Below are 121,896 nucleotides of genomic sequence, written 5' to 3'. Positions count from 1 at the left end.
TTGCGGATATAAGTTCAGAACTGTAGAATGTTGCAGTTGGAAGGAAGCTTTGCTCTATACTGTGTTATCCTGGGGCCCTAGAACTGCTGGAGTAGTTTATTCACTTCTTCCATGTATAGGTGTTTCTTCACTTGAAGCTGTCGCTACAGCGAATACCACTTAGTACATACATCATTCCTGCCATTTAGCTAGCGGCCAGATAAATAGTGAGGTTGACTTGCCATCCACACGGCCACTAGCCACATTTTACATAATGTCGGCTATTTTACCAGCACCCTGACAAAGCGTGGAGTTTCTTGGCAACATGCAGTGATGGACAGATAGCGCATAAAGAGAAGGTATACCGCTCCTGTTTTTATTCCTAAGCGTTTAAAATAAGGTGGCGGATAGTTAGCCGGCTGCTTGGTAAATAGTGTATTTTCAATGCTATTCAACCATCTGTAGGCTAAATAAATGAAATTCTAAAATACTTGTCCAGCAGCAAGGAAAGTACACTATTTTTCAGTTGGCTGGCTAAACAGCAGCGAAGATATTCTGTTTGGCCGTCAGCCATGCAAATAACAAAGATACATTACTATTTACCTGGCCAGCAGCCGAGCAACAGCAAAGAAACTTTACTATCCATTGAGCCAATGACTATATAGCAGATAACTTCGCTTCTCCACTATTCTTTTGTCCGCATCCCCTACCCGATTATTCTCATATATGATATATCCCTCTACCTCTTCTACCTACGTGGTTGCTCCGGTGGCTAGTTTCGGTGTTCTCTTCTCTCATTCGTTCCACTAAGTCTCTAGTAAGGTTTCCCCTTCTCTGGCGCTCCATTGCCTTAATCCAAACGGCCTTTACCTTAACCTTATGACCACCTTTCGCCGCCTCCGTTCTCTCCCTACTCCCTTCTAATCTCACCGAGTAGCCCTGCTAACTCAGGGAAAATTGCATTACCCTCACCCATCGACCGCGTTCACTCGACATCGTTATATTCAGCTGACTTAAACAAAAGGAAATAGCCAACCAGCTGATGATGCTGTCCAATGAGAAGTATAGCTAAAGAGGGAGGGCGGGGCTGAGATAGGAAACAACGCATGCGCGATTCTGTTTGTGAAACGTGGTAGTCACGTGATGCCAGTGCCGTAGCAGTTTCTTTTCCGGTGATGTGACAGGTTGCCACTATGGTAAGTTTAACTAAAGGCTCACCAAGTGCTAGCTAGAGAGAAGCAGTATGTTAGCCGTGACAGAGCAGCGTAACTTTGAAGGAGGACATAAATATTGTGAAGACGGATATTTTTGCAAGGCAGTGGCGAGAGAGCCCTACAGAGGGCTGTTCAAGGGAGAGAAGGGTTATAGGGTCTGGGTTGAAGAAGACACATTACTGTGTAGGGGCAAGGTGGGGCTGCTTAGGACAACGTTGTGATGTCTGCAAGGAAGGCGTGCTCGACAGAGAGATGCTATGCAGCAAGTTGATGGTTGTCGGGGAAAACCAGAAGTGAGAGAACTGCAGGGTATAGATTTTTGCACTGGTGAGGAGATTGGAAGCACTGGGTTGATAGAGAACTGGGCAGGGGTGGGGGGAGCAGCGTAGGGGAATGCAGAGCGAGACAGTGGAGTGTTCTCTGTAAAACAAGTCACCTGTTTGTAATTAAACTGTTGATCACGTGCGTACTTTCGGTCGTTTCAATATGTTTGAGCTTGCTATTCTTCTGGAGCTGGATTTATCTTCACAAATTATATGTTCAATAAAATTAACTTAGTTCTAGAAATGTCTTAAGTACAGAAACGCTGTCATTCCTCTCAAGTATTGTTTAATGTGTCGGCCATAAATTAATTAATTGAAAATAAAATGCATTGACATAGTGTGGGCCACCTAATTCTAAGGAGCAGAGATGTGTAAGGAACAAACATTGGCAAATGCATCGGTTTTCGCCTATGTGTTTAATAATAAGCAGTTTTTTGTTGTAAGTTGTAGTTTTGCAATATATATTACAGAAAGTCTGTTAAAATGTTATGACTTTTTATGTGCATTGTGCTGTAACTAGTGGTATAGTGAGGGTAAGTAATTGGAAAATTTTGAACAATGAAATGAAAGAGGGTATTAATAGAATTAATTGATGTAATAGCAATATTATGTGTTTAGAAGAGTTCTAACAACTATTGGGCCCTGTGGCACTGCACCTGCTATACCATTCAAATCATGCCCCCAGTGCCTGCAAGACAACTGGATTTGTGACTGCCTGTTTAGTATTAAAATATAGCAATATTTGGTGTTTAGAAGCGTTATGATAACTTTTGACCCTGGTGCCACTGCACATGCTGCACCATTCAAATCCTGATCGAATTGCCTGTAAGGTAACTGTACTTGGGACAGCCTGTTTAGTAGTAAAATATTGTATATTTGGTATTTACAGGGGGGTCCTAGAGCTTTGGGCTCTGGTGTCACTGCACCTGCTGCGCCATTCCAATCATGACCCTAGTGCCCGCAAGATAACTGCACTTGTGACTGCCTGTTTAGTAATAAAATGTAGCAATATTCTGCGTTTGTTTAGTGGGGTCCCTAGAGTTTTTGACCCCGGTGCAACTGCACCTTCCGTACCATTCAAATCAAGGCCTTTTTAATTGCAAGATAACCGCAATTGTGTCTGCCTGTATAGTAGTAGAATAACGCAATACTAGGTGCATAGAGGAGTTCTAACAACTTTTGGGCCCAATGCCACTGCTGCCCCATGTAAGTAATGACTCTGTTGTCTGCAAGGTAATTGCACTTGTGACTGCCTGTTTAGTAGTAAAATATAGCAATATTAGAGGTTTGGTGGTGTCCCTAGAGCTTTTGGCCCCAGTGCCACTGCACCTGCTGCAATATTCAAATCAAGTCCCTTTTAACTGCAAGGTAACTGCAATTGTGACTGCTTGTTTATAAGTCAAATATAGCAATATTACATGTTTAGAGTTCTGACAACTTTTGTACCCAGTGCTACTGCAGCTGCTGCACCATTCAAATCGCAACCCTGTTGTCTGCAAGGTAACTGTGCCTGTGGCTGCCAGTTTATATAGCATAGCTCCTGTATATTAACGCACAATGTTTTTTACAACATTTAGAATTTGATCATAATGGCCAAATAGATTAAGTTGAAAACAACAATCCAATAATGCTTACAAAGTGCAAAGAAAGGTACTCCGGCATGAATAGGAAATGCCACAAACATTCTAAGGCTAAAGCATCTGCTTTGCACAACTAGGTAATAAAAAACAAGCATTCCAGCATATTGTTAGAAGCTGTCTACATTTTCCGTGGGAAGAGATCTTGTCTTGACAGTAAATGGGTCTTAAACAGTGTGAACAGCTTTAGTAGAAGTATTGTAAATGCATGCAGCCAGGGTCAGTTAACCAAAAATAAAGTTACACACACAAGCAAATAAACACAGTAATTCAGCTTTGGAAACTGATAAGAGCCCCCTTTTAAGATATATTAAAAACAAGAGATTTCACAAGCACTGCACAAGCGATGTGCAGGCGAAACCTAAAAAGTGTATTGTAGCATTGTCAAATCGTGTTGTACGTACCTCCAGTATGGTGTGCGCGATCCAATGTCCTTCAGCTTGCAGGAACTGTCTTGCGTGGGAGAGGTGTAGTAGGCAAAATATTCTAGGGACAGCACGAGAGATAAACTTTGCACCTTTTTCTTTTACTTTTTAATATTGTACTCATTTGCAGTTCGAGACACAATTTGAGGATTTTTCCCAGATTTAAAAGAGAATTAATTGCAGGGGAATGACACAGAGGAAGAGTTGTGTAAAGTCACGGATGTGGTATCAAGATACAACGTACAATTAAAAAACAAGTTTGAATGGGGGAAGTCCTGCCGTGGAAGTGAGATGGAAGCAGGGGAAACGCATAGTAGTTGAGTCAGAAAAGCATTTATGTGTACGGAAAGTAATACTACAGGGGTACTTCTTTACATTCTCCGAAATGCCTTTATTAATAGATCACATAGAGGTTTGGGAAGAACACGTCTGAGATCTGTGAAAGGAGAGGCAGGGGTGGATAATGTCTGGTTACCTACCCGGTAAACTAAATTACTCCAAGTAAAGATCTTCCTCGTCTCAGTCTTCACTGCATGAGCAGTCCTCTGTTCTACAGATAGTGATTGCCTTAACCAGCCAAAAGTTCACCCAATAAGGCCGCCCCATCCCAGCATGCCATATAATAGGAAGCCCCACCTAACCATATCCTGACACATACAAGCCAACAAGAATCAAAATACAGGACGGGACCCGGGACAGGTGGGGGCAGAGGGGTGGGATTTCAGGACTGAGAGGTATGTAGCTCAAAACTAAACATATCTTATAGTTAGTTTTGCGTAAAAGGCTATCCTGCGGCCCTAAATTCTGCATTACAACCAGGATTCCTGTCCTGTAAAATAGTAGCTGATAAAGCCGTGGGACCTGGTATCGTACTTCAGTGGGAGCTGGTGGAAGAATTCAGAATTGCCTGTATTCAGGTTGGGCAAGCCACCTCCCCCTCCTCACCCCCTTGAAACATGCTTATTGGCGCCCATCTGTCCTGCATGATTTTGGCGTTGTGCCAGACCCTTCATTATGGGTAATAGGCTTTCTTATTAGAATTTGGCATTATTTTGCAGAAGACAGGTTCTGCAATAAATGCACATATTCAGTTCTTGACGAAAGACCTTCATGTATGTAGTTAGGGCATTTCTTTTTTTGAGTAGCTATGTTTTGGGAAGTGTCTAGTAAAGAAAGCAAGGACTGGAGCTAATAGGCACTAGCTGTCATAAGTTCAGTATTTGTCCAACTTTGGCCATCACATTGCCATACCACTATTCTCACATCATAAGTGCCAACAAGCAACACCAAGCGTTGATTTACTTCCATTCTTTTTTTTTTTTGTTTTTTTTTTTAAACCTTTATTACAAATTTCAAAGATATACAGACGAGGGCCTACAACCTCCAGGCCGGCCGCCAACAAACCACATAATCATAACCACACAAATATAGGCAAAAAGCTGCTGACAATAAATGACCAGGTTTCAGAGTAGTGTCGCTGGCGGCTTTGAGAGGTCGCGACATCACAGATAGCGGTTTCATTTTAAGATGATAAAGAAAAACAATCAACAAACAAACCCACAAGGCAGCGAAAATCTAAGTAGCAAAATGTGCTCCCCACAGCAGGGAGGGACCCATAGAAGTACAGTAAAAGAAGAGGGGAGGAGGGCAGGTGGTAGAGACAAGATTATCACAGTAGAACAGGATCACAGGAATGCGCAGACTAAGGAGACAAGGCCTCATCCAAATCCCGCACGAGGGGCGTGGTGCAAATTCCTCCGCGATAGGAGTTCCAGGGACCCCACACCGTTTTCCATTTCCCAGGCTTGCCTCTCGCCACATACAGTCTTCTCTCGAAACATGCACCAGTCCATATTTTCCTTCCAGGCCGAAACCGTGGGCGGCCTCTGGGAGCCCCACAAACGTGCAATGTCACGCTTGGCCACCATATATCCCAATGTCACCCACCACATTTGCGCCACCGTGTAATCAGTCGGCTCCCATACATTCAACAGACACCTCCTCGCCTCTGGGAACAACGCAACATGCGTGACTGCTTGCAATACAGCATGCACACCACGCCAGAACCGAGTCACCTCCGGACATTCCCACAGAACATGGAGGAAAGTCCCTGTCATACCACACCCACGCTTACACATCCCATCCACCGCATAACCCATACGCATCAGGCCAGGTCCCGTGACGTACACTCTATGAAGTATCTTAAGCTGGACGAAACGAAGGCGGGCCGGTATGGCCACCTCTTTCGGGGAGGCCACCGCCGACACCCAATCCTCGTCATCCAGCTCCAGTCCATCAGCAACCCATGCATCACGAAGGGCGGTTAACAACCCCGATTGATCGTTAATTAGCTTCTTGTAGATCAGTGAGATAGTGCTATCCGGCACGTACCCGTCTAGCACTCTATCTTCCAATGGGGAACACACCGGGATAGACGCGACCTCCGGGAATACAGAACGTAACGCGTGCCGAACCTGTACATATCGGAAGTACTCCCTATCGTGTAACTGGTACTCAGCTTTCAGCACATCAAACGTTTTAAATCCCTCTTTCATCCAGAGATCACCTACTCTGCTGATGCCGATCATGTCCCACTTCTCAAAGCCCTTCGTCGACCACAGACAACCCAACCGCTCGGAGGCATATAATGGCGTCGCCCGGGTCAACCGATCCCTCCACCCCATCGCCGCGCTTGCCGCATGCCACACCCGTATCGCAACCCGTGTCGGGCCTGTCAAGCGCGCGTCAATCGACCTGGAATAGAGCGCACGATTGTAGTCGCCGCCCGGCAATAACAGTTTGTCCATCTCAAAGGCCGGGTTAAGGGCCGGCCCATAGAGCCCGTGGTTTATCGCCGCCAGCTGGGAGGCCCAATAATAACGTTTGATGTCAGGGAGAGCGACCCCCCCGTCATACCACGGGAGCGTTAGCTTGGCGAGAGCAATCCGCGGCCTCCCATCCCAAAACAATCGGCGCTGGAGACCCTCAACCTCCCGAAAAAAAACTAGCAGGCACGACATCCATCGTGTTTTGTAAGGCATATAAAAACCGCGGTAGCGACATCATTTTAAACAGCGCCGCCCGGCCAAGCGGCGAAAGCGGCAACCGCCGCCAACGCGTCACATCCGTCTTCAAACGCTGGAGAGGGGGGAGTAGATTCTGCGTATACCGGGCCACTGGATCCAGAGTGACAAAAATACCTAAATACTTCAAGCCCAGCTGGGCAACCTGAATAGGGCAACCCCGCGGAAGGATGGGGGCCTCCCCAGAGAGGACATATACGCAGGACTTAGCCCAGTTGATGACCAAACCAGAGTTACAGCCGAAGGAGCGTAGTACATCCACCAACACAATCAGCGATTCACGGGGGGAGGCAAGGTACAAAAGAATATCGTCCGCATAGAGAGAGACACGATCCTCATATTCCGGAGTCCATCGGAGTCCACGAATCGAAGGGTGCCATCGCAACCATTCCGCCAGGGGCTCTAAGGAGAGTGCAAAGAGGAGAGGGGATAGCGGACAACCCTGACGCGTGCCCCTGCCCAATTCAAAGGGAGCCGACACTCTACCGTTTACCACTACCTGAGCCAACGGTCTACAATACAGCAATTTCACCCAACCAATGAATCCCGGGCCAAACCCAAACTTTTCCAGCGCTGCCCAAATATACGGCCACTCCAGCGTATCAAAAGCCATAGTTGCGTCCAAGGACGCCAAAATGGCCGGCTCACGTATAAAGGGAACCTTCGCGAGCACCCCATGCAAACGCCGCAGATTAAGTGCAGTATTACGATGGGGGATGAAGCCGGACTGATCCTGATGTATCAGATCACAGACCACACTAGCCAATCGAGTAGCCAACACCGTGGCGAGGATTTTGGGTTCCGCATTCAGAAGCGATATGGGCCTGTAGGACGTGACCTGATCCCGCGGCTTCCCCTCTTTATGAATAACCACGATGGTGGCAAGACGTTGGTCCAGCGGGAGGGAACCCGCTGCACGGGCCGCGATAAACATGTCGCGAAGATGAGGCGCTAACGTGTCCGGACGCAGCTTATGCAATTCGATGGGGAGGCCATTAGGACCCATGGCCTTGCCGGAGGCAACTGAACGTATGGCTAGGGCGATCTCCTCAGGCGGGGGCGCATCCATCAACAATTTATCATCGTCCGAAAGGGACGGCAACACAATGTCTCTGAGCATGACGCGGGAATCCTCCTCCGAGCGATCGGAGACCGGAGAGTACACCCCGCGGAAATGCTCCGCGATACAGTCGACAATTTCTACGGGATCAGTAACACACACACCATCCACTCTCTGAACCTGCGGCACCACACGACTCGCTCTCTCCTTTTTGTCCAGCCACGCGATTAGCTTCCCAGCCTTGTCACCCATATCATACAGACGCCCCTGTTGCTCCCTACTCATACTCTTGGCAGCTTCAGTGACCAGAGCCTTGTAATCAGCTTGTTTGAGGCCAAGAACATGCAATTTGTCTTCCGTAACACCACCATCCAATTCACCCTCCAGCTCAGAGATCTCAGACTCGATACGAACCACCTCCTCCCGCTCGCTCCTCTTGGAGTTAGAGATGAGGGATAGGGCCTCTCCTCGGAGTATCGTTTTGAAAGCCTCCCACAGGTAAACAGCAGATGACACCGAGCCCACATTGTCTTTAAAGTAGTGCTCAAGAGATTTAATCAGACCTGCACGAATAGTGGGATTACGCAGGTACCAGGAGTTGATCGGGACCACCCTCCCCTCCGCACCCAGGACAATATCAAAGTGTAACAAAAGGGGGGAGTGATCCGAAATTCCCCGGGCAAGATGTCGCACCTCCCCGATCCTCCCCGCCTGGGCCGATGGCATTGGAACATAATCAAGTCTCGAAAGGCTACCATGGGCCCCCGAGTGAAAAGTGTACTGTGTCTGTGCAGGATGTTTTAGCCGCCAACAATCCACTAAACCCAGGGTGTCCAAAAGGCCAGCTAACCAGTTTTGGGCCCGGGGGAGGTCCCGCGGAGGGTAACGATCCTCGGCTCCGGAAACCACTGCATTAAAATCCCCTCCCACCACTAGTACCCCCTCCGGCAGCCCAAGGAGAAGGCGCCCCAGGTCCGCAAAAGTAGTCGTCTGCAAACCCGGCGGGACATATACAGATACCAACACAATCACTTTGCCCTCTCATCTGCCCACCAGTGCCGTGTAGCGCCCCCTGTCATCATGGAGCACCTCATCAACCTCCAATGGAAGAGAGGTTCTAACCAGTATGCCTACACCCCTTGAGCCAGAAGTGAAGCCCGAGTGAGCCAAGAGGCGAAAGCCCCGCCTATTCATGGCACGGAAGGAATTACCAATGAGGTGTGTTTCCTGCAAGAACACGATGTCGGGAGAGATCCGTTTTAAGAACTGCAGGACCACCCCACGCTCTATCCTGTCCCCCAGTCCGTTGACATTCCAAGAAAGAAGTCTCAGTCCCCTACCCCCCATCACAGCCAGCACCAATCAGCCCCCTCCCGGAGGGCACATGGATCATAGGACGACAATACTCCTGCCTGGTGGTACAAACAAACAAAACCGAACCCCAACCCAACATACAAAGTAAAACTCCCCCCTCCCTGCACCCCTGCGTGAGCCCAAACAGCCCCCCGAACTTGCAGTGTGCCTGTCGCCCTTGCATAAACTAAACTACAAAAAAGACCCCCTGGAGGAGGAAAGAGAACCCCCTTTAGACTCACCACTACCTCCAAGCAGGAGGGAAAAAAGGAACATAGTCAAGTAAACCCTGAGCCCAATAAAAAATTGGCACCCTCAAAGGTTAGTGCCAATGTCAACACACTAGGCCCGGTCCAGTGGGCACTCGCCACTCGCGGCCCTTGTCCCCTCTCGATCATGTGTCCTCGGCAAAGTGTCCAGCCAGTCCCCCACCGTCTCCGGACGGTCAAAGAAATGAGAGCGGCCCTCGAACTCCACCCGCAGCTTGGCCGGGAAAAGCATGGCGTACTTTATGTTCATCTGTCGTAGCCGCCGTTTGACGCCCATGAATCCCAGTCTCTGCTTCTGGACCGCCTGTGTAAAATCAGGATAGAAATTCACCTCGGCATTCTCTAGCTTAAGCGGCCCTTGCACTCTAGAAGCCTGCAGGATCGCATCTCTGTCCCGAAAGTTAAAGATACGTGCAATGAGAGGCCGCGGGGGAGCTCCGACCTTCGGCCTGCCACCAGGAACCCTGTGGGCCCTCTCCACCGCGAAGAAGTTGCTCAGTCCCCTAGGCTTCAGTCGGTTGGAGATCAAATCCTCCACATAAAGATCCGCAGCCGAACTTTCCAACCCCTCAGGCACTCCGATAATGCGAACATTATTCCTCCGGGCCCTACTCTCGGAGTCCTCCAGTCGCGTATCAGTGAGAGTACTGGCCTGCCGGAGCCGACGCATCTCCGCTTGGAGAGCAGCCACATCAATCGTCAGGCTCGACGCTGTAAGGGCCAAAGAGTCAACCCTCTCATTTGTTTTCGAGAGATCGGCCCTGACGAGGTTGACATCAATCAGAACCGCATCGAGTTTTTGCGACAAGGTGTCGAGCTGTTGGCCCACCGTGGCCTTCACCTCCGCTATGGCGCCCATGATATCCTGCAGGGTCAGGTCCAATGGCAAATCCGGGGCATCCGCGGGCCGCTCCGGAGACTTATGCGACCCGCCAGGAGACCCCCTCGGCAAGGTGTAGCGGTCCATGACGTTAGCCTGGGTAGAGGCCCCGCGTCGGGTCGACTTGGCCTTCAGCCTCTCTCCATCTTGCTTCGTCGCCATCCCACTGCAGTTTGTGTCCCACGAGTTCAGAAGCGGCAGGCGAACAGTCAATACCGAAGACCCCAGCGGTCGCCCCAGAAAGATAGACCGGGTCCCGGCAAAATAGGCAGTGTCCCCAGCAGGCCAACCACCACACCTCGCGGAAGCGCCGAGACCTCGCAAACGATGATGGTGAGTTGGCTTAAAAGCGAAAGTGAAAGTGTGGGGTGCGCGCCCCTCCAGGTCCGTCGTGCCGTTGTTGTTCACTTTACCACTGGATCGCCCCTCAACTCGAGTCCGGGGTCAGAAGTGAAGCGGGCCGCAAACTTCAAGCGATGCCCATCGCGCTTCCCAGGGTCCAATTCGAAAACGGAAAACGGGCACCACCTCAGCTCAGTGTCACCAATAAAGTCCCCTCAACCAAATCAGGAGAAAGACAGGATAGATGTAGGCGGTAGCGGAGGTCCTCGGGAGCCTCGCACCTACGCGGCCATCTTGGTTGCGCGCTAGGCTCCTCATTTACTTCCATTCTTAAAGTCTTTCTTTGACGCCCATTGAAGCTTTGGCTGATGGCTCACTAAAACTCTTGGACAGCGGGTACAGAAGGTGGGAGATGGGGGTACAGAGGGGCCTGTTAACACCGAAGATATTCAGCAAACATTACATAGCAACCAAAAGAAGGGGGAGGTATATAGGGCTGAAGTGGTCACTTATCAATAAGGATGAGTCTGTTTCTGAGCCACTGGACTCCTCTTTACTGTTCTCTCTGGTCCTGTCAAAATCTAAGATGGATATCCAGCCTACACACTGTCTTTCAGAAGATATGACTTCCAATAATTGGTTTGGGGATGGGGTGGAGGGTTGTTAGAGTCCAGTTGCTAATCCAGGGCTCCCATATCGTGAGGGGCAAGTGATACAAAAGGAGGTGGATGGGGAGTTTCTTTCTGATAGGGGCGGGCCTTGTAGACTTGGATTTGGGGTGGTGGTGGGTTTGGGGTTGTAGATGGAGGGGTCAGGGCCAGGGTCACGAGGAAGGTGGATGTTGGTTGCTGGCTACAAGGGGGGGGCTTATTGAGAAAAAATTGTGGTACTGTTGTACAGTACGGAATATTCTTTTCAAACTTTCTTTTTTTGTTGCTTTTGGTGAACCAGAATAGTAGGACCATTTAAGGTGATCTGTTGTAATTTCAATGGGTTGAACAGAAGAGTACATGGCTACTGTTAGTTGGCTAAAGAAGTTTTGCCCTAGTGTTATCTTTTGGCAAGAAACTCATTTACGATCAAATACACCTAATTTGCATATTCCCTCTAACGTTTCCCATGCTTTGTTTTTTTCTGCTGGGTTAGCGTGAAGGGGGTAGCTATCTTTTTTCTTTTTTTCCAGAGCCCATAATTGGGTTATAGAGGATATTAAGAGGGATAGCTGGGGTCGATGGCTTTGGGTTGTAGCCTGTTTAGATTCCCAAACATATTTACTTTATTAATTACTATGGCCCAATGGAAGGTGAGGTTGAGCCTCTTAAATATATTGGCTGATGAGGGTTATGAATCTGAAACCGGTCCCAGGATGCCTGTTTCCAGTCCAGGGAAGACATGGCTTGGCAGTTCGGGCTGGACTGTTCCCATGAGACACAGGGTCAGACTGATTTGCATATGGCCATGTCTGAACTGGGGTGGTGGAGTGAGCTAAAGAATGATGATGGATTAAACCCAGATCAGTTGACTGGGGGTGAGTGTTTGATTTGCTCAAACGCTCTGTCCATCATCCCCTTTGGTATCGTCTTAAATATATTCAGCTTTGATGGATGTAAGGGGGCTGATTATTATTGGGGGGGGGGGTTTAATCTACTCCAGAATCTCTTGCTTGACTCTTCTAGTAGGGATAAGAGACAATAGAAATATAAATCAGCATCTTTTGTCGATCGATTTAAGTAAGATAATGGTCTGATTGACCCTTGGCGCATTACAAATCTCTGCTCAAGACAATGCACGTGTCTTTCTGAACATTTTAAGTCTGCATCACAAATTGATGTTTTACATTTTTTTTACTCCATGGAATAGACTAGATTTACAGATTATACAGACTAGTTTTTCAGATCATTTTTATTGTTTCTCTTGAAGTTGAATCTGGAACAAGCAATGTTGGAGGCACTAGCGGGAACTTTGATAGCTCATTATTAGATGATAATTGGAAAAGCGATATCTGCAATTTTATAGAGGAGTTTTTTTTTCAGGATTAATGCAAATTCAACCTCCTTGTTGACTATCTGGGAAGCCTTTAAGGTCTGCTTTTGTGGCCAGGTCATCACCTTTAATGCAAGTGTAATGAAGACCCTTAGAGCACTAATAGAGGAAATGCAGAAAAATATAGAGAAGGAGATTAATGCTTGTCTCAGGGTATCTTCTCCCTATCCCAGTAAGTCCTTAACTTGCAAAACAAACTTTGTGTTTTTTTTTTTTTTAAACAACGAGATAGTTACTGAGAGGACTGCATTCCAAAGAGATAATGGGGAGAGCGTGCATGTGGGTTGTGTTTTGACTTGGTTGGTAAAATCTAGAGCTAGTCCCACCAACCGGATATTGGAGGTGATGGATTCAGCAACTAATTCTAATGTTTTAAGTGATGAGAATATTCAGATTTTTTTAAGCACTACTCTAATCTTAATTAAGCTTTAACAGAGACATCAGGGGACGCTATCGGGAATTTAATCGATACAATTCCTATCCCCTTGCTTTCGACTGAGCAGCAGGAAAGTTTAATAATGCCTATATCCGAGAGAATTCCAGACGGCCCTTGCTTTCGTGGCTAATGCTAAAGCAGCAGTAATGGATGTCATCACTGTTGAGCTCTATCAAGAATTTGCTGTGCTGTTTCAAGATTTTTTGATAAGCCTCTTTAATGAGATAATTACAGACGGGCCTATCTCTCAATTATTTACTCAATCTGTAATGAGTATTTAAAAAAAGGATAAATCGCCTCTTAATCCTAACTCCTTTAGGACTGTTAGTTTGCTTAATGCAGACTATAAACTTATGACTAAGATATTAACTAATCCAGTAGCTCCTGTTGCCCAGAAACTGATCCTGGGTGATCAAAATGGTCTCCTCCCTCATAGGTCCTTGGTAGTTAATACCAACTGTCTGATCAAAGGTTAAAGGCTATTTCTTGATTAATCAACCCAGAGTGGCCATAATTATGATTGATGCAGAAAAAGCATTTGACCTGGTCAGTTGGCCGCCTTTAGTACTGATTCTGAGGCAGTTTGGCTGTCCTGGGCTATTCATAGAGCTCCTTAAGAACTTTTATTCTGGTGCTGTAGCTACGATTATTGTTAATTCAGGTAACGCAGGCCGAGTTCTTATTTCACGTGGAACGCGTCAATGCCCCTTTTATCACTTTTATTTACTTTTTTTCTCAAATCTCTGGCTAATATTTTACAAAATGATCACTCTATTTTTCAGTTTCAGGCATGTCTAAAGTAAAACTCTTTGCAGATGACATTCTTTTTTATTTGGACGCAGACAAAACTGTTTATTATTCAAAGAGCCCTCGACAGGTTTAATGATATCACTTTAATCAGGGGCTATAAGATCAATCATGATAAATCTGAAATATTGTTATTTAATGCTTCCAAGGAAGATCTTCCCAATGTAATCCCGGATCAGTGGAAACTTACGCGTCCAATTAAGTATCTTGGGGTATTCCTAACCTCCAACATTCTCGATTTTATGAGCTAAATTATCATGCAACATTTTGTAAAATCAAGGCACTGTTGGAACCTTGGAATCTTTTATCTCTGTCAATCATAAGCCGAGTTGATTTAATTAAAATATCGATTCAACACCTTCTTTTATTTCTGTTTTTCAATGTACCTATTAGACTTAACAAAAGCTATTTTAAGGAAATTGACTGTCTAATTGGGAGATTTATATGGAAACAGCAATGTCCACCCATTAACATGATGGCAATTAAATTAGGCAAGGATCAGGGAGCGTTGGCCCTACCTGATTTCTATTCTTGCTATCAGGCAGCCTATGTAGATAATCAGGCACTTATCTGTATGCTGATCTTCTTTCACCTGACTCATTTTATTTTTAAAGAAATATTGAGCAGAAGCCAAGACTGCAGTTTTCATTTATTTTGAAATCGTGGAAATGCCCCAAGAAATCTAGGTATACAATTCTAAAAGCAATGATTTTATGATAGTATGAAAATTAGGGGTAAAACATAAAAAAATTGATTGCCATACTTTTTTTTTCTGTATCGGATTGCAATAGCTTGGGTTTGCGGATTTTGCAGTCCACAAGTGAATTCTGGAATAGATTAGGGTTTCGTATTCTATCTGATTTTACTTTAAGTGGTAGATGGAACATTTGGCAGCAGCTAGCTCTCCAAGATTGTGAGAACACTTCCACCATATGGTTTAGAGTTGCACAAATTTCTAGTTTTTTGCGGAAAATTAATCCTGATATAGATCTATTTACGACAAATTTTCTGAAACTGTTTTATAAATCTAATATGATAGGTTGGTATAAAGTATTAAAGCAGAATATCCTCCCAAAGTGTCTCCAAAAGATAACATAAGTTACAGGGTGTGCATCTCTCAAAACCATTGGTTGGATATCTCGTTTCTCGTCTACACACTGTTTAGAGTAGCTAATTTTAAAACAATTAACTTTTTTCACGATTATACCCCACAATTTACTAAATAAATGCTTCTACAATTTTTTAAATACATGTTTTACATTTACAATGATGGTCCCGGGAGATTAGGCAAACAATTTTTTCACTTGCCTTACCTTGCATGTGTTTTGGTAACCAATATTTATGTTTATATCTCAACAATTATCTAAAAGGGCCGAACCAAGTTTATTAGAAGTTCTTTTCGGTGTGCTGGCAAATAATGAGGCTGAGCAAACGTTTATTTTATTAGCAGTTTCAATGCTAGATCACTTATGTTAAAATGCCGGAAGACTCCTATATGTCCATCATTTGGTCAATGGCAAACTAAAATGATCTAGATACCGCAATTGGAATATACGTATGCCAAGTGGAATAATCAAATTGCCAAATTTGATCAGTTGTGGTTTGTTTTCCCTCTGAAGGGGGGCAATGATATATAAGAAAAGTGGGCCTTTGTCTTCGCATTTGCACTTTGCCATTATTGTTGGGTCTTTATTGTTTTTGATCAAGTATAATTGCACTTTATAGCCATTACTCGCTATGTTTATTTGCAAATCGCACATTAAATATTATGCACAGACAATATTGATAGACTATTCTCTTCATACTGGAGTAGTTAGTAGCAGTGCTTGAACTACTGTTTTTAATTGCTTATTGCTTTTTAATGGCATGTTTTTTTAGGGTTTTTGCACTTCGCACTTTAAATATGTGCTATTTATAGTTTTTCAAATCTATAACAAATTATTGCACTTTAACTATATGCTTTCTTTGCACTAGTTATCACCATATAGGTTTATGCATATGAACAGTTTTGATGGCTAGCAGTATATTCAGACTTTAAAACTTTTTGGGATCTATTTCCTTGACCTATGGTAGTTATATAAATGTTGATTGGTATAGGATTGGTGTATGAGTCCCACTTTAGGGACTAGATGACAATAGTATTAATAGATGCTCTTAACTTTTTCTTTGCTAACTGCACCTAAAAGATGGGTTGCCTATTTATCTATTGACTGTTTGGGTAAAAAAGGTGATTGTGTTTAATGTACTACCTAAGATAAAATACAAAACACAAAACAAAAACTATGTTTGGCCCTTCAGTACTTCTTGTAGCAAAATAAGATGCTCCATCATATTAAAGACCAGTAAGACCAGACATTTCCTCAAGCAGTGCGAGCTCAGTGCAGTCGCTACTGTGAAGATACCATTTCACTATATCAATTTTTTTATCTGCATTGACTGTTTTGAAATGGTTGTTGCTGCTTCATTAGTTTATGACTTGAGTATTGCAATATATTGTATTAAGTATTTCTAGCCTTTCTTCTGCAAAGATTGTAGCAAAACTCGGGAGTTCAGGTGTTTGTGACCCCAGGTTATCGGTAAGCGCAGGTTATCTGTAAGGAATTTATGTCCCACACGTGCAGTTGAATTCCTTAGGGCATCACTCTTTTTCACTATTTTCCAGTACAACAGAATCTTTTCAGTTGAAAATGGACAAGTTACTGCTCCAGATTCCATCTAGAACTTCTCTGTAACCTGATGTCTTCCCTCCCAAATCAAGATCTCCAGTTGGCAACCCAAGCCCTAGTCATTTCAGATATAGATTGTGGAATGTGTTATCGACTAGCGTGTTTAATCCTCGCTTAAACCACTTGGTCTCCAATGCAAAAAAGATATCAATTAATCACAAATGTCTTTCCATCATTGGTTGATATCACATGGGCCACCACTTGCCTGTACGACCTAATGCACTACCTATGAGTCATTTCATATGGGCAAATGTGAATATAATAAGATTCAGCTTTCTGGCAGGAACCTGCCTTTAATAGGTCATGCTCTTCTCAAACTGGACACTTCGAGATCCAATAAGTCCTCCACCCTCTAACAGATGACCTCTGCCAAAGTCACAAGAATTTGGAGTACTGTCCTGGGTCTTGTTCAATAGGCCACAACAACCTCTGCCTTTACAGGGGCCTCAGAAGGAATTTGCTGAACAACCTTACATAATGAGTACCGACCTATCACACTTGTTCTTCCAAAACTTGTGCTACAAAATAGCAGCTATCTACCCGATGAACATAATTCTTTTTATGATGTTTGCTTCTTCGTTGTTATACTTTTCTATTCTTTATAGCGTTCTGGCAATCCTGCACCCTGGCTCTTCACGTGCTACATCAGGAACCAGAATGAATACATTCAAAACCAAAATTTACCCCTGATCCTTTGCTTCTGTTCTGATACACTATGCTGTTTACTGCTATGCTTTGTAGTAGCAGAACGGCAACATGCATAGCTCACCAACATCCCTGAAGTAAAAAAATAGCTTATTATTAACATTAAGGGGGTGATTCTGATCCGGGTCGGAAGGGCACCGAACGTGATCCGGCCGGAAAAACTACGAGCCATACGCGTGTTTTCCGTCCGACTCGTACAGCTGTACGAGCGAGCAAGTACAATGCGAGCTACATGAAATTCACCGACCGAGTCGTTTCCGGGTCCGAACCGCTCCGTTCGTCTCGGTCGTAAGCTAACCGTGGCGTGCAATGGATGCGATTCACGACCGAGCCAGTACGATGCATGCGTCGGACGGCCTGTGCGTGCCATAGTGTCCAGCTCGCAAATTGTCCAAGTGGTTGCCTTTGGCGGTCTGCGTCGGACCCCCTGTCACCCGCAGTTTTACGACTCGGACAAAGGGGGAGACCCATGGGTCTCCCCAACACAGGCATGTATGGTGCGCATGGCACTGATGTGTACCCACTGTAGGGGGTGCCCTTGTCCGCGACGTACCCATTCAGTCAATGGAAGCCTATGTACGTGTCGTACGACCGGCTCTCATTGACTTCTATGGGAGTCCGACCGTACCGAGTCCGGCAGCATACGGCCATATCGTACTCGCTGGGTTGGACTGCAGGACTCCGGCACGGTCGGAAAACCCTCCGGATCCGGTTCGGTCGGAGTGCTTTCCGATCGGAATCGGACCCTAAGTGACGGTAGGGCATATCCATGAAATATGTGTTAGGGTCTCCATAGATTCATAACTAGGATCCTTTGTTGTTTATTTATCTTTGAGAAAGCTTTAAGTTTGTTTACTGTTGACCCTCCTTCTTGTCCCCTTGCGCATCCCTTAAATAATATTCATGCTTGGACTGCTGAGTGCAATAGTCCTTGCTGTTTTATGTGCCACAAACTGCACACACTAGTAAAGCCACTAATAGCATTAGAACCGTAGGTTGAACACTTTCTGTATTAACACAAACAGCTCTACCTACTTGTAGTAATATTACCCATTGAGGACTCCGAAGGCTGCTCCTTATTTCGGTGGCTATTTCCATTTGTGCAAGTTCATCAGTAGTTAAATAATTCTTGCATAGAGCTTTTCACAATTTCAATTTCAGATGATTTGTTATTAAAAACCTAGATTTTGGTTTTGGGAGAGGTCGAATTTCTGATCTGTTCACAAGCATTGCAGTTGTGATTGCTGTACCAGTGAAAAGCGGCTGTAATTCCAATATATCTAAGAAGTAAATGTAAAATAAAGTAATAAAGGTTACATTTTAGTCGATGGCATGGAATGGCACTTTCTGCTGAAACCCTTGAAGCATTGCTCATTGTTGAGAAACAAAAGCCCCTTGTACTGTTTTTTTTTTTTTTTTTTTTTTTTAGTAAAAGTTACAGCATTTGGGGTATTGAGAAGACTTCCACAAGCCTTACATCTGCATACTCTTCACTGAAAGCCTCTTTGAAACGTTAACACCCGTTGACAGAAGACTTCTTGGTACATGGCAACTAGGAAGGACTTCAGCCTTTTAATTCCCCTGACAGGCATGAATTACATGCAAGATCTCCTTTGGCTAGTTTACAGATTCAGAGTTTGTAATTGTTTACTGGGCGTATCATTTGGAATTTTAAGTAAATGTTTGTCAAGTAAAACCAGTTTACATTTGGTGTCTTTAACAAAGCAATGTTTTGCAAAATTCAAAATGTTGCTTCAGTCTTCTTATTTGTAAACAAAGGTAAGCATTTTTTTATTATGCGAAAGAGGGCCTGAACTTCAGGTTTGTAGACTGGGTATTAGAGCATACGCAAAAACAGTTGTTCAACCCATTCTTGTCCACATAGGAGTTTTTTAAAGAAAGAATTAAAAAAACATTACATTGCTTCTCTAATCTCAAAATGCTATTGGAGATAACTGAAACCTCTCTGTGGCGGTATTGTGAAATTCTTTTCTACGATTTATCATACATTCTTGATCACGTGGATACCAGCGATAACAGCTGCTTATTCCCTGACTCAGGCAACAACTTAAACCCCAAATTCAATATCTTATCGTTTGGAAGGACCTCGTTTTGAAATGTTATTATGTTGGGTTCCTGTATCTCTGCGAATTCCTGACAATAATGCTATGTTTGCCACAAATGTGGCATGTTTTGATACTGGCTACAAAAAATAAGGGCCATCCCAATGCTTTTCTCCCGCAAGGTACATAACGTGTCTAAAATACTAATTAACTGGTAAATTAGCTTAATAGTTGTTTCTCATCATCAACGCCAATGGTGCTTTAGGATGGCACAATTGTGACATAACTGTAGTATGTGAACCGAGTGCTGAGCCGGTATCAGCTGTTTGCTTTATTTCTATATTGGTCACTTCCTTGTTTTTTCAAAGCAGAATAAAAAGGTTGAACAAGAAATATGTTTATACAGATAGCACATTTATTGATGTGTGGTGGCTCCCTATACCTCATGACATTATTTTATAATTTGTAGAGCACACTGCTACCATTTGACGTCCTGTTTCTTAACGGCTTCCAAAGGGAACATTTAAGATGAAACCAAGAAACATAACTAGGACAAATTTAAAACTACACGGAGAAAAGCAGGTTGCATGCATACTGCAACCAGTCAACAACAAGCATTGGCATAGCCAATAGGTCTCGCCTTTGGGACCTTATAAGTGTTTAGTTATCCAGCACAATATCCTTGGTGCAACAACATCAAGTGTTGCATGGCTAAACACTTATAAGGACCCAAAAGCGAGACCTATTGGCTATGCCAATGCTTGTTTTGTTTACTTATAGTTTCATCGGTGTTTAAAATCCTATTGACTTTAGGAGTCAGCAGAAATTGCACATTTACTGCATAGACTATCTGGATCTCTTGTATTAACAGGGAAAATACACTTCTTAATAGTAGCTAAAGGGCTCTTTGAGGCACGTGATATGCAGCAGCACTTGGCTGGCAGCGGACCAGCTCAGAATTTGAGGAAGGGCGACGCCTTCAAAGGCAAGCTAAGCTTCAGAAGGCAAGCCAGTACCGACCACTTGTTAAGCAGTAAAAATGTGCTTGTGGAATCAATAAAACAGGATCGACAAAAGTCGGCTGGGGACGTGTATGAACGCATGTATCTAAATCCTCCATTCTTGCAAAACTATTTATCACGCTACCAAGCAACACCAGTATTTAGAAACAAACAAGTATAGGTGAAGCCAATAGGTCATGCCTTTGGGCCTATTTCTTTTCTGAGGCTGCACAGAATCTGCAAAAGGCAAAATGTTTCCTGCACATGCTCTACAACAGTGCCAAAAACAAAAGGTAAATAAGAAAGACACAACGTTGTACCATGTTGCCGCGTCATTCAGTGATTCATGCACATGCATATTGAATGACATGTTGGTAATTTTTTGGGATGCACTTTAAGAAGTAAATATAAAAAAAAAGTTGCTCAAAAGTGCATTTATTTATTTATCAATTTAAGAGGGGAGTTTTGAGGCCCTCCAGAAGTAAACATTAAAAATATATGTAGTTTAAGCACTGCAAGAGGTGAGGGAAAAATGAACTGGGAGCATCAGGCCACCTTTAGGCCTTGGGGTGAAGAACGTATTCAAAATAAAGAGAAGCCGAGGTGGGAAAGAAGAGAGCAATACAGAGCAGGTGGGGTTGGTGCTGTCATCTAATAGGAAGGAAGCACACGAGGGAGAGAGGAAGTGGGGGGAGCAACTTTGAGTGCAGAGAATGGGAGTTTACTTTGTGGAAGGAGGAGCCGCATACGCGGTAACTGGGAGGAGAAGCTGCACGCTAAGTGAGAACTAGAAACTTCACAGTCATCGCCTGCTGGAAGAAACCAGCCCCGCAAGGTGGATGCCGCCACAAGCACGAGTATGTGCTTCCAAAAAGAGCAGGGCGACGGCTAAAGGTCCTCCTATGCAGCACATGTGCGCTGCGTAGGTGAGACCTAAAAAAGAAAGGTTTTATGCCTCCTACAAAAAGGATTTTTCTGAGCTGTTCACTCCCCTAGGAGAGAGAATCCGAGACCAGGAAATAGAATGATTGCTGGTGAATGTAATAGTGGCAGTTGTAACCACAAAGCAGGCAATTAGGAGACCATCCAAAAACCAGACTGATAAAAACATTTTAAATAGTCTGTTGCAGTACACAATTGCAAGAACAATTTCTTTCTGTGTACAGTACATGAAATTGAATTTGTGCTCTAAAATAGGCCTCCCTCTTGTATTGCAATGCAGACAATTAGTAGAAGATTGATACACAGAACAGCCGATAGCAAGTGGTGAGGGGGAACATATTTTTTAATGATCTTTATTGATTTTATAACACACACAATGGTCTTGTTAACACAGCGAGTTATTAGCGAGAGCCGTCATATTGTTATCATGTTTAATACATGGGAACCTGCAATCCCTGTAAACAAGCTTGTCTCTGATTTCCCTATCCCACGAAACCTATGACATCCTTGGTCACGAGTAATAAAGAAATTACTTCGCCTCTCAATCATAATTAGGGCTCTCGGTTTTATGGTATTTATTTTTTTCACATTTCCGTCTGTATTTATCCATATTTATTTTATGGTCATTTTATCTGTATTTATCCACATTTATTTTGGACGCAAGAAAAAAAACGCTAAAGCTAGTATTTTTCCACATTTATTTAAGTTGGCATGCACACTTGCACTAGGTTGTTATAGCTGTTTTTTTAAAATGGAGCCTATGCTAAGTGCACTTTACATATTGGGAGAAAATTTCTTCCCTGTCCTCTAAGAAAAGCTGCGTGAATTAGTGATTGTGAGTAGGTCTCATTTGCGCAGCTGTCTTGCAAAATGTCAACGCATTACTACCTCTTTTACTCACATTTAATCAGCCATCACAGAGAGTGTCTGCTCAAAGAATATCAGATCATTCTTAGTGTGCATTAGAAGACGACCTACCCCACAAGGCATTGTAAATCGCCCAAATATCTAAAGAATCCTGCATCTTCATCTGTACAGAATAGTGCTTTGATATGGACACTATGGAGAAAATGTAGAGGTGGTGCAACAGTCATTTCTGTTCTTGTTTTTTTTTTTTATTTAAGTAGCACTTAAATAAACATTAAATGGAAAAATGAAGTCATGCTAACTGACTTTCTCACCACTCAATCAGCTTCATTGCCCAACAGCGTGCATAGTCACTGAGAGATGCAGCTAATAGTTGTTGGAGGCATTTCTGCCCCTGTGCCCTGCCACATCAACCTCCTTCACCCTCCCATACAACAACAAGCATTTACAATGCAATAGGTCTCGCAATGACATTATTTTGAGCTATTGGCATTGTAAATGTCATTGTTTTTTTTCCCTTCGTGAAGCATTCATCAAATGAACGACCCCCTCAAACCTATCACTGCTGTGTTAGCGCTCGCTCTCGTGTCATATTCACCTTGTAAAACTCTCTCCAACTATTTAGCACAACAGTGCATATTTCCCAAGACATATTTTGCAAATTGCTCCCAGTGCACATCGCAGTTACTAAGAATCTCTTTCCTACGGCATATGTAAACCCCTGTGGATTTTTCTCCCATGGCACATCACCCCTTGCAGCTCTAGCTCCCAATCTCTGCGTCAAACGGCGATGACCTAACTTTGCTCTTCCCTGCCTCTAGTTCTTATGTGCCCAGGGCCGGCTTTAGTGCTGGTGGCGCCCTGTGCGACAATGTTTGCTGGCGCCTCCCCACCCCCCCCCCCCCCAATGACCACCTCCACCACGGATTCTCTCACTAGCACCCTTTAACAGTGACCAAGTCACCATAACCACACTCTCTCAGATGCATTGAATTAGTTATATAGCGCCACTCATACCAGTGTAGGGTGTCCGAGCACTTTGCATCACACACACATTACACAGAGACAATCAATCATACGAGTGTAAATCAATCAGTCTATAGGAAATGTTACTTAAGCCAAAGGACTGAAAGTGTAGGAGTCGCATGTCACCCATACTGGTAGGCAGTATAGTTTAAGAGTGCTTGGTGTGGAGAAGCACAAACGCAGAGTCGAAAAAGAAACAGCATAGTTGGGAGTTTTCTTTAATAATAAGAATAGATTTCTAGCCAAATTAACCCTTTTTGCAACATTAATCAATGTTCTAATAATGTATACTTTGCAGTGTGTATGCAGTTCTGGGATGAAAGTTAATAGCTCACTGTTGTATATTAGGACTTTAAGTTATAAATTGCAAGTAACAAAAGGATGTCTCTTTTGAAAGCAGTAATCTGCTGACCTGTTTACATCATATGTAATCTACTTGATACAAGTTCTTTGCAGCAGGGATATTAACCCTCTGCACTAACTTCACCCAAGTCAAAACCTCAACTATACAAAACACTGATCTCTCTCCAGGAAGATAATTAATCACACGAGTTTTCTTGACATTTATGTGAGGCCTGGCAATTGCAGGCGGAAAGAAACGCTGCAGCAGGTGCTTCAAAAGCTTAAACTTTCAAACACGGCGCCCCCAGGAAGCCAGCACCTGGTGCGGTGGCACCGGTCACACCGCCCTAAAGCCGGCCCTGTATGTGCCACGACACTTGCTTATGTCCCCAGGCCTCCGTTTACACGTGATCCTCCTTTCTTATGTTTAAATGCAGTGCCCCTCCCTAGCTTCAGTTTAGATCAGATCGAATACACCCACGGCCACCTCTTTCAAACAAGCATTTACAATGCAACGGTCTCGGCATTGTTAAAGTTAGAGCTATTGGCATTGCTCATGACAATGCCGTTTCTTTAAATGTTTTAAAAACAAAAACATAAACAAAAATAATGTCACGAGCAATGCCAATAGCTCTAACTTTACCAATGCCGAGAGCATTGCATTGTAAATGCTTGTTAAATCTCGGAGCCTTCGCAGCCGAGACATAAAAAGTACTCTGGTATCGTATACATTGAGGTTCAAGGTGTGTCAGCATAAAGGGGGGGGGGGGGAGTCACAAGGGGCGCAGTCTGATAGTCTAGTCAATATACATTTATCTAATAAAAAAACTGCAACACAAAAATTGGTAAGGAAGACAACAAATGTGACAGTAAATCTGTTCTGGTTTACTTAATTGCTTACAAACAGGCTGCATTTTAAAATAGCGTATCGGGTTAAGGAACCTGCTGAAGAAAGGTTAGTGTACCCTGCTATTTCCAGGGTATAGAAACAGTATGATATCTTTGGTGGATAACTCACTAGCTGGAGAGATCTGTGTGGTTGTAGTGCAGGTTTGACTCACCCCAAAACAGTATAAGGACAATGTGCAACATGCAGGACAGTGATTTGTATTTTATGTAGATAGCTACGGGGTTACACCTTTTGTCACAGAGTCCCTTTGTGTTAACTAGATTTTTAAATGTGCTATCCTTGTATTATATTTAGCACACTGAGCTATGAACAGACATCAGTGAGCTAAAAGGAAACTGCAAGCAAGAACTGTACTTTTTTCGAAATCTTTCATTACTCCGAATTGCAAAAAAGGGCGGCTCGGAGTATTAATATAGATTTTAGTATAGGCACTCGCAATCTCTATAGTCTGTAGAACCCACAGACGTTCTAAATCCTAACTTTGTGTTTCTCCTACGCATTGCCTCCTAACATGCATGAGACGAGACTCCTACACCGTGACCCTCGTTGTCTTACAGTGCAGGTATACCTCTAACATGTACACGGAGGGTTGGAAAAGTTAAAACCCGGACTCTCACTCAATCATAGTTTGTCTCTTAAGCCCTTGTGAAGAGACAGCAGGTTGAGTGTCTGTGCTTTCCTCCTAGACACTGGCATCAAGACACAAGGCACCAGCTAGCTCCTAGCCTAAAGGACCAAGAGGAGTACAGGTGGCCATGTAAGTGAGACATTTGCGTTGCAACCAGTTCAAAATGAAATAAGAAATCTCTCTCATCCACTGTGGGTTGCTGGTGTGCCCATACTTTGTGCGGTCGCTGCTGAATCTGTTCCAGTGTCTTCCAGTTACACCGGGACAACGTTTGCACATTTCCCTGTGACCGGACTGAATCCCGGATCCGGATGAATAATAGCAGCTGAGCAGGCAGGATTCTCTTATTGCATGCACTCACGGCCGCAGCGGAGAAACCAAACAAGTTTAAAGGAGTGGGGTGAAGGTGAGGGAAGATAGGTGCGTGCGCAAATCCAACGCCGGGAACGTGCCATGGTGGGCGCCTCATGCTCTAACTTATGAGAAAATAAGAAAATGCATGCCCGGCAGGCAGTGCGCGCTGTGCGGACACCAGACATCCTGTGGCAAAACACCGGTGTCGTCAGGTGCAGACTTCTGCCATGCACAGCCGCGGAAAATAAAACACCGCGAGGCTGAGGAAATAACAGTCATTGTAAAGCGAGACAGAGATGGTCCTGCGGGCAGAGGACCCGCTGCCACTTGTGTGCCGGCGCTCGTGCAGGCAGGCGTCCCGGAGAGGGTGCAGTTTACTGGCAGCGCGGTGACAAGTGCACGGAGCTCCGGCTGTGTGTACAGATTGTCTAGCGCGCTCATCATCACACAGACCATCATCCTCCACCCGGAATGTGTCTGCGAGGGGGCGCTTCACCTGCGAATGTCATCATAGCTTCAAGCCAGCTTTTCTTTCTCGCAGCCGGTGTGCCAATATCCACCCACAAGTGTGTCTCGCGCCGGAGCTCGCCTCTCACTGGCAAAGGGGCAGATTTTGTAAACAACGAAGCTACTTTGGGAATGCGATCAGGTGTCTTTAAAGAGATTAGCCGTATAAATGCATGCTTCTTCCCACGCCCTGGCTCCTGTCCCACCATGCACTGGATCCCGTCCACCACCATCCCCCGGCTCCCGCTCCCTCCATCCCCGTACCTCTTCTTCCTCCGGCGTGTCCAAGTCCTCTCGGCCCCCGTGTCTGCCGTTCAGCTCCATGGCTTCGGTGTGAGAGCCCATTCTCCCGGCGGGATCCCTTCTGCCGCTGGCTGGAGCAGGGAGGGCGTGAGGCCTGGGCAGGCGTGGGAAGCAGCGGGCTGCAGTAGGAGGGGACGCCGCTCTGCGGGAGGGGGCGGGGGTTCAGAGCGGCTGATGCCCGCGCGGCGCTGGCTGAGGTAAGGGCTCTTCTCTCACCAGCCAAGTCGGAAAGGTCCCCTCCTGCCGCAGGCTGGAAACTCCCACTACTGCAAAGTGGAAGTGAGGGAAGGAGGGGGTCGAAAGGGGCCTGGGACTCAGTGCTCAGCTGCCTGGCTCGCGAACTGGGCTACGCACAGATTACCGTGCAAAATACTGCTATGTCATTCATGTTAGCTACAACCTCTCTCTTTACAACTACAGAAAAAATAATTTGTATTCAGCGCTGTACAGCGCACATATATTGTAAGAGTTTTAAATGACAGGCATTAATAGCACTTGTTGTCAGCTTGTACAATTTATGCGAAACATTTCCCAAGTGTTAATTTTAAGCATTATATCTATCAACTTTTTAATTCCACAATTCTAAAGTAGCCCTCATTCCAAGGCAAGCCAATTCATTCTCCGCATTTTAAAGTCGCTCTTTAGTGAACCCAGATGTTTCCGTTTATTGCCAGTAACAGATAAAATATTTCGTGAGCCACAGCGCCATGGGCAGCTCTGCCCGGCTTTCCGGTGGATTCCGAAAGCACATGGACCTGACAGCTATGAATAAGCTATAAACAAGGAGGAAGCTGCGAGCTGCACGATGCTGGACACCACCGCCTTTCTCCGAGGCAGAGCAGATGCCTCGGAGAAAGGCAGCCTCCTTTTCGGATTCGGGGGCGTGTTTTGCTTTTGTCTCCTCCTTGAGACTTTTCGCAAAAAACACGCCCCCCGATCCGAAAAGGACGGGGCATGATTGGAGTGACGGGACCTCTTCTCCAATGGCTGGCCAGCATTTACGAGGCCAGCCAATGGAGAACAGGGCAGAAGAGGGGCGGGTTCAAGCCCCTCTTCTCCCAAGTCATTAAATCTCCGGACTTCCGGTCTGCCGACCGGATGGTCCAGAGACCTAAAAACGTCCTGCCTTTCATTAAGCAACCCAACCTTCTCACCGGCCTACTCCGATTTGTGGCAAAACAAAAGGTTGCTGGAGCTGCAGCCGATGTCCTGGGGTGTTTTCACACCTCTTAATGGACATCTGCTGCTGCCACTGCTCCAACAATTATCTTGTGTGAACTACCGCTTTGAGGGGGTGCTGGAGTGTCTCTGCAGACACGGAGCTCCCAGCCCCCCCCCACCCCATCTCTGGAGCAGTTTCAGGGCAGCAGTTTCCACTTTCTTTTGGACGCCCCTGTGAACCTCTGACTCGGATTTTACAGAGGAGCACAGAGGCTCGAGGAGCATTGGTTTTGTCAGTATTTTCCCGTTTTTATATATAAATACAGACAAAAGCTAAAAAGCTTTCCGTCTGTATTTATATGTAAAAATCCGTTTAAACGGAAAACCGGGAGCCTTAATCATAATAAGCTATACGAGTTAAGTTCTAACATCACAATGACTGCTGCCAGAGCCAGCAGCCCTGGTGAAAGCCCCCCCATGCTAAGCCGTGTTTTTTTGGCTGTTTGGATTATTTCGCGCTTAGGCCCCTGTTACTTTTTGTCCACATAAGGTATCCCTGGAGGGAACCTAGAAATTAGCCAAAATACAGCAACATTTTTTTTTTCTTCTTTTTAAATGGGAAAACGTACTCCGAAGAAAGCGTCTTTTTTTTTTTCCTCTGCAAATTGTATCAACAAAGGGTTTGTAGTGTTGAAATTACCACCTTCTCAGCTTTCTGGAACAAGCAGACTTTTGTCAGAAAACCAAATTCTTTTACACAGTTTTGGCATTTTACTTGGACATAGCCTATTTTTGCTATTTTTGTGCTTTCAACCTCTTATCAGTTAGTGGTAGAAATGGGTGTGAAAGCAATACTGGATCCCGGACAGCTATACATTTCAGAAAAGCAGACAAAATTGTGAATTCAGCAAGGGGTCATTTGTGTAGATCCTTCACGGTTTTCACTTAGAAACTAACAGTTGCAAATAAACAATACTGAAATTGAGTTGAAAAAAACCAGCTATCTGTGCCAAAGATTTCACCTGTAACTTCTTTTAAGTACGAAAGACTTTTTAAAGCAATATACCGTTACATCTGCTGGGCCATTCTGGTTGCGGGGATATATAGGACTTGTAGGTTCACCAAGAACCCGAGGTACCCCGAGCCAATAACTGAGCTGCGTCTTGAAATGATTTTTCATTGTGTACATATATAGCAATTCATTTGGTAAAATATAAAGAGTGGAAACTAGCTACCAAGGAAACCTATATTGTTCTGAAATGGGAACAAAATATAGAGGTTAGAAGCAGTGGTTATTTGCCCATCTCCAAAATTGTGGGTACCCATACAAGCATGTGAATTAGAGTTTATATTTCAAAATGACTTCTTTTTTTACAAATTGTCTTACATTTGGAAGGCAGACATGCAAAGAAAGTCCTTTGGTAATAACGCTTGTTCTACTATTCTGTGTTTCATAGTCTCCCGAATCCTTCTGAGGCACAGCCGGGAGCAGCTTACTTAGCGATTTTTTTTAAAAACTGTATATTTGTGTGTTTTTAAATTCACCTACTCACTTACCCCTGGGCATTTCATTTCATTTCGCTTTTGGCACTGACACCCCCGCACAGCGGAACTATCGCTGCAGCGGGTGAGGTGTTTTGGACCTTCTCGCCGCCATTCGCCGCGGCCAGCAAGACACGCCCACTTGCGCAGGCCACGCCCCCTCCACCAGGCTCCTACTTAAGCGCTGATTACGAGCGCCGCCCCATTACACAGAATCCTCCTGAGGCACAGCCGGGAGCAGCTTACTTAGCGATTTTTTTTTTTTTTTTTTTTTACTGTATATTTGTGTGTTTTTAAATTCACCTACTCACTTACCCCTGGGCATTTCATTTTATTTCGCTTTTGGCACTGACACCCCCGCACAGCGGAACCATCGCTGCAGCGGGTGAGGTGTTTTGGACCTTCTTGCCGCCATTCGCCGCGGCCAGCAAGACACGCCCACTTGCGCAGGCCACGCCTCCTCCCAACCTCCTCCTCCCCAGTATACAGTATGCGTCTCTACTGGAAGCGCAGCGGACGGGCGCGACGATGGCGCGCCGAAGGCGCGCCTAAGGCAAGCCCGTCTGCGCCCGTCCGCGACCAATCGGACCAAGGGCTACCTCTCTGCCCCATCGAGACATTACTCGTCAGCCCAACTACACGGTCTTCAAGGCCCTTGGCTGATAAATGACTCTGTGACCTCTCACATTGACAGTTTGGGACTCACAGCCTCCATACCCCCATCCTCTCTTCCTTCCTCCTCTTACCCTCCCCTGTATCCCTCTGTCTCCCGTTCTGAGCTCTCTGCTGCACCTACACCCCCTTCTCTCTCCTTCTATTACCTCAACACGAGCTCTGCAGTTAAGCACTATCACGAGCTCTCTGTCCTCTTAGACCTATACAAACCTGATCTCCTATTCCTCACAGAGACCTGGTTTCGCGATAGTTCTCTCCCCTCTTTATTGGCAGCTCTCCCAACCACTTACTACGCGATTCGAGCCGACCGATCTACGGATAAAGCGGGCGGTGGTGTTGCTTTGATCGCTCGGAAAGAATTCCTCTTTCTGCCTCTTACCTTCCCCCCTATTGGTACTTCCGATTTCTTAGTAGTCCGCTCTCTTTCTTTCAAAGTTCCTCTCACTTGCCTACTCGTGTACCGTCCCCCCCCCCAACCCTCCCAAGCCTTTCTTCCTGGGTTTCAAGATCTGGTGGCCTCCCTAGCGGTTAATAACTCCTCCATCATGGTACTAGGTGATTTTAACTTCTGGCCCTCTGACCCTGTAGAATTTTCAAATTCCAAAGAATTTTCTGACACCCTTCGCTCCCTCAATTTCAATTCCTATGTTCACTCCCCTACTCACAATCAGGGTCACACTCTCGACCAGATTTGGTCTCTCAACTGTCCTATTGTGTCTCTATCTCCCCCTGCTCCTGGTCTGATCACTTTTTGATTTCCTTTTCTTCACCTCTTCACCCAACCACCAAGCCCTCACTTCCTAAAAATATTTGGGCACGTTCTTGGGGCCGGATTGCTGCTTCAAAAGTGGCCTCCACACTCCTTCCCCTCTGCCCTGATTTATCTGGTTTACCGCTTACAGCACAAGCTGATTCTATTAATTCATGGCTCCAGTCAGGCTGTGACTCAATTGCTCCTTTCCGACGAGTTTCCTCTAAACGGCCGTATGAGTCCAACCGCTGGTTCAGTGAGGAACTGAAGGCGCTGAAACTCTCAGTTCGCCATGCCGAACGAGCTTGGAGACTGCACTACTGCCCCAACCTTAAATCCCAGTACACTTCCCTCCTTTTGCAATACAAAAAACTATCTTAACTACTAAAACTGAATATTTCTCTTCCAAAATCTTAGCCGCCGAGAACCAGCCCAAAGAAATTTTTTCTATAGTTCACAATCTTGCATATGCCGACAGAACCACTCTCAAACCCCCTCCGTCACAGTCTCTTTGTGATTCCTTGAACACCTACTTCTTGGACAAAATTGACAAAATCAAAGCCAATATTCCTCCTCCTTCGCTCTCTTTTTACAATTCCCCTAGCCCTCCTGCTAAGGCGCATTTTGACTCATTCCCCCCACTAACCGAAGACTCTTTCCTTTCCCTTCTATCCCTGGTCAAATCTGGTTCCCCCCCTTGATCCTTGCCCTGCTCACATCCTCAGGCTCATTTTCACAACTTGTACGGTACCACCTCTCTCAACTGCTCGTTATCTCAGAGCGTTGTTCCCCCCCACTCTAAAAACAGCCATTATTCTTCCTATCTTGAAAAAACCTGGCGCCGACCCCTGTGCCCCAGTCAACTTCCGACCCATTTCCTTACTCCCCTTTTTAGGGAAAGTACTGGAACGACATGTGACCAGAGCCCTTACCACCTTTGTAGAAGAGAACCAGGTCTTGGCCCCCCGTCAGGCCGGATTTCGCCCCGCTCATTCCACCGAGTCTGTGGCGATATCCGTCCTTGACAACCTCAGAGAAGGTATGGACACCAACCTCCCCCAGGCCCTGGTCCTCCTCGACCTGTCTGCCGCCTTCGACACGGTGGACCATTCCATCTTACTCTCCCGTGTCGGGGCGGCCGGGGTCGGCGGGGTAGCCCTGGTCTGGCTGTCTTCCTTCCTTAGGGACCGCTCCCAAGCAGTGCGGCTGGGCGACTTTTCGGCTAAGCCCTGTAAAGTGCCGTGTGGGGTGCCCCAGGGTTCCTCCCTTTCCCCACTACTGTTCAATCTTTACATTGCCCCTCTCATTTTTTCCCTTCAACAAATGGAGGTCTCCGTATTTAACTATGCGGATGACCTCCAGCTCATCTTTACTCTGTCTGCATCCACCGACTCCATATCTAATTTTCAAACCACTATGATCTTCATCATGGACTGGATGAGTCACAACCACCTGAAACTAAACCCGGAGAAGACCGAACTGGTTTTGACAGGTGGTTGTGCCAATCCCTGGTCGTCTCTCTTCTGGCCCCTCTCCTTGGGTTCCCCCCTTCCCCCTCTTCTTCTGTCAAAGCGCTCGGCTTCAAGATCAATGACCAACTCGCTTTGCACTCCCGGTTAGCTCTGTGGTGTCCTCTTCCTTCCTCGATCTCCGCACTATCCGCAAGGTATCCCGCTTTTTCTCTTTTTCTGCCCTCAAACTTATCGTGTTGGCTATGGTCGTCTCTAGACTAGACTACGGCAACGCGTTATACTGCGGTATGCCTGCTTACAATGTTCGACGGCTTCAGCTGGTGCAGAACCAGGCCGCTCGGCTAGTCTACAATTTGTCCAAGTCACACCACGTCACTCCGCTCCTAAAATCCCTCCACTGGCTCCCTATCCTTGAACGCTCATTGTTCAAAATGGGTTGTATTTCTTTTCAGGCCCAGTCAGGATCCGCCCCCGCCTTTATCTCTTCTGAGATTAGAATCTATACCCCCGCAAGGGAACTGAGATCATCCTCCCAACATCTGTTGATTGTTCCCCGTTTTCGCCGGAAAAAATGGGGAGGCTCCAAATTTTCCACTATTGCCCCCACCTTCTGGAATTCTCTCCCGCTTCACCTCAGGTCCCTCACCCATTATCCTTAGTTTCGTAAAGCATTAAAAACTTTTCTTTTTTCACAGGCATTCTCCCAATGATTTTCCCCCTGCCTCCTGGCCCACCTCCTAATTGAGGTTCAGTGAACCACAGCGCCATGAAACCGTTAGGTGTACGTGCGCTTTAGAAGTAATTTAAACTCAAACTCAAACTCCCGATAATAATGCTACCTCCCTTGTGTGGGTAGGCATAGTGCCTGCGCCAGGAAACGACCCAACACGCAACATGGACATGTCGCATTTTTCCAATAAAAACTGACTCTTTTTTTGCAATGTGCCTAGCTGTGGATTTTGGACCCTAGCTCAGCTGGCACCTAGGGAAACCTAGCAAACCTATACATTTTTGAAAAACTAGACACCCGGGGGAATTCAGGATGGGGTGACTTGTGTGGCTCTCACCAGGTTTTGTTACCCAGAATCCTATGTAAACCTTAAACTTTGTCAAAAAAACTACATTTTCCTCACATCTCTGTGAAGTAAAATTCTGGAACCTGCGAGGAGGCACAGATTTACACCCACCTAGCATTCATTAAAGTCTCCCGATAAAAATGGTACCTCACTTGTGTGAGCAGGCCTAGTACTCGTGACAGGAAACTGCCCAAAACGCAATGTGGACACATCACATTTTTCTGGTAAAACAGACCCTTTTATCGCCATGTGCCTAGCTGGGGATTTTGGACCCTAGCTCTGCCAGCAGCAAAGGAAACCTAGCAAACCTATACATTTTTTGAAAACTACACATCCATGGGAATCCAGGATGGAGTGACTTGTGTGGCTCTCACTAGGTTCTGTTACCCAAAATTCCTTGTAAACCTCAAACTTTGTAAAAAAACACAAAATCACATTTTCCTCACATTTCTGTGATGGAAAGTTCTAGAATCTGCTAGGAGCAACAAACATTACTGCCACCCAGTGTTCCCCAAATCCTTCTGATAAAAATGGTACCTCACTTGTGTGGGTAGGCCTTGAATCCGCAAAAGAAAGCACCCCAAAATACAACGTGGACACATCACATTTTTACAGTGAAAACGCGCCCTTTTTTCGCAATGTGCCTAGTTGTGGATTTTAGACTCAAGCTCTGCCAGCACATAAGGAAACCTAGCAAACCTATACATTTTGTAAATCTAGACATCCAGGGGAATACAGGATGGGGTGTCTTGTGTGGCTCTCACCAGGTTCTGTTACCCAGAATCCCTTGCAAACCTCACACTTTGTTAAAAAAAAAAAAATCCTCCCATTTCTGTGATGGAAAGTTCTGGAATATCCAGCATTCCCCAAAGTCTCCCAATAAAAATGGTACCTCACTTGTGTGGGTAGGCCTAATGCCCGTGACAGGAAACGTCCCAAAATGCAACGTGGACACATCACATTTTTCCAGTGAAAACCGACCCTTTTTTTGCAATGTGCCTAGCTGTGAATTTTGGACCCTAGCTCAGCCGGCACCTAGGGAAACCTAGCAAACCTTACATTTCTGAGATGGAAATTCTGGAATCTATGTGAATCCATAAACTTCCAACCACCCACCCAGCATTCCCCAAAGTCTCTCAATAAAAATTGTAGGTCACTTGTGTGGGTAGGCGTAGTTCCCACGACAGGGATTGGCCCAAAACGTACTGTGGAGAAAATATAGATTACAAAAAGACCTTGTCTTGTGAGCGAGTCACCTGCATTTTTGATTCCGAGCTCGGCTGCCACCCAGGAAAACCTACCAATCCCAGACATTTCCAATAACTAGACACCCGAAGGAGTCCAGGGAGGTGTGACTTGTGTGGATCCCCCAACATTTTCCTACCCAGAATCACCTGCAAACTTCAAATGTAGCTGAAAAAATCAAATTTTTCTCACATTTCTGTGTGGGAAAGTTTGGGATCATCTGTCTGACACAAATTTCCTACCACGCAGTGTACCCTCAGGCCTCCTGATAAAAATGGTAACTCACTTGTGTGGACGGACCAAGTACTCGCAGTAGGGAAGGACCCAAAACATATATTGTGGAGACAATCAAATGATCTATCACAAAATGAGCTGGTTTTGTAATGGGGGAACCTGTGTTTTTTGTTTCGGGCTCGGTGGCTATCTGGGTAAACCTACCCAACCCACACAGTTCTGAAAATTAGTCAATTGGGAGACTCCAGGGAGGTGCGACGTGTGTGGATCCCCAACATTTTCCTACCCAAAAGCCGCTGCAGCCCTCGAATTTAGTGGAAAAATCACATTTTCCTCACATTTCTGTGTGGGATCACCGCGCCAGCAAAAATGTCCTATCACCCAGCATTTCTCTTGGTCTCCCGATAGAAAAATATAAAAATGATACCTCACTTGTCTGGCTGTCCAACACAGATTCACCTAAAACCTATTTTAAAAAAAAGAAGGATGGCGCTTGGAGTTTGTTGTGCTATACCTTCAATTCCTATGTTTTTGGCCCTTCCCAGTCAGAGGCCCTTGGCCCACCCGCACAATTGAGGTATCTTTTTACTCCGGAGACTGAGGGGAACGCTGAGTGGTAGAACATTTGTGCCGGCGCGGTGATTCCAGCCAGATATGTGAGGAAAATATGATTTATTTTGGGGCTAAATTTGAGGGATTCTGGATAGCAAAACATTGGGGGATCCATGCAAGCCATACCTCCCTGAACTACCCCCGGGTGTCTAGTTTTCAGAAATGTCTGAGTTTGGTAGGTTTTCCAGGATGGTCTTCGAGCCAAGGACCAAAAACGCAGGTGGCCCGTTGCAAAAACAGGTAGTTTTTTGATAGATAAGTTTGATGTCGCCACAATACGTTTTGGGCCCTTCCCTGCTGGGGGTACTGGCCCACCCACACAAGTGAGGTACCATTTTTACCAGGAGACCTGGGGAAACGCTGGGTGTTAGGAAATTTGTGTCAGCCCAGTGATCCCATAACTTTCCCATACAGAAGTATGGGAAAAATGTGATTTAAAAAAAAATCTAAATTTGAGGTTTGCAGGGGATTTTGGGTAGGAAAACTTTAGGTCATCCACGTAAGTCACACCTCCCCGGACTTCCCCACTCTGCGTTTCCCCCTCAGTCCCAGGAGTAAAATTATATGTCACTTGTGTGGGTGGGCCAAGGGCATGTGACTGGGAAGCGCCAAAAACATAGGGATTGAGTGTATGGCACAGCGAAGTCTAAACGCTATATATTTTTATAAATATGTTTTTAGGTGATTCTGCATTGGAAACCCCACATTGGTATGCCCATTCTGGGCAGCCACCACCCCTACATGCAAAAAAGTCAGGGTAATCCCTTGCGCCTAGTGGACTCTCTGCCCCCATCTGTCCCTTGGGGGTACAGAAAGACTGTGGCATTATTTGTTTTTGGGGGGGGGGGGTTGGGCTGGGGGCATTGGCATGCTCATTCTGGGCAGCCCCCACCCCAGACCTTTGAAAAAAAAAAAAATTATGCCTTATGGGCTTTCAGCCCCTCCCAGGAGGGGCAGATAAGCGGCTATTGCCCCCATCTGCCTCCCGGGGGGCAGAAAGACTCGCAACTTTTTTTGGGGCGGAGGCATTGGCATGCCCATTCTGGTCAGCCCCTACGTACAAAAAATACAAAATTAAATCCATGGGGCCTATTGCCCCATCTGCCTCCGGGGGGGTAGAAAGACTTTTGCATTTTTTCGCGGGCAGTGTGGGGGCATTGGCATAGCCCCCACCTCTGGCCTATAAAAAAAGACTGATGTTGCCATAATTCAATGGGGGAGCAAAGGCCCTTGCCCAAGGAGCCACAACCCCCTCCCTGGTGCCTAGTGGATGGATCTCTGCAGGAATCCACTAGGGAAGGTTGCCATTGGAAAGGGGATATTCTCCCCTTTCCAACGATACCTCTCCCATGTATTTTCGATGCTCTGGGTTGAGATAGCCCCTCGAGCACCGAAACAGTGAAACTGAAACTAAGTTTCAGTTTCATTTTAAATGTAATGACTACAGCGCGTCATTACATTAGGATAAAAAAAGGCTAGGGAGGTTGGGGAAGCTCTTCCTCCCCTCCGAGGCCCCAAAAAAAAGAAGGAAATCCCTCTGCTGTTTGCAGCAGAGGGATTTAGTGCGCTTGTGCACATGGCGGAATGGTGCTGGTGCTCATGACGGAACCATTCCGTCTTGAGCACCAAATAGGTTAAAAAACAAAAGCAAAACATGACTTTCCCTTTTTCTGCTCTGTTTTTCTAGATGAACAGTTATGAGCAGAAAGGAGATATTCATGTCAACATATTTATTCTTTTATGCTTCTGTTAAATATATTACACTATAGAACTTTTCTGCATGTTTTTACACATTCTGAGCTACAGCTTTGTTTTCAATCTCATGTATTAAACCAATTATATTGTTGATGATATTATTTTCCAAGAATTATCTAACTGCTTGTGGGGGGGTGTTTTTTTTTTTTTTTTTTTTTTTTTTTTTTTTTTAGAGATTCTAAAACTATTCTTCAAATTTAAAGACATGTAGACTAATGTCTATCATGTCTGTGAAGTGAGAACATTACCGCCATGCAATTGTATGCACTGGTAGCTACATAAATTGCTGGTGTGGCTTAGTGCATGCAGTCATTCAATTGTTGACAAAAGTTATAGTCCAAAATGAAGATCTAAAAACAAAAAATAGAACCAAGACACAGGTTGTGTACCTGTATTCAACTCCTCAGGGTTCCAGACAATTTGACATTTAGTGGTCACACCACAACAAGAGTTGGCTAGTGTACTTGAAAGGTCATCACCCTACTTTTCAGTCTGCTCAGTTACCCACACTCTGAAATTATCCAAGTCTACATGAGGAAAGGTATCATCTGTCTGGACTGGTCCCGAAATTGGCACCGCACAGGACTTTGCCAAAAACACTCTCACCCTTAGTGAAGTCTTACTAGCCCTGTAAGAGACCATAAAGTCGCTGAACATCACTTTTTCCATTGCGGGTCTTTCAAAATTGAAAATATTCTATGATGGGAAGAACATAGTATTTGTTGAACCAACCGACTTGGTCACGCACATTAAGAATCTGCTCCACTCACATACAGGCATCACTAATCCGATGCCAGCACCTCGCTCAACCTCTTCTTTAAGCTTTCTAAAAATTAAAGCGAACTGTTCTTTTTGCAGTGATGTATTGTGATTCTCCCCACTTTAGATCGTAAGTTTAACCCTTACGAATGGAAGGATCTGATGAATTTTAGTTCTCCTTGAGATCATATCTAGCGTGTTTCACTGCATCATTGTACCATCTTCACAATATCCTTTGGAGCTGGTAATTCTTATGTTGGCACTGCTATTCTGATGGATCTTCTTACACACATACACCCACCAAACAATACCATACAATCTACTAATAGTAAAGTAAAGGGCATTTCTATAGCTCTCTGTTACTCCAAATAGTGTCCCGGGTCTCTGCTCCTGGGTGATTACCGACTGAAAGAGATAATCACTAATCCTGCTTAACAAGCCATATTCCCAGTTTCTTCCAAAACTGGGAGGTAGCTGAAATTCTATGTGACTCCAAAGGGAGTTTGTTCCATGTTGAAGGTCCTAAGAATGAAAAGGACCTGCTCCCTGTTCTGGACCACCGAATCCTTGGAATATTAGCCAGAAAGAGGTTTGCTGAACACAGACACCTGGATGGAGAAGCAGATCCTTGTTCTGAGGTACAGGGACCCAGCTCCACATTGATGCACCTGTGCACCAGGAAGAACGTCTTGAAAAGGACCCTCTTCCTAATGGGAAGCTTAAGGTCTGTACTACCAGTTTCCGAGCAGAAAAAGAAAGAAAATGCAGGAACTTCTGAGCACACGTAACAGACCAAAAGTGTCCTTACCACTGCTTTAACCTGAGGGAGAAAAGATAGCTTACAATCAAACTTAATGCCTAGATGTTTGGCAGAGCTAGTGTGGCATAGTGTAGGAGGAGCATCCATAGGCTAAAAGGACTGCCAGGGCTCATCTGCTCTTACACCAAAAAAGAGTAGCTCAGTCTTTCCAGCATTACATTTGGGCTAGTGGTGAGTCAGCCATTGAAAAACTCCTGTCAAGTTTTTTCAACACTGAACATTTCATCCCTACCCCAGGAAAAAAGTAACTGGGTGTCATCAGCAGAAGAGATTATTTTTGCTCCTAGGGCCTCTGCAAAGAATGCAAGAGGAGTGAGATATATATTGAATAAAGTAGGGCTCCAAGCCAAACCCTGTAGCACTCCCACTTGCAGATCACAAGACCCAGACGAAGAAGGTGGGCACCAGAAATCTTGGCCTCTTCCCTCCAGGAACAAAGCCACCCAGTCCCATTTAAGCACCCTGATTCCAATGGGTTGGAGACGGGCCAGGAGTGTGGAGTGGGGTACCGTGTCAAAGGCTGCTGACAGATCAAGCATAATCCGCACAGCCCTGCCCCGACATCTAAGGTAACCCCCGATGTAGTCCACCACCTCCACTAGTGCCATCTCTGTTCAACAACTGGGGCAGAAACCAGATTGACTTGGAAGCAATAAGTTACTTTCCAAGTAGGTAGATGGCTGATGGTTCACACGCTTCTCCAGAACTTTCGTGAGGGCCGGAAGCAGAGAAAAAAGGTCTGTAGTTAGATGGATCACCTGAGTCAGATTGGGGTTTCTTCAGCAGAGGCAAGATTTTGCTTCCAGGCACGCTGCACTATGGATGATGACAAAGATGCATTCAGGAGACTATTGGCTAGTGGATTAATGTAATCTGCCCTTAAGACCAGAAGGCCCGGGGGGCAGGTATCAGAGGGAGAGCAAGACTTAAGGCTACAGATTGCTAATTGCGATCCTTCCAAAGAGATCGTCTCAACCCTATCAAGCGAAAGGGTGGTATCATGTACTAATACTCTAATCGATGGATATAGCTTGCCTTCAACAACATTCTTAATCAATAGTCTACAGTGTGTTCCCTACTATGTGATACCACTATCGCAGTCGGACAACTAATGGCCTCCCATAAAACAGCACAACAGATCTTACTTAGCTCAAAATGAGCAGTCATTTCAATACCTACGACAGCTACTAATGCCACTACTAACAATGATACCAAGGCTTCACTTCGATATCTTTAGATTGCTTCTATTTAGATCTGAGAGATTTATTTCAGAGCTCACACCAGTTTGTTCTATTCGCTTGATAATCTCCTCAACGTTTTGCAAGGAACCTTTTCAATATGCAAATGCAAACTCTAAACATTTACTGTTTTACCTGCACATTATTCCTTACGTCACATAGATGTTTCAATGTTTAATATGCTTTGGGTTCACACTTCTCTCATAAACATATGTCTGACATCATATGATTGCATCCTGCACCTTTTGTTGTTGTTTGCATTTAATACTCATTTTCTTTTACCACATCGGTTTTTATTGCTCATGTGCAATCTTTTGCTTCTGTTCAGTGTTTCTCTTGTTAAGCTCTCCAAGTGTTTTACCACAAGCTCCTCAATAGTGGCCACTCGAGGACTCCACTGTCCTCCAAAAACTCTTGATGGGGAGGAGGATCTGCCTCTTCTATCGTTCGTCTTCCCTCTTCTATCTGCCTATCACTGTCTCTACACATGCATCTCCCACCCTGTCCCTCTTGTTCTTTGCCTGGTGGTATGGGGTGAGGAGGGAATGCGGGCTTGGGAGGAATGAACCGGAGGTGGTGTGTCTTCGACCTCCAAGTTGGCTAACATGGGTAAGCGCAAGAGGGGAGGAAATCAGTCTAATATACCCATGAACTAAACAATAGAGGGTATTTTCGAGCGTGTCGTAAGGATTGTCTTAAATTTCATTAACTTGGCAGAAAGATGCCTTTCACTGAGATGCCCCCAGTTGCCTCCTGCCTTAACACCGCAAAGTGCAATTTTTATGGAGACACAAGTTCATTGTAGTGGCAATAATTCAAAGATAGGGATTTGTGCACCCTTCCTCCTTATGCATCTAATATATCTCTCAACTCATCCTCATCGCTTTTTTGGGGCCAGCAGCATAGCACAAAAAAAGATTACTGAAAATTAGGGATTCTCCACCAGTAAGTTGTTCCTAACAGTCATACTATGATTAGTTTGACTCATTTTGCTCATTTTAACTTCCTTTAGGAACAGAAGATTTCGTCCTCTCTCTGACCGCTTGAGTAGTATTGATGACTTTTCGCAAATTAGGGGTAGGTCCAATAATCGCTGCGGACACCCACCTGTCTCAATCACTACAGCTCCTATTTCTGTGTCCCTATGGGCTGTAGCAACCTAGAACATGGAAATTCAATCAGCAGAAGGAGAGCTGTGAAGCCTACGGGTAAAACTACTGATTGTTTTATAACCGCTCTGCCATCTCATTATGATGGAGGAGGGCCTGGTGATTCTGCAGATACTGGTTATGGAACTCTGCAGCACCATGAGGAGGTGATTTCTATTATACTTCTGCAGCCTGCCTAAATGTTATTTTTTTTTTACTAATGTACTACGGTTAGTTCCAAAAGTTGTAGAAACTACTGATCAGTTAAAAAAGGAGGTCACCCATTGGCTAAGCATGGATGGAAAGTCCAATAATTGTTTTTATATTGATAGTTTGAGGGTACAGGGGATTGCGTAGAAAGGGCCATTGACAAAGTGTTTAAGCGATGATTGTGTTATTTTTAATTTAGGCAACCTCAAATAGCTAATGGCCTTCTGCATTAATCATATCAAGGGCTAATACATGTGGCACCAATAAAGCTTTTGCCCTCGTTTTTTTTTCATAGATGCTGAAATTGGTTATGCAGGAACCTAGTCCAGCCCCGACTTAACTTTTGCTATGATCTCAGTGGTCCAAATTCTCACTGCTAATAGTTTTTCTGTACTTTCAGTTCTATTTGGTAATGCGTGACGGACAGGGCTTGATCCGTGGTCTATACTAATACACCTAATCTCATTGAGCAGGTTGTCTGCGACAACGACCATAGCTCTTTTTCATTTAAGGTCCATGGTCTAAAAGTAATACGTTGAAATGTGGCTGGTGTGGTGGCCAAATTCAATTTATAAAACAGGATAGAATACTTTAAACTTTGTGATATAGTTATGCTGCATGAAACTTGGGCCATAACCGAAGAACACTGTGATGGCCTTGTTTGTGTTACATAGCCTGCACTTCAACTTCAGGTGGGCCAGGGCTGGCCTAACAACATAGTTCAAGATAACCCAGCCGTGTTCTATATAGCATTAACTGTCAATAGTGGGCTTCCGTAGGTATTTCATTTAAGATTGCCAGATAATTTTAGCTTTGTTCTAATTAATTTTTATAATGATTTTTCCGTTAGGGATAATCTCATCTTCTGTTTTTTGTTTTGATTTTATTGATGAGATGAGCAGTGGCTACGTATGTACTAGAAAGGACCTCTGCCTGCTGCTGGCAGGGGTTTTTAATGCTGAGCTTGCGGATAGCGCAATGTTAACAGCAAGAAATCCCTACTTATTGACTGATACCTCAAACGTAGTACACAATCGCGACCCAAAGAGTAATATTTTATATAATTGTTTGTTGGCCCATGATATATGCTATGCTGGTAGAGTCCCTAACTCTCCCACATCAATGTTTACAGGTAGGGCATGTAGTACCACTGTCGATAATAGTTCTGTATCAAGTAATTTGCTCAACTACATTTTGGAAGCTGCTACACAAGCTATTACATACAGTGATCATAATTCCTTTGTCACTGTTTTAGGAACCCTCAAAAGGTAAAACAAAGGTTTTGGTTGGAGAATGCACTAAACTTTCCACAAAAAACAACAGGTTTAGGTTAGTTTGGAAGTATGTCAATCTGATAGCACAGGCTACTTGTAGGTAACCTGGATCTCCTGTACCGGAACCTCTCCTTAAATGCTAGTTGATATGACATCACTGAGGCTTTTGTAAAGATGGTGGAATAACATAATGGGCCCTATTCTTGAAGCTAATTTGAAACTTAAATAAGAATCATTTTATTTGGTTTGATAGGGTATGTTGAGGCACTTGCACAAGGTTACGTAAGTCTTCAAAACGATTGCCTAGAAACAGAGATGAAATAGCACAATGAAGAAGGGGCTGTAAATAGGCACTGAAAAAAGTGATTTAGAAATAAAAATATGGAAGAAGCTGGTCTCCTCGTTTAAACTTATAAGACAGACGTTTTGAAAAACAGTAAACTTTTTTAAAACTCCAAAGAAGTCCTTGGGCTCAAATTTGGACCTGACCAATAGACAGCTCTCTTTAAAATGATTTATTGTTCTCTGGCTAGTGAAAGGGATGTCACTGGATTAGAATGACCACATATCCCTTTAATTATAGTTTTACAACTGGATGAGGTAATGCCCGCTTTAAAGGTCCTTGCAAAAAGTACCTGGTCCAGAATATTGAGCTGTGTTTTTTTTTTCTCCATACGAACGTTAATAATTACACATGTAAAACAGGATTGCAACATTCTTTGCCCTCAGTGGCTATTGATCCAGTTTTCATGAAAGGGCAATTACCAGGACCCTCTGTTACCATCCAATTTCTTTACTGGATTCTACTTATTATGAGTAGAGTTATCCTTGACAGATTAGTACTGTGGACCTCTGAGACCAACTTCCTATCCAAGGTCCAGTATGGGTTTAGGACTGGTCTTGCGACGCTAGAGCAATGCCTAAATTTGCACCTGCTGATAAATAACTATGCAGTTGCCAAAACAGTTCTCTACTTAACATTTATGGACCTGTCCTGTGCTTGTGATAGTATTAGCAGATCGAAGTTGTGGAATCTCTTGTACTCTTTGTGGCTAGATGAGGGGGTGCTGATGGATTTACTGCACACCGTACTTCTTTGGTAAGATATGAGGAGAAATGGGAAAAAACTAATCCATTAGGGTTGGCGCGTGGTGCGCCTCATAGTTGTGTTATATGGCAGTCCTGATTCTTGTTATATATTAATGGTCTTGATGATGGATTAACCAAGCATGTGCGAGCTATGCCAGTCATGAAGATTAATCCGATACCTACCGTATTATATGCTGATGATGCATTTTATTGTCTAAAACTCCCAACTGCCTTAAACTCCTTGATGCATTTGTTCATTTTGTAGAGAAATTGAGCTTGGAAATCAGCCTTCCAAAATCTCTCACTGTGCTTTGTGGCCCAAAACAATCTCAAGTTTCCATTAAAGGTAATATATTGAAAAGATGAATTTTATTCTCCTATCTGGTAACCTTTCCTTCCCCTAGCTCATGGGTCCCATTTCTTTTTATTAAGAAATAATGATTCACGCAGTCTTTTGGGTTTTTATTGAACTTAACATCTACTACAGGAAGAAAAAACAATTGCCCACTGATTGAAAATATACAAAAGAAAATATATATGACATATGGTGCAGGTATCTGGCGGTACAGAGATGTAAGTAGTCCATAGTTGGAGGAAAATTGTGAATGTCGGTGCTTTTTGGTTTGTCCCATACGCAGCATACATTACCACCATACATCGGGAGTTGGGCTTGAATAAAGAGGAAGACCATATCAAATGAGCCTCCTCGTTCTTGTGGTGCTTGATCTGGTGCAATGACTACATCACACTGTATAAAGATATAATAAAGGATTGCCTGTCATGTGACGTCGGGTGCAAGATTCCCTGGTTTTGATGTATTATGTTACCCACTGAGAAACTTCTCAGACCATCTACTTTTTATAAGCTGTTACAGCTAACACTAGTAGACAAAGGTTGGCTCGTAAACAATGTCATGGGTCACAGATGCCATACAAGAGAAGGGCATGGGATATTAAAATCTTCTAACCAAGAACATGCATTGATTCAAACATCTTTAGTTTTGGAGCCCTAGCTGGACTTGGACACACACAAGTGAGAGTGGATGCTTCTGACTAGGTTCAGACTGGGTTCCTTTAGAAGATAACTTAGTTTTCTTCATGACACTGTAGCAATACTTATTTGTCCATGTGATTGACTCTATGCCCCAGAAATCTTTTTTTTTTTTTTTTTTTTTTTGGTGCAAATTACCTGAGCCTTTTTCACACAAAATCGTTACGAGACTAGAATATGAAAGATGTAGCCCTGTCGCAGGGTTTGCCTGAGAGTAGGTGTTTTTCTTAAATTCGCTAATCGCCTCCACATTGGTTTATTAGGTGACTGTTAATATGTGGTGGCTATTATTAATGTACAAGTGTTTACTTTAACAGGCTGTTGTTTAAAATGGATGTCATGTAGCCTAGCTTCATGGACCTATAGGCTTCTGAATCTATGTAAAGCTTGAGGCAAAGGGATTCACAATTTTAATCCTTTTATTGAACTGTCTTACTAAAAATGTTAAATGTTGTAACGTATGAATTGTTTTCGTATATATCTTTATTTCTGGTATAATTGATGTACTTTTATGATTATTTTTAAATGATTGAATATAGAAAAAAGAAGAATGCCTCGGAAACCCAAATCATATCACTGAGTGGCAAAGGCCTTAACCCTCCTGTAAAAAGAAAGAATATGTTAAACTATTGCAACAAACTTAAAGGATGTATTATTCTCCTACAAGAAACGAGAATGGGTATGAGAAGGCAGAAGTATGCAGAACTCCTGGATTCTTGACTGTCTGCTCTCCAGCAAACAAGAAAAAAAATTCATCCTTGCACTAATCTACAGGAAAGCAAATATTTTATTTGTGGCAATGGTGGTAGAAAGATTATCCACAAACTCAGTAAGGGAGGTTCAAATCTGTATAATATTTACATTTATGGTCCGACTATAGATGACCCGTAACTCTGGATAGACCTTAATAAGACTATCTCTGATTTACCAAATGATTCAGATATCCTAATAGGTGGGGACTCTAGACAAAACTCTTTTTTAATTTCAAAGTCATTTTTATTAAGAATTTATACGAGCAGAAAAGTGCAGATAGAATACATGTAAGGAAGGAACAAATTCTTGGTGGGAGATTAAAAGAAACATTTGAATACAATAGTGTATAACTTGATGGGGGAGTCTCATAGAAATACAGTGGTTGGGCATATTAGTTTGTGTGTACGATAAGATGTGTAAGAAGCAGGGTCTTCTGATGCTTATGTGGAGGAGAATGAAGAGACATGTAGTGGAGAACTCATATGGGATACCCCAGCTAGTAGCATAAGATAGGTGAAAAAAGAGGGCAAAAGACTGAAAAGTGAAAGGATAGGAGAAAGGAAAATAAAAACAGAAACGGGGAGGGGTGGAGGAATTGGTAAGTAGGAGGGGTGGGGGGAAGGGAGTGGCAACTACTTTGGAGACATGTTTGAGATGAAAGTGTCCAATATGGAGCAAATCTTATCTTTTTTTTTTTCCTTGAGGGTGTCCAAGTATTTGTTTAGAGAGTTATCCGCACTCCTGTTGAATTGTACCCATTCCCACCAAGTGTGGGATGAGAGTTTGGATAGGTCTTTCCAATCCGAGAGAATGGCTTTAAGGCTGGTTGAGACAAGGATGTCCCATAAAAGGTGATCATCTTTGTTTAGCATAGAGTTTGTGTCAGGGTGCCAAGGTTATGGAAGCTAGGTTAGGTGTTTAGTTTATGTCTAGAATTGATGAGATAGTTTTGCTAAGTTCCATCCAGAATTTCTTAGAGAAGATACAATTCAGTAAAATGTGTTTCAGGTCACCTGGTTCTCTCTCGCTGCTCCAGCAAGCATCAGAGGTCTGGAGACCAAGTTTAAACAGTTTGACAGGGGTCCAGTGGGCCACATAAGCAGCACAGTATCTACTCTGAGCTAATGATGGTGTCATTGTGTTCGTGGTAAGGTTCGCATAAATGGAAGGCCAGTTCAAAGGTTCCACCTGAGTGCTGCTTGAATCGAGTTAGAGTGATTCCCATTTATTTTGTATTGATTTGGCTAGTGTGAGCTTGTAGGGGAGAGGAAAGAGTAGAGTTTGGATGCTATACGACCTCCTTTGGTGTATGAGCGTAATGTGATGGGTAGGTCGACTTGTTCTGGTGACTTATTTATGTGTGGATGTAATTGCTTTAATTTTTAAGAAGTGATAAAAGTCTAAGTCGTTTAGGCTGAATTTAGCTTTGAGTTGGGAAAACGGTAGAGGTTTGGAAGGGGTACTGAGATCTCCTACTAGTGGTATGCCTTTTTGTGCCCATTTCTCTAAAAAGAGTATTGCCGTCTAATTTTAGGTTTTCATTGTGCCATAGTGAGTGAGGCAAAGGTTGAATATTGCATTTTGTTAGGGTGTTTGTTGTCAATTTCTGAAGGGCCTGTGCAGTGCTTGAGAGGATGATAAAATGTCTTTCTCCTTAGTTGAGGGTATGACAAGACCATTAGTGATGGAGGTTATTCTTGGTCTATGGTAGTTTTGCTATAGATAGGAAGCGAGTGTTCGTGCCGCCTTGTCTCATCCTCCGAGTTTGTTTGATACCTTGATATCTTTGGACTGTTAAGTGGGCTTTGTTACTTAAAATCTTATTGTATTCATATTTTAACTTGGTTAAGAGTTTTAGTTATGATGCATCTTTTGACACCTGAAGTTCTTTTTCTGTCGATTTTATTTGGTGTTCAAGTTGGTCGCGGGCACGGTTGTCTCGCTTATTTTCCCTTGACATTAGTTTAATCATGTGGTTTTGAGAGCATCCCAGACTATTGGAGGTCAGGGCCCAAGTTCCTGTTGAATTCTCTGCATTGGTCAATCACTTTGTTAATTATTTCTTTAAATCTAGGGTCTTCAGTGAGGTAGCCATTCATTCTCCATGATTTGGATTTTGGCGCTGTGCATGTGATGTTGTATAACAGGGAAACGCAGGCGTGATCGGAAACTAGGATCAGTTCAATGATAGGGGTGGAGGTGGCTGGGACGTGCGATAAATCAACTAAGCTATAGTCTATACGAGAAAAGGACTTATGAGGGTGGGAGAAGAATGAGTTGTCCTTTCCTGTGGGGTTGAATTGTCTCCAAACGGCTTTCTGTTTGTAAGTGTTGCAAAGATTTAGCAGGTTAAAGCCTCCACCCACAATGATTTTGCATTGAAAGGGCAATAGAGACAATTCTTGCTGAGGTGTGTCCAAAAAGTCGTACTATCGCTATTGGGGGCGTAAATGTTCACAACCATAATGTCAGTACTATCTTTCTGGAGTTTCTTTAGTGGTAATTGTGAGACCAGAGGAGTTATAAATAAGGGTGATTAGGCCATTTTTAGGTCTCGCCTGACCCAGCGCATGCGCTGGTCTGGCGAGACATATTGAGAGGGCTCCAAAAAGTGCTACCAGGCCAGCCTAGAGCCACAGTGCATGTGCGCGGGCGCCGCGCTTTACCGCAATTACTTTCGGTTTCACGGCCGCAGGGCCGCTTTGATGTTTGATCGTGATTGCGATCGCGATCACTTTCACGGCCGCTTTGCATAGCCAATAGGTCTCGCTTTTGGGACCTTATAAGTATTTAGTTATGCAACTGTTGCATGGCTAAACACTTATAAGGTCCCAAAGGCGAGACCTATTGGCTATGCCAATGCTTGTTCTTGTTTGGCGGCATGGGCATAGGATAGGTCACCAATCCAAGCTTTCTTTAGAAGCAAAGCTTCTTTTGAAATGACTTTTAATTCTTGTAGGAGTATGAGGTCTCCCTTGAGCTTGTGGGTGTTGTCTAAGATTTTGTTTGATTTTCGTTGTATGGTTTAATCCCTTAACGTTATCTTTGTTATGCATGAAATTGAGGTATGGGTCATGTAAGAAGTGTCCCAAGTAGATGCCTGAAGGGTGTTGGGTAAAGGGGTGAGGAAGGATGGAGGGGTGAGGGTGGCATGTTGCAGAGGGGTGGAGATATGGGAATAGGGACACAGAGTGGTAGGGTTGGAGAGAATAGGCTAGAGAAGGAGAGTTAAAGAGCGCGCTGAGGGAGAAGAGTAGATAGCATAGAATTTGCATTGGTAGAATGAACATGTCAGGGTACCTTGAGGGAATACATAGGAAAGCCTAATCGGAGGATGGGCGGTGGAGGCCATGAGTGGTGGAGCCTAGGACCAAGGGCCGAGCCCTTAGTGTAGTCTAGAAATAGAATACAAAGGAGTTTGGCTTTACCCAAGGTGCAATGTGTATGTATCACTAGTCAAGAGTGACATACTGTAAGGGGTTTTGCTGTCCTTAAAGTGCGATGTTAATGGGATCAAGAAGGTTAAGGGTGCTTGCATAATGAAGGTGATGGGTTGCTCATCAAAGAGTGTGCATTTAGTTGAAGTGGATGTGAACATAGGTGGTTACCAGAATAGCAATGAAACATCCAAGATTATACTGATTATAAACCATTATGCAAATTAAGAACATAGGTTTACTATGCACACAAACATTTTGCGTAGAAAAACAGTAGTGAAACCGTAGTGAGGCAGATCTAAGGTTTTGGGGTGTATGTTAGGAAGGTGATGTTAAGTAACCGATAGTAGCCATTATATAGAAGTTAGAGTGCCATGCAGAGCTGGAGGTGTGCAGTCTCGGTGTTAAATAACACGTAGAAATGTCTAGTAAACTGAGATATAAGGGTGTTCGTGGCAGAGTAGAGACTGTGCTACTGAGTATATTAACTTGGGTCAGGTATAAAATCAAACATTGGATAGGTCGGACCTTCTGGTCACCCTTCTGGCTAGAAATCCTTAAAGAGATTAATGAGAGAGTTTTAGACTGAACTCCGGTTCGTTTTGGTTAGTAGTGGTTAACAGCATAAGTAAGTTGTAGAACACTCCGATGTAATGTTAGGAGCTCATCGTCAGGTCCTGAATGTAGGCAATGAAGGAGTCCGAGTCCTTGGAATCCTCAAAAATGGTAATCTTTCCGTTCTGGGTTGTCTTCAGTCTCGCTGGTCCTATGAAGGAGAGTTGTATTGTTAAGTCTTCTCAGAGATTGATACCAGTTACAACGCCCCACCCACCAAGGAATCATCTCTTTCCTGAGTGAAGAAGCCTGGGCAAAGTTCCTGAATGAGCACATTAGTCTTCTCGAGGAGGGGAAAATCCATGCGGGCAAGCCAGAGGATATCTCGCCCATCCCTTTTAAAGATGGATGAGGAAAGGCCAGCCTACGGTCAACTGTCCCCCCAGGATCTGACTGTGGTTGCCGTTATAGTAACTATACAGTCCATAAAGAGTCTGATAATGAAGGGAAGACAGGAGGGGGCCCCAGGCCCCAATGGGATCCCCCCAGCACTTCTCAAGCAGGACGTTGGTTACTGGTCAGAGTAACTGGAGACGTTATTCCAGCAGATTTCAGAGGATGCCGCAATTCCGGCCTCATGGAGCCGGTCCATCATCTCACCGATTCATACACACGGAGACCAGAGCAGTGCAAAAAACCTTCGGCTTGTGGCTCTGATCGACAACAAGGCCAATTGCTTTGCTGGCACCATTTTAGAGGAGTTAACGGCCAACCACATCATCCTGTTAAATCAGTCCAGTTTCAGCAAACATGTGGGGACTACAATTAACATAATGGCCCTGTTCTTGCTAATAGACTGGGCCAAAGGAGCAAAGTCTCCCCTATATTTTTGCTTTATCGACTTCTGGGCTGCTTTTGACCATATCGTTGAGAGCAAATTTATGGACGTAAATAGCCGAATGGAAGCTGCTGATCCACACAGACAGAGTGCAGGTCAAGTTAGGGATGGGGAAGCATCGCTCAAGATATATACCAATCGCTAAAGGCCCGAAACAGGGGTGCGTCCTCGCCCCAACATTATTTAATCTCTTTCTTGCTGATCTAACGATAAAATTGGACTGCTGGAACCCAAAGCTGGGTAGACTAGCCCTCTCCAGTCTCCTCTATGAAGATGACCTGGTGCTAATAAGTCCTCGGTCAGTCTTCAACACCTTTTTGCAATCACTTATGCCTATTTGATGGACAATAGCTTAAAAATCAACTTTGATAAAACAAAAGCAATGTCTGTGAACAGCGTGAAAAGAAAAGTATCAAGCTGGTGCATTGCCTTTCAATGCTTAGAGTCTGTGTCTGAATATAAATACTTGGGAATCAACATTGATATAAAGGGATAATTCAAACTGCAAAATGATGCCCTGTAGAGAAATTGCATTGCCCTAGCCTTGGTATTAGGGGAATCTAAAGAGGAAAGTGGGCGCCCCTAACCTAACTCAGATGCTCAGAGTAATTCAAGCCAAATTGAGCCGTACAATAAGTTGCGGTAGGGAGCTGCTATGTGAAAGGGATGCATCAACGCTGGACAAGATTGTGTCTGGGGCCCCCAGAATGATCTTTGACCTTCTCTAGATGCACCTCTCCATCTTAGATAGGCTGGAGTTCGGGCTTCAGAAACCATCCCTGGCCAGGAGAGGTGCATATATTAACTGTTGGCATACATTAAGAACACCTTACCAAATACACACTTATGGCTGGAACTGATAACCAGAAGCAGTTCGCCCGCCCAAGCCATCTCAATGGATCCATAACTCCACTTGGCCTATCACAGTGAAGCATGCAATCAAGGAAGCAGAGGGGCACGGCCCCACCAAGGAGAACGAAGCAGAGAGCAGCACATAGGACACCTACTCCTACATTTATCGTAGACACTGTAGACACAGACCAGTTACTTGACCTGCTGCTGCAAAACACACCAGAAAGCACTACAGACAACACCCTCCATCCGCTCACACTGAAAGCTGGACCTACGGGCTACTAGTCATTTGGCACGCAACCAAAAATAACGTCTGAAAGACGCAGGGTCAGCCGTTTTCTCCAGTAATATGGGTGTCAAGGGCTTACCTGTTCCTCTGAGCCCTATCGTGACCATCGGCAAGCGGAGCCCTGACACCATCATCAAGCCTGGTAATTTGGTAAATCAAACGGCCACTAGTAATTTCGAGGAGCCAGATACGCCCCACGAGGGGGGGGGAGAGATACAAATACTACCTCGCCGGGCAGTTCAGGGGTCCTACCAGCAGCCCCTGGGGAAGAAGGGCAAAACAAAGCAAAGAGCACACCAAATCCCCCAGAGACAACAAACAATTGTGTAGCCACTCACTTAGTCATTCGCCCTGCTAGCCCGGACCGCATGTCTGAGTTTATTAATTAATCAATAAAGCTGGGCACACAGGGCCGTTTTAGCACTAAAACAGAAGAAAGCGGGAAGGATGTATGACGTTACAACGCACACTTTTACAACGCATGCACTTACAACGCATTTTTTACAACGCATAATCCATTACAACGCATGACACTACAACGCATTTTTAAAAAATACCTTTACAACGCATTTCCATTACAACGCATACTACCTTTACAACGCATACCATTACAACGCATAATATTAAATTACATTTAAGGTAAGTATTAGATAGTATAGGGGTAAAAGTTACTTTTCTAACTCCAGGGGGTGCAACAGTAGGGTAAATGTTGGATAGTATAGGGGTAAAAATTACTATTCTAACTCCAGGGGGTGCAACAGTGGGGTAATTGTTGGATAGTATAGGGGTAAAAATTACTATTCTAACTCCAGGGGGTGCAACAGTAGGGTAAGTGTTGGATAGTATAGGGGTAAAAATTACTATTCTAACTCCAGGGGGTGCAACAGTAGGGTAAGTGTTGGATAGTATAGGGGTAAAAATTACTATTCTAACTCCAGGGGGTGCAACAGTAGGGTAAGTGTTGGATAGTATAGGGGTAAAAATTACTATTCTAACTCCAGGGGGTGCAACAGTAGGGTAAGTGTTGGATAGTATAGGGGTAAAAATTACTATTCTAACTCCAGGGGGTGCATCAGTAGGGTAAGTGTTGGATAGTATAGGGGTAAAAATTACTATTCTAACTCCAGGGGGTGCATCAGTAGGGTAAGTGTTGGATAGTATAGGGGTAAAAATTACTATTCTAACTCCAGGGGGTGCAACAGTAGGGTAAGTGTTGGATAGTGTAGTGTAATATTATGCGTTGTAATGGTATGCGTTGTAATGGTAGTATGCGTTGTAATGGAATGCGTTGTAAAGGTAGTTTTTAAAAATGCGTTGTAGTGTCATGCGTTGTAATATCATGCGTTGTAATGGATTATGCGTTGTAAAAAATGCGTTGTAAAGGTAGTGCGTTGTAAAAGTTGCGTTGTAAAGGTTGTTCCCCAAGCGGGAACGGTGCGAGTGAGCTCGCCCCGTGTACACCTAAGGGGCAGGGTCGGATCCAGCCTATGCCATACGCTGAGGACGCTTGTGTATTGGAGAGAGATCTCTCCCTCTCCTTCATTCAATCAAAAGAATGGGAAAACATACTTTCATCATATGGCAAAGACGTCCCTAATCACCCCACGCCCTCACCGGTCGAAACGGGGGGAAGGAGGAGGAATTCAAACAAGAATCGGTATGGGCCACAACTTTGAACATTCTACAAAGGTCAGCCGACGCCATGACATACCAAGCTAATAAAATAGATATACAAATCAGCCTACTAAACACACTGGCGGTGTAGGTCGCTAATATAGACAATAAAATCACAAATCTAAACAATCTGATTAGTAGGGCCCAAGCGGATGCTGATCTCCCGCGACAAGGCTGCGACTGTTCACCAATCATAGGCAAACTAAGTACGCTCCCGGAGATGATGGAAAAGCTGGTGGTGGACCTAAAAGAAATCACCAAGGCAAAGCTTTTCCCTTCAAGCAAAGGAGTCTGCGCTACAAACCTCGCCAACAGTGCCAAAGAGGTGGCAAACCCAGGGGGGACAAGGCCAGGGCTACGTCATTGCCCCCGGAAACGCCGGCCACAAGCAGCGAAAGGACCAACCAACAAGAGTCCCCAGCTGCTGGGAAAACAGTGTCCACTTCAACACCTCCATTAGACCAGGACAGGGAGGATTTTAACAGTAAGGGAAAAAAGCAAAGAAAGTGAAAGGGCCGTAACAAGATCCGCCAAATTACGCACGACTCGAGTCTTTACCCATTGTTCAACACTCACATTCGAGCAGCCCAAACAGGACATAAGGATAAAAAAAAGAACCGAAGAGGTACTTAAGGAAGAGGAGAAACCAATTACTTCATATGGCATCTTCAAATAGCAACAGACTGGTTCCCTACATCCTAATGAGGAGAAGGCTTCCGCCGAGGAAGACCTTGAGCGTACGGGAAAAAGGGGAAAAACAGGGCCATCTGACAACAGCCAAAGGCAACTCTCGGACCCCACATCTTTGCCTTGGGTAGAGGGCTCAAAGCGCACTTGTCATACAGAACATTTGGGCAGCACTAAAACACCTAAGTAGGCTCAAGTCAGCAGCGTCAAATAGATCACTTGGGCGGCATCAATTCACCCAATCAGGTTCATGACAGCGGGGCGCAAGTCGGCCGCGGTGCAGCCCCAAAGAGCCCTATAGTACCGAATAGGTCTGATCCTTCATTAGTCCAAAAAGTAACCAAGGATGTAGCCCCCGAACCTGCGCAGGAAACTTCGCTATGCATGATATGCTGGGGACAGAGACTAGGGCTGGTCATCCTGAGGTACCCCCCTGGGCAGGGCTCTCGCTACAGGGATCTGAGCCAAAGTAACCTTACTAACTGTGACCATGAGAACTTCCACTCTGCAACCAAACATGAAGAACTTCAGACTACTAGGCCATCTCAAGCAACTACAACTTTCACTCTTTTTTTAGAGTGCAATTCCAAAGGCAGCTGTGACACACTAGATCGTGGAAATATCATGAAACTAATAGAAGCCATAGGCCTGTCAAACGAAGTTGCATCACAAGACATCCTCTCAATAGAATGTATTGCACCAGGCCAGGGACAAATAAACAAATCCACCAAGGTCACTAGGCGCTCTGCGGAGGCATCAAACAACATCTTGAGGCATATGGAAACCTTTAAACAGTGGGGCATTTCCTTAACCCCTGGTAAGGAACCAGGTTACCCACTTGTTCTTCACATCACCCGGGCTGCGGAGCGCCCATGCGAAGGACCGAAACTAGTCTACTCGGTCCTGAAGACTGCCCTGGGCAAAACCCCCACCTCTAGCTCAAAAAAAGCAAGCAACGGTCGGCACATACAAAATATAGGACCGGAACAGGCCAGTACATGGTCATGGTTGGCAGGGTCACTAAACACAACCAGACTGCTACGATGACAAAACAATGGCCAAAAGGCTCATGAAGGCAGCCCACTAAGGATATGCTCCTGGAACATTAATGGGCTTGCAAACAAACTGGGGGAGGAGGCCACAGTTTCCTACTTGCGTTCCTTCGAGATTATTCTGTTACAAGAGACATGGCTGGCAGAGCCGCAGCACCTCGAAGGGTTTAAAATTTATCACCATCCAGCAACTAAATCGAAATCCCCTGGACAATGTAGCGGCTACTTAGCTATCTATATATCAGCTAACAGCGCAATCACTTCATGGGATCTAGCATGCTGCTCCCAGGTTCTTCAGTTAGTGGAACGTGTATATCCGTCCTAACTCAGCGTCTAGGTCATCCTTATCCGACGAGGTGATCACGACAGTATTAAACATGAGATCTTGGTTCCTGAATGCAGACCTCATATTATATGGAGACTTCAACATGTGGCTGTTGTCTGACCTATAAAAGAACAAGGTAATTTAGCTGCAGGAAAACGACTGGGCCATACCACCGCAGGACTGCCCTGGATGGAGCAAGGAGGACCCAAAGGCAATTTGGAACATCTTGGCCTTAGAGCACTCAATGGGTGTTTTCTTCCTGATAAGCCGCCCGGTCTCTCATTTTTATCTAAAACGGGCGCATTTCTCATCGACTACTCCTTTGTCAGCCTTTCCCTCTTGAATCATGTCTCTGGCTTCGGATTTGGCAATAGACTAGAAAGTGATCACAGCTCTCAAGAAATTTCCCTCCGCATTAGGCTGAAGCAACACGATCAGGCAGTGGCACACGCCTTTGAAAGCTCCACTATCAACTTAAAACGCATTAAGTGTTCAGTTAACAACCTTCAGCTCCTAGCGACGGAAGCAAAGCACATGATCGAGAATCCCAGGAGGACAATGGAAGACCCAAATAATAACTGGATAAGTTTCTCAAGAGACTTGATAGCCAGGCATGCAAAACCGACAAAACTCATAAAAGCGACTGGGTCGCAACAGCTGACCCCCTGGGACCCTGTGATACGATCTGCCAAACGCTGCATGAACCGACAATGGCGGGAACTTAAGAGGAAGCCAATGGACCCACTAATAATAACCAAATTAGGAGTTGCCCGAGGCCACTTGAAGGCTGCTAAACAGGAACAGCAAAGGACTTATTGGAATTCCTTCTGAACCAGATTATACCACGACCTAAGGTCAAACAATTCTGCGAGGTTTTGGTGCACAATAAACAGTTCAGGGGGCAGAATCCCCAAGGTTGCCTCTATTAATATATTGGTATCTGAGTAGTACCTTTTCCTGTATAGCCATTTTATTGACCCACAAGACCACATCGATAAACAAGTTTCTGGCACAGAGGGCAGCAAAGCTCCGGAGGCTCAACCTTGGACTAAGGGAAACCGACCGCAAGAGCACTTCGTTAAAGCACCAGCAATAGAAAGGCAAATTGAAAGTTACAATCAGGTTATTGGTATAGAGGGCAGCAAAGCCCTTGAGGTCCAAATCCAAAAGCAGATTGGAAAAGGATGAAAAGATGGGGCCCCAGAACCAGGAGGCATCCCTCCAGCCCTGTTTAAGGAGGATCGTGCTTTCTGGGCTTCTCAGCTAGCTCCGTTCTATTCCACCATTCTCGAAAGAAACCCCATTCCGCCTTCATGGAACAGATCAATCCTTGTCCCAATATTTAAAGGAGGAGATAAAAAATCCCCAGGCAACTATCGGCTGGTTGCCTTAATTGACAACGAAGCGAAGTACTTTGCCGGGACAATGCTAAACTCACTCTGGGCATGGGCCGAGACATGCTCAATAATTCCACCAAACCGGATTTACAAGTAATACTGGCACCACGGTCAATCTTATGGCACTTACCTTTTTAATTGACCAGGCAGAGATCAGTACCAGTCCGATCTATATGGGGTTTATTGATTACAAATCGGCGTTTGACAAGGTCAACAGGTCAAAGCTGTGGCAGAAGCTTTCTTTATTGAACATTCCAAACAGTTTATTGAGAGCTGTGCAGCTTTTGCATCAGGATACATGGGTCAGGATCAAGATTGGAGATGGCTCCAGACTGTCACGACCAACTTCGACAACGCAAGGTCTCAAGCAAGGGTGCGTTCTGGCCCCCACACTTTTTAACTTATTTTTATCGGATCTCCCGGAAGCCCTTAATTTAGCCAACTCACACTCACCCAAACTAGGTAGTCTCCACCTGTCAAATTTATTGTATGTCGATGATGTGGTTCTTTTAAGCCACACAAAGATAGGCCTACAACGGCGTCTGGATGCAATCGCTGCATACTCAAACAGGAATGGGCTTCAGATCAACAACAAGAAAACTAAAATCCTGGCGGTTCGCTCAGGAAGGCCCAAGAAGCTGGCATGGGTCTTAAACTCAGAAAGAGTTGAAGAAACCAACTGTCACAAGTACTTAGGAGTCTTCTTCAACAACAATGGCAGATACAAGAGCCAATTGGATGAACAATAAAAGAAAGGAACTGCGTTAGCATTTGCACTCAGTTCCATACACAAGAAATTATTTGTCCCGACCTTCGCTCCAACCCTTCAGGCGGCCCAGGCAAAAGTCATTCCAACTCTTAACATATGGAAGTGAGGTGCCTAAAGGTCTAGACTGCGGCCAACTAGACAAAATAATCGTAAAAAGTTTCAGAACGACCTTCCAGCTACCGTCCCACACCTCTCTGGCACAAATCAGGCTGGAATTCGGCATCTGCAGACAGTCAATGGGCCGAAGGATGACTTTTTTTAATGAGCTGTCATAATCTGAGGGCATCAAAGGAGGGCAGCCTGGCTCACCACCTATGGGCAAAACTGAACACAAAACGATGGCCAGCAGCATACCACTATCTGTCCAGTGGTCTCAGCATCCTTGGCCTGAGTGAGCTCTGGGACTTACACGTAGGCCAAAATGAATTCAAGAGGCTAGCAAAACTCAGCGCGAAAAGGCTTTCCTCAGTAGAAGACAGGGCTAGCCCTCACTTTCAGTGTACGCACCAAGTTCCGCTTTCTAAAATTGAGAATGGGGGTGATTCCATTGATTTGCCATCTGCCCAAATGGAAAAGAGACTGCACCCTGGAATCATGCAGACTTTGCGGCCAACATAGGAAAGATCTACTGCATGTACTGTGTTTGTGTCCTAACCTCATGAAGGAAAGAAGGGCTCTTCTACGAAGGGGATGGATCAACAAGGCGGTCAGATCATGTAGAGGCGCAGTGTTGGTCTTTTTTGATCCCGGAACACCATCCTAAATTGTGCACTGGTCAGGTTCATGGATCGTGCTGCAAAAAAACTGGCGGTGGGGAACTGTTAAAACGCTACCCCAGCCTGTGACCTAGACCCCCTCCTTACCGTAATAGCTGTTGGACAAACTCCTTCTTTGAGCAGTTAGGCACATGGACAGTTTAAAAAAAATATATATGTGTATATGTATGTATATGTATATGTATATGTGTATATGTGTATATATATATATATATGGTCAGCAGAAGGGGAGCAGCCTATAGGTCAGCTAATCGGGGTTTCATACGCTATTTTAATCAAGGACTATCGCTTTTTCTTTAAGTGAACAGCATTATAGGAACTATGGACAGGGCACCCATAGGAGAGCTTTATCAATTGGGTTGTCGGACAAGTATTTTTAACAAATCATGCAGTAAAGTTTCTATCTACACTTGGCCTACAAGTTCTCTTGGCAACATCTGCAACCCGCACCAGTTTCAAAAAGGCGGTAGACAAAATCATCAAACTCGTTTCACTGATCCAGGACAAGGCAGCAGTGGTGGGCAGAGACCATGGCTGGCTTGTGCTGCAAAGCTACGACAAAGCTGTACCTCAACCCTACTTTAATACAGGATTTTCTTATTTAATAATACATTCCTAAGATATTGACTAGGAATCCTACCATCACACCTACCTCCTTGGAAATGCAACTTGATTGCAACTGACTGTGTGGAAAGGGGAAATAAGACATGTTGTTCTTAGTATGCACTTGTAAGGAATTATTGGCAGAGGGAAAAGTAATGTGACACCCACTCTTTAACCAAATATGAATTAAACCATGCAGGCAGGTGGTATTGCCCTGTTTTTCCCCACTGGACTTACAGTTGAGCTGCCGTTTCGTGAGATTTCTCCTCAATGTTGAAAAGAAACTAACAGAAGCACATGACTGATACATAAGGACAACGAAGAAATGGCTGCATACCCATATAAATAAGGCTCGAAACAGGGAATACTCTGGAACTTGCTCAACAGCTAAGTATATTACACAAATGTCACCTTAAGTGTCATGGCACCTCCTTGATCCACTCCTCGTTTACTCTGAAAATCTATTTTTCATATTAAGTAATTTTAACCCATTCTATAATGTCACTGTTGTTTTGTGTGTGCTTGGATCACTGCACTTTCGATCTGTCACTACATTGTACTTAAGAATCCTTTTTTATCTATGTGTAATGAAACCTACATTTGATCCAATGTACATCATTCTGCGCAACTATTTTATTGGTCGGTGTAATGTTACTGTTTTGTTGATGGAAAGGTTTTATTTAACCATGCAAGCAAATAAATATTCATATTCTTAAGAGGTTGACGCTGGTACAGGAACGCTTTCCTTTTTTTGACAGTGTCTTTAGAATAGTCTCGGATGATCCCAATGTAGGAGCCTTACTGTTTAATCATTTGCATATCCTTTATCTGTGTGAGGATTGCCTCTGTGTGTAAGTATCAAAGGGGTCTGAAAATATGGGATCTTGGAGCATCACTGGTTTTGGGGATGTAGGTGAGCACTCTGTAAGCTTGTGTTGTTTCATAGTCCTTTGTGAAGTTTATTCTTAACACTTGAGGGATCCATTTTGCTATAAATGCTGCACAGTATGGAGCTTGTCCCTCCTCTCCTTCTAGGAGCCCAAAACACTTGCAGGTTACCCCTATTTCTATCGTCTAACTCCATGATGTTACTCTCCAACTGGGTCAGCCTCGCAGTAGTGTTTGTTAATGTCTTTGCGAGCTATGCTTGTGGTCTTCCAGGAGATTTAAACACGATTCTGCTTCGGTGACCCTGCATCCTAGCGATAGCATTTCTTGTTTTTTAGATGAGCGGTCAATCTGCATTGATTGCGTGGTGGTCTTAGTAGATTTTGTGAGGATGTTCAGCATATCAAGCATTTTAATCATTACGTCTAATGCTGCGTTGTTGTCAGCCTTCAATTTGATAGGGCAGTTGGGATGAAGGGCTCCTGTTTAGACCTTTTTTGCGCTGGTTTGGGATCCTTAAATTAACCCTTGCTTCCCTTGCCTTATGTGTTCTTGGATCAGCCATGATAACGGAGTACGTCGCCCTTTTTGAGCCTGGTTCAGGGCGGTTGGTGAGGGTGGCTGGATGTATATATATAATATGTGGCGTTTGGTAATTGGGATGGGACCCAGTTGGTTCTGGGCCTAAATTTGTCACTATAATTTGCCTCCCAACTGGAGAATAGCCCACAATAATGCCTGCAAATCTGCTTGACGAGAGATGATAGCTGTAAGTGCCAGGATGATTCTAGAAGAGTACTGTGCTTCAGCAGTGACCCTCTTAGGGCCAGGCAAAGTTCCATAGGTCCCCTGTGTTGTTCAGCATCAGGTGAGCACAACAACGTTGGTAGAAAACACCTACCATGCAACGGGTGTGCAGCAGGTATTGAGATCACTTGTTCTGAGTTTGGATCATAGTTGGGAAGGTCCATGCAAATGAGGTATCCCTTCACTTAATATGGTGTCCTCATGGCGGCTATTGTGAGGTCAGGCGGGCACCTGCAGCAGCCCATGTGGAACAAGATCCCCTTGGGAGCTCAGATCCAAAGAAGTACTTTTCTGCAGCTGGCAGCGCGATGACCATATCCTCGGAGGCACGCATGGCAGCATAACCGGCAATCTTTGAAGTCTCTGTGGTAGTAGGTTGAGCCGATTTTGTGGTTAGGCATGACGGAGCTCACAGGCTAGGTGGTCATTTTCTGCGGACGTAACTCTTGATAGAATCTCATCTTGTATCTACTGACCAAGCAAATCGCATAGACTGATGAAACAATTACACAAAACGCACAAATGTTATGAGCCATGCCACTTACACAATCCCACCGACGCTGAATCCACAATTCACTAACTACAATAGACTACTTATTAACTAAAACTTAATTGATGACCAAAGTGTATAACCCTAAAATCTAAACCATTTTCATTTCTGATCATACCTGTATCTCCTTGGATATATCTCACCAAAAATGCAGTTAAAATCTGGAGAATGAAAAAAACGAAAATAAATGATCAGTTATTTCTGCTATTGAACATTTCTATAGAGAAAACAACTGATCGTCCCACTCTCCAGAGCTTTCATGGGCTGCAATAAAAGCCACCATAAGAGGCTTTTCGATTGGCATAATGGCTACAAAAACTAGGCGATGAACGCTAAACTCAACTCCCTGGAAATAGAAATTAAAAAACTAGAAAAAGGACTAACACACTTCAGAGACACTTCTATCCTACTCAAACATAAAACCCTTATATACTAATTTGATGGAACAATTAGTCTAAGTGAAGCTAAAGCTAGAAATACCATTAATCCCAGCACCACCTTGAAACTCTTAGCCAAGTACATCGAAGCTAAAAGTAACAAAAACCACATTACAGCTATCAAAGATCAGTGTTCACCACTCATACAGAAGCTAAACATATTTTAGACTACTTCCACACAGGCTAGCCAGTGCAGACAAATGCAATAAATACCATAGTAAATTAGTACTCCCTATGCTGAGCATCTCTTGATCATAGCAAACTTATTCAAAGAACTTAAATAGGCCAAGCCATCTAATCATTAAAGTGAGGAAAAGCCCTTGACCCAGACGGCTTTCCTGCATCTTCCTAGAAATCCACTCAAAATGCTATACTACTATATTCGGAAAAGCTTTTCTTGCACTTCAGTCATACAGAGAAATTAAAGGTACATCAAACATCATTTCCCTCTACTACACAAAAATCGGTATCTTACACTGACAGTACTCTTTACCATGGATGCATAGCTTTCCATCTCAGAGATCTTCACAACACAACTGTGTCTGGCTACTCGCTCATTCATGCGAAAACAGAAGTACTCCCCTTAAATAACATATGTCACTTGATGGTAATTGACAACTCCGGGCTCAAATGGCAAACCAAACAGATAAAGTCAACGTCCGCTCTAGCATGTTCCCAGCGTACCTCTCAACAAACATTTGCAAGTCTCTAGCCAAATTGCTGGCAGAGTTTAACTGGAAAAACAAAAAAGCTAGAATTATTAGGACTAAATTAAAAACAAACAAACTCTGACACGAGGTCCCCAATTTCTAGAACCATCAAACCACCTTCTTGGTAAAGCAATGGTTGGAAACAAATAAGTCTGCCTAATCCCATTGGTTAGAAAAAAAGATGAACTAATAAAACCCTTCTCTCTCATTAATGCACTTGCCATAAGCAAACTTAAGGTGTCTTCCTCACGTAGTATATTAAGTGACACAATGACTGCCTGAGACCTCTGGACAAGAAATTTGAAAATAAAATTCGTGGCTCATAGATAACTTCCATGTACCTTAAAGCAAATATTGTTATATGGGAAAGCTATCATCTGGAATGACTGGGTAGAGAAAGGTGTACTGTTCATTAAAGACCGTAGTTTAGGAAATCCATTATTCTTCTCCACGTTACAAGAAAAATTCTGTCTAACAGACCTCGACTTCTACAAATATTTGAACCTCAAAGCCGCCTTAAGGAAATCTAGATACTCCGCACAAACTGGAAACTATCAACGTCTTGTAGAAAATATCCTCTCAGGAACATATATTAGCAGAAACATACAGGTGCCTACACGTGCAACAGTAAAAATGATATCAAAATTCCCAAAAACCTGGAAGTCTTGTGTTCCAAGACCAACACGCTACCTCATGCTGAAAAAGATTGGACTAATATATGGAGACTCTCCTTACAAAGTAGAAATTCACCATTACTTTACCAATGCAAAATTCTGGACGCTGCACCAATGTTTCCGAACCCCAGGTATACACTCTGATTTGTTCTGATTTCCTCCCATTTCCTCCCTGTTGGAGTTAATCAAAATCCACAGCAGACATGAAGAGTAGGCTCTTCAAATGTAAACATATCCAACCCCTGTGAACCAGATCGGCCAAACTATTAACAATATCTTCCATTCCAAAATAACATTTGATTACAACGATATCATTCTAGGTCTCCGAACCATCTCAGTATACAAGACCTTCCCCTTTTGGACCTATTCATAACAATTGGTATTTAAACCATCCTCTCTGGATAACTCTAAGAACATCTTCTATCATAGTTGATGTGCTTGGGTGTATTTTATAAGAAGCGTAGATTCTTCACAACAACAGCTTTGATGGTAGCCGCTCTAAACCTCTAAAACTATACCTATGCCTAAAACCCTCTGGATATACCCAAACACATGTCCCTTTTTCTCTTCCACAAGGACATACACCTCTTGATCACACCTATCAGACAATTCTACAGTAAGACCCTCCTCACCCCATTACATCCCACCCCCTTTCCAACCTTTTTACCCTACTTTCCTCTATTTATGCCCTTTCCTTTTTTTTCTGACTTTCTATTTACGCTTTACCTATATCTTTCAAGCCTTCGAATTGTGGGCTATACAGTAACAATAACCAATAATGTCTATTTTTACCTTAATTGTTGGGGTCCAAGTCTTATACCCAAGTGTAGCAAATCTATTGTCATTTTCTCACGGCGAGCTATAAACGGTATTGATATGGTATTTGTTGAAAACCCGTAGTAGTGCAACCCGTTTTAGCTATCTTTCTCTTCTATAGATACCTAAATAAAAACTAACTTTCAGAAATGTTCTTTCTCAGAAAGACTAGTATTTTGTTAAATTTGTGCATTTCATTTATATTGCTTATTAGGCCTTCCCCGATACAGAATCCCTGTCAGAGGTTAGTAGTTGTTTCCCCATAAACTGGTTAGACCAATGTGCTTGCTACCTATAGCATCTGCTAATCCAGATCGGATTTCTGATTCCGGCTCGTTTATAATTTAAGATTAAAGCGATTACATGTTATATTAGCATTAAGTTTCAGACCAGCACATTTATTAACACGCTTATTACAGTGCCCATGTGGCTTTCTTTATCCAGGAAGTACGAATCACTGGAAATTGTGGTGCATATGTGAGGCATTAGACGCAGTGATGAATGGTACCCAGTGGCAGTACATTTTCAAGAGCTGCAAAATAGCGATGACAGAATTCTGCGATTTCCTGGGTTACTCAAACCTACTGAACATCCTGGCAGATCTAATCAGAAACTGAAATAAAAACAAGGAAAGGTCAAGATTGTTGGTTTGTTTTCGACCTTACATGCTAAGACTTAAATATGACGAAGGGCTGTTCTTATTTCTATAGATATTGGGAATGTATATAATTTATGAGTTATATACATTATTAGTGGGAGATATAAATTCACATGTCAAAAATATGAAGTACATTGTTGAATATGACAAAGCACAACACAATGAAAAGTAAAGATATTGAATCTACTTTCAGGGCCTAATAAAGGTATTTATTGCACCTGAGAGAAACTGACGCCCCCGAAATTCGTCGAGTTCAATGAACATAAAGTGAAAGTAGAAATCAATTTTATTGTAAACCCTTCAAAATGTGTGCAACCACCATAGCCATACAATTTTCTTTTTATCAAGGTCATGTATCTGTGCACCAGATGATCTTATGTATTGGGTCAATAAAAATAGGTGTTATTCCTGAACATTTATCAGTGACGAGCGCATACTCATATAATACTATAAAGTGATAGAATGTAGCATACTACCGACATTTCTGGATTGTGATTCCCAAATCAGATAAATGTCATAATTAATTTAAAATACGAATAACAAAGGAAGTATTATCGAGAGTCACTTATGACTTTGTACCCTGATTACAACCGGGACAGAAGATGTAATCCCCTGCATACGGGTCGGAATTACAAATTCTGCAGACTTTACCACACACCTCAGGTCGGAGGTCGCATTCTCCCATTTCTTTATGGGAGCTTGTGCTGCGGCCACAGCACAAGCTCCCATAGAGAAATGGGAGTCTGTGTCAATCCCCGCACCATGTGGCAGGCATTTAACAGTGCAAAGATTCACAGCCCCCAACCGGAGGGCCAGGAGTGAAGGGGGCCCTGCTATGGGCCCCCAAAGGCACTTTCCAAAAGCAAATCCATGTCAGAAAGGCCGGCATGGATTTGCTCTCGGAAAGTGCCATCATAATCCCGAAGGGCGGAAACGCCTTCCTCAAGGGAATATGTGGCCCTTCCGACTGGCCAACAGGCTCCTGGAGCCCATTGGAAGTCAGCCGGATTAACCTGCTGGCTTGAATTCCATTCGCCATGATTGTAATACGGCGGTTGGAAGTCAAACTAGGGATGTCCGTCAAAGGCTTTCCGACCGACATCCTAATTAGTCCCATAGTGTCATAAAGTCTGATCCCCATTGTTAAATGTCCGCAGGTCAACCTGGCCATACCTTCACCGGGGAAAAGCCCTGCAACTAGAGCATGATTATATTAAGCACCAAAATCCACACTATCCCAAACTATTGGGGAAAACTCAGAACAGGTAATTTTTGGGGAAAATGTTGGAGAACAGGTACATGTTTGAGAACATTGGAGTTTCCTGCTAAACTAATCTGAGCCTCTGCCCAATTTTGAGTTTGTGTCTTAAAAGTTTTCTCAGCCAATGTGCTATTAGCTGAAAATGATATTCCATTTGATACCAGTGAGTCTGATTTGCAAACACGTTGGAGCCATGGAGCAGTTGGATTGGCACTGTAAGATATGGTTTGTAAGCCCATGATTATAGGTTGTAGCCATAGCCTTCAGGTTTTTCCAATTGTTCATCAGCATTTTGGGCCTATTCACTCTCCATCTCATCCACGTTGTTAAAACATTCATGCTTTGGTGTAAGCGCTCTTGACCTAAAGTTCAGGTGACCCAGAGCAGATGCTTCTTTGAGCAGTGCTGTGTTCTCTGTTGAGCTTCACTTCAGGCAAAATGCTCTAATTTTCTTGTGTACAATCAAGGCCCCATCCTTTCTATAATGCAGCCCACCATTGCTTTAAAGCAAGGTTTGCGCTATATTCATACCCTTATATACACAGAGTTCTGCATTGTCTTTTAAATCAAGACATAACATTAGTTTGCTTTGTTTATGAATATCTTGAAGGGATATATAGCTATAGCAAAAATTGCAATAGTTCAATTGCCTCCGGTTTGTAATGTGTTGGAAGACTAGTAGTACCTCCTCTTAATGGAAGCATTAATTGCCTTCTCATGGGAGCTGGCCCCGGAAACTCCTGTTTTATATCCTGCTGATCAGATGTCAGAAACCCTGCTCAGAGGGCCACGGGGCAAGAAGGAGCTACCAGGCCCAACAGTGGTGGGTGAGGCCTTTTACTCGTTATGTCTCGAGTCCAGCTCTGAGCAAATGGGCAAGTACAGCTTCAGCACTTAACTCTCAATTGTAGTGCAGGTTGAGCAGTCTTGGGGTTCTCCAGGAGGAAGTTTGTGTAGGGTGCACACAGGCTCACAACTCAAAATAAATCCAGCAACCCCAATAAATGATTGTCTTTTCAGATACTTGCTTTTATGTAAAAGTAGTATTTATATTTATATATGAACACAAAGTATAATACTGCCCATCACAAATAATAAACACAGCCTTTTTAAGGTTGTCCCACTGACATTACACTGGTCAGCTTCTCCATTACCACCTCCCTGACTAAGGAGAGCTGTTATTCCCCAATTACATGAGGTGACATCCAAGCTAGGCCCCTGTAGCGAGTTCAAGCCTTAGATGTTCACAATGGCTTGATAAAATTTAAAGCGTCCCTGCAACGCAGATGGTCAGAGGATATTCCCCCCCGCCCTCCAGAGGTCCAGCGGCCCGGTATTCAGTCTTACCCATCCTCACTTGAGTGGCGGTTTGGAGTCTCCCAGCATGCAATGGTGGCCTCGCGGTGAGCAGACGTCTGAATGCTGTGATCGAAAAGGCAGGCATTCATGACACTCCTATGGTCACATGGTAAACCTCTCTCTCTAAGTCCAGTAGCAGGGACTTAGGTGCTGCTTGATTTGGGTAGTTGAATTGATGCTCCCCCGCCATGGTTCACGACCCGCTTCATCTTCACAGCTGTATGCTGTCCTAGGGCAATGGCCCCGCCCTGACACATGCGGATTATAACAGCGCATACAAGGCAACAGCCCCTTCAGGTCACAGCATTGCATAGGGCGACAGCCCTCTTCCTTATCAGTGATGAAACAGGGTGATGGCCTTCAGTCTTCACTGCTTCCCCCACCTGGCAAGCAACAAGAATAAAGCAACGGCTCTCTTTGAGTCAAAGCACTGCACAAGGTGACGGCCCTTCTCTTGTAACAGTTCTGCTCCAGAGTGGTGGTCCTAATTGATAACTGTGGCCCCCACCTGGCATCCGAGGGTCACTACAGTGCACATGGGTGAAGGGCCTGATCGGTGCTGCGGTCCAGTCTTCTCAGCGGCTCCCACCTGGCATACGGGTTAGTCAACCGAGTAAGTGCGCTGTTTTCGACAGACCAGAAAAACACACTCCGCTTACCAGAATCCAGTCGGTAGGATCTCCACTGGTTTATGGTCCAGGTGATCTCCTTCTCACAGGCCCAAAGGTCTCTCTGTTCAGGCAGAAGCTGGTGTCTCAGGTTCCATGGCGAGTGATCTTGAGTCTCTTGAGTGATGCACCTTCACCCAGCAGGGAGACTGTCAGACCCTCAGTCCCCAGCCCTGGTCACAATAGGAAGTACATGTGCTGAGCTTCTCCACATGCAGCTTTAGTTAGACAGTTTGGAAGTCTCAAGCTCCCCTCTTTTTAATCCATTTTCAGACACAAATGTGATTTAATGTCTGTCTTTAAAGTTCATGTTCTGGGGATTAACCACTTTGAAATGCCCACTCCTCTGGAGGATCACACATGGATGTAGCTTCCCTGATATTTTTTTATTAAAAAATTACTAAGGCCTCCAGTTCTACTCTTTATGATTATTTAATTAGCCCCATGTCCTTACTCAGATATGTTCATGTTCTAGGGGTTAACCACTTTGAAAGGCCCACTCCATTCGAGAATCACACATGGATATAGCTTCCCCCATATTTATTTATCAAAAATTACTAAGGCCCCCAGTTCTACTCTTTATGATTCTTTAATTAGTCCCATGTCCTTCCTCTTGATATGTTAAGGCCCTTTAGACCGAGAACCTCATTCAGACTCAAAGAGCCCTTTTGAAGTGTACTGAAGAGCTTGCTCTTCCTTCAGTGTATGTTGCAGCCAGATCTCAGGAATGCAGCAATCCACAAACCCGTCTTGGGGTCTCCTCTACCTCCACATGCTCCTCCAGCAAGCCCTGGGTCTCCCAAAACGAAACCCTAGAGACTTCCATGTATGGTGCCCTTCACAAGTACACATTACATCCTTGCACGCATGCAGACCACAAACACACACAGGCTCTCATGTACTGTACCCTGCCACAGGTAAGCATAAACCCCACTGCAGACACACATGTTAACTTCCATGTGTTGCACCCTTCACAGGACGCCTTGTGTTCGAAATTGGGTTCTGGTGGCAGATGTGTGTTCCCTGTCCAAGCAGGAACAACTACTCTAGTCAGGGTAAGCTAGATAAACACAAAAAAATAGCCTGTGCTCATCCTCTTGTTGCTTGGCACGGAGCAGTCAGAGTTATCTAAAGAGTCAATGTGTAAAGTATTTGTGCAACACACACACAGTAACAGAATGAAACCACCACAAAAATAATCCAAATAGAGTTAGAAAAATAGATTATATTTTTCTGAGGAAAACCAGACCAAAATGACAAATATTCAATTAGTAGATCCGGAGCTGTGAATTTTGGAAGATTAAATCAAAATATAGTGCGTACAGTCATTAAGCTACTACCAGGGACAACTGGTCGCACTAGACTGGGGTAAATCCAAATTTCGGCCGACCGTGATGGAGGGCAGGCCGGCTACAGGACTCATGCATGTCCAGCTGAAAAAGTACCTTGGATAGAGAAAGCGTCGACATAAAGGACCCGATGCGAGGAGCAGAGGAGGCGATGCTTAAGTTACGATACCCGTAGCCAGTGAAGCCTCGTCGATGAACTTCCTTTACGATGCAGACGATGCGTCGTCATCGAGCCACGACGTCTGTAGTCGAATAGCGCGGTCTGTTGCAGCGATGTTGTTGGGCAGCAGCTGCGTCTGCATGGAAGGGCGATGGATCGGCTCCCATCTGTGCAAAGTGGTCAGTGTGAGGATTCTGCTGGGAAAGCACAGAAAAGCACTCCAAGGGCCCAGGACTGAGTTGGCACGACTTGCCAAGGCAGGACCCACAGAAGGCAGAGTCCAGGTGCTGTTGCAGAGTTTTAGGAAGGCTTTGATGGCCCTGAGGCTTCAGAACATGGGGAAAGTCAGCAAGCCATTGGAGTCACTCCGGGTTCATGTGAGATGAGTCCAGTTATTTTCCTCAGTAGGGCAGATGGTATCAAGCAGCTGGCAACAGGCAGCACATCTGGGCAGAAAAGCAGTTCTTCCAGAGCAGCAGTCCAACAGAGTGGCAGTACTGTAGCAGCACAGCAGTCCTTCTACCTGTCATAGTTCTTCACAGGTCCAGTAGTGTACTGCCTTCGTAGGGTCAGAGACCCAGTACTTGCACCCAATTGTGCCTTTGAAGTGAGGGTGACTTCAAAGAAGGGTCTTTGAAGTGCACACAGGTGCTTTCATCTCAGCCCTGGCTCTAGACTATCAGTACGGGGTAATGAACCCTTTGTGTGCGAACAGGACACTGCCTATTCAGTTGAAAGTGTCGGCGCCTCCCTCCCTTACTGCCCAGGAAGGGCCATCAGAATGCAGATGAGTGCTCAGACACACCTAATCTTCCTGTGTTTGTGGCTGTCTAGAGGGAATGCACAAAGTGAAGCTGTCACCTACCTCAGACATGTGTTGGAGAGAGGCTAGAGGCACAAAGAGCAGTAGGAGCAGATACGTGCCCACTTTCTAAAAGTTGCATTTCTAAAATAGTAAGGTTAAATCCAACTTTATTAGTAAAGAGGATTTATCATTAGCATTCCATTGATATAAAACATGACACAACTACTTCTTCGTAATCAGGAATTACAGTTTAAAAGTGTATTATGGAATTCCTAATGTTAATTTATGGGAGGTGTAGGCCTCACAGTAGTAAAAAACGAATTTGGGTGTTTGTCACTACCAGGACATGCAAAACTTAAAAGTACATGTCCTACCTTTTACTTACACAGCACCCTGCCCTAAAGGGTAATCCCTATGAGTGATTTAGCTGTAATACAAAGGGGGGGAGGTTTAAGGCTTTGCAAAGGGTTTTAAATGCCAAGTTAAAGTGGCAGCAAACTGCACACACAGGCCCTGCAGTTGCAGGCCTGAAACAGGTTTGAAAAGCTACTTGTGTGGGTGGCACAATCCGTGCTGCAGGCCTACTAGTAGCATTTAATTTACAGTCTCTGGGTATATGGTATACCACTTTATAAGGGACTTACAAGCAGATTAAATATGCCAAACGGGTGAAAATCAATTAAATCATGTTTAGAGAAGAAAGCCCATGCACTTTTGCACTGGTTATCTGAGTAAAATGGCTCAGAGTTCTAAGGCCAACAAAAAGGTCAGAAAAAGAGGAGGGGCATGCAAAATGTTTTGCATGACCCTTCAGAGAGGGCCATTTTCCAAAACCTTGCACTGGTTCTCGGTAGAAACAAGCGTTGTTTTCAAGTCTTTATGCCACGTCTTCAGAGCAGTACACCACATTGGCCAGAATGTTTATCTAAAAATTCATCAATTATGCACCTTTTCACCATTGCGTTCGTCTGAGACTTTTGCTGCTGATTACACATTGATTCAGGGGTCACATGCAGGTCGTAAATCATTTTCAGTCAGGGCTGTAAAGCTCATTTCACGTGCACACGTCAACTTTCAGATAGAAACTATGTTCAATTCCGGGACACTGCTTTTGTGATTATATTATTAGTGGGTCTTTTAATTTTTTTGTATTGTCATAATGGTTTTCTGTTTTTGTGAATAACTTCTCCCTAGGTATGTCTTATCAAAAAAAATTATGTAAGCATTTCGTCATGTAAAAGTAAAATCGTTGGTGGGTGAGGCTGAAAGACCATTTACTGAATCTCTAACCCTCTGCCACTAAATGCTCAGCACCAAAAAACTAAGATCATATGTGTTATCTCGCTCAAACACCCTCTACGTCACCAGTCAAAACAGTAAAGGCATTGTTAATAATGTAGTAGAGCTGTTTTTGCTGATGAGTGAGTACTGAAAGCAAGTAGCCATTACATGCCCTTTTGTTTGTTGCAATAAACATTTACATTGTTCATGGCTGGTTGGAAGAATTGTTATTTTTGTCCGTTTTCTTTGTTTTCACTCCTGCCTTTTTCTGCAGCTCCTCAAACATTGTGTCCTGTTCTGTCTGATTGCCAGCTTTATATTTCTAATGTATACAAATTCCTTACCTTGTGAGTCTTCCCAGAGGCCAGGCTGGTTCTGAAAACTCTTGAAATAGCCCTTGGGTACTGACGGGTGACGCCATTGGCTTGTGTCGCAACTCCGGCCCGCGTGCTGACACAGAGACACTTAAAGGCACCACCGCTAAACACTGACGTCACTTCTCTTTATCCTTGGCTGAAAGTGCATTCAGGAGCTCCTCTCGTATTGATTTTGTTTTTCACTGAATCTCTTAAAAATCTTGTTATAGCAGTGTGCAGGGATATCACCCCCCAAAACGACTTGAATCAAGCCGTGCTGCGCATTTCTGAAACCTGTGTCTTTTATGGGCCCTCACAATGTCTATTTGTAGCATTGAACCAAACATGTGACATATTGTCCCTGATGCACTGTATGGTCATCTGGAAACTAGAGACCAGCCTCTGATTGGTCTTGGAGTCACAGAACATAAGCAGGGCTAATTTTGGACAAGGGTGCCCTAGTTAGAGCTGTCAATATTTCAGTGAAACAAGGCGACGGATACTTAGCAGGGTATCAAACGAGAGGCACGATGATGCCCCGGGGAAATCCCTAAGTTGTCAGCGTACCTAGCTTGAACAAGGATATTGAATGTTTTTCGGAAAACCACATACGGTCTTAGAAGATAAAGCTCTGATGAAGTTCCTACTGTTTATGGAACGAAACGCGTTGGCTGGACAGTATATGTAAATAAAGAAAAAGCGATGATAAAAGAGAAAATAAAGGTTTTGATACAATATGTTTGAGTGGACTTCTTTAACCGGTGCACCTCCATATGCTTTATTCAGAATGATTACACTTGTTCAGGTCCTGCTGGAATGGACTACGAGTCCTGAATGGTGTCCCAGGACTAGTACTTTCATGTGCTGGACCTTCATTCCTGTAAGAAATACCTCTATTTTGTTGTGGTTCAGTCCTCTTCCAATTCACCTTTCTACCCTTATGCCTTACATCATCCCCTTAGGTCTTAATGAGGGCGATGTCAGTTTTTGTGGCACATCTTCACTAGTCAGGGATATACATGTTTCTGTAGTGCTAGTGACTAGCTGCTGAAGGTGAGTTTGCCTCAGACCACCTACAGGCACCACCAGACAACAGTATTACATGGGGTTCTCCATCACCAAACCCAAATCCCATCACTGGCCTGTGTAGACGATTCCCTTTATCAGGGTCGTTCATTAGTCGATCACCATGAAGGCCTGTCCACCTCAGCAACGAGTCCGGCTTATTCAGACTGTGATCCTGATGTTTCAGGCAAAGCTGCTGTTTTGCCTTGATAGTTCTGAGACTTGGGCTTTTGGCATTTTGCATTCTGCTGGTGTCTTATTCCCATTCAGCCCCTTTAATTGAATCTGCAGGGTCCATTAACATCTCGGCAGACAAACTCAGCAGCCATCATTTTGCCGATCACAGATTTTGGTTGCACAAGGTGACGCAGGGTATTATTTCCCAGTGGGGCGCACCCTTAGTACCTATTTTCAAATTTCCAAAACAGTCAGTGCCCACTCTTCTGCACTCTATAGGTTTCGCTTCCAGAGTCTCTAGTAGACACGTTTGGTTGGATTCCAGTCTCCTATGCGCAGATCCACTTTTGCCACTGGGTTTCAGATCCAGTCTAGTCCCTGGGAAGGTACAGAAGATGATAACTCTACAGTTAGACAGAGTGCTGACCAGAAAGAGCATCAATGTTGCTAAGTAACTGATTTGATTGGTAAAAGTGCTTTGTGTTATTTGAATGGCTTGGATTTGGGCTTAGGTAGCAACTCCCCAAATATGCACAACAGAGAATAACGTATGATGGAGCAGCAATGCAAATATAGCATTACTGAATAGTTCACAAACATGTAATGGATCGAGGTCTGTCATCATTGCCGTTTGATTGTGGGGTAGATTGTTTCAGGTTCAGAATTAATCTCACTCATAAGGTAGACAGGTGGCATGTTCTGAACACGCACAAGGTAATCAGAAACTTGCAGAAGTCCCCTGGATCTTGTAAGTCTTTGCTGGTGTTGACGCAGGAAGGCAGACATGTTGAAATTATTGTATTTCCTGGGTGCTTACAAGTCTTTCAAGGCTGCTTACATCCGATCCCTCTAAGTGTGTGGGCGACCTTGAATAGTATACCAGCAGGGTTGGCTTGGGGTAGTAAGAGAGAAAAGGTGAAATCAGAGAAGTTGAAGCGATGTTGTGTAGACGGAGGCCATCTGATTCTCAAACTTAAATGTTGCTCTTTGGCTACACAACTAAAGTTTGTAGCTGGGTGGTTCACCATCACTACTTCTGATGGATGGCAGTCTTCTGTTTATGAAAGTGATTTAATTAGTTGCCATTAGCTTCCAGCATGGGATCCCAGGGGCCCTGGGGAAAGCGCCCTCCTTTATTACCTGTATGTAACTCCTTCTTTTCTAAGCTTGGGCACTTTTAAATATTTTCAGTGCATATTAGTATTAAGAATATATTTTTATAAATGTCTCCATAGCACGATTTTGTGACATGTTGAGCGACAAGAGGACTATTTAACTGATGTTTCCCATGTCACTTAGGATGTCGGGTACATTTAGAGCAAGTTGCAATGGCAAACAAATGTTTCATTGCACCTTTTTAGAAGCACCAAGCTTACACTTCATAAAGAAACAAATTATTACAAAGAATAACTGTTTAAATGTAGCTTCAGCAGCGAGTTTGAATGTGTTCTTTTCTATAAAGTTGAATAGGTCTCGGGGATGTAGAATTCCTATAGTACGACGCCCAGGACATATTGTTAGGGTCAAGGGCAACAAGTTTTCATATGTATTTTGTCCTTCGGCTGCCAGTTTGCAGTACCACATTATGGATCAGGGAAGGGCACGGTGTGCAGTTAAGGTAATATTTTTTCCCATATGTTAATGCTGTTCAAACTTGTATTCATGGTTCATTATTTGAAAGCCTTCATTATTAGGGTGAGCGCTTTAAGTAAATGTTGTAAGCTCTGACTGCACTACTGACAGTGGTGCCAGTATAAAATGTGTACACACGTTTTCAAAGTTTAGCAATATGAGGCTATGTATAATGCTCCCAGAATGCTCTCTGATTTGATGCAAATATTTGCAGAAGCTTGAAAGCAAGATTGATGATTCTTTGCTTTCAAAATAAAATGATCATAAAAAAATTAAAGCAAGAAAGAAAACATTCAGCTAAACTATTGTAAAATGTCAGGTACCGTTTCTTTGCAGCAGCATTTAGTAACGTGTTGATGCATGCTAATATTTCCCAAAAATATTCATAATGGAAAATCCGTGTAACTAGTTTCAATAAGATTATGGGAAACCATAATAAACAAGCATTGGCAAAGCCAGTAGGTCTCAAATTGGTGGTCAGCTTTTTAGTTTTGTCAATGTATGCATTGTTTTGAACACCTTATTGGTGTGGGAGCTGCCAGTCCCCATCTTAACAAACATTGGCAAAAGCAAAAATTGTTTTTGGTCACAAAAAGCACACACTGCCACAGTAGTTGCTGGCAGTGAACAAAACTACTTTGTGTGCCGATATTCTCCATCTGAAAGAGTAGAATGCTGTCACTCACAGTGAACCTAGCCGATACAGACAGAATTTTAATAAATGCAAAAGGTCATGGTCAACGCCAGACCAAATTAGGGGCCCAATTATTAAAGAAAGTCTCAAAAGTGGACCCATAGTATTTGACCTTGCATTAAATGCAGCTATAGGGCTTTCATGAATTCCTAAGAATTTACAGAAGGAGGACAAGACATAGTAGTCCTAGCAAATATTTGTTAACTGCATTTTAGCATGAGCAAATATGCATGTGTAGATTTGCTCATGGGAAAATGTGAGTGTTTGCAAGTTCACTTTCCCTCCAACCACTTATTTCCCAACTCTGGATGAAGGTTTACGTCTGCTATTGTCAGGAATACATTTTCTAACATTATTCAGTATGGAAATAGATTAAAGAAGAGTTGTTGAATACACTTAGAACATGCAAGTTGGTAGGTTTGCACAGACTCAAAGGTCATTCTAACCCTGAAACTATTGCTTACCACTACGTTCAACCCCAGTATGTAGATCTGTGGAAACATGGCAACATAAGGGGATTGCAAGTATTCAAACACTACTATGGTACGAGCCCTGGCATAATCAGAGAGGCTATATCAGAGCTCTTATATAATGAGTTTGCTGCCATAATTTGTCACCACACTACATGCCACCAAAGGGACAAGTGGATTTTGTTACAGCACAAGTAGATTTATGAAGCAACCTGTCCCATGGACAAGCAGATATTTTATTAAATTCCACACCCTGGGTCTGCGGCAACATCATCTAGCAAACTGGTCTTGTGGTTTAGAAGTTGTTCTTTAGAACTGAGGGCTGCGTTTTGTTCTGCAGATTATAAAGTAAGTACACACTGGACTCATAGCCATCAAGGTGATTGATTAATGAGTAAGATATAATTTTGTGTTAAACGTTACAAATTATTTTTATTTTCTTTTTCTAGTCTGCCATATTCAATTTCCAGAGTCTGCTGACGGTAATCCTTCTGCTGATATGTACCTGTGCCTATCTCCGAGCCATGGCTCCTAGCTTACTGGACAAAAACAAAACCGGGTAAGTAAATAGGTGTACAGCCGACGCATGCTAAGCCTACACACATTGCATGTATAGAATATTTGCACCTGTCTGATGAAGAGTAAACAGAAGTCTGAAAATGATTTCATGCAACCCTTTCTTTAGGAATATCACTGAATCCCCTGTTTACAGTACATACAACCATATTTTATTTGTTACGTCTGTGCACGGACACAGTAGTTCGCAGGTAGATCGCTAGGCTCTGGATACATTTACCTAACTGCTTTCTTATCCAAGCCTTGATGCCTAATGCTTCCTTTACTCCTTATTGTTGTAGGTGCAGGCAAACGTGTATTTTGATTAATTGCAGTTCTTTGAGATCCAAAAGTGAGCTGTTTTGAGAGGTGCATTAAGATTTCAAGATTTGTCCTAATTTATTATCATAAAGTTGTATTTCTTAAATGTGACCATAAAATGAAATTGTTGGGCACCACAGTGCTTCATGTGTAAGATATTGTTGTCTTTGCTTTCTTCTTTATGATTCCTAATATTAAACTACAGGGTTTCACAGCAAAAGAAACAGACGGATTTCTTTATTCAGGTATTAACTTGATACCTTTGTCAATATTTGCACACAGGTACTGCCCGTTACACTGTTTAATAGAACACGTGTTAGAGCATATTCCTCCAAAACTTTAATAGCAATAGGTGTGTTATTGAATTAATCAATAGCTTCTCTGTGTGACGGAAACGCTGCAACATTGATTGCTAGCTAAAAAATTGTTTTGGGTTTTTTATCGCACCCTTTTGACATCTTCTGGCTTCTTACCTGTGATGGGTTCAGCGGAATTTGGCAACTGATGGATACTTTTTGCTCTCCAAGATTGCAGGTTATCAGATTTACATTTTAGGAACTATTTATTAGTCACTCTGGGTAGACTGTGGTTCAACATGCATGAATTGGGGCCCTGAATATTGCTGGCCAGGGTGAAGTGATTGCAGTATTTGTTGCTTATTCAAGAAAGGCTTCCCTCAAGAAGATGACCTTGATAGCATTCCTGAAGGGGGGAAGCTGGGAAGTGCATCGAGAAGTGTGCCAGTCATCCAAGAGCCCTGCACTCTAGTGTTGATTCTATCTTGATTCTTCCCCCTAGAGTTCAGCAGCCATTCTTAGTCTGGTTCTGCTTGATCTGAAGTTTTTATCATAGGGCCAGTTTCTTTGCGTTCAAATGCTTTTTATCAGTTATTTTAATAATCAACACAATACGGTGAATTAAATAAAGGAACAGTTTGTACTTTACAATAAATCCGGAATATAACAATATTGTAGTATATTAACTGAGAACAATTGGAAAAGGAATAGATGCAAAAAAGACAGGAGTGAGAGAATGAAGGTAGATACTAGAGAAGTTAAAGAAAGAGGAAGAAAAAGAAAAAATGGTGCTATATACACAACATGAAAATTTTGTTTTTAGTGCGCACACTTTTAAAAAAAACAATGAGTAGACAGTTACTCAAATAAACGAGTGCGGGTAAGCTAATTATTTGTTCCCTATGAGGTGCATCATTCAGTGAGTGAAGAAATAGTTAAGATGGAATAAACATTACAGAATATTGTTTTGTTGAGCCAAAATGTGAGAGCTGTGTTTCTAGGGTGGTTTAAATAATAGAGGAGCTGCGTCAAGCGAGTCCCACATTGGTCTATTGGGAGACCGCCGGGGTGTGAGTTGTAAGGAGATATTGTCTGCTCCTCTAAGAAACAAAAGCCATTCTCGCCACATATAGAAGGACACCACGCTAGAATTCTTCCAATTGGAGAGAATCAATATGCAGGTTAGTTTAAACATTAAGTCTAGGAGATTCGTATCTATTCCCTGTGATAATTGTGGATCAAGTTGACCGAGTATTATATAAGAAAATTCAAGAGAGGGAGTGATGCTCAGGGTATTTCTAATAAAATCAAAAATACTCTTGCCGTACTGTTGAAGTATGGGACAGTAGAAGAACATGTGTGCAAAGTCTCCCTTATGTTCACTGCAGTTCTAACAGTTAGGGTCTTGTCATAGTTTAAGTTTGTGCAGTTTTACAGGGGTCCTGAAGGTTCTATTGATGAGCAAGAATTTAGTCTGGAAAAACATGGGTGATAATTTATTCTAACTTGTAGAAGTCTTTGTCAACTAATAGGTATTTCTCTTGCAAGATGGAGATGGAGAGTAGAGCGGTCTTAGCATATGTGTTTGACCAGGTTGATTCCTTTCTTAGACCATTCAGACCATAGAGATGGTCTTCAATTGATCTTAATTTTATAGAGGGAGGCCAAATTGAAATTACAAAATCTTGTTGTAGAGTAGTAGTCCAGTCTTACAGCTTTTCTGACCTATCATCTAGTAATTTATTAATCTTCTCGAGTGAGAATCGGTTTGTTGTGTTTAATGGTGTCTATGAGGTTATTGGAAAATTCTATCCCTAAATATATGATATAGTTATGTTGTCATGCAAGGCTGGAGTTTCCTATAATTTCTTTAGAAACTTGGCTATTTAGAAGTTTAATGTCAGATTTGTCTTTATTGAGCGAATAGCTCGGAACCGAGGAGGATACTGTGATTGATGTCATTAAGGCAATAATGGAGGAGGACGTGTCTTCTGTGACTGTTAAGAAGTGGTCTGCATATACTCCTGTATTTTCCCTAAGGTTAAGAAGGAAGGGTTCTAAAGCAAGGAAAAAGAAGACAGTGAAAGTGGGCATCCCTGTGTAGTCCCTTGCTCGTGCACCCAGCTCTAACCTTGGCTACCGGTTTGTATTATAACATCATTATCATTTTAATCAATTGTTCACCCAAATAATAAATTGTAAGGACCGAGTTTAAATAGTACCAATTTACCTTATCAAACGCCTTTTGTGCATCTAGCGTGCCGACTAATGCGGGGCTGAGCATGGTTTGGGCTTTCTCGATGATGTGGCATAGTATTCTTGCATTGTCATTGGATAGTCTATTTTTTACGAATCCAATTTGTGATGGATGTATGAGTTGAGATATGTATTTTTGTAGTGTATTGGAAAGTATCATTGCTTATATTTTACAGTCTAGGTTTGGTAATGAGATTGGTTTGTAGTTTTTTGGCAGCATTATGTCTTTCTCTTTATTGGGGATGACAGTTATGATATCCTCAGCTAATGTGCCTGAGACCTGACCAGAGCTGCTGAATTAAGTGAATAGTTTTAATAATCATGAAATAATACTAGTGGGAAATGTTTTAAAAAATTGTGCAGTATACCCATCGGGCCTGGGCTTTACCCAATTTCACCTTTTTAATTGCGTTTAGTAGTTTCTCTTTTGAGATGGGGCCATTGATCGATTTCACCTCATCTGTTAAAATAGGCAAATTTGTGTTGTGATGATATGTGTCACACAGTCTTTTATCTACTGAGTTATTATTAGCATATAATTCTTGATTAAATTCCTTAAAGATTTCGACAATTTTCTTCGAATTAGTGTTAACAAAGTCGTTTTCACCTTTCATTGTGTTTATAGAGTATCTTTGTAACTTTTATTTTAAATATGCAGCCAGGGTTTCCCTAGCTCTATTAGAGTCTAACCCTTTTTGTTTATTGACCCAAATGCCTTCCCTGGTGCTTAATAATTTGTTGTATTCATATTTTCTCTTGACAATCTCATTTAGTGTGCAATTGGATCTAGTGGAGATGTTTTTTTCTTCTAAGTCCATGATTTACCGTTTACAGGTGGTTTCTTTGTTCATTCTAAATATAATTTTTAGAAGCACGCCTCTAATATAGTAGCTTTTAGTGCTCCGCATCCAATTAGGTCAGAAGTATCCATTTTGTTATTTTCACCCTCCCACCCCCCTAAAGTATGTAGTAGGCATTGTGAAAGGTGGAAAACTGCTCCTCCAAGAGCAACACATCGGCTTAAGAAATAACAGCCGTCTATAGTGTCTAACTCTGTTAAAACATACATATCGTTCAAGGCGGTAACATTCATGGTTACTCCATGGGGAAAACCGTATCACTAAGAATTGGGGTCTAGTTTGGGTAAAGCATACAACAACCAGTAGCAGGACGTTTCAGAGCTAAGTGTGATAAAGCGGCTTATAGTGGAATCTACTCACACGTATATATTCAAATGAGCTGTATTCTACTGCCTATATCAAACGAAATATAAGTCTGTCAATGATATAGCTGTCAGATGTGGCTCTATGATGTTGATCAAACAATGCAGAGATGTTATTATATTATGCTATGTTAGGGGGATTTGCACAGCGCATGGCTGCCCCAGCGACGGGGCGTCCCAGCGCTAAAAGATCCAAGATACAGGTCAAGTGATTGCTGGATGTTGAACATAGAGACTGTCAAATTAGTTTAGAGAGAGCCAAGTTTTTATAGCCTTTCAATAGGCTGGGTGGCTGTCAATACTTCTGATGAATACAGGTAATGAGTTCTATAGTGTAGCTGCCAGCACCTTGAAAGAGCGGCTCACAGCTCATGCTCTATTGACTCGGGGAATGCATAGAAGGTGCAGATCTGCTGTTCGCCAAGTGTCGTGGTAAGTATGACATAAGTAGGCCAAAAAGGATAGAAGGGGCTTGCTTAGTGACAATTTTATGTGCTAGGCATAGTGTCTTGAAATATATTCTCTTTACGACTGGCAGCCAGTGTAATTTGGATAGATGTTCTGATACCGAGCAAGAAGGGATCGTGCTGCCATGTTTTGTACCCTCTGTAAGCGCTGGATTCCAGCTTTATTTGTGCTTAAATAAAGAGAGTTGCAATAATCCAGTCTAGATTGGATCGTTGCTTGGATAATGCTCTGACAGGTTTGTGAATCAAAGAACCCTAACAGGGGCATGATTCCACGCAAAAGCCCAAAATAGGCCCCTGCAACCGCTTTTGTTTGGGTTTCAAAGGACAGACAGCTTTCCACCCAGAACACACAGGTTATAATTTACCCAGTGCAAATTATGAAATAGGCTGACATTATTGGGTAAACACTTATTTGTTGAAATTGACAGCAGTCTATCGTTTGTTGAATTTAGTTGTGGACTTTTCTGAGGAGGTATCCGTTTCAAACTCCACTTTTTGGTCAGTAAAGATGTGCAAGATGCCCTGAATTTTCACACAATATTTAGCCGGTTCTGTAAAAAGAGAATTGGTAGTTTATTGCCTAATTCTTGGTTGCAAGGCTTGGCAACCTTTCATGGATTCTACTGTAGATTTTGCATTTTGCAGTAGTCTTGTGAGATGTAGCTCTTTTATCCTTTCCTTTGGGTATGGTTGTGTTTCTTCATAAAATCTAGGATGTTTTCTACATGTTGATAGCGTAATGGTCTGCATACAAATAGTCGCGGACCAGCTTGACAGGGGAGTTTTATTGATTGTAATCTGTGGGATCTTTCAAATACCAGATCTTTATCATACTGAACGTCCGTGTGTTGGGGGAAGCCCTTTTCTATGAACAATATACACGAGCCAGCTTGGTCCCCTCCACTGTCTGGGATTCCGAAGATATGAACGTTTCCGTTCTGTTTCTGTCTTCCAGTGCGGCCAACTCTTTGGTGAGAGACAAGTTTGTGATGTTAAGTGATTTGATGGCTTTGTTGGATTTCATTTTGGAGTTTTCTGGATTGCAGATTCTCTCTTCAGATTCGGCAACAAATTATTAATTTGTTTTATATCGATCCTGATTGTGCGTATTTTATTCTGCATTGTATCTGTCTTTTCTTTTGTGGATTTAGCCAGGTCATGGACCTCTGCTAATTACTTGAGGATCATTCCCATTATTGCGCTAATGTCATTTTTGTTTTTAATAAGTTCGGGTCAGGCGGATCTACTTTTATTCTTTCCAGATTGGCTTTGGGTTATTTTTTCGCCATTTTGTGCTCTGTGTCCCCAAGTCTACAATTTATGGTTAGAAGAGATATGTTTGCCATTTATTTCCATGCCTAGCTCTCCAGGTATCACTTTGCGGCACTAGGCTGTGTTAGATTACAAAGTTGTGGTGGTAGCTATCAGTAGGACTGTAAAGGACTGTGGGAGTATATGTAGTTCATAGAAAGTTGAGAGATTACACACCTTAACGTGCATGGTGGATTTAATATTTCTCTATGTTTATCACAATAAGAGCTCATGGGTTATCTATAAACCAACGCAGAACTTGTTTACTCAAGCACCGTACAGGCAAACATTCTTGATTAGGTTGAGTTAAGGTGGCCCTCTCGCTCTTGTCATGGCGAAGTACAGAGCTGTTCACTTACTGTTATTTTACCAAGTGGTAGGCTGCTACCCATCTGTAGCTATTAGTTAAGTGATTGTTCATAAAGGCAAGAGGCAAATAATCATGCATCCGTTTTGTCCTTTTTGAGTTTTGTTTATTTGGTTACTGTTTGTTATGTGCCTGTGGGCTTAACACAGTCTTGCTCTGGGGCAAATAGTCTGCGTTGTGCCGCCATATTGCTTCTGGATTTTATGCAACTAATACTGCCCAAAAGCTAATTTTGGGGCATAATTAGGCCAAAATCGATTCCAAAACCCTTGAAGTGACTTGGGGTGAGTTACAGTTCTGCTAGCCAATATTGATCTAATCAAAACCGCTGATAGAACCTGCAGTGAGTTACAGTTACAGTTTGGCTTGCCAATAGCTGTCGATCATGCACATAATTGAATGGCAATAAAGTAAAAAGAGAGCGACTGCGGACCGCAGCCACAATCACAAGGCTGTCTGCTCCGGTCTGGTTGTGAGAAGGCACTTGTATGCCTTGTGTGCCGATGTTGCTAGCCGCCCCCAGGTTGTTATATTGCGTATACCCCATGTGCTTAAATAAAGAGAGTTGCAATAATCCAGTCTAGATAGGATCGTTGCTTGGATAATGCTCTGACGGGTTTGTGAATCAAAGAACCCTAACAGGGTCATGATTCCACGCAAAAGCCCAAAACAGACCCCTGCAACCGCTTTTGTTTGGGTTTCAAAGGACAGACAGCTTTCCACCCAGAACACACAGGTTATAATTTACCCAGTGCAAAGTATGAAATAGGCTGACATTATTGAGGTTGCCGTATTGAGAGAGAGAGCAAGAGAGTTCTTGCTTACTTCAATTGTAACATCGCTTTTGAAACTGAAGTCAGCAGGCAGATCTAGCCTCTGGGCGATCCGCCCGAACAGCCACACCATTTTGTTTCAAAGTATGTAGCTGTACAGAATCCTCAGCTACCGGCTGTTCCCGAACTGATATTTAGGTCTCTTAGTGTGCCTGGAGCCAAACCTCACCTTAGACGATAGTTCCAATCATGATGTGGGCAGTATTACCGGTGAAATTATTGTTAGAGTGTTCCCCCGGGACGGAGCTGCAGATTCGCGCCACCAACTTCCTTGTCCAAGGCACGCCCCCTATAGGGACAGTTTTACCAGGTATTTAGGGCTCATCCCCTATCTGCCGGCTGCGCTATTGCACACAGTTGTACACTTTGTCAATGGAGTTAATTAAAACCCTCTGCGGTTTGACCAGACTACCTTACATTATGTCATCTCTTTGCCTGATTCTGTATCTGTGTGTGTATGTGAATTTTGCAACACCTGTATAAAAACCTGTCTCTAATTCTTTATAATGGGCAACTTGTGACGCACCCAGTCACCTATTATAAAGCAATGACGTTGCCTAATATAAAGGAATTACGTAGCTGCTCAACTATAATACCTTACTAAAGACAGAGTGTTATTAATATCATTAACAGCAATGGTCTAAAGAAGGAAAAGGAACAGTGGCTTTTCTATCTTGTGCTCTGTGTTTCTAGCTGTACAGTGACAAGCAGAAAGGAGATGTTTATGGCAACATGTTTATTTTTTGCACTCCTTAGGTAATTATAGAAAAGTTCAAATCTTTCTACATATCTCTGTCTAGTGGCCTTTAAAAAAAAAAAAAAAAAATCCGACTTCTAAAAAAAAAATTTGAAACAAATTTTGAAAAGCTTTTTTTGATGTGTTTAATATTTCGCTGTAAATTCTACTTGTATTCTTCATGTTTGCAAACACTGTGTATTATAAGGAATACAGTACCCCGACATACATAATAAGAATATTGAAATTCACCTCAGAGTTCCGTGACGTCCTAAAGGACGTTGGCATTTGGCCTCGTTCCTCTGTATTGTAATGGAACTCTTCAGTGACTTCTATTATCCTTATAATGTATGACAGAGGGTACATTATCTCACATATAAACAGTGGCAGTCGCCACTGGGTAGTTATACTCAAGTCAGAGTTTCCATTGGAAGATCATTTTTTGTATTGCTAATAGCTTTGCTGCAGTTTGTCGAATCTGCACAGCACTTAAAAAACATAGTTAATCTACTTCAGCTCCTCCCTGGAAAGTTTTGCATGATCCATTAGGCAGAGGGCGAAGAAAAAGAGGAGGTCTCAAGGCGTTGAATTTCCATGTCGATTCCCATATGAAATCTTGCTCTCTGATACAGAAAAAAATGGCTGAACTGAATTACACCAAATTTGGAAGAAAGTTAGAACCTTACTCATAAAGCCTGCTTTATGTGATTGTGTGTAAATCCTTCCAGCCATTTTCGAAAAATTCGCATTTAAATGGATACTCCAGTGGTCATGAAATATTTGTCCCGGTTTGTTTGGAGACACAGTAAACCAGAAAAAAGTTTCTGCAAATTCATGGTTCAGAGCATAACTAGCAGACCTGAAAAGAGCAGGTTGCAAACTGGTACATATGTTGTCGGAATTCAAATCAGAGATGGACACAATCAAATGCAAAGTGTACATGAGCGGTTATCAGAGGCAAAGGTAATTTCTACGTTCAACGATCTAAGGATTTCATCCTTACTGATTCATTTCCGCCAGCCCGAGTGGAGCTTTCTGCTCTGTAGGCAGCCCCACTCACAGTTGCTTGGAGTTTGTGTTTGAGCAGTCAGGACTGCCACGTCATTGTGGTGCTCCGCCATCTTTCCTCCTGCGTGTCTCGGGACACACAATGTGAATTCTGGTTCGATTTCCTCCCTACTTGCTGGATTCTCTGAAAACGCCACAAGCATGGAGAGATCCTAGAATCTATAATTTTGAAGAGACTTCTGGATCAAACGTGTTTTTAATAATAGTGTTCTCTTCTGATGAAGCTATATTATATCATGGAATTGTGTGTGTTATTTTCTTTTCCCAATCCAAGATGTGGCTGAACCAGTTTTTGAATTATGTCACATCCTGCTTGGTGCTATGTAAAGGGAGTCTATTTCAGGTCAGTTGTGTCGCAATTTTGCTTGCTCGCTCTCTGGATTAGTGAAATTTCCGCCTTCTCCAATTCCTGCTTTGATTTCTCCCCTTCCCCTCGCTTTGCCTCTTTGCCTGTGCGTGGGAAGGTTCTTCTGGTCTCCAGTTTTTCTGTACTGCTGAAATATATTTTTGGAGCAATTCTAGACTCCATTCCTATACACTCAAAAACCCTACATGCATCACCAAGACTTGCTCATGACAAACTGATTTTATCTACTTCCACTCCTATTGGTAAGCTCTTAAAAATGTACAGAGAAATCTCAGCTCCAAATAACCCTACAAACATACCTTCTCCATATTCCCGACTTTTCAATTACATTAGCACATTATTCTAGGAGGAAATTTAAAAAATCCATGACAAGATATCAATCAGTCATAAACTAGCCAAACTTCCCAGAATTGAACCCGCCTCATATTAAAAAACTATTCAATTTCAGGCATTCAGCCCTTAGCCAAATGCTAAAATTGAAGCACAGATGAAATCTTCACATAAGTCTTCAAATGGATTAGAGAGTTTTCCCAAACATTGGCACCTCAATTTACATAAATGAATGCTTCCATACATCAAGACACTGTACTTGCTATGACGAAACAAACAATAATCATCTCTCCCTGCTTAATAGGAAAAAAAAATCAGCAGACCCCACCATTTACCCAATTTCTGACTAGTCTCCATTCTTCCATTGATCAGTAATTTTGGAAAAAGAAATCACCAGACAATTACAGGCTCATCTAGAAGTCAACAGCTTTCTAGTGACCATCAAACTGGTTTTAGACCAGGAAGAGGAATGGAAACAGCACTAATATATGATAAACTATCCTATCGCCTTTGGATAACAACCAACTTGCAGCATTAATTCTTCTCAATCCCTCTGCTACCTCTCACACCATAGATCACTAGATTAAATGATTGGCTAGAGGTGCCCAGCACTGTCCTAGAATTGATCCGATATTCATCACTGACAGGAAACACAAACTCAGAATTGGGTTATCAAAGTTCACTCTTCCCTTTAGTATTTAGTATATAGATGTGCCCCTGGTACACATTTTTGACTCATATCAACTTCAGTTACAGCTACCTCAAACTGTATGAGAAATTATGTGATCAAAATAATTTCTCAGCAAGGATGGAACGTATAGTGATTGAGGGACAATCTGTTATACCCCAAGGGAACATAACTGGTCCTCATTTTCGATAATGAACCAAAAATATACAACTTGCTACCATATACCTGGCCAAAAGTGTTAGGACAGCAAACAGAACCTGGTAATTGTCTTCAATGAGAAATGATATGAACCACAGTTTAACTCCGTAAGTGCGCCTGCTACCAATTGTCCATGTTAAGGAAAATCAGACATTTTCTCATGTCATCTCATATTATTGAAGTAACTAGAATCTTGATCATACCACAACTAGACAGTTGCAACTGCGTCCAGGCAGGTCTGCAAAAATTGCAGTTACAGAAACTGCTAGGAAAACAGGCAGGAAGAAATCTCTCTATCTCAAAAAAATCAAACCTATATCACCATCCTGCTGAAAATCAGATTTAAGGTGTGGACCGAAGAACCTTCAACCATTTTTTTTCACCATACCATCCAGTAAGGAATTGGAGATCATCCAGTGCATCCCATCTCATTAAACTTATGCCGGTGGAACTGAATTTTCGAGGAAATTCATGAAAAGTCCCAGTACCACATTTCTGACATAATCTGCCACTCACACTTGGAAAGCAAGATGACTTTTGCCAATTGAGGAAAGATCTGAAAAGCTTCTTAATCATATATACATATTTTCTCCCTTACTGAGATCCCCCACCGTTTAAACTAATTCCATATCGTCCTAAATCTGCTTACACAGACAAATGATCGGCTTCTCTGTACTTTCTTTGGCCTCCCTGCATTAATCCCCCTCCTGCTGACCCTCCATTTTGATTCCTTGCTTTTTCTTACTTTTATAGAACTCCAAAGTGGTTGTTTCATAACATGTAAGCACCTTTAAAATCGTCATATTTAAATACTTGCTTTTTGGTATTGCCTTTTTAAATTCTTTGACTCCATGCAAGCAAACTAATAATCCACAAACCAAAGCAACCTCAGTAGTCTTGGTTCTACTGCAATTTGTTGGGGGGTATGGGAAGAATGTGCATGCTGTCCTCTCAGTATATGATGCAAACGTTTGTCAATTGGGTTGTATGGCTGTGACTGTTGAAAATTAAAACAACTGAATTACATGGGAAAGCCATTTGTGAAAGGGCCTGTCTGTCTTTTACGAAAAGCCTTTTTTATTGAAGAAATAAGGAAGTGGTAGGTTAACATGATATGGAATTTAAAAGTTTTGCTCAAATAGTTTGATATATTTATGCATTAAACGTATTTGATCCAAATACTGTTCGATCACATATTTCTGTAGAGTGGCAGAAATCAGATGCTCATGTAAAAATTAATTAAATGCCAAAACTTTGCTTGGGCATCACATTGTCTCAGGTAATTAGTAATCAAGCTGAACACCTTTGAAAAACGTGGTTGAAGACAATTGTTGTAAAACAGGGCTTTTATCATTTTGAGCATTGTTTCAATATCGAGTGTATGCATCCTGTATGTGCTACTCCTTTATGTGGACAAGTCTAATTTTACTTAGTGGCGTTTGGAGATTTTATTTCATCGTGACTGGTGGCCTTCACTATAACATTTCCTAGATACCTTAGAGGAAATTTTCAATTCTGTTACCCCTGAGAAGTCTACAGACTAACGACTGCTCGCCTTTCCGGATCGTCTTATACAGCTCATGTCGCGCTGAGATCGCTGACCTACGTGTATTGATCTGCAATAAGCCAGGCTGTGGTGAGAGTGTTCCAACCTAAAATTAGGAATACACACTAGATATGCCCGGATCCAGATTCTGTGTCACACACCAATGGGACCATCTGCGCCAAGCTGAAACCTATTGCTTTATTGTTAACTCTGACCAAGCCTTTGTGATGAGCTCCAAAACCTGTTCTAAAAGACCTGGGATGCACTAGCAACTCCGGTAGTCTTCCACACCATCAACCGGAGATTCCGGTCCTGTATCGGCTGGTGCGAGTTGCCCCAAGCATCCTTTAGCATGTTGGGGTTTGGGAAAGGGACAAGTAGGATCCAGAAAAACTGGAAACCAAGCTTGTGAGCTCCAAACCAGTGTCCAGATCAGTGTTGCCTCTTATCTCCTGACCTGTGCTGTCAGCCTGAAAATCATAGCAAGAGGAAGGAACGGATATCAAAAGCCTTGGCTCCAGACTCGCATTAACTCATTTGTTGCCAGTGGGTACGGTTCCCAACTGAAGACTGAGGTAGTTGATGTTTGACACTTGATGCAAAAAGGTCCACCTAGTAGGGACCCCAAAAGTTCATGATTGTTTGAAAGAGAACCAGCTCCAGCTTCCGAACACTGAAATCTTTCCATTGTCTAGAGTTCCAATCCACTATAAGATTGAACTTCTCTGGCAGATAATCCACTGTCACTGATATTCTTCTATCCATGACTAGCTTCACAGAACTCAATATTTTGTTCCTCCGAGCCTGTTTATGTACCGGACTGCTGATAGGTTATCCTTTTTGAGAAGAGTACAACACAATACTCAGTCTCTTGTGAGACATTTCACTGCAAACTACCCCGCAAGCAGCTCTAAGCAGTTGATATGCAACTTTCTTTCCTGCTCCGATGTGTAGCAATACCTCCACATTAGGCACCCCAGCCCAAGAAACTTGCATCTGACTACATGACTATATGCAGGGCAGACCAAAATATGGCCTTGCCATTCCAAGCCTCAATGTAGTCTAACCACCACTGGATCTTTGCTCTAACATCTGGTGTTAATCACACCTGTGTGAAAAAGGGGGTGGCTTTTTCTTTAGGTGAGCTTTTTTCAGCCTGTCAGGGCTAAATAGAGAAGGAGCCCTGGAAACGTTGGTTGAATTAACGCTGCCAAAAGTCTGACTTCTCTTGCTAGGTATCTCAGAGTCCATGTCAGTGTCTGCTGAGTGGAATAAATAATGAATCCTAAATCTTCACTGATTGAGAGGGTTCAAAACTGAATTTCTGATTATATTAAAATCTAGTTCTTGCAGTAGGGATGTAGCCATATTCAGTTTGTTTCAAAGGTGTACGGCATTTTGATTAAGGGTCCCTGTTTTCTGTTTTTATGGATTTTTACAGATAAATACAGACAGAAAACAATGTGTTTTCTGTCCGCATTTATTTTTCAAAGTGGATAAATACAGAAAATTGTGCTTCTTTTAAGTGACTTCACATGCTGTCCTTCATGAATTGTAGCTCAACGGCGGGGTAGATGGACAGCATGGGAATTTAAAAAAACAGGATGACATTTCTATTAATAATGGCATATGTCAACATGCATTTGTGGTATAATGCTAATATTTAGTGGATGTATTGTTATGTGATATTTTGCAGCTTAAATTACTAAATCACGACATACATCAAAGTATGAGTGCGTGTTAGCAGTTAGATAAATATAGAAATGTACAGTTTTACAACTTCATTTATACACAAAACACAAAATAAATATGGGTAAATACAGATAAAATGTGCCAAAAATAAAAATGGATAAATACAGACAGAAATGTTAAAAAACAAAAAAATACCATAAAACCGGGAGCCCTAATTAGGATTCATCAGTGAGTTGTCGTCCAGATTTATTATTGGCCTGATGCCCCTGGATCTTAGCTTTTCCACTTCAGGTCTCATCACCTTGGTAAATCACCAAGGAGCAGAAGAGAGCCTAAAATGTAGGGACTCAAATTCATACAACTCGTTACCCCTCCTCCCCCTTGAATTGGAGGAACTGCCAGTGGGACTGAAAAATTGGAATTGTGAAGTACGTATCCTATAATCTAGCCTTACCATCCAGTGGTTTGGTAGAAGACTGCCTCTAAGTAGGAGTAGCCCCTCAATCTTGAAAGGGCAATAAGCGAGCCACTCCTTGAACTCTTTCAGTTCTATTGCTAAACACAGGCCCTTGTCATTTTTAGCTAGGAAAAGATTGCTCAAGAACCCCTGTAGCGGTAGAAACAAAGGTATTATTGCCCCTTTGTCCAGGAGAGAAGCCATCTCTTAGTTTATGAGGCGTTCGTCTTTATCTGAGACGAAAACTGGATTAGGTCTTTTCTTTTGGGTTGGAGTTCCATAGAACTAAATCTGGAACACCAAGACTGTTTGCAGAACCCAAGCATCCCTATTATCTCCCTCAATTCATGAAGGAATAACCATAGCCTTCCCTTCACCCTCGGTTGGAGAGGATGGGCAGTCCTTACTGGGGCTCCTCCTGGAGGATTAGCTGCACCACAGAAGCTTCCTCTACCACCACGTCCTCATCAGGCACTTCTTGTCAGGAAGAATCCTCAGAATTTATTTGGTCCTGGTATTGTAACTGTCTTGTTTTCTGCCATTTCTGGGAGGGTAAAGAATAAGGACGGCTGGTCTGGTAGAGCACGCTCCTACCGTCCTGTTTCAGGGATTCTGCACAAACACCGAACTATGCGCAGGATTATAGGACCTTGGTGTACAGGGACTGGGTCATCCTACCACCTGAGTTCCCACGAGCCCAGGACCGGCCAGCTAAAGTGTCTCACTTGATCTCCTACTCACTCACAGAGAAACAAATGATTAGACACCCCAGAACACAGCACTCACAGATCTCTCAGGAATCGAGGTAACAAGACACACCCTTTCGCTCGCACACTTGTAGTTGTCCACAATAAGATCTGACAGAGACACTGAATAGTTTAAAATATTTATTTTAACCAAAGTCACCTAACTGACAGTATACGTGCCATAACAAGCAGGAAAATGCATAGTACAAATACAGTCAGCATAGCAACTAGTCCATAGATCATGAACTGAGATGTCCTAATAAAAGGACACTGGAGAACAGACAATAGAGCCTACCCTCCCTCCCCTTGCTAAGAAAAAGTATTATTACATATTAGAAGGTCTCTGGGCTTTTTCAGCAGACCCCATACCTTAGCCTATAGAGAGTAGATCTACATCATAGGTGCTGTCTCGCTCTTTTCTCTGGAAAGGTCCCTCTCCAAGTGTGTGCTCCCTATTCGTGTATTCTAATAAGACCATAGTACGTTGTCCAAACAACAGCTGCATCAGTATGTTTTGTCTAACGGTTAAGGCCTGGTCAGAACAAAATAACAAGGGGCATTGTTGTACAACCTTGCACATAATGTTCAGTCAAAATCCCAGGAACATGCAGAGAGTGAACACAGCGATGAGTTCTCATGTGAAAACAGCCATAGAAATCATTGCAAAAAATAAAGACGTGTAGTAACGTGCGCAAAGCAGCATGCAGGCTGCAGTGTGCTCATGCTAACTTAGTGAAGACAACGTCCCTATGAGCCACGTGACCGTTCCACCCCTCCCCACTACTGGAACCTCCGAAAACCTTCTTGTTGAGTAACTTCTTCATGGGATGTTGGGCCATGTCCAATGAAAGAAAGGTGGTCATGAACTGACCGAGCTCTTGATCTCATAAAAGACCCCTTGAGCTGTTGGGCCTGCATCGGTGGTGGCCACCACCCTCATCCCATTTTGGATTGATCTTTACCAGAAGAGATCATCTTCTCTCTGTGTAATGTGTGTGTTTGGCGTTTCCAAGAAAACTGATGGTTCTCTGCTGGCAGCCCAACAAAACCTCTAGGGAGATTAAGTTTCCAGTATCTTTTGCCTTCTCTGCCATATCTACATTTTGGTTAAGGGTCACAGGATGTCCAATACCTTGTTCTTGCAAGTTTTCCAGGAGCGATTGAGCCATCTCCTGTGATCATTTATGAACTTGGTAATGAACGTGGCCATCGTGTCCTTGACCCTGGGAGTAAGGGATACCTTGGCCTTCAGGAATGGTCTTGGGCATTCTGCCCTAAGCTGGCCCCTTATCTCCTTGTCCATGGGCATCCTGAGTCTACTGTCCACATACTGGGATACTTTCACTGACAAAGCCCACTCCACCTAGTATGGATGATAAATGACCTCTGTATCGAACATGCCTGCTGGCTCCTTCACCTCCACTTTAGAGGAATTTTTAGCCTGGGACGCTTACAACCTCGTTCCAGTACCTATGGTCTGCTAGGATTCGGTTCATCGTTGAGGCCCTCCTATGGATGAGGAAAACTTCCAACATCCATGGGGATCCTCCTAGGGTACTCTTAATTTGTAGGTTCCTCTAAGGCACTAGTCCGCTTCTTCAAGGCATTGGATGGAGATGAGGATTCTTGGTCCTGACATTTTTTTGGGAGCTACCTGGGGTTCTAGGGGGCCGCCTATGCCCATTATCTTCCCCCAGAGGTGGGTTCATGCTGTGCTTCCCAACGAGCCCCAAGATTTGTCGGCACAGGGGCTCCAAAACCTGTGACATTGTTCTTTGGAGTTATGGGTCGATTACATCCATGGACTCTTTTTCAATCGGGAGGAGAAATTGATTGTATAGCACCTCCTAGGATATGCCCTCCCTCCTAACTTCTGCCATTTTGATCAGAAGACCGTAGTTGTAGTGCCTAGGGACTACTGAAAGAAGCTGCTGTGTCTTGGAAGGCTCTTAGATACATAGGTTTAGGTGAAGATATATGCCTCACTGGGCCGCACCAGGCTTGATTAGGTAATGGAGCCTAGCAGTGTTTCAGTGCTCCACTCCCTTGCCTCCTTTGAAGCCCCTGGGGTCGGTTTTGCAGAAAAATACTGTTATTTCCTAAATTGTATGGCTCAAACTGAATATCACAGGTCGAATCCTGCCGAAGGCGTGGCGTCTGTCTCCTGTTTGATACCCAGAAAAAGAAGACCAATGAGATGTCTGGAATGTAAGGGTCTGTGCACACAGCACCCCTAGGGACACCTACCCAGAACTGCGCTGCCAGGAGTCCGGGTACTCTGTGCAGCCCATCCGCGTGGTATAGCAAGTCACGGGCAGTTAATTAAGGCACCATCTCGTCTGCTATGCTGTCTGTCCATGATGGACTCGAGTGGGCTGACCCACCTGAAAATAACAAGCATTGAATATGCAATAGGTCTCACCTTTGATTAAGTTAAAGCCATTTGCTTTGCTAATGGTATTGTATAGCAAAGCAAATGGCTTTAACTTAATGAAAGGCGAGACCTATTGCATTTTTAATGCTTGTTGCCCACTGCAATCTCACCCTGCCCTCTTCCAAACAACCCGTTCTCCCCCTTCCGGATATCTGCACTTCCCCTCAGTCTGCTCGATCTAACCTAAGCCTGCCCTTTCTCCACAGCCAGCCCCCTCCCCCTTCAAGTCTGTTTGTAACCACTTTCTTCTCAGCCTGTCAGCTTTCACCCAGACAGCAAGTCCTCCCTAGTCTTGTCTACTATCAGTTTGCCCATATTCCAGTCTGCCCACTTACATCTCAGCTTGAATATACCTGCTTTTCTCTCACCCTACCCGTTATCCCCAGTCTGCTCATTCTCCCTTGATTTCGACCACTACTATAACCTAATTCTGCCCTCATATGACGTTAGGATTACGTAATATAGTCACCTGTTTAATAATGTGAACATGTGTTATTAGACTGGCAGTAGCCCAGATGAATAGCCACGTGGCTTGTGTTGTGCATGGAAGGGTGTGTACTTTGTAGCACACCAGTGACTGACCTGGGCTCGTGGTAAATGCTGGTGTGTGCAGACCGGGCACCCCTTGACATGCCTGTGGTTTGTAACCTGCATCAATCTCCCATCCATGCACCTTCCATACCTGGCATTGCACAACGTCTCTTTACAAGTTCAAAACTGACCCACTTTACAAACATTGGCCACTTTTGTAGCTATCTGATTCACTAATGAAACCCGGGTCCACTTTTATTTTGGTGCCTGGGGCAATTTTCTGCCCCAGTCGGACCCTGGGACCTTTGCTCTTACCAGGACCCCTCTAATAGGGCAGGGCTGGTACACATCTCATGTGCTTATGCGACATGCGCGAGCCTTGCACTAATCCCACTGGGCTCAGGGACTGGAGAGGCAGCTGTTCTGTACTCCTCTGGCGCCAACACAAGCAGAGCTGGGGCTCACTTCCCTCAGAGGGACCGGTGCAGGTTACACAAGAGGCAGTTCGTATGTAGAGAACACACGAAAAAGGAATCGTTAAACATGACCAGTCAAGCAAAAGAAAATGTATCGGCTGGTGATTGATTATTAAAAATGTGATTAGTTAAATAATAATACAGGAACCCAATGTAAAAGAACGTGATAAAAAAATTACAGTATTCTACCGGTTGGCTGCTGCCTCAGTTGGTCTCAGTGGCGGTGCTGGAGGCTGCGGTATTGCTAGCGGATTCGCCCATCAACTCTTGCTGGCGCCTTCAATACAAGTTGCACAGAGCAACAAGTCACGCATGTCCAATCCTACACTTCCTATCGGCAGACATGCGCAGTACAGCGCTTCCTGGCTCGAACATGCACGACATCACAACTGCGTAAACGGAGAGCATGAAATTCCTACATTGAAGCCATGATGCAAGCGGTGACATGCCTACAGCACCGTCTGCACTGGAATCCTACCCAGCCCTGCTGCTGGGTGCAGGCTCGGCAGCTGCAGGCGCTTCATGGGAAGTTATAAATACCATTGAAAAGTAAAGTCAGGATCGCCCTTTTCTTTTAGCGACCACAGAAAGTGAACAGCGTATTAGTTATCTAAGAGGAAAAGGTATGCTTTAAGAAGCATGGTAGTGGGGGGCAGGGGGTCTCTGCCTGCAAACCTGTCAAAAGGCCCAAGCCGTGTGATATGTCCATGCATTTTTGCAGACCGACTTGCATCCCCTGCAACATCCGGCTCAAAATTTGTTCCGCCATGAACTAAATAGCGGAGGAGCAACGGGACCTCGCTGCCCCCCCAACATGAATGCAGGCTCACCCAACTGCCACAGCCTCTGGCTCTGAGAACGGATCTTGAGCACGGCACTATGCCCGAGGCAAAGAGCAGCGGAGGGGGAGCCTGGCACCGCTCTCCTCCACCACGCCACTTCCAACTCACCTGGAATACAGTCACGGAGAAAGCCAGGCAACACTCACTCCCCCTTCCCCACCGCGCAGCCACAAGTTCTCGAGGTGGGGCCGGCAGTAAGGAATGCACTCGGCCAGGAGCAAGGTTGGGAAATGCGCAGCACTAGGACAGGGGATCTCGCCTCTCCAAAGACTCCCAATGCACTGTGGAGGAGCCACTTCCTGTAATGCGCCCGCAGTATCATCCCTGCCCTCCCAAGCCTTGGAAGTGTAGGAGAATCAGCAGGCGACGCCTAGGACCTCCCGTTCCGTCTGGAGCCCCCAGCTACGGGACCAAGAGCCTGCCTGAGCCTAATGCGCTTCCCGGTCGGCAGCTTACTGTGCGTCGATTGGGGGGGGTGGCTAAAACCAGACCTGGGGGGGGGAGCTGCGCCTTGCTCCCCCCCCCCCCCCCCCCCTGTGGACCACAACCCCGTGCGGCACATTAAAACAAGCGCGGCTGAGGCGGGCCGCAATCTGAAAATGACAAAGAGCGCGGTGTCTCTGAAGCAGGCACTGTGCTCCGAATCAGAGTAAAAATAAGTAAATAAACTGAGCACGGTGTCCCTGAAGCGGGCGCAGCGCTCCAAATCAAAGTAAAATAATTAACTAAACTGGTCACGGTGTCCCTGAAGCGGGCGCCGCTCTCTGAAATAAAGTAAACAAGCCCTCGAAAAATAAAAAAGAAGGCACATTAAAACAAGCGGGGCCGAGGCGGCCCGCACTCAAAATAACAAAAAAAAAGTGCTTACAGACATATAAAGGAGAGCATGTAACTGCGCGAGTGAGAGATCCAATCCCAGTGGGTGGGGTCAAAAGGAGACAGGGCGGTAACAAGGAGGGATTAAGAAGCCTCCTTTTCAATCGTGAGCCAGCGTTTAACATGGAGGATGACGACAGCGAATGAAAAAGATGGGCGGGACTTCAAGTCCGCCTCCGAAAGCTTCGGAATCAGGATAGATTCCAAGAGGGCCTCGCATGGCGAGGACAGCGCATGCGCACTGCTAACACCAGGCGATACCTAAAAACGATTAAGATAGCAACAGCACACCTATGGCCAACAAAATGCTCCTCCCTACCGGACGAGGGCCAGCCAACCTAAAATGTAAAAAGAAAAATCATGGCGATGGCCATATGAACATTTGAAACTTAAGCATTGGCAAACAAGAAAATCCACGAGAAAAAGTACTTATCTTGCTGCTGAGCAGCCAATAAAGAGGGAATGTTTTCCTTGTGGATGTTCTTATGTGGAATTTGTGATTCCTTAATGGTGGACATTTATCCCTTTTGCTGGGACTCATGGGATTTGTGGTCTTAGGCCCCTACAATGTTTTCAGTGTTAGTATTGGGCTGCTGAGCAAAATAAATTAAGCAAGTATACGCATAATTGGAGCCTCCCATCTTGCCATACATTTTAGTAAACAAGTTTGCAAACTATTAAACAATATATTTCTTGTCAATTCTGTTATTGTACTTCGCAAGACATGACACGTGCTGCATTTTTGTCCTGGTTTAGAAGACCCCAGAAATCGATTTTTAATTGCATTGTTTAAAAAGTTTAATGTGAATTCAATTTTAGAAATGTTGCATTTATTATATAATACGTATAGTGTGAATATATATTATATATCATTTAGCAAATGTTTTTATTTTTCTATTCTAAAAACGAAGTGATTGTTGTATGTATCTGTGTGAGCTTACATATTAAATAGGCAGAAAGTGCATACAAATAGCCTGAAGCAGAAAAGTATGGCACTGTGGGATTTTTCTCCTAGTTTGTATGTAGTTGCATAAAAGTGTATAAACCCAAATTGCTGGTGGATTCTAATGTTCAGATTCCTCCCTAATCACTGTTTCTGGATGTGTCCATCAAGAGTCACTTGGTTTGGTTCTTTTTTTCACCATTAGGGCTTCCGTCTTGATTGATGATCTGTTTGTCGTTTTCTCACTTGCTTTTCTGCAAACGTGCTGTTCAACAACCTGTTTCTGATTAGGTGTGTGATATTATGCTTTGCCTATTAAACTAACTCTATTCAGTTACTTTTTATTAAACCGAAAAAGTCGAAATCGAATCAAGTGCACTGTCTTGTGTAAACGTTTTCTTTAAAAAAAACTAAACTGTTATTGGAATAAAAAAATTCACCGGTGCGTGTCTCCCTATCTGTTAAACATGTTCAGCTCTAACTTCATATTTCTACCTTTCTATTGTGTGTGCTGACTGGCCTATTTCGGTCCAACCTATAAAAAGAAACTTCTGGAATACAAGCCATGAATGAGTGAGTGCTAATAGCCGAGATTCTGATTGTCTTCAGAGAATGGCATGTTAACAAGTGTGAGGTGATGTGTGAGTGATAGGCAGGCATGACAGTTTGGAGTGCAGCATTTTAGTGTAAGTGAAAATGGATTGGAAACTTAGAATTTTCCTTCAGGGTGCTGTAAAATTACTGCACTCAGCATGTCATTGTGATAATGTTGTTTAATGGAACATCGATATGAATGCCTCTTGATAACACTTTGCTAAGCAGCTGAGTTGCAATTAATCCATGATAACCTGTATCACCAATGTGATATGTCTGATTTACGTGACAAACTATTGGCCTGTTGCATTCAGCGGAATTTGAACCAGAGCGTCCCGTTTTTCTGTGATAAATGCTTTATTTTAAAGTAGAAGACGTAAAATCTGTCTGCTTACCTTCTGCAAATTGCGAAAACAAATCTGCACATTTAATAGTCCCACCAGTCATTTTGTGGTATTCGCCATGGATGAACATGTACGATTACACTAAATAAATGGCTACTCTTGAGTCATCTCCCTGTAGCGGACACAATCGTCGCAACTGTGAAAGAGCTAATTTCCTGTACTGCTTTCAATTAAATATAAAATATTTAATAATTATTAGTTCTGCGCCACATTTTAAACCTGAAATTCCAACTTGTTGGTACTAATTTCATTCCTTTTGGAAAGATGGAATACCTAGTAGACCCAGCAGCATTTGGTCGGGTGACCTGGACACAAATCAATGGATGCCTGAATCTACTGAGATATCTTGTCTTCTTTAAAAACCGTTATTAAAGAATGACAAAGACGAGTTCTGACTGGCATGATGTGATAAGTCGCAAATGACATCACAGCCTGGTAATTTTAGGAAACTCTCTTGACCTTCTTGAAAGTTATAAAGTATGTTTGTTCCTCGCACTATGTTAAGTGGCTCGTTTTCATATTTTCTCTACAAAAATAGCGTGTAGAGTAGTTATGAAGTTATTGTGGATTGAGTCCTTCAATCATCATAATAAAATAGTGCAGCCCGTCGCTCAAAGTCTGTACTTGGTAAACAGAGTCGTAAGGGAAACTATTTAGGCAAAAAGTCCACGAGTGCAAATAACCCGTTTTACTGGGTCTACACGGAAAGCCTAGGTTACCAAAAATTCTCTGCTGCACTCATGTGAAAACATTTTTATGTCCTATTCCTATTTGCTACAAATTATCTCTTTATTCAAACCAGCTCAATTCAGATGGTTGTCTATGCGTTTGAAAAGAAAACTTAGAAATCTAACTTTGAGGACCTTTTGGAGCTATTTACCTAAGAAACAAGCATTGTCAAAGCTGTCATGTCCTTTAGTCTAGTCCTGTCATGTAGACCCCTATTTACATACATTGTCTTATCCACACAATAATAACTGTTCTGAACAGGTGACCTTTTACCAATTAACTTGCTCTTGTCTCTTCGACACCAGGCTCTTAGTATTCTATCATAATCCCTGAACCTGACGTACACAAACATGTCCTCAGACACAGCATAATTATTCTCTATAAGGGTCACCACTTTTTTCATCCTTGGCCAACAGCCCGCTGTGCATGATCGCATTTGTTTGGAAAAACATTTATGATTGTTTCCAAAATATTTATGATTGTTTTCAAAACCTATCGATTCTAGAAGAAACCCTAGAGTTCCCCCCTGCAAATTAGTGGAGAATTCCTTCCAAGCTGACACGGGATCCTGCATGCTGAGTCTTCAACACGCAATGGTCTTGCATCCCTTGTGGGGTGTCGTCCTTGAAGCAGTTACCGGGTCCTCTACCATCAGTTGAGGGGAATGGTTCTTCCCTAGGGGATTCTTGGCTACATATACGCATATACATGCTATACGTACAGATCTAAGCTAGGTACATTTAGGCAAATTACTTAGGGCGCGCATTTGAGGAATATGCAAGTGCTACTGTTCTTATCTGAACTACTTATGTTCATCTTATTAGCACTATGGTAGAAATGTATCTACTATTTACTATATTGGTACTTGTAATCTTTCGTATGCTTCTGTCTCCTGATTGTAGAAGCAAATATGTTTTACACAAGTCTGGCGCTGGACCAATAAATACTTATTGAAATGTCCTAATAGCCATCCTGTGTATTTTCTGAGACTAAGTGAGCACGAGTGACTGAGCGAAAAGTACTATATTGTTTTCCACGCTTCCTGAGGAATCAGGGTTGTCACGTTCAGTGGTTGCCAGAAACTACCTACACCACTGTAAGATAGAGGGGGGTGGTAGTGGCACTGTAGAGATAGCTGGTCTATCGGCTGACATATCCTGTGGGGGTGTCCGGAAGCGGTTGGAACATCAAGCCCTCAGTTTAGGTCATCCAAAACGCGCAGGTCCTGGGGATTCCTAGGAACTACACGACAAAGCCAACAGGTCTCTCTAACTGCACTGAACTATTAGCTTTTCTAGAGCTTGTTTCCTATGACCTTTGGTCTGCCTACAGTTCAAAAATGGTAGAACAGTAAATTTATAATAAAGTATTACAAAAATTCAAAGTAATGTACCTTTTGAGGTTGCCAATGCCAGTTTTTGATTGGTAAATTAAGAATGAAGTATTCACGAAATGCCACTCATATGCAAAGAAACAAATGGTCCGGTAGCAGTGTGCAACTGCTGGGTCCTCACCAAAAAAAGGTTGGGCAGTAAGTGCAGTGGAGAGGTGGGAGAGGAAAGGATAGGGAAGAGAGAGCTAGTGAGCAGGGGACAGAAAAGCCATGGGAGAGCAGTATGAGCGGGAGAGGAAGGCATGGAGGAGAGAGTGAAAGCTGGGAGTAGAAAATGAAGGGCAGGAGAGGGGCAATAGAAGAGGGAACGATCTGGAAAGAGAGAAAAGGCTAGAAAATTAAGTGTGAGAAGGGGAAGGGCATGATTTTTGAAGCCACAAAATGTTTAATAACTAGCATTCAACGCATGCTCGAATGGTATAACAAGTGTTATTTGAGGAAGAATGTGCTCTCGGAGGAAAGCAAAGTGATCCCATGGGGTGTAAACATTGAAATGTAAAAAATAATCACCTCACCAGCAGTTGGAGGATGCAACTCTTCCAATTAGAAATTGCATAAAGCAACAGTGCTCCAGGTGCAGGGCAAACCCAAAAATAGAGAGCAACATTATTGAATAAGGTACAGAGACCTCAAATAGACACGAAAGCCCCCCAATCTTGAGTAATGAGCGGACCCAAAGCCACTCTGTGTGTATTGTCATACAAAATAGGTCTTACACAACAGACAGCTAAAGCCACCAGTAGACTAGACCTAAAATTGGCAAAGTTGATTTTTGTATTCATTTCCAAAATTATCGCCTAAAATCCATTGTTATGTGCATTTGTAAAGCACCCTTTTGCCTATGAGGGAATTCTGGAGTATGTGTGTGTGCCTAGTCCTGCCAATGGGAGGTTCGTTAATTGAATAGCCAAGTCTTCAACTTTTTGTGGAATTCAAGAAGAGAGGAGGAGGTTCTGATGTGGAGTGGCTATTTCCTGATGCATACACTATCTTCATCTTAATCCCGCTCTTGAGTTCGGCCTGTACTTTTGCTTACACGTCATATGGCAATGATTTCACAAATTTATCTTTAGAAAATTAGTTCCATAGATGTTGTTTCTGGAATCGCTGAAAGGTAGAAAACCTCCCAGCCCTTCTACCTCTGTAAGCCAACCAGTGAGATAAGTGATTTCTTCTGAGATCTGTGTGCAGCCGGAGATCACAGTTTCAAAGCACTTTGTTCGCGTCCAATTACATAATGGCAAAAATATGATGGGAAGTGCATCCCCAAACTATGACTATAAAAAAAAAAAAGTTAACAACCAACAGACCCCTCTTGCAATGAATGAGTGATATTTTAAGTTTCCTGAGAGCAAAACAAAAAGGACGGGTGCGTTCTTAATCATGTTCAACATGTAGTCTGCTCATTAATCCAAACCTGGGATTAGAACAGCGTCCTAATGCATGAGTTCAATGTATGATGCACAGAGATCTATGTTGTATTGTTCTTACATATTGCAGATTGATGCTCTGTCCAGTGAAATTTTTTTAGGTACGTAGTGAAAAGTACTTTTCTTGCAGACAGTGCTAAGTTTTTCCTAATATGTGCTCCAAAAGCTGTTTAAGGACAAAAAGAAGAGTGGTAGGTGTTGCTAGTACAGCGGGGTCTTACAGTATTAAACTTATTTTCCATGAAATTATGCTGGCTGCTAGGAGATGATGTAGGGGGGAAGTTGAATAGTTAATCTGGAAGGGCAAGTCGTGCGAAAAGAGCACTTGTGTGAAGGAAAAGGGAGCATTTTACCTGCAGTGCTTTCTCCTTTGAAGTTAGTATTGAGGAGAGAATTGCATGAAAGTTTAAGACCAGGAGTTGCAAAAAAAATGACATTAATATACTGGCCACTAGGCAGTGATTGTGAATGGGAAGAATTTGCTCTTGTTTGATCGGTGGTAGACAGCTGTGCATCCTGAGAGATGTATAATGTGACCCACATAATGTTCTAGGTGAACTTTTATGAACTTACAAGTAGAGCACACTTTTCTGGAAAGGGAATGTTGGATCCCGTGATTGTGTCAAGAATTCCTGTCATACAAGGGAAACACGCCCTTATGTAAACAGGAGAGCTGTTACATAACTCAAGGGAAACACGCCCTTATGTAAACAGGAGAGCTGTTACATAACTCAAGGGAAACACGCCCTTATGTAAACAGGAGAGCTGTTACATAACTCAAGGGAAACACGCCCTTATGTAAACAGGAGAGCTGTTACATAACTCAAGGAAAACACGCCCTATAAAGGGAGGAACCGGGAGGTACAAGGCTGTCGGATATTGTGTTTACACCGACGTACCTGCTTCGTGAAGAGCAGTGTTCCGGAGTGGTGCTCCAGTAAGGCAAGAACGGAGGTAGGTCGAGTCGTTACTCCCTGGGCCGTGTCTTGCCCCATCGTCACCTGTGAAGGACCCGGAAGCTCTACCGGTCAACCATTGAGCTTCGCTTTTTGACTCGGCTGAGTCCAAGCGCAGTGGCGCTTTTGCTGGTTGGAGTCGTAACTCCCAGCCCGACCAGAGACACAGGGACTGCCAGCTGTAACGCACACCAGGAGGTGTTTGCCGCGTTACAGACTCGGAAGTCCACAGGATCGATCGAGCGGCTGCTCTCGGTTCAGTCTTCTTGCTTGTGATTGGGGTATCGGTGACGCATCACCAGGAGGTGACTCCGCGTCCCGGTGCAGTCTGAGGAAGAGGTTGAGCGGCAGCTCCCTTCAGGTAGAGACCCCGGCTGGGTGTTTCCCTGACTCCTCGATTCTCCCCAACACTCTTCGTGCCCCTCACAGCCTACCGATTGGCATTGTCGGCCATTTCATTTCTGCCCTCTGTTGGCATACGCCGGGATCGGCGTATATGCAGAGGACGGTTAGGACCATCCGTGCTGTGGGCTGGTAACGTACTTAGCCTGGAGGATTCCAGTGACTATAACTTTTGTTTGTTCTTTGTATTTTATTTGCCTTCATTAAAATAACTAACCCTTCACAAGTGGTTGCGTCCTCATTGTCGTGTCTGTTAAACGATCCTGAGACGTTCAGGGCGTTACAGATTGCCAGTTTACAGATACATAAACTATGGATACTTTTCTGGAAAGGGAATGTTGGATCCCATGATTGCCAGTTTACAGATACATAAAGTATGGATAGCTAACACGAGTGAAGGAATTATTGGGAGTGGACTGAATCTGAAAGCCCACATCAATAAACTATGCATAACTTGCTCCACTCTTTGATCCTCTCGGTTATTCTTAATGTTCATCTGCCCCTTACAACTGCCCCTGTGGGCCACCCACGGACACAGTGAACCCACAAGGCTTTTGTCTTCGCTCTTTATTCCCTCTGGATTTTGAGGACTCACTGGCATTGAAGTTTTCCCAGTTTTTTCAAAATTGGAATCTGTACATAAGTTTTTTTCTGTCATATATTGCATTACTTTCAAAATCAGTAGCATATCTGGATTTCTATTTGATCCCTCATTGCAATTGTCAGCCAGTGACGAAAAATTACATGGCAGTCCGAGCAGCTCCTACCAGAAAGGTTGCTGTCATCGTGCATTACGAAACGCATAAGTTTATCAGTTTGAATAGAAGGTTACTTGAAGGTCAGTTTTTTGTACACTTCCTGTGTTTCTGTCCATCTATGAATGGAAAGCTACTGTTAGTACCCCTTTCAGAGGGCCATGAGGCAAGCAGGAATTACTGGGCCCAACTGTTGTGCTTGAGGCCTTTTACTACGTGGCCCAGCCTACTATGGGCTCTGAGCAGCTGGGTCAAGCACTCCTTCAGCAATTGACTCAGTAGTAGCATGGGTCGAGCAGTCTAAGGCTTCTTGGGAAGGAGGTAGGTGTAAGGCAAGCACAGACTCACAACTCAAAATGCATCCAGTAACCCTAATAAACGACTGTCCTGTCAAAGGCTTACTTTTGTGTACGAAGGGGTGTTTATATACTAACAAAGTCCAATTCAACCAAATGCAAACGATATAGACAGCCTTTTTGAGGCAAGCCCCAAGCGTTACTCAGGGCAGCTTTCCAGTCCCACTTCCCTGTTAATGGCTGTTTTACCCATTCACGTGTGGGAACATCCAAGCCAGGCCCCGCTAACACGTTCAAGTCTCAGACGTTCTGTAGGGCACTTTTGGGTGAATTTCAAGTCTCCGTGCTAGAGCACGTCAGCTCAGAGCAAGTTCCCAGAGTTGAGGTTCAGAGTCCTCTGGCATCCCTCAATATCTCAGCTGTGCCCAGAAGGTGGGAGGCTGTGGTCACGGAGGTCACCCTCCTCTGTGCTTCTCCAATGCAGTAAGCATCTCCTGGGATCCGAAGGCAGGTTTTTGATGCTCCCATATGGGGTAGTTGAAGTTTTTGCTCTCACTCTCCATGGGTCAATACCTGCAGTGTCTTCTCTGCTGCACCTGGGGTCTAGGCGACGGCCATCTTCCCCCTTCTCCTCCTGGGCACACATACTTTCTAGCATGCTCATGACACATCATGAGCCATCTCTTATGTACTGTCCCTTCCTACAAGTACACACACACACATCCTAACCCACAAACACAGTTGCTCATTCTATTCCTCCTTCACTGTACCATCTCTCAGGAACACATACATCTTTGCGAGCTCAAAGCACTGCATGCTCTATTTCTCCTTCACTGTACCATCTCTCAGGCACACGTACGTCCTGTGCACAAAACTTCATGCAGACCAAGGGTTGAGTTGAGCACACAGTATCAGAACTTAACTAGGGTGGATCAGAAACGCACCACTCTAGTTACACAGGTAAATTGGATTTGTTTGCTCTACTGATTACAAAAAACCCAGTATGATCTCACCTTTTGAGGGTAACGTGTTGTGCGCCCCTCCTGGTCTAAGCAGACCGCAGTCTATAATACAGGCCTAGGACATAGCGCAGATGCATGATCCATGTTCACTCATGACCAAAAATCATTACCAAAGATCGAGATGTCACCACAGCTGGGACACTAAGGCCCATCACCATTAGAGGGACTTTCCGTCCCAACAGCTACCGACTAGTTCTAATTGTACTACCATCTTTTCATCTGTCATTTTCCTGTACTAATGTAAATTCTCACATCCTCATTCCATTACCAGGTAGTAATTGTGGACTGAAAACCAGTGCTAAGGGTTTCCTGACCTAAGCCACTGGTTTGGAGCAGTTGATTAAACATAAACCGCATTCAAATTTAAAACGTTTCTTCTCTTCCACAATTCACCACATAGGATCAGGGATTTCTGGGCAAGTCAGCTTGGGACTCAACCCATCTGAGTCCCAATAATAAGCATATTTGGATATAAGTTTAATTCTGGGCTATTTATGCTAAATCTGGTTAGCCCTATATTTAAAAACCAATCTGATTTGTTTAGTTCTGTATGGTTTCTTTCTAGATGTTTTTCTCATTCTCACAGTAAGTCATGCATTTTACTGAGTTGCTGCCCTTTTTGGGTCTACCAAAGTCCTCTAATAATCAGTTGTAACTAATGCACAAGCATTAGCAAAAAAAAACTTTGTCTGGGTGCCATTTTCTTTATTTTTCAAATATATGCAGTAGCGCAAAGAAGATTTGAAAAAATATTTTTTTTAATGAACGGCCCAGCTACTATGGCATCTCAGGTGTGGCACAGAGGTGAATTTCTTTTCAGGCGGCTGTGCAAGCCAAAGGCCATCACTTAACAGTACAAGAAAGCCAACAGATGAAGGGGACTGACTTGCTGTCATGTGTGCTGTTGTGGGCGGAGGCAAAGCCTAAATGACACTTCAACAGAGCAGTGGATGAATGGGTGTTGACTCAAAGCCCTTAAATGTATGCATATATGTATGTTTTTATTATAAACTTTAGGAAGACATTGCCCCAGAACTTTTTTCGGGACCTTAAGTCACTACTGATAGCTCTCATATCGGGTAAGAGCAGTAAGCGGGTTTCACTTGCGAAATTATATGCTCCATTGTCTGAGGGAGGGTTGGGAGCCACGAACAATGAATATTATTACGGAGCTGCAGAGGTGCAATGGCCAGTGCGCTGGCTCACTGACCATAACGTAATGGAACTGGGACACTGTGCGATTGGACTGTTCCTGTTGGTCCTTTTATTTACATAGAAAACACCCATTCCCCCTTACGCCCCAGAACTACCCCTTTGGGTAATGCCCAGCGGCGCACCACAGGGCCTATAACTGGAAGCGACTGACTGGCCAAAGCAGGTGTCACATTTTGGGGAGTTCCGTTCACCAACTCAATTATCCATACATTTGACAACCTGGGGGATGAATATGGGATCCCCCAAGTTCCTTTCTTCTGTATTCATCTCTCACACATCAACTACACACCGTGTGGGGCAGGACACATGATGAGCCGGAGTCATCTAGACACCTCCAAACACTTCCTGTATACGGTGCTGCCCGCAGCTCCGTTGCAATGCTTTACAATTCCATACGCCAGGACAGGGCGGTCCCTCTCACATTTCTTAGGGCCTACTTGGTGAGCTCTGGATGGTGAACTCTCAACAACATTAACCAAGAAACAGTGAGTGCAATGTCTGGAATTCCCTAAAAGTGTTTCAGTGAATGCCAGGCTTAAGTACACCCAATTGAATTATCTTCACCACACGTACCTGATGCCCCAAAGAATCTCCAGGATGTTTCCCGGCTCCCCAGACAGTTGTCCTCGATGTTGCAACACTGAGTCCACATTCACACATATGGTATGGTCATGCCCGCGGTTAGCGGCAAACTGGACAGAAATAGCTGATACACAGTCGGAGGCCACGGACAGTTCTTTACAGTTAAATGGCTTGCATTTTGTGTTAGAGATCACTAAACGCTCAGCAAAGCGCAAGACTCAAAATACATTTTTGGATTTGGCTTTGGTGGTAGCTAAGCGCTGACTGGTTATGTGCTGGAAGTCACAATTAGCCCCTACCATTCAATTATGGCTCAACGATTTACGCAGATCCCTCATTGCCAAACTCTAGATCTCCTATGGGACTGTCCCGGGCCACCCGATCGCACCCAACCCTTCTCACTGGAGAGCATACCTCAACGGCATTGAGGCCAAACTCATGGATACTCCTTTGTGACTACCAGTACTGCAACTGGCCACCATGCGGGTGTGGATGGGCAGCTGCCTTTGACTCCTGGGACACGTCTTGAAACCCTATCATCCTCCTCACCCTCCATCCCCCCACCACCCTTCTATTTAAAGCACTGCCGTAGTTAATCAAGGCCTCTGCGATCCTACAACGCACATTTGTCCAGCATCCACAAACCGCTGGTCTGCAGCAACCCACTTGAAAAATAATGCGAAATAGAAGGTGGTTGCTGCCCACCCCTTTCTTTAGGTACTGATTGGGATATCTCATGCCATGTAATTCAGTGACAACGTGTTTGTCTGCAAAATAGTGAGGGATTTCGCCTCCCTCACCTTGGCTTTTCTATGCACCGACCTGAGAGTTGGAATAGGATAGGGACCTAATGGTCCTATTAATAACAGCAGCGGTTAAAATGGTTTTAAACAACTGGAAAGACAGAAGCAAAACTAGCTACAAAGGGTGGATCAACTGGATCACACACCTCAGGAGAGCAGACAACCTGGCACTTCAATACTAGCCATGGAAAGCGTCAACTAGGGGGATGTGGGGTACCCTGGACACTTACCTAGACTCTTATGAACCTCCATAAACACTTAACCTGAGCGCTAACCAACAATAAATTCCAAGCCCAAACACAACATACGGCGACTCTTAGGCACCATGAGCAACCCAGCTTGTTCCTTTTGTTGGCGGTCATCTGTACATAGCTAGTATAGATACCGCTAATGGTCTGCCAAGCGTTTATTCTGCCTACGGACCTGTCCCCTTCCTATCTACACTAAACTTTCTGCCCCTTTTCCTCCTCTCTTCTCTTTCTCTCTTAACCAGACGAACAGTAGGGGCCAGTTATTCATGTAACAATGTAAGAAATGGGTTTTGTGCCAATCTGGTCTTATCCTACAACGACTGCTGAATGTAACTGAAAAATTTCAATAACATTTTTTAATAAAAAAATAAAATAAAAAAAGCAACTTCTGATCCTGTCTGTTTGCGCTGACAAATGTATGAAAAAATGTTTGTGTACTGTATTACTGTCGCATTTATGCTATTACCGCTGTTACTCTTGCATCATACACTGTTCTAATGCTGTATGATATTGCACACTCACTCTATGAACGGAGTACTGTATGTTCACCAAAAAGTAAATAAAGAAATATTCCACCAAAAGATTCTAGGGAAAACATTAGGCTGGCGAGACAAGTAAAGAAAGGTGTCGAAAAATGAGGGTGCAGTCTTCTTGTTGATTCTGCAGCACTTTAACCAGGTCTGTAGAGGTTTGACTTTCTTGCAGTGTCCATTGTAGGAGACTGGATGAAGAAAGATGCGCGGTGCCAGGTTTACAAGTATATTTGTTGTCTAAGGCCGGTCTTTCTTACTTATATAAGGAACAGGCTAGGAGTTCACGCACCTGAAAGACACGCAAGTGCCAGATGTGTTTGATTTACCTGTGATCCTCTCCCTCCCGCTGCTTCCTTTGTCACTCTCCACCTTTACAAGAGTGCAGTCTGATCTGTTGAAGTGCCAGCCGAACCCTGCTTGATTTCGTAGTCCACCATTGATGGCTGACTTTTATATTTGGGCCACGACACCCACTAGAATGCCCCCCGTTATCTTTACAAAAACACAAATTATTAAAAATCACTTTTATTAGTACCGAATCTTATTTTATTGTTGTTTTTCGTATTGAATTGTCAGATTTAACTTCAGACTCTAATTGTTTGACCAGAGTTTAACGTTTTTGAAGCTAGAAGAAGATTGGAAAAACATTGAAGCCGGTTTGGCCACCCTAGGCTAATTGCTTATTTTCTTATATATCTCTGAATGCCAAAAACAACACAAGGTTGTTCACAGTTGCCGAACATGTTGTAATTTCTTTAATTGGGCTTTGATTAAAATGGGTTCCTTCTATTTCTTGAATGATTGATTGTATTTGTTACCCATCATTAATCAAAATCTGCTGGCAGCATTTGAAATAATTTGCGCACGTTAATTAGAAGGCTTGGACTAATGTGTCCTGCATTACCGCATGCGCGGGAACATCTGCTATTTGTACTTGTTGTATTTATGTTTAATACATAGGACCGTTTTTTTTGCCACTGCAATAGAAACATATTGAGATGGCAGAATATTTCACAAATGTTAATTCCCTGGTAAACTCGAGGACAGCATCAATACATTTTGAGAGAAACTATTTAAGGTTGCTCTTCCCAGAGTAATACCAAAGGCGACGTGGCTCTTCTCCTCCGAATACAATTGTTATTTTCCTCTATACATAACCAAATTGAAGAGGCGTTTCCGGTTCATTGGTTTATTGTGACACTGTATTACTGTACACGTCATCATTGTCATAAACAGTTCTGTATGTGTATTGTTTAGTATTGTAGCATTTATGTAGTGTTTACTCTACCTACCCGGGGTGTTGAAGCACTGATGCACATGGGTAGCATACTACATGGTTGTGGTGTGTGTCGTTGGAAGAATGTTGTCTTTGTTTTGAGCCTATGTGAGCAGTGTTTTTGTTTCATGTGTTATTGACCAGAAAGGTGGTCTTACCTTGTCTTGGGACACAGTTCTTAATGGTATGATAGCTGACGAGTATTAACATACTCCATATATTTAGACTAAAATCACTATAATTCTTTCTGGCATCTTGAGTTTCTAGATTCCTGCAAAATAATTGAAAATGGAATATCTTATTAATGGCTTATTATCAGGTGAGATTGTGCATATAAACTCTCTGAAGTCAGCGCTCCCTGCACTGTAAAAGTATTTGGCTGCTTTGATTCTTTTTCTTAAAGAACTGGCCATGAAGGCTTAGTATCATTAATTTAATTCCATTGCATGGGTTTTTCTACCACGTTTCTTTTGAGGAGAACTATTGTGGGGTGACTAATTCGTTAATCTAGTTTCTCCTGGGATTTTCCATCCCTCAGATTTTGGAGTCATTCTTACACTTGTGTGCCTGCTGCTGCCATTGTAGGAAGAGTGGCCATTTCTCAACATTTACTTTATTCTTGGGATCCTACACCTTCTTCTGCAAGTTTGTTAATTTTGTATGTCAAAGATACCATGTACAAGAAAGGATTCTATCTTTCCTTCTTAGTGAGTCGCACCCACTGTTGCAAATAATTGAACGCATGGTTACAGTATTTGGGATACATAGTATGGGTAGGAAGTACATTTTCTAGCTCATACACCTGGTTAACACAGAAAGGGGCCTGCTGGTCTTGTGACTGCAGCTCATTCCTTGGAAGAAGGTAAGGAAGGAACGGTGATAGGATTCCTCAAGTTATATTTTTTCTAACTAGTCTTGTGCAAGGGGGAAGGAGAGGTACTCTTGTCCAATTATCCCTGCACATTCAGCTCTTTTTTTCTCTATCTTCAGTGAAGCCCCTGGTGGGGCTCGTGAAGGTGCCAGGATGGCTGGATTATTGGGCCTCCTTTTCAAACATGTTCCTCCTTAATGGGTCAGTGTTCAGTTCTGCTGCTCCTGCCTACCTTCCCTGTTACAGCACTATTTCTAGAGACCACTTGTTCTAAACCATGAATTCACACTCTTGCACATTCTTCTGCCCAATGTACTCCTCCCAGTCTTCTGTACCAAACCAACCTATTTTCCCAGTCGTCTTTCACGCGGACAACATTGGGCAGATCCTTTTTAACAACACATTGACAACCATAAAACAACACTGGCTGTTCAGTGCAAGCAAGCAAATATATGGTAAGTGCAGTTAGAATACACCTAGAATTTTGGTGCAACATGCTTGTGCTGTTTTGCCAGGTTACCAAGCCCAGTGCTGTGCCTCGCTCCACCTCAGTCCCTCTGGATAAACTTCTCATTTTCCTCTGGTTCCTGGGGTCATTGTGTGAAGTCTGGTCCAGCGCTCTCCTGTCATTTCTTTGCTGCGTCATTTTTCAGCGTGCCAATACACCAATTGTTAATATTAAACAGACCGCACTAGGGGCCAAAGACATCTAATGTGTTTAATGCAAAAATAGCAAAAGGCACAGTAGATAACAAGGTGGCACTAGTCATTTGAGCCGCTCAGAGCTCTTGCTCAAAAAGCCAGTTGAGCATGTAATGCTCAAATGCATGCAGTTTTGAATGGTTCTTGTACCCTTTTTCCCAGTGCATATCTATGGAACATAAACACGTGGCAGAAGCTGTTTCTGGAGGCAGGACCTTTAGAAGTAGAAAGTGCAAGACCTTAAATTGAAGATGAAGATACATAAAAATAATGCTGAATCCACTGTTTTCCTAAAATCATGCTTCTCTTTGCCAAAATTTAAAGTGAGGCTATGCTTAGCGCCGAGATGCCGGAAATGAAATATGTACTACCTAAAATAACAGTGCTTCAAGGCCTGTGGAAGTCATGAAATATAGCATGCATGTTAAGGCTGACGAACACTTCAGGTGAATAATGTCCAAAATTGAACAAGAGATACATCTTTCCACTTTGTGATATACATGTGCAAGGAAACATAAATATTTAAAGCAACAGGAATACATAGGTATGTTTTCTCATTCAGGGATGAAGGTTGAAGATTTTCAAAGGAGAAATACTTTGACCAAACAGATCTCCTGAGAGAAACCAGAAGGCCAAGTAGTGGTTATCAGTGCAAGAATTTATGGGCAAAATAGTTGTACGTTTCCGCATAAAAGGAAGATCAAAGCTAAAATATGTTGATTGAGATTGAAACCATTGCTTCTTGCAGGTAGTTGATTTGTTTCTGAGGAGAGTGCACAGTAGGCACTACACTATGACTATTTCTTTGTCAGAATTTTAAAACTCTTCTTAGTAAGGGTAGTCCGAGAATGACCAGACATGGATTTGGCAGTTATCTTAATTTTTTTATAATTGCATGCGAGGAGCAGGCACGCTTAGCAAGCTTCATGATATCTGACAGACTTTACAAATGGCAAGCTTGGCGCAGACTATAAGGGGAATGAAAATGCTCTGTTCTCTCTCTTTGAAAGCTACTAGAAGCTCAAATTAAGGACATTCGCTATACACAGGTATTCATGTTGGTCAATGGAGTTCAATTTTGCTAAGAGGGCTAAAATCTGAGCAAAAAAGACAGCCACCGTAAATTCTTTTGGATGGACTTCACCACGCTAGTTGCTCCTTAATGGTTATTGGTATGAAATCAGTTATTACATTTATTACTCCATTTATACATTTCTGAATTATTGACTATGTGGAAGTGTAAAGAAAACCTAGAAACACATTTAGTTTAGGTATTTGAATACATTTATCAGAATTAATTGTTAGGTTGCTCAGTGATTGAGAAGGCACTTTTCTTCCAGGCTCAAAAACAACACGCTTTTCAGATCCTGCTTTATGCAGTAGTTGTATTTGGTCACTAAGACCATTATATCATCTATTGTCTTGTACTTTCCAGATGTATGAAATGATGAGTGTGGTGTGAAGGGCGTGTAAGAGATGTGTATGAATGAGAGGTTGCTGATAGGATGTTTGGTGTCTCTCTACCTGGGGCTATTTATTGCTTTTTTCTGATTTAATATTTATGTATGACTATATAATTCCTTGATAACAATAATGTGTATACATTTTTTATGTATAGTATTTTTGAAAAAGTGACAAACAATTTTGATAAATAAATATATATTTAAATAGAGGACGACTGTTGTATCATGTTGTTGTTGTAAATTGATAGTTAGCCCACTTTTTTGAATTCGTGCTGAATCATTTAAAAGAAGTATAGGTCAAGAGGGAGACTTTTTTCTTGTAAAAAACAACACGAATCATGCATTTATCTTGTGATTGGAGCTAGGAGTGTTTACTTAGGCCAATGGTTGAAATTAATGTTGAGGAAACCTTTTGATTGAAACATCTTTGTCAAAAATGTACTCTTTATGTTACGTGGAACTTATTATTTAGGTTTAAGAACATTGCTTTTTAAAATACCTAATCCACAAAATGTCGGGTTTACATAAATTGCTTTCTAACCTCAATCTCTTTGTTTTCAGGAATAAGGGAAGGTAGCATAACCGTGATATGGCATATATATATATATCTCATATGAAAAGATTTTACCTGTTAAAACGTATTATCTTTTCAATTTTTTTACTTGGCTTGTGTTTACTCTAAATATGCAGTATCAAAACATCCAGTATATGTAGCTGATTTATTAAGATTTGCACATATTACACAAGATTTGGTTTGACATTTGAATTCTGTAATATGTTTTATCCTACGTAGGCAGCACTAGATGGTAGACTTAAACTAAAGTGTGTGAACTAAATAGTGCGGTTTGGTGTTCCAATAAATGTTTCTCAGTAATTTAAGACTCTTTCATTTCTTTCTTGTAGTGTGCTGGGAATTTTTTGGAAATGTGCGAGGATTGGTAAGTTTCTCTATATCAGGTTTTCTATTCACTACAATTAATTTGCTTTGTATGTTGATTTATGGAATATTTCTGTTCAAGGAACTCCAGTCCTTATTATAATGATCGATTAAAAAGCATGTTGAACTACTAACAATTATCACTGGTATCCAACTCTGGGAAGTTGATAATATTGAACAACCATACATTGTTACTAGTAGCGACCACTCCAGATCATCAAGCAGAGTTACAAAATCAGTGTGATTAAAAAGCTACATTGATATGAAACAAATCCGCTGAGCAATGAAATAACAGCGGTATTAGCAAGAGCCATCTATCATCAATGAAATAACATTAGCTAGGAGTCTCCCTAACCTTTTGTGAACAGGGATCAGTTTTAAATATATTTTGGAAATAAAGTAATTTTGTCTCCCAATGTAAATGTGTTTCCTTCATGCTATGCTTACTTGTTCAACTTCCTCATAAGAAAAGATTGCCTCACATGCCCTTGTGTTACTATTTATTATGATCCCGTCAGGTGCCATCATATTGACAAGGAAGCCAACACAGTGAGGAAGTTGGGCATTTTTAGGTTAGTATTATGCCATGAATGGCCACCATAGAGCCTGGAATGCCAACATATGCCAAGCATGACCATCATCGTGTAAGGGCTACCATTATGAGAGATGGCCAGTATTATGAGACGGTTGATAACAGTTATGCAAGGTAGCCACAGTTAAGCCAAGTAGCAATTGGGCCAGTTCATACAGAACTTTATATGAGCAATTTTAGGTTTCTTAAGGAGCGGGAGTAGTTGGCTTGTCTTTTGAGCTTCTGGGGAAGATATCTTGAGTGAGGAAGGAGTTGACAGTGGTGAATAGGTGAGAGATAGAGCCTCCCTCAAGAGAGCTTTGATGAAGGACGAGGGCAGAGAATGAGCTCTGTAGGATTGTCCTAGGTTGATTTAAAAAAAAAAAAAAAAAAACTTGTAATCCTACACAAGTCTTTTTTAATAGGAAAAGCCAGAATAGCATATTCAGTGAAATTAGCACTTTATAGGTAGTCACGGTAGGGGCATGACATTGCTAATAATTACCCTTTCTTTAAGGTTAAATAAGCTAGTTTGGTTCAACTTGCTCTTCTCCATGACTTAAGAGTGAGAGCACATGCTCCGAGCAGCTGGATATCAGTCTCCCAGTACTCCTAGTCAAAATGCTTGTACATCAATTCAGACATATGACCATGGGGTGATCACTCAGATAAGTAAATGTGGTACACCACCATTATGCAATGCATGAGCACAGTTATGGCATGAATACCCAGAATTTATCAAAAGGGATCACCGTTTTGTATTTAATATCCATAGGTTCACAGATGACCCCATTTTGCGTAGAGGTCTACCGGATGTTGATACTGGTTGCAAATGTGAGGGATTACCGCGAGGGTGGAGCACCACATCTGGTACCAAGAATCACTCTTTTTCTCATACATTCACAGGCCTTGAAACATAAAGATTTTCATAATCCACACTCAATGCCTGAAGCAAGTGTGTCACTTAGCTCTCTCTGTTCCCTTCACAACGCTTGTCATGTCCATGGTTGCTCCTGCAGTTCCACACTAGAGCCGCTCCACTGGCATTATTCTCACTTTGTCGAACAGTGCTGGGCTTTTTCGTGGGGTGATTATTTGTGTCACAAACCCTGCATTCTCTGTCACTCTCTGTACACATATGTATTTGTTTATTTGTGTGAATGCACTAGTGTTTGGTTTGGCTGGCTGCCACTTGAAGGAACTGCAACAGAGTGGTGTTGCTTTGGCAATGCTCAGAGGAGAATGTAGCTCAGCTTCACACCCACTGAATGAAGTACTTGTCTGGGCTCCAAGTCTGCAACTCACTTATGGGCAACTAGTGAGCTACAAGTACCGTGCAAACTACATGTTGGAGACCGATATTTTCACTGGTTTGAACAAAGGAATGAGGGCATATTTGTGGATAAGTTCTAAACCTGAAACACTCGCAAAGCGCACATGCCAACAGATTATCTCAGCAAATGACCCCCATTTGCATCTAATAATTTCTAGATCAGTGATAAACTTTGAGAGGTTTCAAAACCCATATTTTCACATCAACAAACCATCCTAAACTGTATCCCTCCCTTTCCCTCACCACTCCTCACTGTGTTTCTGCATGCAGCCAAAGAACTGAACCAAACCACCTCCCATTCAGAGTTTGATTGCATTTTTTAAGCACCTCCTATGTCCCCATTGGTCTCTTGCAATTGCTCCAATTATCTGTGTAACTAAACAAATTAGTACTTTGGCTTTTTCTTAGGGTTTACGTAGGATGTATAGTGATGTAAAAAGGATGCAAGTTCCATTGTTTTGGATTCCCAGATTGCTTCTGGGAACTTTACCAGGCAAACCCAGGATTCGTCAGGGACCTGGAGTAATTGGTAGAACAAGGAACAGAGGTACCTCGTTAAAAGACTATGCAGAAATTATGTGCAGTCAAATGACAATTTTAATCAAATAAACAAAGTCACAAAAGCAATGCAGTAATTGCCAATACAGAGCAACGTGTTCAGTCCTCTTTCATAAGTGATACACGCGTGTGGTAAACGTTATCATCTTGTATATCATAATAACAGAAACAACACTGCCTGTCATACCAAATCATATATTCAAAGGTGGGTCTGCAGTATAATTGGTTGATGGCGTTTCGCTCCCCATTAAATACTGCGATCATCATCAAAACTCTAAAATAACTCATGAGCCCAAGCCAATATTTGTAGGCACCAAGAAGTATATTATCTCCCTAGTCAAAGTTTTAATGTAACTACTCAACTATTTAAGAGCAAGAGGAAGGCTCAATTTACTGGCTTAGCAATTGTAGCAGAGCTTGTTTTTAACGCTCAGAAAGAACTACAAATGGTTCATCTTCAGCCCACTAAACAGGTCACCACTGAGCTGCTGCTAGAAACACTTTTATGCGAAAACTTGTGCTATGTCTGTCTGGGGATCTAGCCAAGGAATTGCCTGTTTTTCAACAATGGTTATTGCTTCAGGGAGCTTGATCTCGCCAATGTCTGAAAATAAACGAACTTTTTGAGTTCAAGCCTCTTTATAAAGGGGAAACTGAAATGTTGATGCTTCACAGCAAACCGGTGGGTTTCCCAATAGATATTTGCCTAACCTACATTCTAAAAGTGGTAAGTGGTGAAGTTGTGCCACTAGTATCAAAATATTAAATCGGGTAGTGTTCCGCAGGGAGTTAAAAACACTGTTTTGTCCCATATTTAAAAAGCCAGTTCTTCCTATAGATGACCCTGCAAACCATTGTCTATGTCCTTTGTACTACTCTGGGTGAAACTGTTGTGAGATGTTATTGTGAAACAACTGCAGGAGTTACTATAGTCAAATGCCATCTTAAATTCATCCTAAGCAGTATTTTGTCCAGAACTTGTCTGATACTAGTGGTGACTTTAATGGTTGATGACCTGAGAATGATGCCAGAAATGGGGGATTCCACAGTGGTTGTACTATTAGATCTGTCAGCCGATTTTGATACCATTGATCATCTTGTCCTGATTAAGCAACTAGAGGATATAGCAACTGCACGCTGCCTTGATTTCAACTTTACTGATCAACTTTAACCAAGTGGTTCAAATTGACTCCTTTTAATTTAGAGCCCTAAGATCATATCTAGGGAGCACCCTAGTGATTTTCTGTGTCCCTCATGGTACTTCATATCCATCTAAAACTAATGGCTCTCAACCTTAATGAGTTCCAAGCCACAACCTATATGTATACTTACGGAACACAGCTTGTGATCAGTTTTGGAGACAATCTGAAAACTGGGTCTAGGGGTGTATCAGGAGCGCTTAATTACATAAGAAGCTGGTGGGCTGTAACTTTCTAAAATTTAAATCCAATTTAACCAGAAATTATCCTAGTATTTTCCAAAAGAATTCTTTGGAAAGCTTCCCTGTGGTCTGCCTCACTGTAATTGATGTCCTGCTCTAGTGAATGGGATCAGAAATCCAGGTATTCCGATGGGTGCCAACCTTTATGTTTGACGCTCAAATTGGTGAAGTGACCAAAGCATGCGTCTTTAGCCATGGCTCTCTTAAAAGGATCTTTGGTTTTTTTTACAGAAAATCACAGTAGGCAATATATGCATTGATGCAATCTAGACTAGATAGCCACAATTCAATTTACTTACAGCTTCGTATGAATAATATTACTAACCAACAAAAGATTTAGAATGCTTCTGTAATATTAATCTTTAATCTAAAGAATATGAAACTTAAACAGCTTACCTTAAACAGCTGCACTGGGTACCTATCACATCTAGTTTAACTTGGCATTCATGTTGTTTAAGAGCTACAATACTGGACTTTTCTACATAACTACGAAGTTCTCATAGTACACCCCTACTTGAGCACTCAATTAAAAATCTTGTCCTCTGTACTCTGTCCATAAATTTAAATAGAAAAAGCTTAAAGGAAGATCTGTTTGAGTGGCTACCACAGAACTGTTGAATCAAATTCTACTTTTTCTTTGAGCGGAACCTTCCTTAAGTAAAATCTAGCAGAAACTAAAAACTTTACAGTATCCACTGTAGTTACCATCAGTTACTCCCGGCCTCTCAGTTCATACTCTTCTTTCTGTCTATTTAAATGTCCCAACACTGCAAAGAAACTCCTATAGGGTGTATGTTGTGTTCTACTAATTTTTAAATCATAATAATTAAAGGTAAAGGATCTGTAAATGATCTAAACATGTAAACAAAGGCATTTTCTTATTTATTCTATTACATTTGTCCAGTATTTTGTTGATGGTATTGTATTCTCCTTGTGCGTATCTGCCAATACTTGATGTCCACTGTCTATAGGAGTACTTGCTTAACTAGTATGTGCCTTATTTTTGACTATCCTCTCAATTTGTTGTTCTTCTTTATCTAATGTTTTTTTTTCTCACAAACAGGTGAACGGAAGAGTCCATACGTAGCTGTATGCTGTATAGTGATGGCTTTCAGTATTCTCTTTGCGCAGTAATATTTGGGATGTGACAGTACTGCACTGCTCTTCGCCACCTTTGGACTTGTATAAACTGAGTTGAAAATAATTGTCTGCCTCTCTTTTTAGTGTTTTTTTTTTTTTTGAGGAGGAGGATATGGACATACTGTCCGCACTTGTCTTTTGTGTACCTTAGTGGACCAAGAAGAGCAAGCTACACAAAAGTGCAACATAGATCCTTTATGGCAATGTATCTTGTTGCAAATTCTGGAAACATGATTTGTCGTTCATTCAGTTTTAATGTGCATTTCTACAACTGAACTGAAATGGTAGAAAGAGCTATCTTTGTAAATGTGAAGACCAAAAAAATGCCCTTCTAAATAAACATTGTTTCTTTAGAAAATATTTTTATTCCTAGTAGTCATTAATTGAAGAATGTTTGTGCATGGGTAGGACCCAGCAAGGAAGTGTTAACATAAGAGTGTTTAAACATGTTTCACAAAATTGCAACAAAGATTATCAGTCATAATGTGTAATGTAGAATTTTATATCAATTGAATTTCCATCAAAAACCTATTTGAGCAACATAAATGTAGCGGTAGTAGATATACTAATGGGTGGGAAAAGGGGGGAATGGCTCACAATGGTCATATACTGCCTTCCCTCAAATAGCTGTACTCTTTATATCTACCCATATTCCTTTTGGTGTGAAGATTAGTTCAAATTCACTCTTCAAATGTGATTTGATGTCTCCTTCATCGCTTATTAAGGCTGTATCTCAATTCTCTGCAAATTGGACTACTTTTTATGACTGTTACTGATTGTGTGTTCCTTCTCCCTGTACTATCCAAAGTATCTGCTGAACATCCACTCAAACCATTCTTCATTTGTTTGGGTCCTTAGGGCTTTCAGAATCTTGCAAAATGTACAGTTTTAGAATTTTCGTTGAATGGGGAAAAAGTGATCTATTTGCATGGTTATTTGTTTTTCATATTGCTTAAGGTTGCATCAATTGGATAGCAACATGCAAAGTTTAAATCGGCTAATATATTGCTTACTATTAGATTACATTTCATAGAAGCCGGCTAGATCCTGCTATGGATCTCTTTAGGACATTTTATGTAGGGCCTGTTAATGTGGAGTGCTGAAACACCAAGACTCATCCTAAGTATGGATGTGTTATGCAAGCAAGTTCAAGCATCTGAGTGCTTTTAATGCCCACAATAGAGCAACTACAAGAACAGTCTGCACATAAAATATATTGAAAGTATAGAAGTTTATAATTCAGAAGGGGAATTTTCATGGAGTTTCATTGTACGTATGGAATGCTATGAACACTTGCTCTGTTCACATGAATCCTTCTCTTGACTCTCACACCCTCAACAGTTATTGTATTTTTTCATGGTAAAATGTAGCAAAACACTTTATGCTTTCTTGATCTCTTTTGCTCTTCATTTTCTTTCATAAATGTCTCCGTTCACTAATTTCTCCATCATTGGTACATAAATAAATTTGCATGTGCAGCTCAGAATTCTCGTCTGTGATGCACTTGTTATAACAAGATGTCTTCCCACAGCAAATATATGGTCTTAATTGGAGATGGATGATCCGAGTATGAAACCTGTGGAAGAGAAGCTGTTTTAATGCCTCTCAAAGATTGATGTCACAATCACTCCTGGTCCTAAAGCTGAAAAGGAAGAAATAGGGTGAAGAGGCCATTAGTTTACACATTTAACGGTTAGACATTGAAATCCCAAAAGCTTAAAGCCTTTGGTCACTCGAACTAAGCAAAACCGTTAAAGTGCACCCGTCATTTGGATATATGTGTGCGTATGTTCACAAATCAATACGACAATATGAATACACTTTATATAAGTAATCATAGTTAAATGTCAACTTAATGAAGTGTTACATTTTAAAACATTCAAGTAACTATGAATGAGAACTAAATTTTTGTGAGAAATCGTAAACATTAGTAAGCACAAATTTTATATTTTATTATTCCAATATGGAACATTTCAGAAATACATTTTAAACTCCATAGTTTTATTAATATTATTAGACCACACTGTGTATTCAGAGTGCTAACTGCACACCATCTTTATAAATCTGTGATGTGTAAGGGTAGTGCCAAATTATGATGCTGCAATCTCACTGATGGCAAATCAAGCCATCACACTAATCTCTACATCCTTATCAGATAAACTGATCAAAATCTCATAGTTTTAATTGCCCTAATTCTAAGTTCTTCTAGACGCTTCAAGTTATCATAGTAATTACTCTGTTTTTCTTCTAGTTCCACGTCTGCTCTTTCTTTTCACTCCTTTCTTTGCCTTTATCCTTCTGTACCTTAAAAGAAACAACTGCAACTGTTGCACAAAGAGCAATGATCACAAGAGTTTTCAAGATAGAACACGCTACTCCACTTCCCAAATTTCCAAACCCATTTCCAATGGCTTCCCATGCACCTGTCGCAGTCAATCCACTTAAATCTTTCTGAAAGTCAGTAATATTCTTAATATACTTCTGTAAGTCCTTGCTGTTATCAGGAATGTAAGTGCACCACAGCTGAACTTTCAACATCCGGCAGACTCTGCCCTCTTTTGCAAGAAGAATGTCTAGCGCAAGTCTATTCTGCAAAACCGCAGACCTAATAGCTGCCATCTCAGTATCTACAAGCAACAAAGCTCCTGCCGTACTACTAGGCAGTTTGTCAACTGTAGTGGCCAGTTTTCTATTCTTCATGTCATTCAGTATTTCTACTACATTGGGGATTATTGCACCAAAAATTTCACCCACTTTCTCTCCAGCACTAGCTCCTCGTTTGGGTCTATTCTTCTGTTCCCACACAGGATGATCTAAATTCAATACATTGAATAAAAACTAAACCTAAATAACATGTGCCAAACCATTTTTTGGGCAATTTCAAGTAAGCATTCTTTCCACAAAAAAAGTAAACTCCAGGAATCGCAGGGTCCTCACCATCTAGATATAATTCCCATCATGCTCTAGCCTGCAATGTATGATCACATTTACTCTTTCCTACAAATAGAATATCTAATTCATTCTTGTCATTCTGTATAGACAGTTTCACTGTATTTTGCCAATCTAAGATCAGTGCTCCTGTACTCTCTGCTGTCGGACGATTCATTTCTTCTTGTGACCATTTAGGTATCCTTGTTAATCCAGTGACATTAGCTAATACTGCTCAGAACCTATCTTCCACTAAATTAAAGAATGTATTCTCAACGTCAGTCAATAAGTAAGTTAAATTATGCCAATGAGCATAAGCAGTGTCTAATGTTTTGGTAGGGACAAAGTATCTTCAGACCATGTCACTTATTTGGGAATATGCATGTTTATTCAAATGTTTGAACATAGGAAATTCTGAAAGACTAAATCATAATTTAAATGATAATATTGGGATTGACCCTGTCTATAGAAAAGATTCAATAGAAGCCTACAAGAAACACCATATGTTAAAGGTATATGGTGGTAAGTTA

The 121,896-nt window shown here is 43.0% G+C and overlaps 1 protein-coding gene across 1 annotated transcript; it reads left to right on the top strand.

Moving 5' to 3' along the window:
- Positions 1-1,035: 1,035 nt before the first annotated feature.
- On the top strand, positions 1,036-118,798 carry TMEM167A (transmembrane protein 167A). The gene is made up of 4 exons (XM_085632422.1): positions 1,036-1,175; positions 75,670-75,779; positions 113,362-113,396; positions 118,362-118,798. The coding sequence occupies exons 1-4, from the start codon at positions 1,173-1,175 to the stop codon at positions 118,430-118,432; spliced, it is 219 nt and encodes a 72-aa protein (XP_085488548.1). The 5' UTR covers positions 1,036-1,172; the 3' UTR covers positions 118,433-118,798.
- The last annotated feature ends 3,098 nt before the right edge of the window (positions 118,799-121,896 follow it).

This window comes from Triturus cristatus, chromosome 2_1, assembly GCF_964204655.1.
Source record: "Triturus cristatus chromosome 2_1, aTriCri1.1, whole genome shotgun sequence".
In the NCBI taxonomy this organism is placed as follows: Eukaryota; Metazoa; Chordata; class Amphibia; order Caudata; family Salamandridae; genus Triturus; species Triturus cristatus.
This window is presented reverse-complemented; position numbering and strand designations above follow the sequence as displayed.

What these genes read in the sequence shown, in the direction of transcription:
- TMEM167A (XM_085632422.1), top strand. An exon ending in CTGGACAAAAACAAAACCGG is followed by an intron (nt 75,780 to 113,361) that starts GTAAGTAAATAG and finishes TCTTTCTTGTAG; the next exon opens with TGTGCTGGGAATTTTTTGGA. An exon ending in TTGGAAATGTGCGAGGATTG is followed by an intron (nt 113,397 to 118,361) that starts GTAAGTTTCTCT and finishes TCTCACAAACAG; the next exon opens with GTGAACGGAAGAGTCCATAC.